The 119,026-nt window shown below is 60.4% G+C and overlaps 9 protein-coding genes and 1 non-coding gene across 18 annotated transcripts; 8 read left to right on the top strand and 2 right to left on the bottom strand.

The window, feature by feature from the left end:
* The first annotated feature begins 2,834 nt into the window (after positions 1–2,834).
* Positions 2,835–11,509, top strand: AZU1 (azurocidin 1). Its single transcript, XM_061189082.1, has 6 exons — positions 2,835–2,892; positions 3,172–3,328; positions 3,754–3,895; positions 4,430–4,666; positions 5,084–5,227; positions 11,297–11,509. Exons 1-6 carry the CDS (start codon positions 2,835–2,837, stop codon positions 11,507–11,509), a joined length of 951 nt encoding a protein of 316 aa, XP_061045065.1.
* A 785-nt stretch (positions 11,510–12,294) lies between these two features.
* PRTN3 (proteinase 3) lies at positions 12,295–15,347 on the top strand. Its single transcript, XM_061189081.1, has 5 exons — positions 12,295–12,361; positions 13,152–13,311; positions 13,700–13,841; positions 14,535–14,765; positions 15,177–15,347. The coding sequence occupies exons 1-5, from the start codon at positions 12,295–12,297 to the stop codon at positions 15,345–15,347; spliced, it is 771 nt and encodes a 256-aa protein (XP_061045064.1).
* Positions 15,348–19,047: 3,700 nt separating this feature from the next.
* Positions 19,048–21,221, top strand: ELANE (elastase, neutrophil expressed). The gene is made up of 5 exons (XM_061189080.1): positions 19,048–19,114; positions 19,458–19,614; positions 19,813–19,954; positions 20,613–20,843; positions 21,015–21,221. Exons 1-5 carry the CDS (start codon positions 19,048–19,050, stop codon positions 21,219–21,221), a joined length of 804 nt encoding a protein of 267 aa, XP_061045063.1.
* Positions 21,222–23,663: 2,442 nt separating this feature from the next.
* Positions 23,664–26,012, top strand: CFD (complement factor D). Its single transcript, XM_061188914.1, has 5 exons — positions 23,664–23,789; positions 24,446–24,602; positions 24,689–24,833; positions 24,924–25,181; positions 25,793–26,012. The coding sequence occupies exons 1-5, from the start codon at positions 23,732–23,734 to the stop codon at positions 25,952–25,954; spliced, it is 780 nt and encodes a 259-aa protein (XP_061044897.1). The 5' UTR covers positions 23,664–23,731; the 3' UTR covers positions 25,955–26,012.
* A 3,495-nt stretch (positions 26,013–29,507) lies between these two features.
* MED16 (mediator complex subunit 16) lies at positions 29,508–46,503 on the bottom strand. Of its 4 annotated transcripts, XM_061190951.1 has the most exons (17): positions 46,355–46,503; positions 45,114–45,258; positions 44,790–44,931; positions 44,146–44,253; positions 43,701–43,870; positions 40,804–41,235; positions 40,028–40,133; positions 37,890–38,045; positions 36,818–37,029; positions 35,851–36,057; positions 34,692–34,902; positions 34,147–34,280; positions 33,774–33,966; positions 33,052–33,268; positions 31,866–31,949; positions 31,214–31,356; positions 29,561–29,643 (listed from the first exon to the last, which is right to left on the bottom strand). In XM_061190951.1, the coding sequence occupies exons 3-16, from the start codon at positions 44,920–44,922 to the stop codon at positions 31,230–31,232; spliced, it is 2,490 nt and encodes an 829-aa protein (XP_061046934.1). In that variant the 5' UTR covers positions 44,923–44,931; positions 45,114–45,258; positions 46,355–46,503; the 3' UTR covers positions 29,561–29,643; positions 31,214–31,229. The 4 variants fall into 4 exon arrangements, with proteins under 4 accessions (XP_061046932.1, XP_061046934.1, XP_061046931.1 ...); XM_061190949.1 differs by lacking the exon at positions 46,355–46,503 and having other exon boundaries at positions 29,508–29,597; positions 44,790–44,967; positions 45,114–45,201; XM_061190948.1 differs by lacking the exon at positions 46,355–46,503 and having other exon boundaries at positions 44,790–44,967; positions 45,114–45,201.
* Positions 46,504–46,751: 248 nt separating this feature from the next.
* On the top strand, positions 46,752–46,858 carry LOC133091647 (U6 spliceosomal RNA). The gene has a single exon (XR_009700973.1). It is a non-coding gene; the product is annotated as a U6 spliceosomal RNA (small nuclear RNA).
* A 1,786-nt stretch (positions 46,859–48,644) lies between these two features.
* R3HDM4 (R3H domain containing 4) lies at positions 48,645–57,755 on the bottom strand. Of its 2 annotated transcripts, XM_061190947.1 has the most exons (9): positions 57,628–57,714; positions 54,304–54,462; positions 52,849–53,003; positions 52,330–52,454; positions 51,770–51,893; positions 51,490–51,575; positions 50,936–51,021; positions 50,802–50,857; positions 48,645–49,647 (listed from the first exon to the last, which is right to left on the bottom strand). In XM_061190947.1, exons 2-9 carry the CDS (start codon positions 54,315–54,317, stop codon positions 49,544–49,546), a joined length of 750 nt encoding a protein of 249 aa, XP_061046930.1. In that variant the 5' UTR covers positions 54,318–54,462; positions 57,628–57,714; the 3' UTR covers positions 48,645–49,543. The 2 variants fall into 2 exon arrangements, with proteins under 2 accessions (XP_061046930.1, XP_061046929.1); XM_061190946.1 differs by lacking the exon at positions 54,304–54,462 and having other exon boundaries at positions 57,628–57,755.
* Positions 57,756–61,151: 3,396 nt separating this feature from the next.
* Positions 61,152–64,130, top strand: KISS1R (KISS1 receptor). Its single transcript, XM_061188912.1, has 5 exons — positions 61,152–61,395; positions 62,182–62,306; positions 62,813–62,948; positions 63,259–63,491; positions 63,681–64,130. The coding sequence occupies exons 1-5, from the start codon at positions 61,152–61,154 to the stop codon at positions 64,128–64,130; spliced, it is 1,188 nt and encodes a 395-aa protein (XP_061044895.1).
* Positions 64,131–70,450: 6,320 nt separating this feature from the next.
* Positions 70,451–103,488, top strand: ARID3A (AT-rich interaction domain 3A). Of its 4 annotated transcripts, none has more exons than XM_061190943.1 (9): positions 70,451–70,571; positions 74,128–74,783; positions 75,781–76,099; positions 97,462–97,576; positions 98,355–98,538; positions 98,905–99,152; positions 101,312–101,593; positions 102,559–102,657; positions 103,135–103,488. In XM_061190943.1, the coding sequence occupies exons 2-9, from the start codon at positions 74,395–74,397 to the stop codon at positions 103,308–103,310; spliced, it is 1,812 nt and encodes a 603-aa protein (XP_061046926.1). In that variant the 5' UTR covers positions 70,451–70,571; positions 74,128–74,394; the 3' UTR covers positions 103,311–103,488. The 4 variants fall into 4 exon arrangements, with proteins under 4 accessions (XP_061046926.1, XP_061046927.1, XP_061046925.1 ...); XM_061190944.1 differs by lacking the exon at positions 70,451–70,571 and adding an exon at positions 70,702–70,735; XM_061190942.1 differs by lacking the exon at positions 70,451–70,571 and adding an exon at positions 70,785–70,897.
* A 6,611-nt stretch (positions 103,489–110,099) lies between these two features.
* WDR18 (WD repeat domain 18) lies at positions 110,100–116,233 on the top strand. 2 transcript variants are annotated; one of them, XM_061190940.1, is made up of 11 exons: positions 110,100–110,344; positions 111,546–111,656; positions 112,823–112,956; positions 113,239–113,380; positions 113,877–114,020; positions 114,109–114,173; positions 114,259–114,383; positions 114,610–114,776; positions 115,452–115,520; positions 115,755–115,882; positions 116,065–116,233. In XM_061190940.1, exons 1-11 carry the CDS (start codon positions 110,102–110,104, stop codon positions 116,135–116,137), a joined length of 1,401 nt encoding a protein of 466 aa, XP_061046923.1. In that variant the 5' UTR covers positions 110,100–110,101; the 3' UTR covers positions 116,138–116,233. The 2 variants fall into 2 exon arrangements, with proteins under 2 accessions (XP_061046923.1, XP_061046924.1); XM_061190941.1 differs by having other exon boundaries at positions 110,101–110,344; positions 115,755–116,233.
* Positions 116,234–119,026: the final 2,793 nt, after the last annotated feature.

Below are 119,026 nucleotides of genomic sequence, written 5' to 3'. Positions count from 1 at the left end.
GAAATGGGCATAACAAGGCCGCTTTGCACATGGGGCACACCGGAGCTGTCTGTCCCGCCTCCCCAGGCCTGATGCCCACTGGGCCTCGGTTTCCCTGCCAGCCAGGGGTGGAGCCTGGGCTGGGCAGCCGTTGGGAATCCTGGTGTTGAAAGGTGACCACAAACAGCCCTCAGGAGGTGGGAGGAGGGGAAAATGGGGCAATCGCTCTTGGGGGCCTCCTGGGGGGCAGGAGCAGGAAGGGGTGTCCTGGGGGACCCTCCTGACAGCTCAGGGCACCAGGAGAGGGTCTGGGGGAATATCAGGAGCAGGGGTGGGGGTCTTCTTCCTGTCGATCCCCAGTGGTGGAGGAGCCAGGCCCGGCTGTGATGGCACATGGCCCAGCAGTGGGGCCTGGACTTGCTTCTGGGGCACTAGGGAGCCATGGCAGAGTTTAGAGCAGGCAAGAGGGATTGAGCACGCCAGGTGCTGCTCAAAGACTCTTGCACATATTAACCCACTCGATGCTCACCACAGCTCTACTGGGGCGGGGGGGGAACTGTTCACGTCCTGGTACCCAGACAGGGAAACAGGGCCAGAGAGGGGCCCTTGAGGTCACCCAAGTAGGAAGGGATGGACCTGTGGGCTCTGGAGTCACCCATCTCTCCAGCTGTGCTCTGTGCAAGACAGCAGCCTGGTTCACGGGCAAGGACAGGGTGGGCGGCAAGTTGGGGCCTCAGGAGGGAGGATGCGCAGGTGGGATCCAGGGAAAGTGGAGACGGGAGGCAAACTTGGGGGGACACTGATCTGAGGCAGAGGCCATGCGGGGGACACGGCTGGGTGGTGGGACCGTGAGACTCGGCAGGGACCAGGCCTGAGCCCCAGGACCCCACCATTCGGGCTGGGTGGAGGACCGCAAGTCCACCCTGACCCCTGCTCCCGCCACCCTCCCCAGTCCTGCCCTGGAAGAGCCCCCCAAGGCCCCAGACAGGAACTGGTGTCCTAGTGTCCTGAGACGTGGGGTCCACCACCAGCCCAAACCTCTTGGTGTCATCTTGGAAATAAATCCTATTTTTTTTAAATTGAGGTGTCAAAAATAAGTAAAAATAAAAATAAAAAATTGAGGTGAAATTCACATGACGTAAGATCAGCCATCTTAAAGTATCACATCCGCTGTTTTTTGGAAGGAACATTCACAGAGTTGTGCAGCCAGCTAATTCTAGAACATTCCATCTCCCCCAAAGAAACCCCATTTCCTTCAGCTATTATTCCCCTAACCCCCTAACCCCCCAGCCCCTGACAACCAGGAACCCACTCACTGTCTCTGTGGATCTGCCTGTTCTGGACGTTTCCCATCAGTGGAATCACACACTGTGTGTCCTTCTGTGTCTGGCTTCTCTCACTGAGCATCGTGTTCTCAAGGTCCATGCACGTGGTAGCAAGTGTCAGTGCTTCACCCCTTTTCACGGCTGAGTGATGCTCCCATGTGTGGAGGGACACGTCTGTCTGTTGAAGGGCATTTGTGTTGTGTCCACCATTTGACCACTGTGAACACACGTGTGCAGGTTTCTGAGGCCCTGTCTTTGGTTCTCTTGGGCACGCACCTAGGCGTGGAACTGCTGAGTAATATGATAATTCGGTGATTAACGTTTTGAGGAGCTGCCAGACCTTCCCCAGCCGCGGCACTATTCTACATCCCTGCCAACCTGTCTGAGGTTCCAATTTCCCACCTCCTCGCCAACGCTGTATTTTTTCTGCCCTTTTCATTCCAGCCATCCTAGTGGGTGTGAAGTGGTGTCTCACTGTGGTTTTGATTTGTGCATTTCCCTGATGACTAATAATTTTGAGCATCTTTTCATGGCATGTTGGCCATTTGTGTATCTTGGGAGAAATGTCTATTCAAATCCTTTGTCCATTTTTAAGTGGATTGTTTGTCTTTTTGTTGTTGAGTTGTGAGAGTTCTTTATATATTCTGGATACTCAACCCTGTCTTTCCCTCCCCTTGGCCTCATCTCTTGCCCAGGTTCTGAGTGCCTGAAACCTCTGAAGACCCTGCTTCGAGGACAGGGAAGGGGAGACAACCTATCCAGGACCACCTGGCTCTGGGGACTCCATGGCCGCACCTGCCCACTTTAGAGATGCACAGACTGAGGGTGGGCGAGTGACCCGGCCAGGTGCCCACAGATAAAAACCCTGTAAGTGAAAAGCTGGACACAGAAGACACACAGTGTGTGATTCCATTGATGGGAAATGTCCAGAACAGGCAAATCCACAGATGGAGAGTGGGTTCATGATTGTCAGGGGCTGGGGGATGGGCGGGGGAGTGACTGCTGATGGGGACGGGGCTTCTTTTGAGGTGATGGAATGTTCTAAAATTGGGGTGATGGCTGCGTAACTCTGTGAAGATACTAAAAACAATGGAATAGCACGCTTTAAACAGATGAACTGTGTGGTACTCGAATTATATCTCAATAAAGCTGTTTAAAAAAAATAAAAAGCAGTAAAACACACACACACATGCAAAAGCCAGCAGGACTCAATCCCAGGCCAGGTGGGCAGTGGTGGAACCCCCAGCACTCAGGCTGGAAAGCCGAGTGGAGGCCCCATTGTGAGTGGCACGGCTGGGTGTCAGCCTCACCCACATCTGAGGGGTCGCCTACTGTACAGAGGGGAGGACGGGGCACAGGATGGGCAGTTGGAGGGCCCAGGCAGGCCCCAGGAGTGGTTGGCTCTGGAGGCCTTGGGCAACTTCCCCTGTTCCTGACGGGAGGGGCCGGGCCCTGGGTCGGGGATGTGCCGATGGCCAAGGCCCCAGGTATAAGGGCGCCACCATCCCAGCCACCCCCAGCGGCCCCGTCATGACGGCACTCAGACTCCTGGGCCTGCTGGCCGGCCTACTGGCGACCTCCAGGGCCGGTGAGTGCCTGCCCCAGGCCAGACGTCCCCATCTATGCAGGGGTCCAGCTGCAGGGGACAGGCCCTGGTGGGAGGGACCAGCGGGCGCCAGCCCCTGCTTCCCTGGACTCAAGGCTCAGGGAGGGAAAGCGACCTAGCCCAGGCCGCACAGCCAGGCTGGCCCTGACTAGCCCTGGGAGGGTGGGCCCCTGTCCTTTTGGGGAACAGGGGGGCGGGAGGCCGGGGTCTCCCCAGGGATGGGGCTGAAACTGGGGGAGCTGCAATGCACCCTCTCCCCAGGCTCGGCACCCCTGGCGGACATCGTGGGTGGCAGGAAGGCCCGGCTGCAGGAGTTCCCATTCCTGGCCTCCATTCAGACCCAAGGGCAGCACTTCTGCGGGGGCGCCCTGATCCATCCCAGCTTCATCCTGACAGCCGCCAGCTGCTTCCAAAGCCGGTGAGGAGGGAGCCACAGGGTGGGGAGGGGGGCTCAGAGAGGGAGAGAGCTCTGGCGATTCCTGGGGGGGCGGTGCCTGGTAGGTGAGAAGGGGAGGGGTTTGGCAAGGGGGAGGGGTCTTAGGAAGGGTTGAGGGGCTTGGAGAGGGAAATGGGGGACCCAGGATAGGAAGGGGGCCCAGGAGGGTCTCGATCTGGAAACAGAGGGGAGATACGGCTGCAGAAGGAAGGAAGGAGGCTTGACCATCACCGCTGTCCTTCCTTTGGCTCCTGGGCTGTGGTTCAGTGGGCTAGTAATTCCCTGCCTTATTTGCAAGCCTGCTCCCCATCAATGCCCGGGCCCTGGGGTGGGTGTGGAAGGTTGGGGACTTCCCCACAAGCCCCCAGGACTGCCCCAGCCTGGTGTCTGCCCCCACCTGCTCTTAGCAACACCGGGATTGCCACTGTGGTGCTGGGGGCCTACGACCTGAGGCGGCGGGAGAGGTCCCGGCAGAGGTTCTCCATCAGGAGCATCAGTGAGAATGGCTATGACCCCCAAGAGAACCTGAACGATGTGCTGCTGCTGCAGGTGGGGAGAGGGGTGGGGGGGCTGATGACGGCCTGGTGGGCTAAGGAGGGACGAGCCACGTGTACGGAGCCTGTGGTTAAATCGTACAGCCAGGTGCACAATCCATTTACCTATCCTCCGGATCCTGGACACAGGAGCTGGGCCAACTTTGCCTCCCACCAGCAGAATTTAAAACTGCCCATTTCTCTACATCATTACTGACACTGCATAACATGATTTTAAAAAATTTTCTGTCAGTTGTGATGGGGGATGGTGCCTTGTTTTATCTGCATTTCCTGGGCAAGCTCTTCACTTTCAGGGTCTCTCAACCACCTTTGCGATAAGAACGATTGATTCCTTCTCTGGAGGAACCAGAGGCCCAGAGAGGTAAAGTCACTTGGCCAGGACCCCACGGCCAGTTACTGTCTAAACTGGCCAGGACCCAAACCACTTTACAGACCAAAACTCACGTCGCTGCCGCTCTGGCTCCCAGCTGGGCCCCGTGAGGCTCTGGTCCCCAGCTCCGCCCTCTCCTGACTCAGTTTCCCTCCCCAGCTGGACCGTCAGGCCAACCTCACCAGCAGCGCTGTGGCAGTGGTACCACTGCCCCCACAGAATGCCACGGTGGAAGCTGGCACCAACTGCCAGGTCGCAGGCTGGGGCACCCGACAGCATAAAGGGCGTCTCTCCCGAGTCCCAAGGGTCGTGAACGTCACTGTGACCCCGTCGGACCAGTGTCGCCCCAACAATGTGTGCACCGGCGTCCTTACCCGCCGGGGCGGCATCTGCCAGGTACGGGCTGGGCGTGACCTGGGGTGGGCTCCAGGTGGTGGGAAAAGCAAGGACAAGTGCCAAGCTCTGGGCTGGGGGCAGGAGACACGACAGGGAACAGGACAGGGTAGGGTCTGCCCTTTTGGAGCCAGGGGCTCCCAGACCTTGTGGGTGGGGGAGTCAGGTGTCAAGACAAGGGCGTGCACGGGACAGGCCCAGCCCGGGGCAGCACGGAGTTCCTGGGGGCATCTGAGACCTGAGTTGCAGGTAGGAGTTAACCCAGCAAAGTAGAGGGAAAAGCGTGCAGGCAGGGGGACAGCACGTGCCAAGGGCCAGGGGCGGGGACAGCATTTGCGGGTGGCATGAGCAGTGGTTCTGGGTGGGAGCAGAGTAGGGGGGCTGGGCCTGGGAAGCCCTGACTCTCCTGCCGCCCTGCAGGGGGACGGGGGCACCCCCCTCATCTGCAACGGCCTGGCGCACGGCGTGGCCTCCTGGTCCCGGGGGCCCTGCGGCAGGGGCCCCGACTTCTTCGCTCGCGTGGCACTCTTCAGAGACTGGATTGACTCGGTTATAAACCAGCCAGTCGGATGTGCGCCAGCCTGACGGACCCCCAGCCCAGCCGGTGGGGGGCGTGTGAGCTGCCACGGAGCCCAGCCCCCCACGCCTCTGTTCCATCCCGCAGCCCCACCCTGGCCCGCGCGGTTGTGACTCTAATAAAAGATCTGTTCCCATTCTGTCCACGGCACCTGATTTCTGCTTTGCGGGGGCGGGAAGGGACTGGGTGCCGAGCGCAGGGACATCTTCCGGCAAGAGTGGCATCCACCCCAGGGGCCTCCACTCACGGAATCCACTCGCAGCCCTGAGGACCAGGGGCTCTTGTTATCTCCACCTGACGGAGGCGGCGCCGAGGCTCAGAGAGGTTGGGTGACTACCCTGAGGCCACACAGCCAGAGTGGGCTCTGAACCCACATCTGTGAGAGTCCAGGCCCCCTTAACCGTCTCTCATTTTGGTCGAGAATACAGTCACCCCTTAGTATCTGCAGGGGCTTGGCTCCAGGACCCCGGTGGATACCCAAATCCGCGGATGCTCAAGTCCCTTATATCAAATGCCGTAATATTTGCAAGTAACCTACGCACATCCTTCAGTGCACTTAAAATCATCTCTAGATGACTTAAAATACCTGATAAAATGTAAATGCTGTGTAAATATAGTTGCCCGCCTACAGCAAATTCAAGTTTTGCTTTTTAGAACTTTCTGGAAATTTTTTTCCCAAATATTTTTGATCTGCGGTTGGTTGAATCCGAGGTTGGTTCAGTCCGCGGGTGTGGAACCCGCGGATACGGAGGCCCAGCTGCATATTATGCAGCAAAGTCAAGAGACACACGAGAAACTGGCTTAGACTATTTGCCACTTGAATTGGTTAAAGAGCCTAATATGAAAGGAACTAAAATATAAATGTTAAATAATAAATATAATTTTATAGGGACTTCCCTGGAGGTCCAGAGGTTAAGACTCCACGCTTCCACTGCAAGGGGCACGGGTTGGATCCCTAGTGGGGGAAATAAGATCCCACATGCCCCGTGGTGCAGCCAAACTATATATATATGTATTTATATATTTATATAAATGATATATAAAACATGACAAACATAATCGTATAACATACAAAACATAATAAAAATAATTATATAAATGATATATAAAACAATACACATAATATAGTTTATTAAACTAAATAAAATTGTTTCATTAAAATAAAAATTAAACCATACATTACATTATATATTAGTATTTATTATATATTATACTTGTATTTTTAAAAATATATACTTAATAACACATAATAAAATATAATAAATCCATTGTGTAAATATTATACATTAATATTTATAGTATATATTTATCTTATATATTTATAATATAATACATATAATGTGCACCTAAAATCAGTAAGGAAAAAAATTAGAGCCCAGTAGTAAAAAAGTGGGTCAAGGATGTAAACAGTTCACAGCAAAGAAACACAGAAGGCTCTTGACGATGTGGAAACACTGCCCCTCACCCAGTGCGTGAGAAATGCCCGCTGGCCTCCTGGGAGGTGGGCTTTTCACCCAGGGGGGTGATCACAAAGCCTGCCATCTGCGGTGTCTCGTCTTGGGGGGGGTGGGGTGGCAGGGACGGGTCGGGCATCCGAACCAGGTGCCGCCCTGGGGGTTGCCCACGTGTCACCTTGCACGAGACGGGAACAGGTCCTGCCATGTGGCTCGAGAGAAAGAGGCTGCAAAGGATCCAGTGTTCCGGGCTGGCGGTGGGGAGACCACAGAAGCCCGGGGCGGGCGGGTAGCACACAGCTGTGGAAGAGGCGCAGCCCAGCCGGCGTCGGGGCCAAAATGGAGATGCCCAGCTCTGCCCTTCTCCTAGCGGCCCTGCTGACGCCCCAACACGCAGGGGAGGGGAGGGGCTCGAAGGGGCGGCGCTCTGCCCCGAGCCGGGTGGTCTTGGGGTCTGTGCGGTCCCGAGCCCCCTGCCCTGACCGCGCGCCCTCCACCCCATCACTGCCCCAGAAGCCCCCAGCGATGGCCCACACTCACCGGCCACTGAGGTTAGTTGTGTTGCCATTAAGCCATTTTACAGATGGGGAGCCCGAGGCCCAGGGAGCTCCAATCACCACTGGCGTTGCTGGCGCTTATTGGGCACCAGCTGTGTGCCAGGCCCTCACTCCATCCTACAGGCCTGGTCTGTGGGTCCCGGGTCTGTTTATTTGTTTTTCATAATTTATTGCAGTGAAATTCACATAACATAAAATCCACTCTTTTAAAGGGAACAATTCAGTGGTTTTTAGTGTATTTCACTAGGTTGTGCAACCCTCACCGCTGTCCAGTTCCAGAACATTCCATCACCCCAAAAAGAAGCTCCGTCCCCATCAGCAGTCACCTCTCCTCCCCCTCCCCCAGCCCCTGACAACCACTAACCACTAACTCTCTGTGTCTGTGGATCTGCCTGTTCTGGATGTTTCCCATCAGTGGAATGACACACCGTGTGTCCTTCTGTGTCTGGCTTCTCTCACTGAGCATCGTGTCCTCAGGGTCCATCCACGCTGTAGTGAGTGTCAGTGCTTCACCCCTTTTCACGGCTGAGTGATGTTCCCAGGTGTGGAGGGATGTATATCCATCGTCCGTCGATGGTCATCTGGGTTGGTTCCACCCTGGCTATTGTGAATCACGTCGCTGTGGACATTTGTGTACACGTTTTGTTTGAACATCGATTTTCAGTGCCATGGGTTTGTACCCAGGAGTGGAATTGGGGGTTCAGAATGGGTCCTGCTTTATAGAAGGGGAAACTGAGGCCCAGAGAGGAATGTCAGCGGCTCAGGAGCCCAGAATGGTCCCAGGGGCCCCGCCTGCTGATTGTTCAGATGGGGAAACTGAGGCCCTAGGGCGTTGGGGTCCAAGAGCATATGGTCCCAGCTTGGAGCCCCCAACACTGGCCCCCTCAAGAAAGGAGTGTTTTTCTTTTTTCAGGAGAGAAGAGGAAAAAGAGGCAGAGACACAGAGACTGAGCCTCTCCCGCCCTCCTTCCCTCGATCCTGGGTGGGTCGGCTCAGGTCCGCTTGCCCCCTCACGCCGCCCCAGCCCGTGTTCCCGGCGAGGCCGTTGCCTGTTGCACCAGCCACAGTTGGAGCGGGAAGGGGCCGAGGCCACAGCTTCCAGCCCCACTTCCCCTCCACCAGCCGGCCCAACCCCCAGAGGCCCCCGATGGTTCCCTCCCTCCCAGTTACAACCCCCAGGGCTCCCGGTGCCCCCAGCTCCCCACCCAGTCCCATGCCTTCCCAAGCCTCTGCCTTCAGGCAGCCCCCCAGCCCTGCACTCACCTGCCTGCCCCCACCCCAGGCCTGGAGCAGAGAGGAGGACCCCGGGCCATCCCCCTGTCTCGTCTGATGCTGTGACTCCCCTCCCCACCCCACCCCCACCCCGGGAGGCTCCCTGGGGGGTGAGAGCTTCCGGCCAGGACCCCGTGGGCAGTTACCTAGCAAGGTTGTGTGTGTGTGTGTTTCTTTTTCTTTTTCAGTTAAAGCTTTATCGAAATGTACTTCTCCTACCATACAAACCACCCACTTAACAATTCAGTGGCGCTTAGTATAGTCACAGGGTTGTGCAACCACCACCTCTAATTCCAGAACATTCTCACCACCCTGAAAAGAAGCCCTGTCCCCAAGAGCACTCACCCCCATGCTCTCCCCCAGCCCCTGACAACCAGGAACCCACTCTCTGTCTCTGTGGATCTGCCTGTTCTGGACGTTTCCCGTCAATGGAATCACACACTGTGTGTCCTTCTGTGTCTGGCTTCTCTCACTGAGCATCGTGCTCTCAGGGTCCGTCCACGCTGTAGCGAGTGTCAGTGTCTCTCTCCTTTTCAGGGCTGAGTGATGCTCCCCTGTGCGTACCCCCTTTCATCAGCTGATGGTTCATCAAGCTCTTATCTGTATTAGGGAAGTCAGCCCCTGAGGTGGGGTTGTTCTCATGACTCCCCATCATTAACAGATGGGGAAACCGAGGCCCAGAGAGGTGGCGTTTCCAGCCCAGAATCACAAAGCACGGCAGAATGTGAACCCAGGCGAGGGGCTCCGGACCCTGGGGTGTACCCGCCCCGCGTCTGCTCCCAGAAGAGCCTGGATCTGAGAGAGGCACATGCTGACCCGGCCCAGCCGCCGAGAGGATGGGCTGAGATGGGGAGAAGCACAGCAGAAAAAGGAAGGGAGTGGTGGGGTGGCAGCGACAGGGCTGGCACCTGTGCTCACCTCACCTCACTGTGCGCCCACACACTCCAATACTCCAACTTATCAAATCCTCCTGCTGTCGCCCCGGGGGAGGGACTATTAGTACGATCACCCCACTGTACAGGTGGGGAAACCGAGGCACCAAGCAGCCTGCCCCGCTGGACCGGACAGTGCCAGTCCGCAGAGATGTTCTTGTCAAACGAGAAAAACCAGTTCTGAAAGCAAAAGGCACAGCAGCCCCGGGTTTCTGTGGAGACATGTCAGGGCCACACCCAGGGCTGCGGCCTTTCCCGAGTGACTGGGCTGATGTGTGACTTAAAAACACGTTGGCGATACAGATGGCCAACAGGCACATGAAAAGATCACTAATGATTAGAGAAGAGGAAATCAAAAATACAATGAGGTGTGAATTCTGACCTCACACCGGTCAGAATGGCCACCATCAAAAAGTCTACAAATTACAAATGCTGGAGAGGGTGTGGAGAAAAGGGAACCCTCCTACACTGTTGGTGGGAATGTAAGTTGGTGCAGCCACTAAGGAAAACAGTATGGAGGGTCCTCAAAAAACTAAAAGTAGAGTTGCCATATGATCCAGCAATCCCACTCCTGGGCATATACCCAGACAAAAGTATAATTTGAAAAGATACACGCACCCTTATATTCATAACAGCACTGTTCACAATAGCCAAGACATGGAAACAACCTAAATGTCCATCGACAGAGGAATGGATAAATAAGATGTGGTACATTTATACAATGGAATATTACTCAGCCATAAAAAAGAATGAAATAATGCCATTTGCAGCAACATGGATGAACCTAGGTATGATCATACTAAGTGAAGTAAGTCAGAAAGAGAAAGACAAATATCATATGATATCACTTATACGTGGAATCTAAAATATGACACAGGGGCTTCCCTGGTGGCGCAGTGGTTGAGAGTCTGCCTGCCAATGCAGGGGACACGGGTTCGGGCCCTGGTCTGGGAGGATCCCGCGTGCCGCGGAGCGGCTAGGCCCGTGAGCCACAGTTGCTGAGCCTGCGCGTCTGGAGCCTGTGCTCTGCAGCGGGAGAGGCCGCGATGGTGAGAGGCCCGCGCGCCGCGATGAGGAGTGGCCCCCGCTTGCCGCAGCTGGAGAAGGCCCTCGCACAGAAACGAAGACCCAACACAGCCAAAAATAAATAAATAAATAATAAATAAAATATGACACAAATGAACTTATCTTCGAAACAGAAACAGACTCACGGACATAGAGAACAGAGTTATGGTTGCCAAGGGGGAGAGGGGTGGGGGAGGGATGGATTGGGAGTTTGCGGTTAGCAGATGCAAACTATTATATATAGGATGGATAAACAGCAAGGTCCTCCTGTATAGCACAGGGAACTATATTCACTATCCTGGGATAAACCATAACGGAAAAGAATATGGAAAATAATATAAAAAACAAATTAATTAATTAAAAAAAAGCCGGGGGGGGGGAGAATATATATATATATGTATAACTGAGTCACCTTGCTGTTCAGTAGAAATTAACACAACATTGTAAATCAACTCTACTTCAATAAAATTTAAAAGATAAAAAATAAAAACACATCGGCAGAGGGGCAGCCGCCTGCAGGAGGAGGGGCGGGAAGCAGTGAGGCACGCAGGCTGCTCCAGGAGTCCTTGGTGGGCAAAACTCAGAGCAGGTGTTTCTGCCTCAGAGACGTTCATTCATTCCAAAGGGGAAAGTGTGACTCGGCGGGAGGGACACGCAGGCACCTCAGAGATGATGCCCCACGTCCTGGGGACCGCCGCTCGGTATGCAGACCCCATCTCCGTGTGGGGACCCCGCACAAGCCCATTCGGAGGGACGTTCCCCCCAAAACCCGCCAGGTTGCCACCAAGGACACGGCACGAGGGACAGGAGAGGCTGAGGGGCTGCCCCAGAGCCCAGGAGACTCGGGGAGGCGGGGGGGTGGGTGGATCCTGGACCAGAGACTGGCTGATTGTGAAATCCAGGCGGCCTGTGAGGGGGCAAACTTTGTGCAAGACGTGGCCCCAGGGAAGCTGGGGCAGCACATCCGGGAATTCTGCGGACTGCTGTAAGCGTGAAATGATTTCAAAATGAAAAGCTTAAAAACTTTCTTTTTGGCCCCCAAATTCCGTGAGCTCCTCTATCTATGCTTCTGTAGGTTTAAATTTTTCATAATAATGAGTCAGTTATAAATAGATACATAAATAAATGTCTCCCCGGCACCAGAGTCTCCCCCTGTCCCCTCCCATGTGGGGCAGCATCCCTGGTCCCAGCCACTGCATGCCAGGAGCTCCCCAGTCGTGATGACCACAGGTGTCCCTGGGGGAGGAATCGCCCCAGGTGAGAGCTCTGCCTTAGAGGGAAGAGTGAATCCCCCAGACAAAGTGAGGGCAGAGAGATGATCCTGTGGGTGTCAGGAGGCGCAGGGCTCTGAGACCCTCACCCCCTTTTCTGTCCCGCTGAGTGGGACTCATCCCACCCCTGCACACGTCGGCCACATCTCACCTTGCTGGGGCTACAGGGACCCTCTGGGGGCAGGCAGTGCCCCCTTGGAGGTGTGGAAGCTGGGGTGCGTGTCACTGTGAGGGCTGTGGCCACAAGCCCCCTTGTCCAGAGGACCCCCAGCATTGGGTGGGTGGGAGCCAGCTTCCTACATCTCTTGGGGGTGCCGGGACCCCGAGCCTGAGTCTGAAGCCCCTGCAGGCTCCCTGGGGTGCAGCTTTGACCCCCAAGCTCCCGAGCCCTCGAGCTGGAAGGAGGAAGTGGGGACGCCCAGCCCGGATATGGGGCAACCCTAATGGCCTCCCTGAATTGGGGCTATAAGAGGGGGCGGGCAGGCAGGGGGCACGGCCCAACCATGACCCAAAGCTGCAGACCCTCCAGCCCTGCCCTCGCCCCAGTGCTGCTGGCTGTGCTGCTGGGCGGTGAGTGGGGCCCAAGTCCGTCCGTCCGTCCGTCTGCCTGTCCCACGCCCTCACGGCTCAGATGGGGAAAGTGAAGCAGGACCCGGCTCGGCTGGCTGCTTGGGATGAATGACTCAAGGGGAAGGGAGGAGGAGAGAAAGGGGGGGCCTGGGATATGCGGCTCTGTTTCCGCATCTGTAAAATGGGCAAAACCTAGTCCTTCCTGCCCAGGGATGTGTCCTTAGGGACTCAATATAACCAGAATCCCTGGACAGCACCTGGCACCCAGCAAGCACTCAGTAAGTGTGCACGCACGAACGAATGTGTCACTGGGTGAATGACGCACGTGTCAGAGGAAAAACCGGAGTGAGGGAACCCCTCCGCCCTCATCCTGATGAGGCTTTTTCATGCCTCAGTTTGTCCATCTGCAAGACGGGTCATCTTGCCAGCGTCTTCCCCCTCCTGACCTCCAGGACTGGGCGCCGCTGCTTCCTGGGAGCCTTCAGAAATAATAATGATAATGACCACCGGGCTCTCCCCAGCGCTAACTGTCCCGGGCCCAGGCCTCTTCCCTCCACATCCCCCAGCCCCCCTGTGCTGCTATGGGACCCCCAATTTGCACATGGGGAAACGGAGGCTCTGAGGGGTCCCAGGCCTGGTGGAGGCCACACAGCGGCTCTGCCCTCGTCCCCCGACCCCCGTCTGGGCTCCCTGGGCGGGGGATGGGGCGGTGGGGTGGGGTCGGTCCGCCGTCCAGGGAGCCGCGGAGGGCGTTAGGCAAGGCGACGGCCGCTGACCCCGGCGTCCCCAGGTGCAGCCCGGGCCGCGGAGATAGTGGGCGGGCGGGAAGCCCAGCCGCACTCGCGCCCCTACATGGCGTCGCTGCAGCTGTTCCCCAGCAACCACTTCTGCGGGGGGACCTTGATCCACCCGCGCTTCGTGCTGACCGCAGCCCACTGCCTGAGCAACTTGTGAGTGAGTGCGCCTGCGCGGTGCGGGCCTGCCCGGGGAGGGGGCGGTGCTCCGAGGGAGGGGGCGCGGGGCTGCCCCGGGGGTCCGAGGGGGCGAGGCGCGGCCTGCCTCCGCTTGACTGGTCTCAGCCCCTCCGTCCATCGGCCCAACCCTCTCATCCCAAACTAGGCGGGCACCTGCCCTGCTCCCCAGCCCGATGTGACCCCCTGATGCCCCAGGAGGATTAGCTCAAGCCAGGGGTTCAACCCTCGGGGGCAAGATGCAGACGGGGGGGGGTCTCCTGGGACGGTGGGCAGTCCCCGAGGGGCTGCACCCTGGGCCTCAGGACGGGGGTGGGGGGCACGTGGGGGGGGTCGGGGTCCCAGCGATGAACGCCCTGACCCTCAGGAATCCGTTGCGGGTGAGCGTGGTGCTCGGGGCCCACCGCCTGCAGACCTCCGAGCCCACCGAGCAGAGGTTCGGCATCAGCCGCCTGTTTGAGAACAACTACGACCCGCAGGAGAAGCTGAATGATGTCCTCCTCCTGCAGGTGGGTGGGCGGGGCCAGCAGGGCCAGCAGGGCCCAGGGACCCCTGTTCATTCATTTTCCAGCACCTACCGTACAGGAGCCCCGGCGGGCGTGGGACACGGCCTGGTGGGGAGAGAGCCAGTCACCACCTTCTGAGCACGCGGGATGCCCCCATGCCCCGCCCGCAGCCTTTGCCCGGCTGTGTCCCCTCCCTGCTCCCTGCGCTGTTCCCAGATACCCTCAGCCTTGGCACCAGCCTCCCCTCCTCAGGGAAGCCTCCCCTCACCCTACTTGAGTGACAGCCACCCCTCCCCCATACACTGTTCATCACTGGGCTATGTTTCCCTTGACTGTGCCACCTGCCATTCTCTTCTTGGCCCCTCCCAGCCCCAAAGATCAGCTCCCAGAAGGCAGAGGTAGGATCCCCAGGGCTTAGCCCAGGATCAAGCATACAGTTGGTGCTCAATAAGTGCTTTGTAAGTGAATGAATGCAACAGTGACCAATGCTGCAAAGGGGAGTCTCTTGGCCTCGGGGAATGTGAAACTGAGCCCTGGCAGGTTTGGAGGGGGATCAGGGCAGCCTCCCTGGAGGAGGTGACCCCTGAGGTAGAGCCAGGTGGAGGGAACAGCCTGAAGGAGGCACTTTGAGATAATCGTCCATGGGTGGCTGCGGGTCCTGGAGACTCACTGCCCACCAATCGCCCTCTGCCCCAGCTGGACCGCCCGGCCACCCTCAACGCCCAGGTTGCAGTGGCCCAGCTCCCCCAGCAGAACCAGATGCTGCCCCAAGGCACCCAGTGCCTGGCCATGGGCTGGGGCCGCCTGGGCACCTTTGAGCCGCTGTCCCAGGTCCTGCAGGAGCTCAACGTCACCGTGGTCACTTTCCTGTGCCGGCGACAGAACGTGTGCACCTTTGTGCCCCGACGCAGCGCTGGCATCTGTTTTGTATGTACTGGGGGCTGCAGCTCAGTGGCTGCAGGGACAGCCGGGAGAGGGAGGGAGGGCAGGCAGGCGGGTGCCTCTGTCACACCATCTGGAAGGTGAGCACACCCATCGTGAGGGGGTGACGGGGCCTTCATGGGTCTGGGGGCTTTTCCACCCCACAGCCCACCTTGGGTAGGTGCCCCAGCCCCACTCCGGGGGCCACACCCAGAATTCTTGGGTCCAGGTATATAGCAGGGGGCCAATAAATGCCCGCTCTCCTCCAGAGGGGCCTCCCCTCCCTGTCTCACCCACATACTTTAAAGAAAATTCTAGGCTGGAAACATCTCACCCCTACGTGGCCCCTTCCCCTGAGGTAGCCTCGTCTGGCTGCTGGCCTGGCCTGAGCGACTGACCGACCTGCCCCCTCCCCAGGGGGACTCGGGCGGCCCCTTGATCTGCAACGGTGTCATCCAGGGCGTGGACTCCTTTGTGATCCGGGGATGCGCCACCCGCCAGTACCCCGACTTCTTTGCTCGCGTCTCCCTCTACGTAGACTGGATCCGCTCGGTGCTGAGCAACGCGGGGGGCGAGGACGGCCCCTGAGCACCCCCGGGCACTGAGGCCATGCTGTGGACAGACGCGGCGGGTCTGCTTCTGCGCCCGTGCCCCCCTTCCTGCCCCCCCCGGCTCTTGGGAGCCAGGCAGACCCACGGTGCATCAATAAAAGCTGAACCGTCCCCCTGGCTCCTGTATGTCCTTCCCACGGGGAGATGTGGGGGAGAGTGGCCCAGGGTCCTCAGCGTCCAAATCCCCAAACCCCGAGCTCGGGGTGGGGGTGGGAACAGAGGCCTGGAAGTCGGAGGAGGGCGCAGGTCACAGCGGATCCCACTCCCCAGATGCCCGCAGATGTGGGTTCTAACCCAGCCCCGCCAGTGTGACCCGGGGCAAGTTGCCGCCCCTCTCTGTGCCTCAGTTTCCTCATCTGGAAAACGGAGTCACTCCAGACATTTCCCAAGTGTCCAAGGAGCCCCACCCTGGCCCTCAGGGCTAGGGGTGTCCTGTCCAGTTCTGTGTCTCCCAGCTCCGGGGCCACTTGAGGACCAAGCTCTCATAACATGGGGTGCCCAGGGCCTGTGGGGCTCCTGACCAGTCAGGGGCAGGCAGAAGGGCTATTAGGGAGGCTTCTTGAAGGAGGCAGCAATGCCTGAATACGAACAAAAGGAGAAGTGTCGCCAGGCAAGGCACAGACAGTGTAAGGGCCCTGCATCAGGACACGCTTGGGGGTGTGAGGAACAGCAAGGCATGACGTGTGGGGGAAGGAGAGCAGGTCAGGGAGGGGGCAGGGCTGGAGCATGCAGGGCCACAGAATGAACTGGGGTCTAGAGGAGAGGCCTGAGGCCAGGCAGAGGTAGGGGTCTTTGGCCAGCCGTGGAGAGGGCACGTGGCCATGGCAATGAGGCAGTGGAGGCTCAGAGAGAGGGGCCAACCAGCTCACCGGACACACCAGAGTTGGAAGGCAGCTCCTTTGTTATTGATTTACTCTGCCGCCATCTGGTGGCAGCATGCGAATTCAAGCTGGAGCCAGAACCCCCAGGGCTGCCCCCTTTTTAACTGTTTCACACCTCAGCCGACCACCCCAGGGGAGGAGATGAGACTGGTTTTCCGCTTCAGCAGGAGCAAGGGTGTGCTGAGACCTGGGGCAAAGCCGAAATCCTGGGAAACGCACGCTGATAAGTGTTGTGGGAACGCAGGGAATTTTCCGCATTTCCCACGGGCCAGCGGCAGGGAAGTGGTTTCTATAAAAAGCCCAGAGGGATTTTGGTGCCCAGCACTGGGGGTAAATGAGGTTTGCTGGAGGGAATGTTGGATTGAGCCCATTGATGGGAACAGAAAGACCCAGAAAAAACAGCCCCGGGTGGTTTCTATTTTCTTTTTTTTTTTTTTAAGCTTTTTTTTTTTTTGGCTGCGTTGGGTCTTTGTTGCTGCGCAAGGGCTTTCTCTAGTTGCGCGAGCGGGGGCTACTCTTCGTTGGGGTGCGCGGGCTTTTCACTGTGGTGGCTTCTCTTGTGGAGCACAGGCTCTAGGCGCACGGGCTCAGTAGTTGCGGCTCACGGGCTTCAGTAGTTGTGGCTCGCGGGCTCTAGAGCGCAGGCTCAGTAGTTGTGGCGCACGGGCTTAGTTGTTCCGCGGCATGTGGGATCTTCGCAGACCGGGGCTCGAACCCGTGTCCCCTGCACTGGCAGGCGGATTCTTAACCATTGCACCACCAGGGAAGCCCGTTTTCTATTTTCTATGAGCTCGTGTACGTGTGTGTGTGACAGAGGAAAGTTCTGCACAGCAAAGATCAGATCCAAGAAGGGGAGGTGAGGCTGGGGGATATAGGGGCCTGGGTTGATTTGCTGGAGGTTGGCCGGGGTTGTTGAGATTCAGGGGACAGACCCACAGGAATCATAAACAGGATGTTGGGCAGATGCAACCTGGGGGACCTCGGGGAGAGCAGGGCGGCTCCCAACGGCGCAGGGGTCCCCCAGCCTCCAGCCGTGGGAAGGACACGCAAAGCATCATTTTCCTGTTGCGGTGTGACAGGGATCAAGCGAGAGACTCCCCGTGGCATCACGGCTCTGATTGTGAATCAGAATTCCCCCAGATGCCCAGCCCTGCTCCCCAAGCCAATCACCACCGTGCCCTTTGGGAGCCGGTTAATGGTTAACAAGCCCTCAAGGACGGCACTTTCTCATCTGAGAACTTTACAAAAGTTCATTCATTTAATCCTCGGGACAATCCTGTGAGATGGGAGCCTATAACTTCCATTTTACAGACGAGGAAACTGAGGCATGGAGGGGTTACATCCATAGCCTGAAGTCATAGTGGGCAAGTGGCCACTCCAGGATCTGAACCCAGAGTCCACAAGCTTAGCCACCATGACCTGTGAGGAAACAGCATACAGGTGGTGCTCAATATAGATGCAGCTTTTGTTTAAATCCGGTCTCCCTGCCTGAGGCATGGTCTCCTCCATTCTTCCCACCCCCACTGGAAACAGGGTTGTGGATACAGCAGGTGCTTACCAAGTGCTCTATGGTAACTTTAACTCAACAGGGTGGGGACCCCACCGAGAGGGGAGAGATGGGGGTTTGCTTGCCTGTGGCCACACACCAAGGAGGAGCCCGGGGACAAACTGGACTCCAGCCCCAGCCCGCCTCTGGGTGTCCCTGAGGGCCCCCGCCTGCCTGTTCCTGCAGATGGATCCGTTGGTTCCCTCCCCTGAACCCTGCTCCGAGCCAGGAGAACGTTGCTTCTTGCGACAGCCTTGGCTACGGCCGTTGCAGCTGGAGCAGCCTGGGACGGGGGTGGGGGGTGGGGGGTGGGAAGGTGAACGGGGGCCACGGGGCTGGGAACTGGCCCTGGTGGACCCCATCTCCATTGTTCGGCTTGAGTTCTTCCAAGGTCCAGGCTGAAGTTCTCAAACTTGGTTGGAGATCCATGGTCCAGCCTCCAGGCCTGGGCGGGAATTTTTTCCTCTGCCTCAGGCTGGAAGGGGGTTCAGAGAAGCTCAGAGGGGTGCGGGTGGGGTGGGGGGGGGAGGGATTCCTTCCCAGAACCTCTGAGGGCCCCCAGAGACTGACCAGGTCCCAGGTGGGAGTGAGTTCCCTGTTAGGAGCAACAACCAAAGAGAGGTTGGAAGTCCGGGCTCCAAGAGGGAGATCCAAGGCTGAGGAATAGGCAGCAAGTCTCCCTCCAGCTGTGCATTGTGGGAACCTGGGTTCAAAGCCCAGTTCCCCCACCATGTCACTGGGTAGGCAGCTCATGGGGGGGCCCCTGCCACGCCTCCCAAATGTCAGGACAGGGCTGCGTGCACGTGGTTGCCGTTGCCCTGGGTAAACTGAGGCACGTGGGCGTCCCAGCCAACTCCTCTGGGCCGGGTTGGCCAGATTTAGCAAAAATACAGTACGCCCAGCTAACTTTGAATGTCGGATAAACAAAGACTAACTTTGTACGTAAGTACATCCTGTGCTTATATTTGGGATACACTTATGCTTAAAAAAAAAGGTTTATCTGACGTTCCAATTTAACTGTGCATCCTGAGTTTGATCTGGGGACCCTCCTGGAGCCAGCCCCGCCCCTTGCACACATCCTCTCCCCGCTGTTCTTCCCATCACCCCTTCGTCCCCCACGTCCCAGGATGCGGAGAGGAAGCGGGGGCACCAGGCTCCCCCACGGGCAACTGCAACGGCCTCCGGCCATGGGGGCTATAAGAGGGGCAGGTGGGCACAAAGGGCAGAGACGCCAGAGCTCCCGCCCAACCATGATCCAAAGCTGCAGACCCTCCAGCCCTGCCCTGGCCGCTGTCCTGTTGGCCGTGCTGCTGGGCGGTGAGCGGGGCCCGGGTCTGTCCCTGGGGTCCATTCCTGCCTCTCCACCTGCTGGGGACCCTCCCGGCCCCCTCATCCTCATGGGGAGTGACAGCTGGGATAAGGAGGAGGCTGAGGTCCTGAGTGGTGAGGTCTGAACAGCGGGGTCTCTGGGGACTCCCAGCGGGTGAAGTCCAGATCTAGCTGCGCCCTGGCAGGGGGACCGTGCAGGCCCCCTCCCCTCTCTGGGCAACAAGCACGCCAAGAACCCGACCCGGTGGGGTCCTGGGAGGGGGGGGGTGGTTCCCGGGCGGGGGCGGGGCTCCTCCGGGCCGCTCACCGCCGCCACCGCCCTTGCCCCCAGGCCCCGCGCTGGCCTCGGAGATCGTGGGGGGCCGGCCGGCCAGGCCGCACGCGTGGCCCTTCATGGCGTCCCTGCAGAGGCGCGGACGCCACTTCTGCGGCGCCGCCCTGATCGCGCGGAACTTCGTGCTGTCGGCCGCGCACTGTCTGAGCGACCTGTGAGTGTCCCCGCGCGTCCCCATCTCGGGTTCCAGTCCGCCCGCCGCGCGAGGGTCGCGCGGGCCGTGCTGCGGGCCCGGGGTGGGGCCTTCCGGCGAAGGCGCGAGGGTCTGCAGGGCCTCCTGCGCTCGGGCGGGGTCTCTCCGCCGCTCCCGACCCCGGGGGCGCCCCAATCACCTCCTGTCCCCCCGCCCCAGGAACTCCCGGTCGGTGCGCGTGGTGCTGGGGGCACATAACCTGCGGCGGCGAGAGCGGACCCGGCAGACGTTCAGGGTCCAGCGGGTCTTTGAAAACGGCTTCAACCCCTTGAGCCTGAAGAACGACATCGTGGTTCTCCAGGTGCGCGGCCGGCGACGAGGCAGGAAGGGCCCGCGGGAGGCTTGGGGAGGGCGGGGGAGGGGCAGGAGGCTGGGGGACAAGGCTGGCGGGCGCAGACCTGGTGTTGCCCCCATCTCTGTGTGCCTCAGTCTCCCCCTCTGTAAAACAGAGAAATACTCCCCCCCCCTCACCCCCGCCGTGCAGGGCTGTCAGAGATTAGATGAGGTGACAGAAAGGTATTTTTGTGCCCGCTGGCGGAGGGCAGGGACAGTCTCCCTCTTTGCCAAATGGGGCAAAATTCCCCACATTCGGGCCAGTGGGAGACTGGAGGGAGAAACCTGCCTTTCCCCTCTGTTTGCCCAGCTATGATTATTCTCAGGGAATGTTCTAGAAGAAGGGTTTTATGGTCGTTGCTGTGGCCCATAGTTTGCTTTATTACCTACTGTTTATTGCACTCAAGACAGATCCAGGGATGCCCTGAGCCACGGTGACTGCTCCCACTTTACAGATGGGGAAACTGAGGCTTGAAGTGGGAGGCACCCTGCAGGGCAGGTGTCCTGCTCTGAAACATCCCAGGACCATGGTGGAGCCTCGGTTGGGGAAACCAGGGCCCAGAGAGGCGAGGGTCGTCACTCCCCACCCTCTGTGACATGCCACTGCTCCGTCCCACCTGCTGCAGCTCAGTGGGATGGCCACCATCAACACCAACGTGCAGGTGGCCCGGCTGCCCGCCCAGGACCAAGGCGTGGGCGAAGGGGTTCAGTGTGTGGCCATGGGCTGGGGCCAGCTGGGCACGAACCGGCCACCGTCCCGAGTCCTGCAGCAGCTCAACACGACCGTGGTGACAGCCCTCTGCCGCCCCTCCAACGTGTGCACCCTGGTGCCAGGCCATCATGCTGGCATCTGCTTTGTACGTACCCCATGTCCCCCCGAGCCACCACCCCGCTCCCATCCAGGCTGCAGCAACCAGGACTACAGCCAGACCCGTGGAAGGAATCCCCGACCCTGAAGGAGGTGGATGGGGGTGTGAGGGTGGGGACTGGAAGCCCAGCCTGCCTCCCGAACTTGTCTGGCTCCACAGGGGGACTCCGGCGGGCCCCTGGTCTGCAACGGGCTGGTCCATGGGATCGATTCCTTCATCCGAGGGGGCTGCGGCTCTGGGATCTTCCCAGACACCTTTGTCTCCGTTGCCAAGTTTGCAGACTGGATCAACTCCATCATCCACCTCTACGGAGACGATAACGGCCCCTCTCTCCACCCTAGGGATGCTGCAGGCAGGACCTGCTAGAAGGGGCTTCTCCTGTCACCCCACCTCACCTGCCCCTGGCTGGGCCCTTCCCATGCAGCATCATGCGGCACCTGGCACAATAAAAACATTCTGTTTTGTAGAATGTGTCTGGGTGTTTTGTTGGTTGTGCAACCGAGTGTCGAAAGTCCTCAGGAGAATGTCTTGGGCATGTCATGAGTACGCTGCCACCAGGTGGCAGCTAATTCAGGGCATTGGGGTAAGAAGTCCCTTCCCCATCCTCTACAAAAGGATACTGATTGCCGTTTCTGGTTTTTCCTCCTATAAAGCATAATTAAACTAATGTTGCAGGTTGCGATAATGAAAAGCACTGTAGCAAGTGTTCATGAGTGCTTACAAGGCATAGAAATCATTCTGAGTCTTTGCAAGTATTCACTCAACTGGTCCTCTCCACCCTCGAGGCAGGTCCTATGAGTTGCCCCACTTTACAGATGAGGAAGTGGAGGTGCAGAGAGCTGTGAAGCCATGCTCAGGAGCCTGGGTTTGAGTCCTACCTCTGTGACTTTGGGCAACTTGCTTGCTGTCTCTGAGCCTGTTTCCCTGTGGGGAAGAGTGAGGCACTATCTGGGAAGGACCCAGCCAGGGGTTGGGGTCCCAGGCCAGCCTTGGCCTCACTGGGTGGGGAGACAATCCCTCCCCCACTTCCCCAGCCTTCTGCCTTGGCAGGGGTCGGGGGGCAAAGCCGATCAGATGTTTCACAAGGAAACACCCAGCCCCGAAGGAGTCACAGCCCTGGGGGAGACGACCAGCCTGTACCCCTCTTCTGCCTCTGAGCCTGAGAAGGAACCTCCTGGGGCCACAGGTGGGGACCACGACACATGTGGCCTCTGCCATCACTCGGCTCACAGTCTGATGGTGGGGGAAACAATCACCCAAGCGAGCAAATGAGAGACGTAACATCAGGTAACACCCCTTATCCCACCCCGGACCCCACACCAGGGGGCCAGGATAAATCTCTCCCTCTCTGTCCCCTCGTGCCAAATCCTCAAATACCCCATCCCTGCAGCACCCCCCCCCCGGGGGTCCCACCTCAAGGTCGTTACGTTTGCTGTTCCCTCTGCCTGCCAGCTCTTCCGGCAGGTTGTCACCGGGGCACACCTCCCCCCAAGTGCCAGCGGCTCAGAAAGGTGACCCACTGCCCTGCAATCACTTTTTCCACTTACTACTACACCCTGGCGGTCTTTCCATGTCAACGAAGCATCCGGGGACATGCAGGGTTATTTATTGAACCATCTTGTCTTGTTGGGTCATTTCCAAATTTTGTTGCAATTTCCAACACTCTTACTTACATAATCTGGACTCCACATGCGAATGGGCTTTCGTTTCAGAGTTTCTGATTTGAGTAAGAAAACATGTTGGGATCTAACAAATCGCATTTGCTATGTTGTTTTCTATTTTTCTTTTCACCATGAAAAGAAGTAGAGGGGAAAAGATTGTGCACTGTTCCCACTGGGAACAGCTTGAGGTCCTCCCCACCCTTCTGGTCACACGCAGCATCTCCCCCTAGTAGGTTCATGAGATGTTGACCCACCATCCCCAACTTATAGAGGGTCACGTGACCCAGGTTCTGCTCCTCAGAACCTGCCATTCCCTGCCCACAGTGACGGTGTAGGGGCATGAGATCCAAGCTCGGCCAGTCAGAGGCAGGCTTGAGATTCTGGCTAGAGTGATGGGGAATTTGCAGAGGGGCTGACTGAGCTCCTGGGCTGAGTCTGGGGCCCCTGGGGTCACAACAGGGGAGCCTGGTGAGGAGAAAAGCTATCAAGGAGGAAAGGAGGAACCAAAGGCAGAAACCTGACCTTGTTCAGGTAACTGGATCAAGCTACACCTGAAGGTAGACCCATGAACTTTCCACGTAGTAATTTCCTTGTAGAAGGCTCCACCCAGTTTGCCTCGGTTTTTCTGTGACTTGTATCCAACAGTCTTTCCAGCTGCCCCATACACACCACCTTTCCAATATTCTACATGTTGGGGTATCAAGCTCCAGAGCCACAGCAACAGGGACAAGGGTGTTGGATGACCTCTCCCCCACCCCCACCCGACCTTCTCTCCACGTTGCAGGAGGAAGAGAAAGAAGAGAGAAGCAGAAAATGAGGAAGTGGGTTGTTTACAAACTGTGGTTTCCAGCTGCTGTTGTGAAACTTTGGGGCTGCAAAGGCACTCTGGGGAGACGGGGCCATGGGGTTGGGTGTAGGTCCATCCCTCTGCTCTGCCTGCTGCCAATCCTGAGGGACTGCTCCCCACACCGGGGCCAGCCGTGGGCCAGGCTCACAGAGGCGGGACGCACGCCAAGCAGCCTGTCTATACTCTTGGTACAAAGTCTGTGGAAGACAACCACACCCCTGGGGAGGCTGGACAGGCAGCTTCCCCTTGCCCAACTGGGCTGCTGCTCTCCCGGCCGATAGGACCTGTGGGAGCCCCCGCCCCCTTCCACCCTCATAAAAGCACCCCCAGGGCCTGGCCTGGGTCAGTGTCAAGGCCACGGCAGCATCATGGCAGACCGCTCCCTGCACCTGGCAGCTCTGATCCTCCTCGGGGCGGCCGTGTGTGGTGAGTGGACCTGGGCCTGCGGTGACCGCTGGGGGCCACCAGCCTGCAGGGCGGTCAGCCAGGGGGCCTGCTCCGTCAGACAGGACTGTCCTCCAGCCCCCTAAGTGGGCAGGGAGGGGGCAGGTTTCACGTGAACAGAAGGCTCTGAAAACCAAGGAATTCTTACAATTTTGGTGGGGGTTTTTTTTGGGGGGGAGGGGGCCGGGCTGCGCAGCTTGTGGGATCTTAGTTCACCCACCAGGGATTGAACCCGTGCACTCGGCAGTGAAAGCAACGAGTCCTAACCACTGGACCACCAGGGGGAATTCTCAAAACTTTGAACCTAGCTTTCCACACACTGGAAAACTGGCAGCTTGAGGGGCAAATGGCTGGCAGGGGTGCTGGGTTTGGACAGTCCGGCTTTCCTTATGTTTAAATTGAAGCCTCAGGCCCAATGTGTAGGTATGGAGTTTGCCCCAGACTCGGTCACTCCCTATCGTCTGTCTTCTCGGGCATTCCTCCCTGGGCCCCCCGGAGTTTGCAACTCTGTGGGGGAGGATTGTAAGGATGGAATTCCAGGTCTGAGGGGTGCTGGAGCCGCCTCGGGATAGAGAGGGAATCCTAGCGGGGGGCTGCAGTCACCCCCGAAGTCCTCACGCTGACCTGACTACCTCCAGCGGCTCAGCCCCGCGGCAGGATCCTGGGCGGCCGAGAGGCCATGTCCCACTCGCGGCCCTACATGGCATCCGTGCAGGTGAAGGGCAAGCACGTGTGCGGAGGCTTCCTGGTGGCCGAGCAGTGGGTGATGAGCGCAGCGCACTGCCTGGAGGATGTGTGAGAGGCCTGGGGCAAAGAGCGGGACGGGGTGGGGTGAAGTGGGGCGGGAACGTGGCTCTGATGTGGGTCCACCCCACTCCCAGGGCCGACGGGAAGGTGCAGGTGCTCCTAGGCGCGCACTCCCTGTCACAGCCGGAGCCCTCCAAGCGCCTGTACGACGTGCTACGCGCAGTGCCCCACCCGGACAGCCGGCCGGACACCATCGACCAAGACCTCCTCCTGCTGCAGGTCTGCTGAGTCTAGCCCCAGTCCCCCGTGCTGCCCCGGGGCCCCCGCCCCCGCCCCGACGCTAACATCCCCTTCCGCCCCAACCCCTAGCTCTCTGAGAAGGCCGTGCTGGGCCCCGCCGTGCAGCCCCTGCCCTGGCAGCGCGAGGACCGCGAAGTGGCGGCCGGCACGCTCTGCGACGTGGCCGGCTGGGGCGTGGTCAGCCACACTGGCCGGCGGCCCGACCGCCTGCAGCACCTACTCCTGCCGGTGCTCGACCGTGCCACCTGCAACCTGCGCAAGTACCATGACGGCACCATCACCAAGAGCATGATGTGCGCGGAGAGCAGCCGCCGGGACAGCTGCAAGGTGCAAGGGCGGGGCTGGGCCAGTAGAGGGGTGGGAGCCGCGGCCTCGGGAGGGCGGGGCGGGGGGGGGGGGCCGGCCTGCTGGGGGCGGAGCCAACAGAATGGGCGGGGCGCGCGGGAATACGGGAGGCGAGGCTGATGGAAAGGGCGGGTCGTGCGGGGGAGCTCGCAGAGTGCCCCCCCCAGGAGAGTGGGCGTGGCCTGAGGCAGGTGTGGGGGCTGAGATGGGAGGGTCAATGACACAGACTGGGTGGGCGTGGCTGGCCTGAGATCTAGGCAGGGTTGGGAGGAGAGGTGGGATTTGGAAGAGGGTGCGGACGAGTTGGGGCCCGAGCTTGGAGAGGACCAGGAGTGGGGCAGGGTCGGAGGAGGGGGCTGCTCCACTTCCGTGGGACGGAGTGCGGACTGGAGCCCGGAGAGGGGCAGAACCGAAAGCCGGCGGAGGTGGGGCCTTGGTGGGCGGGGCCTGAGATTGACGAGCGAGGGAACTGTTGGGACCGGCGGGCTGAGGGGGATTGCAGCAGGCGCCGGTGGAGCAGGACCGGACGCCGAAGGGCAGGCCGGACGCCTGCGGCGGCCCTGCACCGGACCTCATGACATCGTTCCCTGCAGGGTGACTCTGGAGGCCCGCTGGTGTGCGGCGGCGTGGCCGAGGGCGTGGTCACCTCGGGCTCACGTGTTTGTGGCAACCGCAAGAAGCCCGGCATCTACACGCGCTTGGCGAGCTACGTGGCCTGGATAGACGGAGTGATGGCTGAGGGCTCAGCTGCCTGAGGAGGACCTGAGGGGCGGCGGTCACGGGGGCCCGAGCAATAAAGTCATCCACTCCTGCACCCGGTCCGCCTTTACAGATTGCACGCTGCGTGAGGGAGCGGATCTCGGAGGCGAGCCAGACTGAGGGGGGCGGCAGCGTCCTGGTAATGCGGTGCCAGGAGGTGACCCAAAGGCTGAGGCGGCGTGCCTGGCGGAGGGATCTTCGGGGACAAAAGTCCGGAGACCCCACGCCCTTCAAGCCGGGCTGGAGCTGCCAGGAGTCGCTTCACGTCTCGGCCACGCGGTGGCGCCCTTACTCTCCCCTGGAAATTGGAGAGACGCCCGGAGACCCAGGGAGGGGCACGAGTGGGGGTGGGTGTCCCCTTGGTCCTTGCTTCCCGAGCAGAAAGTGAGGGCCTGCTGTGTGCAAGACCCTGCTCTGGGCTGAGATCTAGGTACACAGAGAAGTTGTGTTCTTAGGACCCGTGTCCCAAATGGGAAAACAGGCTGAGAGAGGCCGTGCGACTCTCCTGACATCACACAGAAGTTCCTGAGGTCACACACAAGCTCCTGAGCAAAGCCTGGAAATGAGCCCAGAGCCACAGGGGCTGCGTTCATAGGCCATCCCCAGGTGCTGCGCGGTTCACTGAGCAAAGCTGACTGGTGTCCCAGAGCAGCTCCACTGATTGGAGGCCCAGGGGACTCACTGTCCTCCTGGGTCTGTTTACCCTTTTGGGAGGTGACAGGGCAGAACCCAGGTCCTGAGGCCCTGTGCCCTCTCTCCCACTTGGACGAGGGGCCACTGAAGCCCAGCACCTACTAGGCCCCAGGTGTTAAGCCTGGTCCACAAAGGGGGTCTCTGACCTCTCTTTGGTCGAGGAGACTGAGGGTCTGAGAGGTGGTCGTGTGCCCCACCAGGGATTGGAATTGGAACCTATGGCCAGTTTTTGTTTTTCTGCTATGGAGCGTTCATTCATATGGAAGCACTAGTTGAGTGCTTACTGTGTAGACACAGTTGAGACCCAGCCCTGCTCACAGGAACTGGGTCAAATATTCCATTGCACAGGATGGAACTCATGAGTCATCCTGAAGACGGGCCTGGGGTTCTCCTCAGCGTACTCAGGAATTTCGTGTGGAATTTAAGAAGCTGTTCACATTTAAATGAGTGGGGAAAGGGAAACATAACTGCTGGTCATTCAGCCATCACAGACTCATTCATCCCATAGGTATTTTCTGAATGAAGCGATGACGCAAGGAAGTGGCCTTGAAATGATCCACTTTGGAGGTGGCAGGAGGTGGCATGGTAAGATTACCTACCAGATTTAGCAAATAAAAATACAGCATGTCCAGGTACATGGGAATTTCAGGAAAACAACAAATACTTTTTATATCTCATGTAATATTTAGGACAGATTTAGACTAAAAAAGTATTCACTGTTCATCTGAAATTCAGATTTAACTGTCATCCTGCATTTTACCTGGCACCACTAGTGGGGGCTACAGACCAGACTAGGCTGTCCATGTTGGTGAGCCGGGGGCCCTGAGGTCAGCAGGACCAGATGGAGTGGGTGGGGCGGGCAGAGGGGGAGGGGTCTGTGGGTCCCCAGGCAGGAGGCATAGGCTCCATGCTTTCTACCCCATGGGGGGTTTCTGCAGTCACATGAAAACTCAGAAGTCCCTGTGACACAGCCGTCTGAGAGCCCTGTGACCCTGCAGGGCCTCTTCTAGCAATTTCCCCACAGATGCTGGTGGGAGGGGGAGGGGACAACCCTGAGCCACAGGGGAGGAGGAGCGTGCAGGGAGGGTGGCCCATGTGGCCGTGCTCCCCCACTGCAGATGGGAGCCCACTTTCCATGGGGAGTCAAGGGCAGCTTCCCGCTTCTATTTCCGGAGGATGGTGGCCTCGGCCTCCTCACCTGCAGCTGGGACCCGTGGACCTGGCTCTGAGGAGGCTGAGGGCACAGTGGACACGCAGCCCGACGGACTGACCTGCCTCTTCCTGTCACAGTAACACCTGCCCTTGTTGACCCCCAGAGGGGGGGACCCGTGTGGACACATGGTGGGGGCAGGACGGGGGGCAAGGGAACATCCCCACCCACAAATCCCCTCCCAACCTGGAGGAACATTCCAGCAGGGCCCTCAGCAGGTGGCCCCCCCATGGCCCCCAGATGAGCCCGACGCTTCTGGACAGCCGGGCCCGCTTATGCCCACTGGGCTTGTCACAGCAGCTCACGGAGCGTTCCGGTTATCTGCTGCTGCGTAACAAACTGCCCCAAACCCGGCGACGCAGAGCCATCCCCGTTCGCCATTCACTGCGCTCAGCTTGTGCGGGTCCGGGTCACAAGGATGTGGGGGGGAGGGGCGCGTGCCCCTGTCCCACCACCTAGATGACCAGAGGCCTGGAGGCTCCAGGATGAGGGCCCAGGAGCCAGGCCGGTTCCCACCAGCCTCAGGGTCACCCGGGGCCACTTCCCCTGCATAGGACAGATGGGAACAGGTGCGAGCCCCAGACCCCAGGGGAGGAGATGCGGACCCGCCTTCCAGGGAGCGTGCGAAGATGGTGGCCAGGGTGTAAATGCCCACAATTTAACCTTAACCAATGAAACATGAGTGCAAGAAACAGGCTCATTTTCCTAAGACAAATAACTGGTTTAAAGACTTCAAATGACTTGAGAAACACAAGTTGCTTAAAAAAACATGGTCAAATGGGGTAGAAGGCTGAGAAAAAATATGTAGGAACGTGGACCACATGCCCCTCGACCAGGGAGGCAGCCCTGGGTCCCCTTTCCCCAAGGGGACAGAAGGCGGTGGCAGCAGCACGGGAGGTGAGTCCAAGGCAGGGTGTCTCCACCCCTCCCGGCACGGCCAGCAGCTCCGGGTCCCCACAGGTCCCCGCAGAAGCACCTCTCGGACGGCAGGACCTAGACGCCAAGTGCTGCTGCCGCAGGTGGGCGGGCCGGCGGGGAAGCGGCCCCTGGCCCAGGTAATGGGGCCCCTGGAGCGCTGCCAGCCCCTGAAAGCCCGACAGACACCGCTGCCGCATGTTGACCTCCGCGGGGCGCCCGGCCGGCCTGCCCTCCCTTGCGCCTCCAGAAGGAAAACAAGAGAAGCAATCACCACTTAACAGGCAGGCGCTGTGCCCGGGGCCTGCGGGGAGCCAGGCATAATGGGTGGAAGCGGCTGCTGGCGAAGCAGGACCCCTGGGGGCCGCGGAGCTCAGGAAACCCAGGGGAGAGGGGAGGGGGAGGGATGCAGAGGGAAAGCAGAGACAGAGACACTCATGTGCGCAGGAACCCAGGCGGCGGGGAGCAGCCCCCACCCACGTCCAGCCCACTGCTTCCCCCGTGCAGGGACCCCTGTGCCTGGCAGACACTAGGTGCTCAATAAATGCTGACAGAGCAGGAGAGCAGCACACACGGGGGCAGAACCACGTGCCTGTGGAGAGGGACGGAGGCTCCGGGGACGAGGGGGCTGCCGGGCGGCACCCAGGACACCGACAAGACACCGGCCACCCAGTGGGGACATCTACTGGTCTGCCCAGGTCAGAGACGGCGGTCGCGAAGGCTCAGCAGTGACAGGTACAGGTGAGGAACCCGAAGCAGACACCCGGGCTGGTGTCACTGACAATGGCCACTGGACACCCGGCAGGTTCATGTGGGATGTTCTGAAGGACAGAGGCCTGAGCTGTCCTGGACCCTCTGAGCTGGGACCTGGGAAATCCAGGGCGGTCACTGCGCTCTGGGGTCCCAGGGGTCGGGACACAGCCGTGGCTCTACCCGGGGCAGTGAGATCCTCAGGGCAGGCCCAGGCCTGTCTCAGTCACCACCTGTTATGGTGGCCATGCGGCCAGGCCCTCCACCTGGATCCGCCAGTAGGCTCTGAGGAAGAAAGAGCAGGGCCCGCTGGGCCAAGGGTGCCAACTTGAGGCTTCAGGCCGTGTCCTCACCTGCCCTGCCGGTTACAGAGGTGCTGGCGCAGCTGATAAGGGCCCAAAAGCATAGTTCAAGGGTGGCATTGTCTCACGCACCCAATGAAGGTCTGGAGTGCGTGGCTGCTCTGTGACCAGCAAGGGGATAGCATGCCTTTCCTTTAAACCCATCGGGAATCCACTGACATTTTGCACAGCAAAGGAAACCATAAACAAAACGAAAACAACCTACGGAATAGCAGAAAATATTTGCAAACGATGCGACCAACATAGGGCTTAATTTCCAAAATACACAGCTCATACAACTCAATATTACAAAAACAAACAACCCAATCAAAAAAATGGGCAGAAGATCTAAATAGACATTTTTCCAGAGAAGACATACAGATGACCAACAGGCACATGAAAAGACGCACAACATCGCTAATTATTAGAGAAGAACAAATCGAAACTACAACAAGGTATCACCTTACACCAGTCAGAATGGCCATCATTTAAAAGTCTACAAATGACAAATGCTGGAGGGTGTGGAGAAAAGGGAACCCTCCTGCACTGTTGGTGGGAATGTAAATTGGTGCAGCCACTGTGGAAAACAGTATGGAAGTTCCTCAAAAAACTAAAAATAGAACTACCATATGATCCATTCCTGGGCAAATGTCCAGACAAAACTATAATTCAAAAAGACACATGCACCCCAATGTTCACAGCAGCACTATTCACAATAGCCAAGACATGGAAACAACCTAAATGTCCATCAACAGATGAATGAATAAAGAACATGTGGCATATATATATACACACACACACACACAAGAATATTACTCAGCCATAAAAAGAATGAAATAATGCCATTTGCAGCAACATGGATGGATCCAGAGATTATCATACTAAGTGAAGTAAGTCAGAAAGAGAAAAACAAATATCATACGATATCATTTACATGTGAAATCTAAAATATGACACAAATGAACTTATTTACCAAACAGAAACAGACTCAGACATAGAATACAAACTCATGGGTACCAAAGGAGAGAGGGATAAATTAGGAGTGTGGGATTAGAAGATACACACTGCTACATATAAAATAGATAAATGACAAGGTCCTATGGTATAACACAGAGAACTATATTCAATATCCTGTCATAAACCATAATGGAAAAAAGTAGGAAAAAAAACGTGTGTGTGTACATATATGTATATATATAAATTTATATACTGTGTTATATACCAGAAACTAACAACCTTGTAAATCAACTTCAATGAAATTTTTAGAAAAGTTATCCAACTAATAATTAAAGACCATATTCACCAAACAAAAAAAAAAAGAAAGAAAAGAAAAAGAATCCACTTACAGGGGCCTGGGCGCAGTCAGGGGTAGCTGAGGGGCATCCGCCACCAGAGCCCCCCACACAGGCAGTTCTTGATCCAGCGCTGCTCCCACTGTTTGACAGCCGTGGTCTTGTTGGGTGACTTGAGCATGGTGACACAGCCGCACCTGCGGGCGGAGTCGGGAGGGTGGGGCACTAGGCAGGGTTGGGTGGTGGCCACAGGGCCTTTGCACATGCTGTTCCACCCCAGGAATGCTGTTCCCTGCAGCCCCCACTCCCCACCACACTGATCTAATTCCTCCACATCCTTCCATCCCAGTTCAGATACCACCCCCTCACCTCCCTCAGTGGACAGAGGAGGGGTTGTGGGTCCGAGTCCTGGCTCAGCCCGTCCCTAGTGGTGTGACCCTGGGGTCGTCTGGCAGCACTCGGGGCCACGTTTGCAAAGCACAGCACTGCTGCAATCACTCCTTCATGTCTGCACTTGTCAGGTCACTGGGAGCCCCTCAAGGGCAGGCTCGGGTCAGCTGCTCACCGCTGGGCCACCCTGGCCCTTTATGAAGACCGCCTGGGGCACCCGCTCAGCAGCCCCACAAGGGAGGCACTCCAGGACCCCCGTTCCCAGGCGGGAAACCGCCGGTGGCAGAGCGGGCCCGGCGTCTGCTGCAGCGCTCACCTGGTGCAGGCCTTGCAGGCCTCCGTGGGGTAGGCGCCCAGGTGCAGCCTCCGCAGGTGGTCCATCTTGGGCTGGCCCGGCGCCCTGACGGAGAGGGGCATGGGAGTGGCTCGGGGGCGTACACGCACGCACGCACGCGCACACGCACGCACACGCCAGCACAGGTCCCTCTCCTAAAGGCAAAGCGTGCGTGACGCACGCTCGCCGGGGAACAGGGAGAGTCCACAGGCGGGGCTTCTATACGCCCTCCGCCCACAGACCCCCGGCCGGGGTCGGGGTGGCGGCCCAGAACCGCCGCGACGTCTGAGAGCCTGGCACCCAGAGCCCGTCAGAGGGGACCTGGGGCTGGGGCGGGGCGGCCTGTTATGCTCGTATCACACGTTTGAAAACTTCTGAGAGTGTGAAACCCCTTGTGTGACCAGCCACCTCTCCTTGTAAAGTTTTTTCTGAAACCCAAGCACAAACCACAGCGTGTGATTCATCAGGCTGTTCCTCCCACAGCGAGACATGCAAGAAAATGCGGAAGGTGGAGCAGCAAGGCCCAGAGCGCTTCCCGGGGAGGCGGGGACGCGAACCTCCACTTGGGGATTCATCGCTCGAGCACCATTTCAGGCAGGCGGCCTGTGGGGTGCTGGGTTTGGGTCCTGGCCGGCTGCCTCCTGACTGCATCTCTGAGGTTCAGTTTCCTCGTCTGTTAAATGGGGACAAACCCCCACCCCAAGGCACTGCTGGGCAGTCGTGAGCTCACTCAGCAGGGGTGAGCTGTCCAGACCCCACATATTCCAAAGAATGGCTCCTGAGGTCACCTCTAAGCCCTGGGAGGTCTGCCTGAGAGGGTTCTGATTCCCTGGGGCCTTGGGCCCCACCAGGCAGTCCAGGCTGCAGTGCGATTTATGGTGGGGGACCGGGGCGTCAGCTTGAGCTCTGAAAGGGCTGGAGCCCAAGTAACCAAGGTCAGCCACGTGGGCCCTCCAGGCAGGCGATGACAGACCAGAGGGAGGATGATGTCACCCAAACAAGCGAGGGCACAGATCAGCGCAGGCCGAGGCGACTGGATGGAGGGAAGTGACCAGGAGGGGAGAGAGGGTGGAGGTGGGGGAGTCTCGGGAGCAGCACTGAGGTCAGGCTGGAAGGAAGCAGCGGGCACAGCATGTGCCAAGGCCCCGAGGCAGAGATGGGCACGCACCTGATGAGGCCGTCCAGCTGCAAGCTGGTGGCACTGCCGGGCAGAGCGGGAGGCTTGCCGAAGTGCAGACGCAGGGGCTGCTTGGGCTGCAGGCGGCTGACGAGGCCGTCGCTGACGGGCAGCCAGTCCAGGCTGGGGATGAGCAGCTGGCTGGGCAGCAGGCAGCACTCGTCAACGAGCGCCTCATCCGGCTCGCTCGTGGGGCCCTCATCGCGGCCTGCGGGGAGGGGACCACGGTGACATCTTGCTCAGCAGCCCTGCCCAGAGCGCTGCCCACCCAGGAGGCATCATGGCCTCCTCAGAGCTCACAGAGCACCAGGCGCAGGCCCCAGCCCTGCCCCGACTCCCTGAGTGGCCCTGGGAAGCTCCTTCCCCTTCTCGGGCCTCAGTCCTCTCCTCTGTAAAATGGGGACCCACTTATTCATTTAAAAAATATGCAGCGAACACTGGGTGCCCTTCCTGGCATCACGGATGAGACAACGATAGAGCCTGGCCACAGAAACACATGACCTGGTGACACAAGACAAACAGGTGCCTAAGAGTGGCTGATGTTAACGAGCACACACACTGTGTCTGGACCTGGACCTGTGTTGGGTGCTGGGGGAACAGTGGGGGCCACGACAGAGCCAGTTTGGCCTGTGGGAGCTTATATTCTGCTGGGGGGACTCAGCCGGGGCTTGTATTTTGGTGGCGGAACGACAGTAGAGAGCTGGGCGTCTTACAGCAGATCCAGAGCTTGGTGAGCAGGCGGAAGAGCAGGGACATGCTGTCCTGGGTGTCAGAGGTGGCCGTGTACACAGGCAGGCAGCTGGGCTTCAGCAGGCCCCAAATGCGGATGACGACCATCAGCTCCCGCAGCATGCCCAGCGACGTGCCATCCCGCAGGAAGCTGTGGCCGGGCCGCAGCGGGGAGCCCTATGGGGAGAAGGGCTCAGGTTGCTTACTTCAGCGTGTGCAGCATCCTAGGACCTCAGCAGGTCCTGGGGGGAGGGGTCTTCTGGGAGGGGCAGGATCAGGGAGGTGGGGCTTCAGGGGACAAGGCCAGGGGTGGGGCTCCTGGGTGGGTGGGGCTTCCAAGCAGGAGTGCAGGCGCACCTGGTTGGGCAGACTAGCCAGCAGGTAGAGCACGAAGTCGCCCACCCACTGCAGGAGCTGCTGCAGCGCCTGGAGCGTGTTCATGTCCAGGACGAACTCCTCGGTCTTGAGGTTGATCATGACCTTGTCAATGTCTGGGAGGGGACAGGCAGTCAGGGGTAATCAGAACCGCACGTGTGCCCATCAGCACGCACGGTGAGCTGGGCCCGCCCCCACAGGCCGTGACGTCGTGAACAAGCAAATGAGGGATGGGCCTGGCGGAGCCTAGGACCCTGGAGGGCGGGGTTGGAGGGAGGGGCTCTGGGTGTCCACCGCTGGCCTTCAGAACACTCTGCCCGCCCCTCGGACCCCCTGTGCCGGGCACCCTGCAGCTCCCGCCGGCCTCCAGGCCTCCACACAGGCGGTGCCCCTGGGGATGCCATCCCCAGGCTGGGTCATCTTTGTTCCCGTTAACGCCCACCGTGTGTCCCCAACACCCCACACATGCGCGACAGCCGAGGGGTCCTCTGCAGCCAGGGCAGCCTGCAGGACAGGGCAGGACCCACCGACGTCCGTGATCTTGGCGCAGATCTCCGTCAGCCGGTCGCCGGGGCTTTTGTCGGGCGTGTTGAGCACGTGCGGGCGCAGCAGCGACTTGAGCGTGGAGCTGGCGGCGATGAGGAAGAGCTTGGCGTGGTACTCGCACACACGGGTCACTGCGCAGGGCGACAGCTTGCAGAGCGAGGCCTTCATGGCCAGGATCCGGGTAGAGAGGACCTGGGGGGTGGAGGATGTGAGTGGGCGGGGCATGCGCCTGAGGGGCCGTGGAGAGCGAGGCCGCTGGGCCAGCCGGGCAAGCCGCAAACCCTCTCTGGGCCTCGCCCTCCTCATGGCGGAACCAGGTAGGAGGACCTTCCTCACAGGATGGCAGGGTCTCAACCTGCGGGCGCGTGTGCCCCAGGGGCCCGAGGGCCACGCCTGGGACACCTCACAACTGGGGGCGCTCCTGGCATGAAGTGGGTGGGGCCACAGATGCAGCTCCACCCCCCACAGTTCCTGAAACCTGTTGTCTCCCAGGATGACTGGAGAACTTAAAGCATAAAGATGCTCGCATACAGGGAATCCCCTGGTGGTCCGGTGGTTAGGACTCTGCGCTCTCACTGCAGAGGGCCCAGGTTCAATCCCTGGCATGAGGGGTGCGGCCAAAAAAAAAAAAAAACAAAAATGCTTGCACACAGCTCTGCCCGATAACAAGAGATCTGATCACTCCTGGCGTCCCTGGCTCTGAACCCAGCTCCGTCCTGCGCTGTTCCCCGGGTCATGCTCCCGGGTCAGGCCCAGCACTCTCACATCTCAGCAAGCTGCTAATGGGAATGGGAGCTCTCCTTCCTGTTTGCTCCTCGACGGCTGGCCCAGAGGACAACTTCAGATTCTTAGCAGCGCTGACCTCTACAGCTGCCCCACTGAACTTGGAGGGGAGCTCTGGGTTTTACAGGCGCACCACCATGGCGTCTGAATGATCACTTCTCCCTGGCTCGCCCGTCTGTAAACCTCCCGTTTACTGCTCTTATCGCAGAAGCAAAGGCCTCCAAAGCCACCCAGAGGCAGGTGGCGTCAGGCCCACAGCCACGCACTCCTGGGCTGAGGCAGCAGCGAGAGGTGGGCCGTCTGGCCTGCGGGTCACCCTGACGGAGGGACCAGGCAGCAGCCAGGGGGGGCGGGCACCTGCTGCAGCTCGGCCTTCTGGCGCGTGTACTCCTCATGCAGCTTCTCCACCAGGCTCTGCACCATGCTGGGCTGCACGTGCAGCAGGATGTCCCACCAGTCGTAGCCGGTCACCATGCAGTACTCCAGCAGGAAGAGCAGGTGCCGCAGGGCCAGCCCCGCGTCCAGCGAGTGGCCCATGGAGGGCGAGATGCGCAACATGCTCAGCTGTGGAGGAGAGGGCGGGGCGTGAGGGGGCGGGGCCCGAGGGGCAGCTGGGGGCAGGGAGGGCAAGGCCGGCGCGGGGCTCAGGCCTGCCCGCTGTCCTGTCACACGGGAGGGCTGCAGAGCCACAGCCCAGCCACGTGGCGTGAATGGGGGCCACAAGCCCCAGGTTTCCATAGCTGTGGCAATTCCCACGTAGGGACTGAAAGGCCTCCTAGCCGGCAGGGCACCTGTCGGGTGACGGGGCCTGCAGGTCCACTTGGGGAACCCTGGGAACACAGACCTCGTGCTCCCGAGAAGCCCAACCCACCACCCGGAGACACCGAGGATGGGGCCGGAACAGAAATCACAGGGTGCCCGACAGCAACTCACAGGAGCCCACTGCGGGGGGCGGGGGGGCACGCGCACGTGGGTGTGAGTGGGCAAACGTATGCACGTGTGCGAACGTGCCAGTCGGACAAATGTGAGGTGTGAGCGTACAAGGGTGTGAGTGAGCGTGCAAACACATGGGCAGGTGTAAGCGAAAGCGTGAGTGTGTGAGAGTGGCTGTGAGGCTGCCCGCCCTCCAGCCAGGCCACGGACAGATTCCCCTGGGAACCAGGAGGCCAACTCGCAGACCACCTGCTGCGCACTGGGGGCCTAGGACTCCTTGACGTCAGAGTAGCACCCTAAGGGCCCCCACTTCCTGAGCGCGGCCCCACCCCCCACAGACAGCAGCACGGGGACCCCGCCTCACCCTCGGTCCCCCCGGGACAGCACTGACCCTGCCGTGGTTGTCGATGCCCACGAGGGCCAGGGAAGTCCAGGAGAGCTGCATGGCCTTGAAGTGGACGGCGGGGCCGGTGGTCCGAGGGCGCTTGATAGCCGGCTCGTCCACGGAGCGCGGGGCTGCGGAGCTATAGAAGATGGCCATGGTCTGCAGCGAGAGCCGGTGCACGATGTGGACGCTGCCGTCATGGAAGGCCAGGGCCAGCCCTGGGGGCACGTGTAGGGTCAGGCGGCCGAACCCAGCTCTGGACAATGGGAAGAGGCTGCCACCACGCCCAGCAGAGGCTGTGCTAAGGAGCGGCGTGAGCCCTGAGCCACCGGGGTGCACCACCCCCCAGTGGGGTCCAGTCCTGGCTAACCGGCCCCCGAATCGGTGGAGCAGACCGCACCCTGTCTGGGCACCTCTGCCCCGCTCCCCTGAGGCCAGCACTGTTTGGCCAACGTGAGGCAACAGGTGACTTCCAGGAGGACAAGTGGGAGGGGCAGGCGGAGAGGACAGCAGATGGAAAGGGCCTGGGCCTGATGTACACAAAGGGCCTCGGGGCGGAACGGAGGCCAGTGAGCTCAGGGGCTCCTAGAACCCAAAGCCCGTAATCCACAGCAGGGGGCTGGGGGGCTGCCCTGGGCCGGCACCAACACGGCCAGCCTGACTCACCCAGGGTCACAGACACCAGGGCCCAAACCCAGAATCTCCACATGAGGTACTACAATGGGGGTGGGGGTGGGGGTGGGCATGGGAGGGAAGCTTATCTGGAAAGTTTTCCCCAAGTTCCCAGCCTCTCCCTTGTGGACTTCGAACAGCCCTCTACATAGTAAAGAGCACAGTTTGATGGTGACCTCACAGCCCTTTGAGCCCATCAGATCCTGAAAGCAGCACCCTCGGCCCCACTGGGACTGAAATGAGGCCGGAGGCCCTCACAGCCCTTTGAGCCCATCAGATCCTGAAAGCAGCACCCTCAGCCCCACTGGGACTGACGTGAGGCCGGGGGCCAGGCTCCCAGGACCCTGTGACGGAAGCCCAAGCTCAGGGCCCACCCCCTTCTCCCGGGGGCTCTGAGACACCGTACCGAGGCCGGGGTAGAACTGGGTGTCGCTGGCCACCTTCAGGTCAGTGTTGGTGAGTGAGATGGGGAGCTTGGGCAGCGCCACGGCGGACACGCGGTCCAGGTCATTGGTGGCTGACAGGATCCGCCATTTGAGAATCGTGGGCTGTTTGTCACCAACTAAAAGGGGGTGGGGGGTACAGAGAGCAACAAAATGAAGACAAGACGGGGGTGGTGGTGGGGTGAACTGGGAGATTGAGATTGACATATATACACTTATATTAAATAGATAATGAGAACCTGCTGTATAAAAAAATAAATACAGAAAATATTAAAAAAAAAGAACACAAGACAAACACAAGGGTGGACCTGACCCAGCACCCTGCCCCTCCTGGAGGCCCAGCGAGCTCACGTGACTCGGGGGGGAAGGGCGGGGCACCCCAAAGGATCCGGTCCTGGGCCTTCAGGGAACAGGAGGCACCCGCCTGGGCCACGAGGCTGTCAGCTGGCGGGGGCGGCTCCACCTTGTCCCCTTGAAGGAGCCAACATGCTGAGAAGGGGAACCCACCCCCGACCCTGCCACCACACAAACCCCAAAATTCCCCAGTGACTCGGCCGGCTTACGCGGGGTTCTGTCTCTGTGGTCTGAGAGGTCCTGGGTGGAACCCCAGCTCTCCCCGTGAGCTGGACCGACAGGTGGCCAAGACGGGCCCCTCCCTGCGCCCACACCCTCGGTGTGATCATGAAGCCCCCCAGCAAGGGGTGGGGTGGTTCCCGTCAATCTGGGCTTGGCCCCCGGCGCTGCGGGCGTGATGTGAGCAGAGGCTCAACAGCGCCCGTGCACCTGGACTCCAAGGTGACACTGAGGTGAGCCCGGGCGCCCAGCCAGCGGCCAGCACCCCAGCTGCCCTGGGGCAACAGCAGACACAGGGAACCAGGACGGAGCAGCAGAGGCGGCCTGGCCCAGCACCCTCCGGGCTGTGGTTCTGAGCCAGAGTTTGGGGCTGGTGTGTGACGCGGCAAAGCTGGCTGTGACAGCACGCCTCTACCCATCTGCCCTGAGAGCTCTTCCCTGGACGGCCCAGCACAAAGGGGCTCTTGGCAAATGTCATCCCACAGGGAGACCGAGGCCCAGAGAGGGACGACGCTGAGCACAGCTGTAACGGTGACAGCTACGGCGATGCCCAGGGAGGGAGGGCGAGCGGGCCAGGCACCCACACGCAGCCTGGCGGCCCCGGCCATTCCTAGCTTAGAGGGGAGCGGCCGCTGTCAGAGGCTGAGCTGCTTGCCCGAGTCCACCTGGACCCACGCGTCCACCCAAGTCAGGCCAACCCCTGGAGCACGGGCTGGACGATGGCTGGCAGAGCGGGGGCCTGAGGGGGAGGATGGGCTGGCGGGGGGCGCTTAGGGCAAAGGCAGGGAGGTAGGACAAGAAGAGGCAGATCCAAGAGCCCGCAGGCCGTGCGAAGCTAGGACGAGAGGCGGGGCGGGGGGAGGAGGTGTGGGTGCGCTCAGCACAGACCCCGCCGGCACTCGGACACCCGCATCAGAACAAGGCTCTACCAGCTGACAGGGGTGACGGCCCTTTCGCAGGAGATGTGGTCCCGCTTGTGACAAGGTCCCAGGGTGTGCGTGGGGGCCATGACCCGCCTGACGGCCGCGCCCACGGCTACTAGGACAGAGGAAGGACGAGGGAAGGGCTGGGACCCCTTGTGGCCCTGCCACCCCGCGGGGTCGCTCAGGAAAGGCAGCATGACTTTCTTCACATTTAGTTCCTCTGAGGCCACATCGAGCAGCTTAGGCAACCACCTGCGGGCACACGGAGCCTCAAGGGGCCTCTTGACACGGCCCCTCGGCCACTCCAGGGCCAAAAGTGCTGTCATCAGCGGGAACACGCCCCGTGTGGCTGCAGGTTCACCCCCGGCTTCCAGGGAAGTAGCTTTTCCGGCTTCCCAGCCACACAGGTGTCAGGAGGGGGGCCAGTCCCGGCGGGGGACTCGGGGCTCCGCGTGGGTGTGGGGACAGAGAGGGAGGGAAGGGAGTGGCGGGCACGTTATTGGCAAACTCAGGTCACCCCCGCGCCTCGCTCTACCCGAGGGCTCCCAGAGGATCCCAGGTTCTCGGGAGGCTGCGTGTCCCTGGCCGGCCGGAGCAGGACTCACCGGCGGGCGAGAGCTGCTGGAAGATGTTGTTCACAGGGAGCCCCTCCTTGCGCAGAGACCAGCACTCCACCACGCTGCTGGTCTGGCTGGACGCACACAGCAGCACCTGGCGGGGCGAGCGGCTCGGTGAGGGGCCTGGACCAGCCCCTCGGCCTCTCCGGCCTCTGGCTGCTCCACGGGGCTCACATCGGCACCCGCCTCACAGCCGCTGTGGATTCCGACCCAGGTACACCCAGCCGGTGCCGCACCTGCCTCCCACGACCCCGCCTCCCCTGGGGAAGGCAGTCACTCAAGGCACCCCCGGCGGGAAGCAAGGGGGCCGCGGAAACGTACTGGGACTTCGTGAAGCTGGGGGCTGATCAGTGCAAGGTTATGAGGGGACCCCGGTGCAGCTGGCTGAACCTCGCCCCCAGAAATGTCCCCGTCCTGGTCCCAGGACCTGTGGATGTGTCACCTCACGGGGCAGAGGGGACTTCGCAGGTGGGATTAAGTTAAGGCCCCTGAGATGGGGATGACCCTGGATTCACGGGGGGCCCAGCATCATCCCAGGGTCCTTATAAGTGGGAGGCGGAAGGGTCAGAGGCAGAGAGAGACGGGAGATGCTGCACTGCTGGCTGTGAGGATGCAGGAGGGGCCGCAAGCCAGGGATGCGGTGCCTCCAGAAGCTGGAAAAGGCGGGAACCGATGCTCCCCTGAAGCCTCCGGAAGGACCAGCCCTGCCCACGCGTGGGTTTAGCCCCGAGCGATCCTGCCACGGGGTGGCCGGGCGGGCACACCTGCTCTGACATGTCTCGGGCCAGAAACTTGAGGTGGGTGATGGCGGGGAGCCGGTCCCGGCGGTTGAGGTCGGTGGTGCAGCGCATGAAGAGCGAGGGCAGGATCTCGGTGTCGATGCGGCACTTCTCATTGACGACACTCACGCACACCTTGTAGAACTGCACTGGGGATGCGCTGCTGCCGTCTGCCGTGGCCACCACGATGTTGCCGCCGCCCGTGAAGGCGATGTCGGCCAGGGCCACGCGGCCACGCAGCCGGCACAGGCTCTCCGTCGAGGTCAGCACTTGCCCGCTGGGCTTGAGCAGGGACACGGTGACCAGGCCGCTGACCGTCACTGCAATCCAGCCCTCCATGGGCTTGCCCCCAAACAGCGTGAGCGATGGTGAGAACTTGACTCGGGAGAACTTCTCGCCAAAGCTGGAGGCACCCGACTGTGGGGGAGGGGGAGGGGTCAGCTCGGGGCAGCCCCGGCCCCGGGCACATGCTTGGCCTTCAGGGGTCTGCCTTTGTGACCCCAGGACGCCCTTCTGGGAGTCGCACCCTTGGGAACGTGGAGGAACCACGTGGCAGAAGCCACGAGAACATGAACTTGAGTTCAGATCCTGCCTCAGCCACTCAAGCACTGTGTGACATAGGCCTCTCTGACCCTCAGTATCCTCATCTGTACATCCGAGGACTGTGGTGAGGATGACACGGCTAAACACGCGCAGGACAGGACCCACCATGTTTTCCTCACAGGGTCAGACACTCAGCATTTTTGGTTTTGTGAGCCAAGTGGTCTGCTGCAACCACTCAGCTCTTTCCCTGCGTCTGCAGCAAAGAGAAGCAGCTGGCAGTGAGACTGTTTACAAAGTGGGCGAGCGAGCAGGCTGCAGTTCACAGACCCCGGAGGTAAAGCATTCGGCTGTGCTGCAAAGTACAGCTGCCACTGCTATTTTACCTTTCCAAACCAGGTTTAAGTTACAATTAACGTACAGCAAAATCTACCTCTTCTCGGCTTTCGGTTCAAGGAGTTGACAACCACCCCATTGTGGAAACCGCTCAGGAACGTTTCCACTCCCCTCGGAGGGGCCCTCGGGCCCCCAGCCAACCCCCACCCCGGCCCTGGTTTCTGTCCCCGGCTGTGCCTTTCCCAGCGTTCCACCCGGGTGGACCCGGGGGCAGCCTGCGCGCCGGGTTCCTTTCAATCCGTGCAACACGTCTGTCACTGAACCAGCACGAGCTGGAGACTAAGCAGGGCTCTCCGGGCAGTGGGAGAGTATGTGCCCTCTCTGTCTGGGGAGCAGACCCACAGGGCCAGGCGCCCAGGGAGGGCAGGGCTGACCACGGCCCCAACAGAGTCTTCCGGACGTGGAGGTGCTGGCAGTGTTGGAAAGAAAGAAGCAAAAGCCCCCAGATGACCCCCGAGGAGAAACGCTGGCAGTTTGAAAAAGAAACGTCCCACAGAGAGAAAGGTCCAGAAGGTTAGGCAGCAAGCTCTGCAGTTAGAATCCCTACCAAGGGGAGAGGGGATAGACGCCTGACCTCAACATCATGGGCTTCGAGAGCCGTGTGCATGCCCGAGCGTTTTAAATGAGCACATACGTCTTTTACAATTTAGAGACAAAGGTATCTGGTAAGAAGAACAGTAGCCCTGATGCTCGCAACAGTGTAGACAGACCTTGAGAACACGACGCTAATGAGAGAAGCCAGACACAGAAGGACACATGGTGTGTGATTCCATTGATGGGAAACATCCAGAACAGGCAAGTCCACAGGGACAGACAGTGGGTTCATGGTTGCCAGGGGCTGGGGTGGGGAAGGGGAGCGAGGCTAATGGGGACAGACTTCCTTTGAGTTGAAAAGAATGGTCTGGGGCTTCCCTGGTGGCGCAGTGGTTAAGAATCCGCCTGCCAATGCAGGGGACACGGGTTTGAGTCCTGGTCCGGGAAGATCCCACAGTCCTCGGAGCAACTAAGCCCGTGTGCCACAACTACTGAAGCCTGCGCGCCTAGAGCCCGTGCTCCGCAACAAGAGAAGCCACCGCAATGAGAAGCCTGCACACCGCAACGAAGAGTAGCCCCCGCTCGCCACAACTAGAGAAAAGCCCACGCGCAGCAATGAAGACCCAACGCAGCCATAAATAAAGGAAATAAAGAAAGAAGATACTAAAAAAAAAAAAAAAAAAAAAAAAAAGAATGGTCTGAAATTGACTGTAGTGATGGTTGTACTAGCCTGTGAAGATACTAAGTAAATCACCAATCTGTATACTTCAGGTGAGTGAACCATACTAAGCGACTTGTATCTCAATAGAGCTGTTACGTGAAAAAAGAGAACAGACAGAGGGAAGGCAGCACGCACCCCCCGCCCCCGCCCCCGCCCCCGCCCCCGCCCCTGGCGGCCTGGAGCCAGCGCGCATGCACTGCTGCCAGATGCGGACAGTTAACTGTCCCCAGGCCCTGCACCGGGCACAGGGAGCAGGCACGGGGAAGGGATGGGAGAAAAGCCACTTCCCACAGCACCAACCCAGGATGGGCTCCTGGCTCTGCGGAGCAGCCGGCAGAGCAAGCCACGTGCGCCCCCGCGGCCCCACCGAGCCCTCTCAAGCCTTCTCGCGCTGAACCCTCACCACGGCCAGCGGCGGCCCCACTTGATGGTGAGGAGAGCGACGGGTGAGGCGTGGCATCGCGATCTGAGTTCAGCACCCTGCACCCAGGCGGCTCCCCTCTCGAGGGGACGCTGGGCTGAACTGTGGGGTACAGGCAGGAATTCTGGGATCTCACGTCAGTCACACGGGGGCTGCTGGCCACACGGGTGCTGACCCTGCACGGCAGGTGTGAGCCGGGCCCAGGCGAGGCAGACCAAAGGGTGCTGGTGACACAAGAGGAGGAGCCGCGCCCCCAGGTGGGACACCCACCTTTTCCACGTGCAAGGCCAGCTTCACACCGTTGTGCAGCCACGACAAGGCCACGATGGGGTCCCCCTCCACCAGGCTGCCCACGGGGCTCTCCCAGCTGTTGGCCAGGTGGTCGGCCATGCTCCAGCACTTGATTTGCCCATCGGCATCAGCCGACAGCAGCCTCGAGCCTGTGCGGGGTAGGGCGGGGGGCAAACCCGCGTCACAAGGCCCCCCCCCCCACTGTCCATCAGGGGCCGGGGTGGGAGAGGCCGGCCTGGGGGCAGTAGAGCAGGGAGGGGCACAGGCGAGTCCGGAAAGGACTCTGGACAGCAGGAGTGGGCAGAGCAGGGCCCGCAAAGCCACAGGTCAAGGGTTAGAGCCCCAGCTCTGGACATGGGGCCAGGACCAGGAAAAGAGCAAGCAGGCGGCCCTGGGATTCAGGGTCAAGGGGAGCTGCCCTCACCTGACTGGTCCCACTCGAGGCAGGTGATGGCTTCGCTGTGTTCCGAGCGGATGGAGTGCACGTCCCAGGGGTGCTCGGTGTCCAGGATGTGGATCATGCGGGTCAGGTCTGTGAGGGACGGTGCAGTCAACACGGCAACAACAGCCGGGTGCCCAACGACCCCAGGGGCATCGGGGACTCAGGAGCCGCTGCTGACACGCCGGCGGCCCGAGTAGAGATGGAGCGGCCCATGACCCTGCCTCCAGTGGGGCAAAGGAGACGTAGAAAACGGCACCAGAAGAAAACGAACCCCAAATGCTAACACTGGGCGTCTCTCCGTGGAAACTAACAGCTGGTTCTTTCCCTCACCCTAAGTTTCTGTGTTTTTCTAATTCCCTCTCCTGAGTGCACGTCACTCAGTGGCAGAGACAACACAAGCCTGGCTGCCAGAGTGCACCTCAAAGCTAGGTGGTGACACATTTGGTCTGGAAAACTCAGGCAGGAGCCTCAGCAAGCTGCACAGGGCCACCCACCCCTGGCCCCGGCCATCCCACGGGGTGCTCCCAGCGCCCCCAGCCCCAGGCCCTCTGAGCCCCTCACCACCCCTCATCTTGGAGGAGGAGACCCTGTGGGAGCCGGGGGGGGGGGGGGGGCGGCTGGCGCACCCTGGTCATCACTCCGCAGGTCTGTGGTGAAGGCGATGAGGTTACGGCAGGACCAGGTGCAGGCCAGGGGCACCGACGGGCAGTGGGTGCTCTTGGGCCATTTCTCCCACTCGCAGATGTAAGCCAGGTCCATTGTGCCCACCTGCCAAGGTCACACACGGAGGACAGTCACCAGCTCCTGCAGCAGGGAGGACTGGCTTGTCATCGATATTCACGCAGCACCTGCAGGACCCCAAGGGCAGTGCTGGACACTGGGTTAGCGCGGGGGACAAAGTGGACTCAACCCCTGCCCCGCATGTGGCGGGGGAGCTGCGTTTTACTCACGCGTGGCCAGGGAGGCCTCCCTGGTGGAGGTGTGAGAGATCGAGGCAAGCAGCCTAAGGGAAGAGCATTCCAGGTGGACGGAAAAGCCAGTGCAAAGGACCAGAGGCTGGACTGAGCCTGGGCACTCAAGGAGTGACACGGGACCCTGCGGGGCAGGAAAAGGGTGAGTGAGGGGGCGAGGCAAAGTAAGGGTGGGGAGGGGACACGACAGGTCGTGCAGGGCCTGGGGGGTTTCACCCTGAGGGAGGTGGCAGCCCCAGGAGGGCTGAGGCCTGTTTATGTTTCACAGGCCACTCCGGGTGTCTGGAGGGCGAGGCTGGGGGACAGGGTTGGAGTGACTGCACTGGTCCAGGTGAACAAAGCTGGGGACAGTGCAAGCTGTGAGGAGCGACAGGGTAGGACCCGGGTCTATCCTTAAGGAGGAGTCCACGGACACCCAAGAGCACCGGTGGGGCTGCCTTTGACAGAGGCTGGGAGGGGGCCGGGCAGCAGCTTGGTGCCGGGCTTCCACAGGTAACTGTAACAACGGGAACGGTGAACGTTTCCTCAGCGCGCTCCATACGCCGGGCATCGATTAAGGTTATTTCTTTTCACCTTTACCAAAGCGCAGTGAGACTGGGAGTACGATCGGCCCAGTCTTCCTCAATCACGACCCCCAGGCCCCAGGCTTCTTCAAGCCCTGCCCGGGAACACCGAGGCCCCGCCCACAAGCCCCTTCAACAGTCTTTAAGCTCTGCCCCCAAAGCCCTCCGGCCCCGCCCCTTACAGTATTTGCTTTCCACACCCCACTCCCAATTTGCTCCTTGGGTCCCCAGGCCCGGCCCAAACTCTGTTTTCATCCCAGGGTCTCCCAAACAACCCCAAGGCCCCGCCTCCATACACCTGGCCCTCCAGGTCGCGCCCCCAAGCCCGCCCACAACGCACCTCAGGCCCTCCCCGGGGAGGTATAACCTTAGGCCCCGCCCCCGATCGTTCCAGGCCCCGCCCCGATTTCCCCCTGCTCCGGATGCCCCGACCCCCGGGCCGCCTCAGTTCCCCCTAAGTTTCCGCCACGACCCCCAGACCCCGCCCAGCACACTCAGGCCGCGTACCCAGCACCCTTTGCTCTCCAGGCCCGCCCTCTGACCCCACAGGCCCCGCCCCGGGCCCGCTAGTTACCGCCTTCCCCGGCCGGCGCTCCCCGCTGCCGCGGCGCCGTCCGGAGGCCGGCCGACCGCCCGAGCTCCCAGCCCCGCACTCACCGGGCCGGCCTGTGCGCCCAGCCGAGCGGGTGACCGCAGCCTGCACTCGCCCTAATGCCCCGGTTCCGCCGCCGCCATCTTCCCAGGAGCAAAGATTCGCCCGCGCAGCACAACCGCTTCCCGGAGACTTCTGGGACGGCAGCGGCTCCGGCTCCGCCCCTCTTCCGGTGTAATTTGCATGCGACCATGGATTCCCAGCAGCCACCTGAGTCATATTTGGTGGAACAAAAAACACTTTCTCAATTTCAGTGAATGACCCCATTTGTTTAAGGTATTGTTGCACTAATATCGTAAAAGAAGAGACGAATTGCTGAACCGGTTTTTAATGGAGTTCGCCCTTAGTGTAAAAGAGTATACCCTGTGCCCTCTAAATAGCTCTGGAATCAAGTATTACACTGTGCTCGCTTCGGCAGCACATATACTAAAATTGGAACGATACAGAGAAGATTAGCATGGCCCCTGCGCAAGGATGACACGCAAATTCGTGAAGCGTTCCATATTTTGCCCTTTTACTTCTGGTATGCGTGGTGTTGTAACTGGGCTCTATAAGCGAGGTGACAACGCATCGAGGGTCTCTCCGGATTCAACCCCCCCATCCGCAATTCCTCCTCCAAAAGTTGGCTCTATTGGTGTCGGACTCTCCCCAGTTTGAAAAGTCTTTTCCAGAAAGATCTCCTAGGATTGCAGGGAAGAGTGCACCGGGGGACAGGCACCGCCTGGGCAAAGGTCAGGGGGGCGGGCTCTCTGGGGGCCCGGCTGCAGTAGCGGGGTGGGGGAAAAAACCCACGCACCAGCCAGGGGCCAGGACAGGACGGAACTCGCCTGAACGGTTCTGGAGACAGGCTCTGGACTCCCCCAGAGACCCGACACCCGCACCCGGAGCCCCAGCGCGTCCTGTGGGCGCCGGAAATTCGGTCCCCTTCACAGGTGGGAGCCTCCAAGCGGGTTACTGAAGTATCTCCTTGTGTCCTCCGTACGAGCCCTTGGGATTTCCGTTATTTAACATCTATGTGTAGAACTTTTAAAATGCCTGTTAAAACGGAAGACAGCACACCTAGCACCCAGATCTTGGTTTCTAAAACGGTGCCCCAGAGAAAGGAACCAGGCTCCTTGGCGAAACGGCTGGTTCTAGGACGAAGAAGGAATATGCAGAGGAGCCCTGTGCACCGTGTAGCGGCAGAAAGTAAGGAGGGTGCTGGAGGGTGCTCGAATAAATAAAACCCCGCAACTATGGGAGTGCCTCAGTGACACACAGGAGCCACTGCAAGGGCTCCCAGCAGCCGAATCTGGAACAACCTGAGGAATAAAATTAAGGAATATTGGATTATAACCCAAACTAGAAAGTAAATGCCCAGGCGTCCGTACTGATATAAATGGTTAAATAAACAAATACACAGGGGAATAGAGACAAATCTCCCCTGTAGAATTTCCAGTAATCAACATAGATACTCCGCCTTCAGAGAGGTGGAGGAGATCAGGGGTGAGGTCAGTAGAGAGGAGCCCTGTGGGCAGCAGGGACCCCTGATGTGGCCGGGTGAGAAGGGAACTTCCCTCAGCGCGATCACAAGAGAACAGCAGATACTCCAGGCTGGGGGATCCTGCAGGATGCACAGCCGTTCCCAGACACACACAGAAGGAAAACACGGGAAGGAGGCCACATGAAGATGGAGACAGAGGCTGGAGGGATGCAGCCACATGCCAGGGGAGGCCGGAGCCCCTAGAAGCTGGAAGAGGCAAGGAGGACACTCCCCTGGAGCCTCTAGAGGGAGTATGGCCCTGCCACACCTTGATCTTGCATTTCTGGCCTCCAGAACCAGGCGACAATAAACTCCTGTGGTTTTAAGCTGCAGTGTGGTGTATTTTGTTCAGCCACCCAGGAAGCTCACACAAGTGACTTTTTTTTTTTGGCCATGCCACGGAGCACGTGGGATCTTATTTCCCCAACCAGGGATCGAACCCGCAGCCCTGCAGTGGAAGTGCAGCGTCTTAACCACTGGACCACCTCCAGGGAAGTCCCACAAGTGACCTTTTTGGAGGCCACACAGCTGGGAGGTGGCAGAGCTGGGGTTTGAGCCTGGGCACCTGGGAGGGGACCAGCCAGGGCAGCAGAGCCAAGGGCCGGGCCACTCCTAGCAGAGTCTCCCCACACACCTGCCTCCACGGGGGGTGTCACTCAGAACCAAGCTTCATCCCCTGAGGCCTGCAACCCTCAATGACCAGGACACAAGGGCATCGTGAGTGCCCATTGTGCCCCCAGCCCTGCCCCAAAGGAAAACCCCACAGCAGCAGACCAGAGCACCAGAAATTTATTGAACGCTCCACTTTTCCCAAAGCACAACTAGCCACACACACGGGGGTGCAGGGCAGGGGTGCAGTCTCCAGCCCTGCTTCCTGTGCCAGGCCGGGGTGACCAGCACGAGGACACCCCAGAGCCAGGCTGGGGGCAGGGGCAAGGGGACATGGAGAGAGGAACAGGACAGTCTGAGGGTGGAGGCTTCTGGCTGGAAGTCCCAGATCCTCAGTATGAAGGGAGGGGGGTGTGTAGAGCAGACGGGGCCCTAACAGCCACCAAAGGGGAGCGGGGAGGGCAACACACATTCCAAAAAGAAGGTGACACCAGCCTTTAAGACGCAGCTTCCATCCTGGCTTGCGGGGCACACACATGCACACGCGCGCGCACACACACACAAAACGTAATGCTCCCAGGGCAAGGGGACCCTCCACCGAAGCCAAAACTGGGAGAGGGTCAAGCAGGGACTGGAATGAAGCCCCCCAATTTATCACTTAGGGCGAGTTTTTGGTTTTTCTTCTCAAAAGGGAAATTTAAAAATCTACAACAAATCACGCCAAATTCATTAAAAATGATAAAAACCCAGCCTCTCCCTCCTCGCTTAAGCTTCACACGGGGCCAAAAACGCTGACCCAGGAAGGGACAGGGAAGTGACCAGGCCGGGTGTCTCCTCCCGAGTCTAAGCCCCGGGGCGGGAGTAGGGTGGATTGTGCTCGTGAGGGGCAGCCCAGCCGCCAGCTTTAACCCGGAAAGCTGGGCGGGGAAGGGGTGGGGTGCGGGAGCCACCCCAAGGGGGAGAGCACGTTTCCAAGGGAAAATTCTAAAAATAATAAAGATATTTTAGCGATGGTACGGGAGGTCTTGGCACTGGGGAGGCGGGGCCGGGGGCAGGGCCGCCATCAGCTGCGCTGCTCCAGGTACGCGGACAGGAGCAGCCCCGGCGGCAGGAAGTCCAGGTGCCGATTGCTGACCTTCATCTGCCGCTTGCCCTCCAGGTCACCACCTGCCGGGGGACAGGCAAGACACGGAGGAAGGAGAGGGTCGTGGCACACAGGAGCCCAGCCCTCGGCCTGTCCTGCCCCAGGTCCCCACGAGCTGGGCTACCCCGACCCCCCAGGTCCCAGGCCAGGCGCTGAGAGCAGCTCAAGCTGTTCCTTCCTCTCCCATTACTTATCCCGTGTCCTACGGGCACAGAGACGCACGCACCACCGAGACACACTGGCCCGAGGCCAGGGGGACTGAACGAGGGTCCCGCCCCGACCCTTGGTCTCCCACCTCCATCCCTGCCCTCAGAGGGAATCACCTAGGCCCCCGGTGGCCCAGGCCCCACCAACCTCCCTTCACCCACCTCCTGTCACCCCAAAACCTGAACCATAGCCATACACAACTCAAGCTGGGCCCACCTCCCAGCCTCTGGCCCAGCGGCTCCCTCTCCCCTGCTCCCCATCTTGCCAGGCCCCGCCTCCTATGTTCAGGCCACGGCTCCACACCCGCAGAGAGGCACCCCCAGCCCAGCCCCTCCATCCCGAGTCAGTGGGAACAAAAGCAAGTGTGGGGGCTGCATCTCCCTCCCAGGCAGCCTGAGAGGAACCATCCTGGGGTTGCCATGGAAACTGTCTCCTCAGCAACTCCAGGCAGGAGGCAGAGAGACGGGCGTGGAGAGAGAGGACCCGATGGGACGCCGAGGGCCAGCAAGGGTCTGCGAGGACCCTCCATGGGGGGCGCTGTGTCCCAAGATCACTTCCATCGTAAAAGGGGCACACAGGCCCCTGGAGGAGGGACTTGCCAGAAGTCACATGTGTGGCACAGTGGAGGGGGGCTATAGCTAAATGCGAACTCTGCAGACATCGGGGTCCCCTCATCTCATCTCGGGGTCCCTGGAGGCCCAGCTTCATCAGCCCCACACAGGCCCCTCTCTCCCCAGCCCTGAAGATGCAGATGGAGGGGTGTCTGTGTGCACAGCGTTATCCATTGTGGGGCCAGAGGTACAGGTGCTTCTGATGAATTAAGGCAGCATCACACTGCCGCCTCTGTGTTCACGCTGTCCCTCCTCTTCCAAAGCCTGCCACCGGGTAAGCAGACCCCGGGGAAGCCCAGCCTTGGTTTCCCCCAGACTGAATCAGCTAACTGGGGTCCCAGGGGCCGCCAGGCACTTACTGGCTGAGATGAGGTCCATGTACTGGCAGATGGCGTGAAGCAGGAGCCTCTCAAAGCTGCAGGGAATGGATGCTGAGTGGCCAGAGCCAGACACCGGGGGAGCTCACCGCGCCCACCCCCACCCACCCAGTCACCTGTTGTCCAGCATGGCCGTGTACACGGCCTGGGGGGACACAGAGAAGAACCTCAGCAGCCGCTCCTCCCAGGTCTCCAGCGTTTCCTGCAGGAGAGACAGGCCCAGGGGTCAGGCCGACTGTGGCACCCTAGCTAAGATGTCCAGGCCCCCCACATCCATGACAGCCTCTGGAGCCCAAAGCCCTGGGTCCAAATGTGGCCTCTGATTCACTACATGAGGCTACTTAACTGTTTCCAAGGATACCAGGCACTCAGACACATCCACACCTTTGAATCTCTGAGTCTTTGGCCTGGTGAACTCCTACACATCCTTCAATACCCACCTTCATTGCCCCTGTCCCTCCCACCCTCAAGGAGAACCCTTGCCCAGCCCTGGGTCCTGCACTCGGATCTCACTAGTCTGTATCCTGCCCTGTCTGCTCCATCACACCACGTTCACTGGGTTACTGGTCTCCCCTCACTCCGCCCCTGATTGAGAAGCTGAGAAAAAGGGCCTTCAAAAAAGACCAGGCAAGTGGAAAGAGACAAGGCCAAGGCTGGGCCTGGTACTCACCATGGGAATACGGCTCCGCTTGAGAACGGCTCGTAGACGCCGGCTGATACGCTGGAAGCACTCGCGGGGCGTGTAGGCCGGGTCCTCTGCAAGAGTCCATGCAGTGGGGCAGAGGTGGGAGTGAGCCGCAGGCCCCGCCCACACACCAGGCTCCTCCCACCTGCCCTGCCCCACCCACACACCGGGCTCCTCCCCACCTGCCCCAGCCCCACCCTCCCACACCAGGCTGGGCCCCCCATCATACCTCTGCCCCACACCCCCACCCCGGACCCAGGCCCACCTCTCCGCCGGTCTTCCCCGCGGGCAGGCCCCCTCCTGCGCGCCTTGCTCTTGCCCTCATTCTCCAGGTAGCGGAGAACCCGCTCCTGCTCCTCCCCAGAGCGGTTCATGAAGTCGTTCCAGACCTGGAAGAGAGGCAGGCAGGCCCTAATGACTGCAAGCCCCCGAGCCTCAGTTTCCCCATTTGGCTAATGCACATTGTGGGGGCCACAAGTGCACAGAAATACTCCTTGTGCACACATGTGACCACTGGGCCGGCCAGGAGTTCGTGGGGCGCTTGTGGACCCACCTGTATGGGGCACTTGCAGACCCACCTGTGTGGGGCGGGGAACCGAAATGAACCAAACACACCCCCAATCACATCAGTAATTCCAAGTGTGATAAGCAGATGAACCATGGGTGCTGGAAGGTTCTGGGGTGGGTGGGTTTCAGGCCTCTGGAGGGAGACCCGGGGCATTCATCAAGGAACCAGGGAGGGGATGGGTGCTCCTGGCACAGGGTCCAGCATAGGCAGTGCCTGGTGGTGGGCGGGGGAACCCAGGGCAGGATACGGGGCCCCACCTCGACATAGGTCTCGTTGCTGCAGGCCTCTGCAAAGATGCTGGGTGCTGCAGGGGGCGCCAGGTCCCCATCCTCCAGGCCAGGTGTGCCTCCGTCTGTCTCCAGCAAGGTCAGGAGGTACTGGGCTAGATGGAAACAGACGGTCTCTGGGCTGGGGGTTGCATTCGGGGCCCCCCCCCTCAGGCCCCCCCCCCCCCGCCAGGCTCCATGGGGTCCAGAGTACCATGTTTCCTCCCCCACACCTCTATATTTAGGGCCTTTACTCTCACCAGCCTCCCCTCCTCCACGCTCCAGCTGTCTTTCCCAGAAGGCACAGGAACCGTCCAGCCTCCAGAACTCCTCCTACCTCTCCCAGGCTTGGCTTGTTGAACTCCTACCCCTCCTTTAAAGCCCCAGCTCCAATGCCCAGAGCTCCCTCTCGTTGTCCAGCTCAGGGCCAGGCTCAGATAACAGAACATGCACACCATTGCTGTCGGAGGCCTAGGAGCCCCCAGGAGGTGCCCCTCAACCCCTGCTCACTGTTCTCCAGGCGCTGGAGGCTCTTCCGCCCCTTGGCCTTGGGCACGAGGTCTGAGTTCCGCACAGCCTGGTTGATGAAGTGTTGCTTCCGCTTGGAGGCCGAAAGCCTCTTCACCTGGGAGCCAGCTAGAGCGGGCAGGCAGCCCGGAAGGGGCCTGTGGGCCGGGTGTTGGGGGCAGTCCTCAGGGCCAAGGCAGACCAGGACGCCCAGGCACAACCCTACCATCGCCGCTCTCTCACAGCCATCCCCTGCTTGGTTTCCCTCCACAATGGGAAGCTCACTCCCTATCACATGTGCAGCCGTTAAAATGTCATTGTGTCTCATCGTCACATCACCTGGGAAGCAGGTACCGTTGAGGACAGGTTAGTAAACCAAGGCTCAGAGAAGGAGAGCCACACATTGGGTGGGAGGCCAAGAAAGCTGCTGCCCACTCCCCCAGGCTTCCAGGTTTGAGCTGCAAGCTGGTGAGGCCCAGAGTCTCCCTCCTCTGGGAGTTTCTCGAGACTTCATTTGATGGAGCATCCCCTCACCCCCAACCCCATGCCTCCAACAGAAGATAACCCAGAAAACAGCCCCCAGGAGCTAAGGTGATGCCCTGGCCCACCTGACTCATGCCCCAGGGGCCCTCTTGCTGGATGGGGGAGGCGGACAGAGTGGCTCCCCACCCCCACCCCGAGGACCAGGCACTAATCCTGGAGACGGATTAGCGGCCCAGGCAGGCCTCTCGCTGGGGACCCGAGGGCCAGGCAGCAGGTGGCCACGCGGGAGGGAGAGGGGGGATATTGAATGGAAACTTCCGGGCAAGAAGCTGCAGGGCCTCCTCCCCAGTCAGCCCCTGACCATAGGCTGAGAGGAGGGTCCCACCTGGCTCAAAACCCTCATGCTGGGGAGCCAGTGGTGGACTCTGAGCCTAAGAGGGTCTAGGGTGCCAGGATTCCCCCTCCGCACCCTGCACCTCCGCTCCAACCCGCCAGGCAGCCCGGCCTCTGGGCCTCTGCACCAGCTGTGCCCCCGCCTGGTGCCCACACCCCAGGCTCCGAATGGCTCACTCCCATCTCCTTTTGGCCTCTGCTCAAACCTCCTCAGGGGGACCCCGGCCCCTCACTGCTCTGTTCTCCTGATGGCCACACGTTCTACCACCCTGCCCACCACCCACCGTGATCTCCATGCGGGCAGGGTTTGGTGTCCACTGTAGCCCTGCCTGGCATACAGTAGGTGCTCAAAAAAATAACTGCCCAATCAGGTCTCCAGCAAAATCTCACGATTCCAAGACTGAGTAGAACCCAGAGTCCAGAATTCCACCCAAACTTTCCTAGTGTTCAAAGTTCCCAAGACACAAATTAAACAGAAAAGCATGACCCCTGCCCCACAAACAGGCACTAGAAAATGCCATGAAGCCCTAGGACAGTGGGACAAGGTACCTCAAAGAGGTTAGGATTGAAGCCCACACTCACCAAAGTCTATACATATGTAAAGAGTCCCCAGCCTTAAGTTTTTTGCCCCGGCCAGAAAGGCTGTTACATCTTGATCACGAAGCAAATAGGCTGATGAGCCTCAGCCCTGTCTGAGGTCGGAGTGGGGCAGGCTCCATGGATGACACTTCAGGCAAAAATCTATGAAAAATTATCTGATGGGTAAACTCATGCAGGCACAAGTACCCATCAATAGGAGACACACAACCAGTGGTTAGAATTCGGCGTTTTCACTGCCGGGGCCAGGGTTCAATCCCTGGTCGGGGAAAGAAGATCCCACAAGCTGCGTAGTGCAGCCAAAAAAAAAAAAAAATAGGAGACTAGGAGACACGCAGGCAGGGGTAGAGCCTGGAAGCTCAGCCCTGAGTTTGAATCCCAGCTACGACGGACACTTCACTGTGTGACCTGGAGCCTCAGCTCTTTCTCTGCAAAGTGGGGATAACAATGGCCCCTGCTGGTCTGGGAGGGGGCACTCAGAGCCAAGAGGAACCAGGACACATACCTTTCCCAAGCTGCCACCTGTTTGGTTTCCTCCTGTGATTGGGAGCTCACCCCCTGGACCACACCATTGATCATAGCCTGGTTAAGCGATCGCCTTCACCATCACCCCAGGAGGCAAGTACTATTGTTCTGATGCCCGTTATACAGATTTGCAAACCGAGGAGCAAAGTCATTATCCCGAGACCCCACAGCTGCAAAGAGGGGAGCTGGGACAGGGCAGGGCAACTCAAGTCAGCACAGAGCCCACAACTCTGAGGCTGGATGCAACCTTCCTGAGGCCCAGGCACCCCCACCCCAAGCTCCAGATTCAGCCGTGGCCTCGCTGTGGCTCCAGGGCCTGTGTCTCCACCCCGCAGCTGGACGGAGGCCAGGACAGTGGCCTGGCAGGGCAGATAACAGGACCACATCCGGGGGGAGCTGTCGGGGAACCTCAGAGCAGGGTGGGACTCAGTGAGAGAGTTCGGGCCCTCAGGACGTGGGGCTCCAAGAAATGGGGCTCCCTGTCACCTCGGGACCCGGGGTGGAACCAGGATTCGAACCTGGTCTGAACAGGACCACTCCCCTGAACCATCCAGCCTCCCGCTTCCCTCTGGGGCCACAGTGGTCAAAGGGGCTCAAACTCAGGTCTCGCTGGACCCCTCAGACCACAGCCCGCTGGACTAAGATCCAGCTGCCCCCAGACCTGCTCCACCATCACCTGTGGCTCCCCAGCACCCTCAGGACAAGGCCCAGCCTCTCCCTGGCCTAGCACTGCAGGTCTGGTGCCTGGTCCCACAGGCCTCCTGGGGCCTCACTACCCTCTCGGATTCCAGCAGATTCCAGGAGGAGCCTGGGGCAGACTGCAGAGCCTGGAGCCACAGAGAGGGCAGGCGGAGGGGGCAGCAGATTTGTAATGAACGCTGGGGAGGAGGGGTGGAGGACAGCATAAACTTTATATAAAATACATCCACATCAGAACATCAACACCCATCTCTCTCTGCCTCATTGCCCCTGCTCCAGGCACAGGGCCCTTTTACTGCATCGCAAGCTGATCTGGAACAGCCCGCCTCAGGGCCTTTGCATGTGCTCAGCCTCCTGCCTGAAGAACCCTTTCTCTGGCTCCTTCTGGTCCCAGCTCAAAAGTTACTTCCTGGGAGAAACTGCCCCACCCCGCAACTAGCCCAATCAGCCCCGTTTCCGGCTTCACCGGTTGGCATCAGAAACAAGCTGGTCCTCATACTTGTTTACTCCTGATTCTCACCTCCTTCACTAACCCGCACGATAAGGACAGGGTCCCTCTCGGCCGCTCCTGTGTCCCCAGCACCTGGCCCACGGCAGGTGCTCAATAGCTGTTTGTTGAATGAATACCCGAACTTCTGTTTACACACTCACCCAAGGGCCAGTTCATCTGCTTCCCCAGCCACCCAGAGACCACTTTACAGATGGGGAAACTGACCGCCCAGACGGGGCACCTGAGGCTTCCTGGACCCAGCAGGCCTTGGGAAATGTCTGCCCCATGGCAGGGGCCAGCGTCCAACAGAGGTGGACAGGCCCGACAGTGGAAACAGCTGCTAAGTCAGCTTGAGTTTGGGGAGGACAGGTTCCTTTGCCTCCCCCAATTCTCCCTGCAGGTTTTGAGATGGGGCCTTTGACACCCACTCCCCTAGACAAACACACCCCCTCTCTGGCACCTGCCCCTCCCCCAGGAACAGGCCAAAGAGGAACCTACTTTCTCTAGCAGGAAACCAAGGAGGGCTCAGAGCGGAGGTGACTCAGGCTGGGGTGGGCAGACAGGAGGAGCAGCAGCCCCCCTCCCCCCACCCAGGGCATGGAGGTGAGGGGGGATGGGGGCAGGTTGGAGGGACCCACCTGGCAGGTAAATACCACTTTAACCTAAGGGTTAAGGCCCCTTAAAAGAGGGTAGATAACCACATCTGTAGAAACCAGTACAGCTTCTGGGTAATAATAACAATAAAGTAATAACAAATATAACAATGATAAAGCAATCACAAAATACCAAAATGAGAAAATTATTTTAAAATAATAAAACACCTACAATAGTAAACTATTTAAGATAATTATTAAAGAATGGACACTCCACTTTGCTGGGCACCTCCAAGTGCAGGGTCACTGACCCCAGCCCCTCAAAGAGAAGGCTGCTGTTATTTCATTTTACAGATGGGGAAACCGAGGCACCGAAGGGGTAACAGCCTGCCCGGGGCCACTCGGACGGGCACACGAAGGAGCAGAAATGAAACCCCAGCAGCCAGGGTGGACCACCTGGGTTTCTGCATCAACACTCGGGTTAGAAAGAGATCTGCGAACCTGGGGGAGAGGGGCATACCCATATGGGGCCGGAGAAAAACAAAGAGCGCGTCCACCGGGAGGTGGGGGGCTCACAACCCCGCCGGGTACACAGGACTGGCTGGGGGGTAAACCCCCGGCTGGGGGACAGGAACAGCCGCAAGTGGGTAACTACCCAGAACACCACCAGCGCGGATTCCGGGTACACCGCGCGCAGCGGCACCGCCTCACCCGACGCGGCGCCCGGGACCCCCGAAGCTCGGGGACTTCAGCGCCGGGGGTCCGCACACGCGGACACGGGGGTGCCCCCTGCGCCCCGGCAAAGACCCGGGAGTACGGGGATGGGGTTTCCCCGGGAAACACCCACTGACAACAAAGCCCACCACCACGCCGCTCCACCAGAGTTGGGTATCCCCCAGGAAAGGGGGCGGGGCGGGCCGGGGGCTGCAGCCCGGGAGGGGGTAAGAGGAGGGGGCCCCGGAGCCCGGAAGCGCGCCCCGCCCGCCCGCCGGCCGCGCTCACAGCGTCCGCCGCCCTCCCGGGGCGACCCCCGCCGCCGCCGCCGCCTCCTCCGGGCCGCCCTCCGAGTTCTCCAGCGCGACCATAGCTTGCACGCCGCCGCCGCTGTCGCCGCCGCCCGGCAAGGCCTTCTCGGGGCCGGGCAGGAAGTGACGGGCGCCCGGAGGCGGGGCGGGGCGGAGCCTGGAGGCTGGACGCGCCGGGTGGGGGTCGCGGCCACGTCCCGGTTGGGCCCGAGCTGCGGGCCGGGGGCACCCAGCCCCGGGGCAAGGACGGGGACATTGAGGCGGGGGCACCCAGCCCCGGGGAAACCGGGGCAGAAGGCCGCGCCTGTCCTGCGCCCAGGCGGGGCTGTGGGCACGGCACCCAGCCCTAGGGGGACAGATGGCGAAATTGAGGCCTGGGGAGGGAGGAAGGAAGCGGACGTCCTTTTCAGAGGCTTGGACAGATGAAATGACCCATGCTACCCCCACCCAGCACCAACAGGGCTTTCCTTCCACCAGACCCCTCCCTGTCCTCCGTAAAGTGCAGCCTCCGGAGTCCTGGCTGGGTGCCTCAGTCTACTCTTCTCTAAAAATAGAACAAAGCTAACCCCACCTCCTTCTGCCTTTTAGAGTTTATTCATTTAGCAAATGCCCACTCTCCTTGGGATGGGGGCTGTGCTCTCCGGACCCAGCAGTGATCAAACAGGACCTCCCCGCCATGGGCTAGGGAAGAGGAGACCTTTGGAAAGGGGACTGGCAGCCTGCAAAAGTGGGAGGGGTGTGCCAGGCAGAGGGAACAGTCAGTGCAAAGGCCCTGGGGCATCCAGAATGGCCAGAGCAGGGTACTGGGTGAAGGGGGGAGGAGCAGAATAGAAGTGGAGGAGAAGGGACAGACCGATGAGACCGGAGTGGGGGGGGGGAACGTTTGATGACAGACCTGTTTTTTTGTTTTTTTGTTTTTTTAAAATTAATTAATTAATTAATTAATTTATTATTTATTTACGGCTGTGTTGGGTCTTCGTTTCTGTGCAAGGGCTTTCTCCAGTTGTGGCAGGCGGGGGCCACTCTTCATCATGGTGCGCGGGCCTCTCACTATCGCGGCCTCTCTTGTTGCGGAGCACAGGCTCCAGACGTGCAGGCTCAGTAATTGTGGCTCACGGGCCCAGTTGCTCCGCGGCATGTGGGATCTTCCCAGACCAGGGCTCGAACCCATGTCCCCTGCATTGGCAGGCAGATTCTCAACCACTGCGCCACCAGGGAAGCCCCCAGACCTGGTTTTTGACCCGAGGGTTAAGAACAGAGAATTAAACCTGCTCTAGAATCTAGAATCCACCCTTCATTCTACAAGAAAAGTGGGGAACTAGGAGCACGATAAGAGTCCAGCCTGGGGGCTTCCCTGGTGGCGCAGTGGTTGAGAATCTGCCTGCCAGTGCAGGGGACACGGGTTCGAGTCCTGGTCTGGGAAGATCCCACATGCCGCGGAGCAACTACGCCCAGTGAGCCACAATTACTGAGCCTGCACGTCTGGAGCCTGTGCTCCGCAACAAGAAAGGCCGCGATAGTGAGAGGCCCGCGCACCATGATGAAGAGTGGCCCCCGCTTGCCACCACTGGAGAAAGCCCTTGCACAGAAACGAAGACTCAACACAGCCATGAATAAATGGATAAATAAATAAATAAATAAAAATTAAAAAAAAAAAAGAGTCCAGCCTGGTGGAAATTGTACAGGACAAACAACCCGATTGCTTTAACATATAAAGAGCAAGAGGGGGAAAAAAGAAAAAAAGAAAGAAAAAGGAGGAGGAACTATTACAAGACCCAAGAAAGCACACAGTGTGTGGCCTCATGTAGATAAATATGAAAGAATCAAGGTGATACAACTTGGGTGATGGTACCTCCGGGGAGAGTGCTTGGGGGGGGGGGGCTCTGGGGGCCGGGATGTTTGGTCTGCGGCTCTGGCCCATGATGACCAGCTGCTCAATAGATGTGCTAACTCTACAGGATGCAGCCTGGGCCTTGCCCTGATTCTTGGGCCTCACTCATTCCTGTCCTCACCTTCTTTTTTTTTTTTTGGCCTCGCAGCCCGGCATGTGGGATCCCCGACCCAGGATTGGACCTGTGTCCCCTGCAGTGGAAGCGGGAAGTCTTAACCACTGGACCGCCAAGTCCCTGTCCTCACCTTCCTAACACCCTCCCAGACCCTGGGCCAGTCCATGAGCCGTTGCTGCCAACCACCACCCCCCACCCCACCCCACCCCCCGCCAAGCCCCCCTCCAAGGTCCAGCCCCCTGCTGAGTTCTCTCCCAGGCCCACTCTACTCAGCAGCCTCCCCAGGACAGTTCCTCCATGCCCACCGAGTATCCCTGGGTCTCCTCATCCTAACCTGGCCCTCATTACCACCCCAAAGGGATTTTTTTTTTCCTTTTCTGAATTTTTAGGCCTTTGTCAAGAATGATGTTGAAGCCTGTCTCCCCCCGCAGGCTCCTTGTGCTTCCTTCTGGAGATATTTGATGCACTTTGATGCCCATGCATATTTATTCATTTCTTTTCCCCCTTTTAGTCTTTTTTACACAGACGGCATCATCTTTTCTTCTGCTACTTAGAACATCCCAGTGCCCTGTTTCATGCCTCACAGGCTAGTATCTGGGGTACATTTCTGGTTGTGGGTTTGGGGATCAACATTATCCTTTATAAACTGCCCTCCACCTGGTTCCCACTACTAGCAGCACAGGTGTCTGTGTCCCAGTGCTGGTATCTGCCAATCAGTGCCCGTTAGGTGGGAGGTGGACACTCTCAAGGGGTCTGAGTCGCAGCAAAGTCCTGAGGAGGTTGAGTTTTGGTTGCGTTTTTGTTTTTCTTTTGTTTTGTTTGAGGTTAAGAACAGGCATCTTCTAACCACAAGATCCCGGGCATCCCTCCCTTGCCCTGAACCTTCCATGGCTCGCCAGTGTCCTGGGGCAAACCCTGGCAGCAGATACTGAGGACCTCTGAGGGCTGACCTCACCGCCAGCCGGGGCCCACCCACCTGGAGCCCCAGCCCCATGGAAGGTCAAAGTCATGGCCTCTGCCTCATTCCCTAGACTCTGTGGCTTTGTCCCCCTGCTTTTCCTGATGGTGGGTCTCTACCCTTCCCTCCCCTGGGGTAGGATCGGTCCTTCCCGGGTCCACAGCAGCTTCTGGGAAGCCTACCCGACCCCTGCTCCGCCCCAACCCCCTCCTCCAGCCTCCCTCCTCCTGTGCTCTTATCCTGACCCCAAAGGTGGGAGGAGGAGGGAATGGGAGAGAAGGGTGCTGCGCTGGTGAACCGCAGGGGCGCAGGCAGGGGAGGGAGTGGCCAGCGGCTGCAGGAGAGGCGGGAAGGCGGGGACACGGTGGGATGCGGGTTATAAACGCGCGGCGGCTGAGCGCCAGCGGAGGATCCACGGAGCCCAGCGAAGCCGCGCTCCAGACCTTGTGGCGCATCCCAGGAGGGCAGCCGGGAGGAGGGTCACTGCCCCATCCCCGGGCGCAATCCCGGAGGGCGGCTGGGAGGAAGAGGGCGGCAATGCGCGCCTTGGCCACGTCCGGGCCCAATGCGTCCTGGTGGGCGCTGGCCAACGCTTCCGGCTGTCCCGGCTGTGGCGCCAACGACTCGGACGGCCCGGCCCCGGCGCCGTGGCCCGTGGACGCCTGGCTAGTGCCGCTCTTCTTTGGCGCGCTGATGCTGCTGGGCCTGGCAGGGAACTCGCTTGTCATCTTCGTCATCTGCCGCCAGAAGCAGATGCGGACGGTGACCAACTTCTACATCGGTGAGCGCCCAGGCGCTGCGCGGTGCCTGCGGGCCATTCCGGGGGTCGCCACGAGGGCGGAGTGGCCAGGGGCGCCCCTAGCGGTGCGTCAGAGTCCTCTCAGATAGGGATCTCTCCCCTGCAGGGCTCCCTGTCCTTTCCCTATTGTCCCTGTACCTTAGGCTGGAGGTCGCAAACTCTGGCGTTGGAGGGTTCCACGGTGGCCGGAGTAGTTAAAAGGGAGGTTGGAGAGTGTGGCCCATGGAGCGCTGGCCATGACACTCAAGGCAGATGTCCGATTGAAATGTGGTTCTTATAACATGGTGTCCGATGAATAAAAGGAGTGGGGGAAAGACTGCGTGGCCCGCGGGCCCCCAGTTTGCGCCCTCTGCCCCAGAGGCTCAGTTTACACATTTGTGTGATGGGGGTGCCCTACCCGGCTGAGTACTCGGTCAGTGTTCTCCATTCTATGTTGGCTGTTGGGCAACACCACTCTACCCAATTTTCAGGTAAGAAAACTGAGGCTCAGAGGGGCGGGGGCCTACTCGCAACCCCCACAGGGGTGAGCAGGGTCCATTGCTGCTTGAACAGCTATGAAGCCCGTGCTGGGGGGTGTTTGAAATATAAAAGGGTGAGCGGAGGGTGCCCCAACTTCTCTGCCCACGGATGCCGGGACCTCTCTGGGGGCCTCCCGAGCCACCCTGCTGGTCACTGGGACAAAGGCGAGGCCCAGGGGGCTGGGCCAGGGCGCTGGGCGGCTAGGCAGATGCACCCCACATCTAGCACCCGCACGTCCCCCGCCTGCAGCCAACCTGGCGGTCACAGACTTGACGTTCCTGCTGTGCTGCGTGCCCTTCACCGCTCTGCTCTACCCGCTGCCCGCTTGGGTGCTGGGCGACTTCATGTGCAAGTTCCTCAACTACATCCAGCAGGTGCGTGGGCTGGGGGAAGGGGTTCGCGAGCCAGGGGAGGAGTCGGTGTGGGCGGGGCTGGACCTCCTGCTGGGCGTGGAGGTGGGCGGGGCAGGGACAGAGTCTGGGTGGGTGGGTGGGGCTGGGGCAGGTGGAGCCTGGACTGGGTGGGAGGGAGGAAGACGGGAGCAATGGGGGTTGGGCGGGGAGTGGGGTGGCGGGTGCTCGGAGCCCTGCTACTTCTTGCCCCACCCGTCTCGGGATCCTAGGATGCATCTGCCTCTCCTGGTCTCAGTCTTGGGGGCCTCAGCCTACCCCTAATGACTCCACCCTCCCCCACCACCCTGGGCTCCTCTCTGACATCCCCCTCTCTCCTCCCCTTCAACTTGTGGGCCCTGGAGACCCTCCCGGGACAGGTCCTGCCTGTATTCGAGTGGCTGGACAGTGGGGGACCCGCAAGGAGGGCGCAGACAGGGAAAGGTCCAGACCAGGCAGGGGGGCACACGCTGGGCTCCCGGCCCTCCCAGGTCTCGGTGCAGGCCACGTGCGCCACCCTGACCTCCATGAGCGTGGACCGCTGGTACGTGACTGTGTTCCCGCTGCGCGCCTTGCACCGCCGCACGCCCCGCCTGGCGCTGGCTGTCAGCCTCAGCATCTGGGCGGGTGAGTGCAGCGCGGAGGCCACACTGGGTAGGGGGGACAAGTTTTCGTGCCCTGGGCTCACACCCCACACACACACTCACTGCTGCTCCCCCGGGCCTCGCTCCTGCATCTGGGAAATGGACGCAATGGCGTTCCCTGCGAGGGCTACTGAGGGCGCGGACACGGGCATACGCGCGCCTAGGAGGCGCTCAATGTCCGCTGCCCTAACCCTAACCCTAACCGGGGTTAGAGGCACCGGGGAGACCAGGGCCCGGGCCCCCTCGCGCCCCTCGTCCCCCGGGCCAGGTCTTCAGCCGGGCCTGTGATGCAGGCTCCGCGGCCGTGTCCGCGCCGGTTCTCGCCCTACATCGCCTCTCGCCCGGACCGCGCACCTACTGCAGCGAGGCCTTCCCCAGCCGCTCCTTCGAGCGCGCCTTCGCGCTCTACAACCTGCTGGCGCTCTACCTGCTGCCGCTGGTCGCCACCTGCGCCTGCTACGGGGCCATGCTGCGCCACCTGGGCCGGTCCGCCGTGCGCCCCGCGCCCGGCGACAGCGCCCTGCAGGTGCGCGGCTGGGTGGATGGGGGCGCGGCAGGGCAGGGGATGGGGGGATGGCACAGTGCGGGGGAGTGAGGTGCATCTGAGGGGGGTGGCGCGGGGGAGGGAATTTAAGAGGGTCAAGGAGCGGAGAGCCCTGGGTGTCGCCCCCGCCGGTCCTCCGCCTTCCCTCCTACCACCTCCCCCCCTCCCCAGGGGCAGCTGCTGGCGGAGCGAGCGGGCGCTGTGCGGGCCAAGGTCTCGCGTCTGGTGGCGGCCGTGGTCTTGCTCTTCGCCGCCTGCTGGGGCCCCATCCAGCTGTTCCTGGTGCTGCAGGCGCTGGGCCCGGCGGGCGCCTGGCATCCGCGCAGCTACGCAGCTTACGCGCTCAAGATCTGGGCGCACTGCATGTCCTACAGCAACTCGGCGCTGAACCCCCTGCTCTACGCCTTCCTGGGCTCCCACTTCCGTCAGGCCTTCCGCCGCGTCTGCTCCTGCGCTCCACGGCGGCCCCGCCGGTCGGGACCCTCGGACCCGGCCGCCCCCCAAACGGAGCTGCACCGCCTGACCGCCCACCAGGCCCCCGCCAGGACCCCGAAGCCAGGCAGCGGTGGGCTGGGGCCGCGCAGGCTTTGTGTCCTGAGGGAGCACGCTGCCCCTCTCTGAGCCCTCTCTGGGGGAATCAAGATGAGCCCCTCTGGAACAGGAGCTGCTTAAACAGCAGCTGCTGTAATTCTGCTATTAATGTCTTTATTTTTGTCCATGTTCATCATAGTGAAAATGTTTTGCGCTCTTGTACAACTTTGCCGCTATTGATATTGTAATTATTATTTCTGTGTTTCCTGAAGTTGAAGATGCTTTGCTGATGGCACTTCCTGGAACTTTCAAGGAAGCATCAGTAGACGTTTTCACACACTGCCTTGCAGTTGACTGTAAAATTGTAAGATTCATGCCATTTTCAGAGATGTTAAAAAGTGAACACGATGTGCATCTTACAATTGATAAAAAGGTGTTCTTCTTGCTACCAGGTGAGCGTCCAGAATCCTGGCTGGAAAATAATGGGTGTCATTGAATAAATAAGGCCTCCCTGGAGCACAGTGCACAGAGCTGTCTCTGGGAGACGCAGGATTAGCACTACGTAACAAACCACCCCAAAACAGAGAGGCGTAGAACAGCATCAGTGTATTACCACTCACGATTCGGTGGGTGAGTGGGCTCAGCTGGCCGGTTCTTGTGACCCATGTGGCGTTGAGTGAGTAGCCGACCTAGCAGCTGGACCAGGAAGGCCGGAGAAGGCTTTGGTCTCACTCTGGCAGCCAAGCACTCCTCCACAGGCTGCCTGGGCTTCCTCCCAACATGGCAGTCTGGGGAAAGTCAGGCTTATGCCTTGACGTAAACTTCCAAGGAGAGGTGGGAGCCGCAGAGCCTCACTCCTTCCACGTTGAATTGTTGGGTGCTGTCAGAGTCACACCCAGATTCAAGGTGGGGGGAACAGACCCACCTCTTGGTGGGTTGAGCTGCGTGTGCCTGCTGGGCAGGGGGAGGGTTAGGGTGAGGCCCTGCAGGCCTCAGGCTTAGTCACCCTGAAGGACAACCGCCCATCTCTTGGAGGGCCCCCATCCTCCCAAATTATTTGGGGACATCCTAGGTCTCCAAAGAGCCCAAATTTGCAAAGATGTTATGTGAGACGGGGAGGCCATTCCATTCTGACATAGACATTGGCCTGAAGCTCGCTTGTTCTGGTCTTCAAGTCCTGGTCTCTGGACCAGGCCGGGCATGAGGGTGAAATCTCCCCTTTGCCCACAGGCCCTGCCCACCTCCCTCCCTCTCCTTGCCCCATCCCCCAAAACTCAACTCAGGGAATGAGTGGCAGGATTTCCTGTGAAAAAGGAATTTGAAACAAACAAACAAACAAAACCAGGGAATTCCCTGGCGGTCCAGTGGTTAGGACTCCATGATTTCACTGCTGAGGGCCCATGTTTGATCCCTGGTTGGGGAACTAAGATCCCACAAGCCGTGCGGCCAAAAAAACAAAACAAAAACAACGAAACACAGTTCCAGAGGGACTCTTGGGCACCTATCTCAGAGAAATGAAAACTTCTGTTCACACAAAAACGTGTACTCATGTGATCATAGCAGCTTTATTTGTGATAGCCCCAAACTGGAAGTGACCCAGACATCCTTCGACAGGTGCACCCATGGTCCGTCCACACCCACTCAGCAGGTCTGAGTTGTGAACACATTGTCGATACACGCACACCCGGGGTGGATCTCTGGGAATGACGCTGAGTGTAGGAAGGAAGTCCCCGAAGGTTACATGATGTACCATTCCATCTATGTAATGTCCTTGAGGTGACAAAAATATGGGAACAGAGAGCAGATGAGTGGTGGCTGGGGTAGGAGATGACAGGAAAGGGGCAACATGAGGGACCCTTATGACAGAGCCACTCTGCCCCTGGACTGTGGTGGAGACACAAACCTACGCAGCTGATAGAATTTCAGCGAAAACTCACACACGAGTACAAGTAAAATGGGAAATACGAATCCATGGGTGGGATGTACCAATTCCAATATCCTGATCTCCATGTGGTACTACAGTTTTATAAAATGTCACTGTTGGGAGAAGCTTGGTGAATGGTATGAGGGAGATATCTCTGCATTAGAATCTACAATGATCTTGGGACTTCCCTGGTGGTCCAGTGGCTAACACTCCGCGTTCCCAATGCAGGGGGTCTGGGTTCCATCCCTGGCCGGGGAACTAGATCCCACATGCATGCTGTAACTCAGAGTTTGCATGCCGCAACTAAAGATCCTGCGTGCCGCAACTAAGACCCGGTGCAGCCAAATAAATAAAGAAATATTTTTTTTTTAAATGTACAATGATCTTGAAAAAGTTTTTAAAAAATGAAGTTAAAGGGTTTAAAGGGACATCCAGGAAGAGGCATCGTTCCAAAACTGCAGATCCTTGGTTTATCCTCAAGTCTGTTCAGCTGGGCAGTTTTCAGAGCCCCTTCTGGGTGCCAGGCTCTGTGTACGAGGTACCCTCTGACCCCTGCCCACACAGAGCCCCTGTCTAGCTGGCAAAGGGGCCAGAGAGTGGCGAACTACCTAGAGAGATGCAAATAACAGCAGTGAAAAAGGTTACAAAGGAGATATGTGTGCCCTTTGTGAGTAACTGTGAGCCTGACCTTGGTGGCAGTGATTCCAGCAAGTCTTCCTGGAGGAGGTGCGACCAGGAAGTGTGACCTGAGCTCAGAGGTGAGGGAAGAGCATACCAGATAGAAGGCCCAGCCGGTGCAGCTGAACTGGGAGGGGGTGAGGTGAGGGGTGGGACCCGAAGCCACAGCATGGGGATAAGCCCCGGGGGTCCGGGCGGGTCGGGAGAGGTGTTAATTCCAATTTCAGATAAATTGAAAAAAATTTTAGTATCATTATGTCCTGTGCAATATTTATTTGGGATACATTTAAAGTTATTCGTTGTTTATTGGAAATCCAAATGTAACTGCAAGTCCTGTATTTTGTCAGGCAACTCTACCCCGGAGCATTTCTAAGGAGCCACAGGAAGGGCTCGGCAGGCCTCAGTTTCCCCGTCCGACCCGGGAAGCTCGTTTACAGGTGAGACGGCGCCCCCTGGCGGCCTCCGGCGGAAGCCCCGCCCCCGGCTGCAGTCCACAGGTGCCCGGCAGGGGGCGCGCGCACCCCGCGGATGGTCCTGGCTTCCCTGGGTCCACCCCACAAAGGGACCCCAGGGCCTAGGGGTAGTCGCTCACGCGTATCGCAACCTGGACCCGCGGTTCAAAGTGTCCCTGCTGCAAAATGGGTCAAGCAGAGCCGCACTATGAAAGTTCTGGGGCTTCTGGGCCCCTTCTATGAAAAAATATTAAAAATTCTATTTTGCAGCTGCGTTGGTATAATGACGAATTACTTTAGGCTGGATTCATGACTATCTATTCCTTATAATTATACTCGCTTTTTTCTTCCTACTCTAAAAGAAGTTATAATTACATTTTCATAGACCCTGGTTCACAGGGACAAGGCAACCTGGAGGCCAGTCGGGGTTCTGGGATTTGGGGCTGGGCCCAGCATCCCCTCCAGGTCTTTCTTTTTCTTTCATTTTTTTTTGAGATTGAGATGGTGAATAGTTAACTTGCCCTCCACCTCTGTGTAGACAGACTCCAAAAATACCATGGGATGAGGGAGGACAGAAGGGAACCCATGAATTCATTCATTCAACCAACATTTATGTGTCAGGCCCAACCTCAGGACTGGAGATGCAACCAGCCGTGATCAAGGCTAAGGAGGTTAAACAACTGCAGCTGTTTTGAACAGAAGAGCCCGGATGAAGATAAAACAGGGTGATGTGAGGTTCCAGTTTGAATGAAAAGGCACAGCTGGGGAAGGGTGGTCCAGGCAGGGAATGGCCAGGGCAAAGGCCCTGAGGCAGAAATATGTTTCAGGGGGAATATATGTGGGAAGGAGGGCAGTTTGGGATCTGGGCGAATTTTTATTTTATTTTATTTTATTTTTTAATTTATTTTTGGCTGCATTGGGTCTTCGTTGCTGCCCGCAGGCTTTTTTTCTCTAGTTGCAGCGGGCGGGGGCGAGTGGGGTCTACTCTTCGTTGCGGTGCGCAGGTTTCTTATTGCAGTAGCTTCTCTTGTTGTGGAGCGCACGGGCTCTAGGTGTGGGGGCTTCAGTAGCTGTGGCTCACAGGCTCAGTAGTTGTGGCTCACGGGCTCTAGAGCGCAGGCTCAGTAGTTGTGGTGCATGGGCTTAGTTGCTCCGCGGCATGTGGGATCTTCCCGGACCAGAGATCGAACCCCTGTCCTCTACATTGGCAGTCGGATTCTTAACCATCGCGCCACCAGGGAAGTCCCAGAACTTTAAAAAGATGCCGCACCCCCCAGCCTGAATGGAGGACAGGAGGAGTGACTGTCTGAGGGGCTAAGTGAGAATCAGGCTGGTTTTTACAGGACCCCCACAAGCTGGTCTGGCCAGGAAACCTTAGAGGGCTGGGGGTCGCTGTACCCATTTCCCAGCTTGAGAAACAGAGACCAGAGCAGGGTCTGTACTAACGTAAAATCACACAGCCAGGACCCAGGTGCAACCCAGGCCTTCTGCCCGTCCCTGGTAGAGCCAGCAAATCTGGTATCAATTCCCAGCTCCCTGCTGGGCTAAAAATAGGACCCCCTTTACTAGAGGCAGCTGGGAATCCTGCAGCTCCTCACCCTTCCGGGCCAGGCACCTCTGGGAAGTTGCACCCAGCTACTTAGAGACAACCACTTCCCTCTGGGAAATGGGGGACAGAGTGGCACACTTCCTGCCCTTCGGGAGACCCCTCCCTGCCCCCTTCCCTTTGACCAGAGGGGAATGTCATCCTCAAAACCACTGTAGGAGGAATAAATTTAAATTGGCCCATTTTAGAGAGGAGGAAACTGAGACACAGGGAGGCCCATGCACCTGCCCGGGGTGGGGGAGGGGTTGCATTCTGAGATTTGGCTCTTTGGTGGAGAGGGGGCTCTCCTGCACATTGGAACTGATCTGGGGCCTGGGCCTTAAAGGGTGGCTTCCCTCTTCCAGCTCACCTGGGTCTCCAAACTCTCCCCCCTCCTCGGGCAGGGCAGTTGTTGCCCCTCTGGTGGCAGGGGCGGGGCAGGCAGCTGGGGTTGGCGGTTTAATAGCCTCAAGGTGGAGGCCTCCTTGCCACCTGCTGTCATTAGGCTACAGGCAGCCCAGGGGCTGGAAGGCTGGGTTAGCGAAAGGGGCAGGCAGACTCTGGCCCTGAGCTGGGGGTGGCTCCCTTGCACCATCCCATGGGCTTGGGAATTCCCCAGAGAGCGGATGGGGGCGGGTGATGTCCAGAGGGGGACTACCCACAGAAGATGGCAATGCTGTGCGTTGTGTGTGTGTGTGTGTTGGGGGGGGGGGCTGCCCACAACCCCCCCACCAAAGATCAGGGACTCTGGCCCCTCCCTGTGAGGGCCCTCTGGGTGGCCCCCGCCGGCCCTCCAATGCTCCCACTTGGCTCTTATCTGAGCTGGAGCCTGGGCCCCTGCGATTAGCTCGCAGGCGCGGCCTCAGGGGCTCACACCTCCCACCTGAGTCCACAACCCCAAGCCCACCTCCCCCAACCGACTCTGGGCCTCAGTTTCCCGCTCTCTGAAATGGGGACATTAAGAGTCTCTGCTACACAAAAATGTGAACCTCATCCCTTGGGCACATGGCCGCACAACCGAGCGCTCAAAACGTGGAAATTGTTGTTGAACTATTATTACCAAGAAGATAATCTTGTCTCTCCTTCTAGGTGTGGGTAGTCACGTTCCCAAGAGGTGATGGGAACCTCAGGTGGGGGTGGGAGGGTAGGGGTCAACAGGATTTCGCGAGGAGCCCTCCTAGGTATCTTGGACGCCCTTCCCCACCCCCACGCCTTTGCCAGTGCGGTGCCCCCGCGCCTGGCAGCCCCGCCCTCTCCCAGACCCCTCCCCACCGTGTAGCGCCCCCATCGCAGGGCCCTGGCTCCCTCCCTCCGACCCCGCCCCGCTCTCTTTTTCCGTCGCCGCAGCTCCTTCCTTTATCAAGTCTCTAATCCCCATTTTACAGACTTGGAAACCGAGGCACCACTCTTGGGGGGTGAAGTCTCGAGTTGCTTAGTCTAAGGGGCGGGGGTGAAACTCTGAGCCCGGTAGGTCTATCCTAGGCGCTCGGTAAGATGGGGAGGCGGGTCCCAGACCAGGCTAGCGTCCCCAAATCCCATCCAGACAGAGCCCCAACCTCCTCCCCTCCCTCTCCCCCTGGGGCGCTCCCAGCCCCGCCTGCGCCCTCGGCATCATGTACGCTCGGGCCCGCGGCGCGCACTTTGCCCACTGTCCCTAGATAGGGGGCGGGGTATACCGCGTCCCTGTTCCCCTTCCCTTTTATTATTTATTATCATTTAAAGGGGCCGCGACCTGAAAATTTCCGTCCACTCTCTCCCCTTCCCCAGCACCCCTGTGCTTGTCGAGCGTCGTCGGACGAAGCGCGGGGGGCGAGGGGGCGTCCGGGAAGGCGGAGGGGGCCTCACGAGACCCCTCCCCGCGTCCCGAGCCGCGGCGCTGAATCACCGGCGAGGTATTTGCATCTGAGAGCGATTTGTCACCCGGTGATTTGTCTGCGGGGCGGTGAGCGCGCCGGTGGTGGGGGGGGGAGGGAAGGGGCGGGGGAGGCCGCGCGCGGGGAGACTTTTACCAATCGGGTCGGTGGGGGGTGTAGACGCGGACTCGGCTGGAGACTCGGTGAGTCGGCGCGCGGCACAAACCCGGCGGTGGCCGGGAGCCAGCAGCGCGCAGCTCGCGGCCCGGGCCGGAGGCCAGGCGCGGCCGGGGCAGGGCCAGACGCCAGGCGTGGGGCATGCGCCCCCCGAGTGGGCCCTGCGCCCCCCGAGCGGGCCCCGCGCGGTGAGGCTGGGGCAGGGGTGGGCCGGACTTTTAAATCGCGCGTTCGGTCCCGGGTGGGCGCCGCGCGCCCTGGAAGCCAATGAGGGGGGTCCCCAAAGTTGGTCAGGGACGTGGGTGGGGGTCCAGGGCCGGACAGGCGATCCCAGCGGGTCGGAGTTGGTGTGGTTTTCTCTGCGACTCCCTTGGAGATCTCACCCCCTGCCATATTGTACGGGGGCGAGCGCGGGGGTGACCGGGGGTCGCGAGCGTGTGTGCCCCCTCCCAGCGGAAGGAAGTGGTCTCTATGCGCGCGCGGGGGGCTGTGGTCGGGGTTGTTTCATCTACTCCCGCTGGAATCGGTGTTTTATTCGGTAGCCCCGAGGGGAGTGGGAGCGCCGGGTGGGGAGGGCAGTTCCCTGGCGACCCTCCCCAGCCTGGATGGTTTATTTATAAAGTGTCGGCTCTGGGGCAGAAAGGGGCCCCTGGAGGGGACACCACGGGGCCCGCGGCCGGGGTGGGCTCGGCCCGGGCCCTGACTCTCTGGCGGGGATCCCCGGGAAAAGCGCCCCCTGCCCCGTTCAGTGCCCCCCCCAGACACAAAAGCGGGCGCAGGAAGCTCAGGGAGCGCGCGTTGGTCAATTCCAACGTTCCGCGGACCCCGGGCGGCCGGTTTGTCAATAATCTTCCGTTTTCAGTCGCCCGGCCCGGAGGGGTTGCCCCCCCCCATGCAAATCGGCCGCTTTCCAAGAAGCCTTTGAAATCGGACTGGGGTTTCTGTCGTATTATTTCTTCTCCTTCTTCAGTGTTTCTTTTCTCACTTCCTCCGGGCCGCCCCCTCCGGACTCTCCTAGCCCCCTCCCCAGCTTTCTGCCCCGCCCTCCCCCTCCTCTTCCCTTCGTGAAGTGAGGGCCCCCTTTCGCCACCCGTGGGCCCCAGCCTTGCACAACTCTTTAAATAACCGTGTTTTGCAAGCCCTGGGCCGAGCGGGTGACCTCTCTCTCCGGGAGGCATGGGGGGGGGAGGGTGTGGCCCCAGATCCCTCCCTGCCCCCCCCATCCAGGTCCCAAGGGCCACCCAGCACCCCCCCCATCCCCGCCCGGTCCCTGCCAGGGAATGCCTCTCCCCTAGGGTTGTCATAAAGTGGGGGTAGGGCCTGAGGACAAAGGGCTCTTGGGGGGGAGGGGTCTGGAGGGGGTGGGCGTCACCAGCTTAGGGTTAATGGCGGCCATGGGGGGGGGCCCAGGCTAGAGCCCAGGGGGGCTCCGGGGTTCCCACCTGCCCCCTCCACCAGCCCCAACGTGGAGGCCTGCCCTGCTCCCCTCCCCCACCCGTGGACCCGGAAGGGTCATTAAACCCAGCAGGCCTGTGTGTGTGTGTGTGTGTGGGGGGGGGGGGGGGTGGCTTGAGGGGGCGTGGCTTCCTCTGGCCTCTTCCTTCTGCCCCCCAAAGAGGGGGGGCGTTGCCCAGAGCGTTTCCGTGGGGAGGGGGGGCTTGTCTTGAAGTTGTCAAAGGTGGGGGAGGGGCAGCAGACCAGACTAGACACTGGGTGAGAAGTGTCCCCTCAGCACTTCTTGGGGCTGGTGGGGGGGGTGACCGCCTGTCCCCCGGGGGTGGGGGCTGGGTGCTATCCTGCTGCCTCTAAGGACAGGCTGTGCTGGTCATTCTTCAGCACTATGGCCTCTGAGAGGGTCTTTGTGCCCTGGGACCCCTGCCCCTGCTAGATACTGAGGCCCTTCGAGGACGGGTCCCTCCCTACTTTCCCACAGGGACCCCCCCCACCTGCCCCCCCCCCCCACTGCCCTTCCACCTATCCTGCTGGAAGACCCAGGCACTGGGGAAAGGGCCCCTCCCATGACTGGGGAGGCTGGGAGGGTCTACACTGCAAGACTCCCCTGGGGGGGGGGGTCAGGCTTCTCTTACCAGGTCACAGGAGGGGCCGGGAGGGCGGCCAGCCTGGTGACCCAGTGTCCGCCCGCTACCAGGAGCCTCTGGCCGCTGGACCCTCCTGTGTGTGGGACCCCTTTGCCCCAGGAGCTGCTCAGGAGCCTTTGGGGATTCATTTGTTGGTTGGAGTGGCTCCTGGACCCTCCTGTGTTCCCGTGATGTACCATCTGGGGTGTCACTGCCGGGCCTGTTGGGTTCTGCCTAGTCTGTTTTATTGGCGGCCTGGGCGGGTGGGGGTGTGGCCTGGGCTTGGGTGAGTGGGGCTGGGGTGGGACCTGCATCCTCCTGTCCTTGGTGGTGCCCAGCTGTGCCGGGCTCTGGGACATCTGCACCCAGAGCCCGCCTGAGGCCCTGGCAAGGTGGGTTGGCGGTGGTCCAAAGGGACCCCGGGCTGGGGGCAGAGCGCATTGCTTTCTGGGACCTTGGCCCCACTTGGGGTCCCAAAGGGCAGGGGAACTCCCTGAAGAAGGCACATGGGGGCCGTGTGGGAGGCTCTGACGTCACCCAGACCTGGGTTCAACGCCCAGCCTTGCCTGGAACCTGCTGTGTGTCCTCCAGCAGGGCAGCTCCGAGCCTCAGTTTTCCCCATCCGTAAAATGGGGACCATTCCAGCCTCCTTCCCTAAGTCCAGCGAGTGCCTGCTGTGCTCCCGCCTTTACCATCACACACTCGCTTCATCCCTGCTTGGGCGCAGCGAGGTGGGTGCCATTCGGGCACCATTTTGCAGATGGGGAAACTGAGGCCTAGAGAGACTGAGGTTTAGAGATGGGGTGAGAGCATGAGTGGGGGAGCTTTAGTCTGTATACAGGAGGTGCTCAATCTGGGTCGGCCGTCATGCCTGTGAGATGCCCGGAGCCCCCTGGCCGAGGCTGCACCAGCACGGCCGTGAGCAGCACCTAGAACTCAGAACCGGAACCCAGAACCCCAGGACTCTGGTGCCCGGTAGCTGGCTGTAGCCAATCAGAAGCCAGAAACGCCCTGTCCCCCTGTTTCCGTGTATGAAGCCATAATCCGAGGTCTTTCCCCTGGGTGCTGTCGTCCACTAAGTGTTTCTCTGTGGCCCAGACGGGTGGGGGCCGACTCAAGGCCCTCGGGAGTTCAGTGCGGGGTGACCCTGCTTCCAGCCCTCTGGAGGGTGGACAGAGTGGGGGCAGATGGGACGAACGTGCTCCTCCACCTCCAAGGAGGCCCCCAGGTTTGCACACTGATGGACATGGATGGAAAGGATTTTCCCAGAGGCCTCTGAGGTCCGACCTCAGTGGGAAGGAGCCCAGGCGTGGTCTGACAGTCTCTCCTGTCACCCCCAGGTTTCTGCAGACACGTGAATGAGCCACCCGCCAGCCGCCACCCCCCAGTGCCCGCTGTGAGAAGGAGGCGTCGCCTGCCTGCCGCTGGCATGCCCCGCCAGCCCTGAGCCTGAGCCCGGCGGCCCCCGCCCCTGCCCCCCCGCCACCCTGCACTGCCCCGGCTCCCCCGCGGCCCCCACACTGCAGTGCGGCCGGGCCCCCTCCCCCCAGGGGCCGCCCCCGCCGCCGCCCCGCCCTGGTGCCCGGGGCGGCCCGGCCCGCAGGGCCATGAAGCTGCAGGCCGTGATGGAGACGCTCCTGCAGCGGCAGCAGCGGGCACGCCAGGAGCTGGAGGCCCGGCAGCCACCGCCGCCACCCCCCGAGCCCTCGGCTGGCCCCGCGGCCCGTGCCAGGGCCGCCCCGGACGAGGACAGGGAGCCTGAGAGCGCCCGGATGCAGCGGGCGCAGATGGCCGCGCTGGCCGCCATGCGAGCCGCCGCCGCCGGCCTCGGCCACGCGCCCAGCCCTGGCAGCTCCGAGGATGGGCCCCCCGGCTCGGAGGACGAGGACGTGGCTGCAGAGGGGGCACCAGGGTCTCCCCCCGCACCCGGCCGAGGCAGGGAGGCGACTGGCCTCCCCGAAGGTGACGGCCACTTCGAGGGCTCCGACGATGACCTGTGAGTTGGGGTGTGTGGGCGCCCCATGCTGAGCACTTGCCATGTGCCGGTGGCTCTCAGCCCTGGGGACACAGCCCTAGAGGAAGGACAAAACCCCTGTCCTGTTGACCACCCAGGATGTACCATCCTTTAGAACTTCCTGGGGGACGGTGGACATTTCTCCACCTGCACCACCCAGGATCGGGGCCACCCGTCTCAAAAGGCTGACAAATACTTGAAGTGTGGCCAGTGCGGCCGGGATCTGTTTGTGTAGCTTTATTTCATCTTAATTTAAATGGAGCTACTCACACGTGGCCAATGGCCCCCATTGCCTGGCGAGGCTATAGTAGATTTAGTGGCGGGGACAGGTAGAGTCCGTAGCCCGGGTCACCTGCTCGGAGTGAGCATCCATGGCCCCCGGATGCGTCTCCCCGGGGTCTGATGCAGGCCCTGAGCTGGGCGCTGGCAAAACTCTGGTGGGATCCTTCTGGGAAGACGTTTAACGAGCAAAGCAGCAGGGCGATTGCAGGCTGTGATCGGAGTTGCCAAGAAAATAAAGCAGGAGTCTTGGGGAGGGGGGTGGCTGGGGCCGGGATCAACTTCGGGCAGTGGTGGGTGAAGGTCTCCCTGCGGAGGTGACAGCCTCTAGGAAGGGGAATGGGGAGTGGGGAACAGCATGCCTGGCAGAGGGAACAGCCTTAGCAAAGGCCCCGAGGCCGGAACTGGGTTGGCATTTTCAAGACCCGGCAAGGAAGCCTGTGTGATGGAGGGGACGGGAGGGGAGACGGGGTTAGCAGGCGGGCAGGGGCTGGGGTTTCTGCCAAAGGGGCACCTCTAGTTGCTCTGGGCTAATTGGGAACGAGGGGAGTAAGGCCCACGACCTAAGCTGGTCTCCCCACGGGCGTTCTCGGCAGCCAGAGCACGTGGGGCTGCTCACCCGCGTCCAGACAGGGAAAGTGAGGCAGAGGAGGCGCGGGCCTTGCTTTCTCCCCTGACCCACGCCCTGTGTCTGCCCCAGGAAGCCGAAATGGGAGGAGGAGGAGGAGGAGGAGCTGGAGGACGACCTGGGGGACGAGGAGGACGACGAGGAGGACGAGGACTACGAGGACGAGGAGGGGCTCGGGCCCCCGGGCTCCACCGGCCTGGGCCCCGCAGCCCTGTTCCCGCGCAAGGCCCAGCCGCTCCAGGCCTTCCGCGGCGACGGCGGGCCCCGGGCTCTGGGCGGCCAGGAGCGCCCGGGGGCTGGCCCGGCCCTCCCCGGAGGGGCTGCCCCCGCGGTGCCCCAGCTGCAGCCGCCAGACCACGGGGAGTGGACGTATGAGGAGCAGTTCAAGCAGGTGGGCCTCGCGTCCTCACCGGGGCTGTGGGCAGTCGCTGCTGGGGTCCTTCCGACCCGCCCCCCCGATGGTCAGGCATTCGCTTGCCGGGTGTTGGGCATCTCGTGGAAGCCACAGTGTGGGATTGTGTCCTGTGGGTGGGACGGGCTGGCCGGTAAATGCATGGATGTGGGGACACGAGGGGCAAGTTCAGGGGGCTTCATCTGCACCAGAGGACAAGCAGAGAGAGAGAGCAAGGAGGGGGTTCTGGGCAGAGGGACCGGCCCTGGGCAAGGCCGCGCGCCTGGACGAGGCTCCACGGGGCTCATGGGTGTGGCCGGCAGGCGGGCAGGGGCGGGGGCTCGGGGACACAGGGCCAGAGGCCTTGTCCGTGGCGTCGAGTCTGGTCTGTTGAGCCTGTGGCTGTGGAGAAGGGGTTGAGCAGCGGGTGGCCACGTTGGTGTGGACGGCCAAGCAGCTCCTGGGGGCTCCGGAGGGGTGGGGAGGAAGCGGGCCGTCCTGGTGCCTTCCCTGCGGGCGGCCAGGGCAGAGGAAGTGGCCGGGCGGGGGATCCTTTGAAGTTGGGCCTCGCTGGGCTGGGCAGATGGAAACCAGATGGCGGCCGGGGCGGCCGGCTTGGCTTGCATTCCAGCCTGAGGCCAGCTGGGCCCTGCCCCGACCTCCGAGAGTGGACGGTGGGGACCTAGCCTCCCAGGCCCAGCGCCCAAGCCTCATCTGAGGCTGCGGACGCACCAGGCGCATGGGAGCCGGGAGGTGGCCGTGTATGGCCTTGGGGCACCCTCCCCCCATGCTGGCTTCCAGAATGGGCAGTGGGACCCTCCTGGAAGGAGCATGAGGCCCAGCCGCCATGTGGGAAAAGGGCGCTGGGACCCTGGCAACCTTCAGAAAGCTCAGATAAAGTACAGAACTGGAAACTGGACACACAGTGTGAGAGGAACAAGCCAGGGGCTGTGATGGGAGTGACGGGGCAGGTATAAAGGCAGAAGAGGACAGTGCCCGCGGGGTGGGCACGGCCAGGGCAGCGGCCCCGAGGCAGGAGGCCAGCCTGAGGAATGGGCAGGAAGGTTAATCCCCTGCCCAGGCATCTCGGGCTGGGTGGGGCCGCCTGGCTTCCGGCTGGGTCCTGGCACGCGGGTGGCAGTGCCAAGGGGTGGGATGACAGCCAGCAGACGTCATCTCCTTAGGGCGTGGCTGGCCGCTCCCCACGCGTGGCCCCGGCTGCCCCCTCCCGCCTGAAGGCTTTTCCTCTGCGTGTGGACCCCAGCCTGAGCCAGTGCCTGGGATCAGGGGCCCCCCCCGCCTCAGTTTCCCTCCTCTTCTTGAGGAGCCGCTTGTGGCTGGGTTGCTGTCTGTCTAGTTCTGCAGATAAGAAAACAGGGGCGAGGCACTGGGGGTGGGGGACGGGTTTCCCAGAACCGAACTCTTGACGTCCGCTGGGGTCAAAATAACACAAACGGGAACCTCGTGGGCGAGTTATATTTATGGACTCACCGAATATTTGCCATCTGCGCTGAGTCCAACCCTCAGGAAGCCCCAGGCTGGGGGCCAGAGCCAGACACCTCCCACCCCCCGCCTCACAGGGTCACGGCCAGGCCAGAGGAAGGGACAGGGCCGCAGCCCCTGTGGGGTTGGGGGTCGACAGGTAGCCCTGGCCCCGCCCAGCAGCTTCTGCGTGGCCCAACACTGGCGGGAGACGGGGCTTGGGTGGCCAGGCCAGGCGGAGTCCAGGGATCAGGTGTCCTGGCCGCAAAGCCCCCTCGGCCCATCAGGAACAAAGGGCCTCCAGGGGCCATTGTCCCGCTGGTCTTTGGACACAATGATGATGTCTCAAGGACTCCCAGGGTCAGGGCACGGGTGGGGAAACTGAGGCCCAAGGGGCCCAGGGAACCCGGCTCACACAGTCAGTCTCACGCTTATGGAGCACCTGCTGGATACGCAGCTCCTTTGCTGGGCACAGATAAGGTCCGTAAACAAATGGGTAGGAAGGGGTGAGGAAACGTGACCTGGCATCCAACTGGGGATGTGGGGAGGCCTCTCGGGATGTGGCACTTGCTCCAAGCCTGGTCGGAGAAGGAGCTGGGCCCTCACACTGAGGGGTGGTGGTGTGGCAGGCAGAGGAAACAGCCCGTGCAAAGGCCCCGGGGTAGGATGCAGCTTGGCTTGTGTGTGGAGGCTAGACGCCGCCGCCCGGCTGGGCCCCGCGGAGGATGGAATTGGATTCCAAGACGGTGGGGGCTAAGGGAAGTTGTGGGCAGGCGGGGGGCTGCCCTGCAGTGCCAGGATCCTGTGCCTGCCTGTTTGTGGCAGGTCCAGCTGCCAGCACTGCCCTCCCGCCCAGCTGGCCAGGCATCTGTGCGGCCAGTGTCAACAGTGGCCCGGGCCCAGCCAGCCCAGCAGATGTCGGGGGCTGTGTTGACTCTGGCGCCTGCCCCACCCCCTTCCTGGCACGTGGCAGCCGGGCCGGCCGGCCGCCTGCTTGGCACCATCACTGCCTCTTCCTCCCCGGTCTTGGCAGGGCCTGGGCCTGACTTCCGCCCGAAAACCCTCGACAGCCGTGAAATTCTGCCGCCGGCTACAGGGTCTGGGGGGCAGCCAGGCTGGGGAGGGGCCGGGAGCAGCGGGCTCAGGGCCACGGAATCTTTCCTTGAAAGCCTGGAACCTCGCTGCCATGGGGCCCCAGGGACTCATGCTGATGGAGGCCAGCACTGGCTGGGATCGTAGTGTGTCACGGGGAGCGAATAGGATCTCAGCCTGCTGCCATCAGGTATGGCATCCTGGTGAAATCCTGGTGGTTTCCTGTTACCAGCAGGGCTGTGCCATCGTGGGATTTTAAGCAAGCAGAGTCTTAATTGCAGATCTTCAGCCACTTAAGGATTTGAATCTTTAGTCTCAATGACTCAAACGCTGGGGTTTTTATTAACAGCTTTATTGACTTGAGATTCACCTAGCACGTAATTCACCTATTGAAAGCGCGATTTGGTCGTTTTTTGTACATTCACGGGGTTGTGCAGTCAATTTTAGAACGTTTTTATCACCTCAAAAGTAAACCTTTTAAAATGTACTCTTTAGCTCTTACCCCCACCCCCTCTTCTAGCCCCTGACAGCTAGGAATCCACTCTCTGACTCTGTGGATCTGCCTGTTCTGGACGTTTCCCATCCGTGGAATCACACCCTGTGTGTCCTTCCGTGTCTGGCTTCTCTCCCTGAGCATCGTGTTCTCGGGGTCCGTCCACATGGTAGCGAGTGTCAGTGCTTCTCTCCTTTTTGTGGCTGAGTGATATTCCATTATACGCATGTACGTCCTGCCCTTTATTTACCCATTCGTCCACCGATGGACAATGGGTCGTTTCTCCCTTTGGCTGCTATGAACGTGCATGTACAAGTCGGTGCGTGAACGCGTGCTTTCAGTTCTCACGGGCACGTACCTAGGAGTGGAGGTGCTGCGTCATGTGGTAACCCTGTGTTTAACCTTCTGAGGAGCTGCTGTTCACGGTGGCTGCTCCATTTTGCATCCCCGCCAGCCACACGAAGGTTCCAGTTTCTCCACGTCCTCGCCGACGCTTGTGGTTATGACTTTGATTCCAGCCGTCCTGGTGGGGTGGCGTGCAATCTCACTGTGGTTCTGATTTGCATTAAAGGTCGGGATCTTTATTCTCCCTCCTCTCCAAGGTCGTGTCTGCTCCCCACAACTTGTAAATGAGCTCAGAGATGACAGTTCTAGCTGGTATTTGTCGCCCAACTATGTAGAGACAGCATATGGAGCGTCTCACGTGTGTCTCGTGTACCTTCATTTCGTGGTGGGGCGGGGGGCACTGCGTTTGCCCCGTCGTGCGGTTGTGGAAGCTGAGGCACAGAGCCGTCGAGCAGCTTTGCCCACGGTCACACGGGGGAGGTGTCAGAGCTGGGATTTGGCCCCAGGGTGTACTGGAGGAGTGGACAGATGGTGAGGCGCAGGGGGCAAGCCCCCCTGGCTGCAGGTTTCGGGGGAGCCCGGGTGGCCCTCTGAGCCTGGGTCTCCTCGTCTGAAATGGAGGAGGTTGGTCCAGGGCCCAACAGCAGGGTGTCAGGAGCCGGTGCCTGGACACACAGGCCCCCAGGCAGGAAAGGCCTCTCGGGGCTGCTGAGGCCTTGCTGTGGACCCCGCCCGTCCCCTCTCCCCTCCCTGGGCCTCCTGGGGCCTGTTGAATTCCCGTGGGTGTCCTCCTCCACCCCAGCGTGTGTGGCCCCGGAAATGGGTTCAAGCAACTTGGGGTGAAGCCCTGGGCCTCAGATGCATCCTCAGCAAGAGGCCGGGGTCACATTTTGGTTTTTCTTTTCTGCTCCTTTCACCTCACTTCGATTTTTTAAATTATGGAAGGTACACGTATATACATTTTTAAAGTCCTTTTTTGATGCCAGAAGTGACACTTGACACCATTCCGGTGGGGGATAAAAAGGGAAGGATTCCAGTGAGGCCTGAGACCTGCCAGCCCCCGTGTGACCTAGCTGGCAGCAGCTACGGTTTTCCCAGGCCTTTCTCTGTCCATTTACACAGAAATGTGACGCGTAAGGTATCGAAGTGTGGTCTCTCGGGGGGCTGCCAGGATCTGCCAAACGCTGAGCTGGATGCACTGCTTTTCTCATTTTTTCTCATCATTTTCACTCTGCATCTGTCTGTTTTATCAGAATGTTTCAAGTAGCCGAGTTCTTTTCAGCTGTTGCGGGTTCCCTTGTGGAGCCGACACCAACACGCTGGTCTGTTTTCCTGTTTCCCTGTTGTAAACAACACTGCAGTGAACATGTCTGGGCTCATGAGAGTTGCTTGGAGCTGAATGGGGTGGGATTAGGGAGCAGGAATTGCCGGGACTCCGGGAAGAGGTGGCAGATGGTTTCTTCATCCTACCTGGGAGCCCCCAGAGACTGGGGGCCCAGAGAGGGACACACGCACTTCAGCCCTGAAGAGTCAAGGCTGGGCTAGAGGGAAGGCTGCCCAGAGGAATGGGCTTTGGAGCTGGGGCTTTGCAGGACGTGTAAGAGTTGGCCAGATAGAGAGAGAAGGGTTAGGGCCTGCATCTTGGAACGGCGTGGCTGGAACATAAAGTGGGAGGGGTAGGGGTGGGCAGACATTAGGGCAAAGCAAAGGTGGGCTCAGAGGGGGGCCTTAGCATGGTTTAGTGCTGGGGGAGGGAGAGGGATTCTGGGAGAACCCTCTGGGCTGTACAGTCCAGGCAGGAGTGGAAGAGGCCAGAGCTACAGCCAGTCCTGCGGGACCAGGGAGGAGGAGGAGGAGAATTTTTTGGTGGAGTGTGTTCTGGGCACAGGCTGGAGGTCAGGCACTGGCTTCTGAGCCCAATGACGTTGAGCCAGTTTGCTTGGGGCAGCGTGGGCTGGGCCCAGGCCCGTGGGTCCTGCAGGCCAGCTCTGGCGCCGGGCGTCTTCCTGGGGCGCCGGGGTCCCTGGGCCCCGTGCTGGGGGCGGGACCGGTGCCAAGAAGCCCCCCGGGAGCCCAGCCCTGCCCGCCCGGGACAGCGCCCACCTCATCAAAGCCACTGCGGCTGCTGGCGTGGAGCCAGATGGGCCGTGGCGGGCACAGGGAGGATGCCGCCTGCAGCCCTGGCACCATGCCCCCGCCCGTGCCAGCCCTGGGAACCACACTGACTCAGCCGGAAGAGTCTTATCTGGCTCCGGCGCCGCCGCCCGGCTGCCCGGTCACCGCCGAGGGGTCACTGCCGCTGTGGCCTGGCCCCCCACGCCCACCGCCGCTCCCCACGCCGGTGGTCACTGCCAAGCACCCAGCCCCTCCCCACGCTTTCTAATGACACGCATGGTGCCGGAGGGCGTGGTGCCTGGCGGGCGTGGGGCGCACGTGGGGTCCAGCCCACTGACGTGGGCGAGCGCGTGTACGTCGGGACGTGGTGGCTACGTGGGGTCCCTGTGGGCTGGGGGTTCCCGTCTCGAGGGATCCTGTGTGTGTCGGGGTCTGTGTTTGCAGAGTTGGGTCTCTGGGGGCATCTTGAGACCCCCCTGTGGTGTCCGTGACCATGCGTTTGCTGGCGTGGCTCTCCCGTGTGTCTGTGTGCATGGTCTGGGGCCATGTGGACCCATCTGCGGTGTCTTGTGTGTGTATCTGTCACCTCAGGCGCCTGCTTGTGTGTCCCCGTGTCTGGAGTGTTTGTGTACGTCTGCGTGCACCCCCATGCGACGTGGCCCTGGCATGTGTGGACGTGTTGTGAGTGTGTCCTGGGGTCTGGGTGGCTGAGCTTGTGTATCCGTGTGTGTCCATCCCAGCGCTGTGCCTGTTCCACACGTCTGTACAGTGGATGACAGGTGACCCTTTCCCGTGGCTGTTTTGTGTGCACGTGGCTGTATGCTTGTGGGTCTGCAAGCACACACGTGTGTGCGTGCACATGTGCCCGTGTGTGTGAGCCTTGCGTGCCCCCCGCTGGCCCCGCTGGCCCCGTGTCTCGGGAATCTTGAGCGTGCGGTGGGGCCCATTAACCGTTAGAAAGTCACGTTGCCCCAGTCAGTGGCTTGAATCGGCGGCCCGGGCACAGGTCAGCTGCCCGCGCCCGTCCGCGTGGCTTCCCGAGCCACCTTGCTGACGCAGCCCCAGGGAGCCGCGAGGTGTGACCAGGGCCTCAGGGGCTGCAGGGGGTCCCACCGCCAGGTTCCATCCCTTCCTCCCCTCACGTGCTGTGTGATCTTGGACAGGGGTGCACCCTCTCTGATCCAGAGGTGCAGTCGGGGGATGCTGGGCAGGGCTCACCTGCTCTGTGCCTCAGTTTCCCCACCTGACACAAAGACCCTTCAACCCGCCGAGCCTTCTGATCTCGAGCCAGCACCCCCTGCGGTGACTTGGAGGGGCATCCCAGGCCCTCTGGAAGGCCCAGCGACCCCGTTTGCAGACGCCATCCACTGCTCCGGGCGGGGCCGGGGGCAGCTGGGGTTGTGGGCTGTGGGTGGGCACACGTGGGGGCGGGGCCGGACCGCCCTCCTCTGCTCGCCCAGTTGCGCTTGGCCAGAGGACAATTGGGGGTCACGGGGTTAAACGGTAACCAATCTGCCTATTGAAGGCCCCAGCTCGGGACGCAGCCTTGCCCCTCGTCAGGGCCGGCGGGGGTCTCGTGGGGCCGAGGGGTGTGGCGGGCACAAAGTCAGCTCCGCCTGCCGCCACCCCCGCCTTCCAGACAATGAGCAAGGAACAGATGAAACCCTAATTCCAGGAAGAAACCTATCGGGGGGCATGAATGGGCACGTCTGCCCAAAATCTCGGAACAGGGACCTTGTTTGGAAATAGGGTCTTTGCAGGTGTGATGCAGTTAAGATGAGGCCATAGTGGAGGAGGGTGACCAGTGCCCTTAGAAAAAGAGGAGGGACACACAGAGACAGAAAATGGCCGTGTGACGTTGGAGGCAGAGACTGGGGTGATGCAGCCACAAGCCCAGAGGCCCCCAGAAGCTGGATGAGGAAGGGAGGACCCTCCCCCGAGCCTCTGGAGGGAGCGCAGCCCTGCCTCACCTGGATTCTGGACGTCTGGGCTCCAGAGCCGTGGAAGAACAAATCCTGTGCCGAGCCCCCCGGCCTGTTGCCGCCCCAGGAAATGAATACAAAATCCAGTGAGGGCTTTGGGTCCCTGATCCTTGGGGCTCAGCAATGCCGGGCAGATTCTCATGGAGCCTCCTTAGGGGACCCCGACCGTGTGGTCCACGGGGTCATGGGACTGCTTTACGGCGCAAAGGCCAGGCTGGGCACCCGTGTGCGTGTGTGTCTGAGTCTGGGCCTTCCACAGGCACGTATGGAGCTCCTGCTGTGTACCAGCCCCATTCTGGGCACCAGGTATGCACCTGTGAACAAAGCAGACAGAAGTGGCCGCCCTTGTGGCCACGTGGCAGTGGGGGCCGGGTGGGTACAGCGGCCGAGGGCGGGCCGTCTGGGGCCATTATCTGAGAGCCAGCCAGCGGACGAGGGTGTGTCTGTGTTTGTGTGTCTGGGTCTGGCTGGACGGGCGTGTCCACGTGCGCCTGGAGACCACTCCGGGTGGTGGGACCTGCTGCGTCTGGGCAGGGCTGAGGGTCCACGTGTCGGGGTGGGAGCATGCGTCCAGATAGGGCTGGGAGGGCCCGTGTGCAGCCATGGGGCAGACCCGGGTCCATGCCACGTAGAGGTCCAGGTGGGGGGCCATGTGGTCTGTCTGGGCGGGGCCAGGGGTTCTCTCAAGGCGGTGGTGTGACTCCTAGTGTCCCTGGGGGTAGGTGTGGCATCTCTGTCCAGGCTGGAGTGGCCGTGGGTCCTGGGGCTGTGTCACATTCTCTTTCTGCCCCGTGAGGGGTCTCTGAGGGTCCCCGTGGCCACCCCAGCCTCTGCCTTGTTAGGTTATGTCCCCCAGCCCACCCCATGGCTTCCAATGTGTATCTTCCGGGCTTGTGAGGCCCCTACCCAGGGGGGCGCCCCCAGCCCCAGGGGCTGCCAACTCTGGGCGGGGTGGCACGCCCACTCCTTCTGTTCTGTATCCCCCTTTTTAGGACGAGCCCCGTTACGTTCTTCCCCGGGGCTCTGGCTGGGCCTGGGGCCTTGCTGGAGGCTGGAACCGGTGTGACTCGCCCAGGCCACCCTGCCTGGCATGGGGGAGCCGGGCCTGGAACCTGGCCGGGTCCGTCTGTCCCCAGGTCTCCGGTTTCTCTCTCTCCCTCACATCTCTCTCTGTCTCTCCCTCTGTCCTTTTCCTTTCTTCTTTCTGATCTCCACCCTCATCTACCCACCTGCCCCCATCACCCTGTAATTACTCCCATCTGCCCTTTTCCCGTGAGTGCCCGGTGGACGGCGTGCATGGGCCTGGCTGCCACCCTCTCCCGGCCTGGCGGCCCCTGTCTCAGCTGGCACCCTGCCCGGCCGACGGCCCGCCCGGCCCCTCCCTGTGTCCTCCAGCTGGTCCATGCATCCACCAACAGGGTGCCCAGTTCTTGGATGAGAAGTGGGGCCTGAGGGCACCTCTGGGGCGCGGCTTGCGGGATCTTAGTTCCCTGACCAGGTATTAGACCCGCACCCTTTGCAGTGAAAGTGCAGGTTCCTAACCACTGGACCACCAGGGAATTCCCGAGCGTTATTCTTTTCTTCGATGCCATTGCCATCTGGGGGGAGCCCAGCCAAGCTGGGGTGCAGGTGGCAGCTGCTCTTGACACCCTCCTTCTGGGCACCATTTCCCCGTCTAGAAAGCAGGGGCAGTGTCTGAGCTGGTGTTCTGTTGTCATCATGGTTGGTTACCGGTCACCGAGGGTCCTGGTGGAGGAGAGCGGGCGTGGTGGGCACCAGCTCGGCCCCCGGGCGCCCAGCGTGGGTCTCATCTCTCCTCATTCACTGCAGGAGCTGCTCCCTGGGAGGTGGGATGTTCCAGGAGCAGGGTCCCCCTCTTGCAGTCGGCGGGTAGGTTTGTTGGCACCCTGAGCCCGCTGGCCACCACGGGCAGGTTCTGTTTTGCCGTCGGCCTGGAGTCTGGCAGAGGCTCCTGCAGGTGTGCCGGGCGGGAACCCCCAGCCCTGAACCGTCCGGGGCCCCTTCCTCTTGACTCCTGGGCAGGAGGCGGGAAGCACCCCCCTTCCTTCCTGCGCTGTCTGGGGGAGGCCCGGGGACAGTGCGGACCCGGTCAGCACAGCCAGGGAGGGGCAGCGATCTCTCTTACGCTGCTGCACTTCCGTTCAGCGAACCTGGGCTGGGAGTGACGGGGACCTCGCTCCCTGGGCAGGTGGATCTTTATGAACAGCCGGACCGCTAGGAGAGTCCCTTCTGGTGCTTTCCCGGCTGCCGGCGGCTCTTCTGCAGGGAAACAGGGCTGCTTCCTTTCAGAAGAAACCCCATGGTGGGAGTTTTAGTCCCCGGGCGCCAGGCCCTGGGTGCAGGGCTCAGAATCCTGAGCCAGCGGCTAAGTGGTAGCTAGATGATGGTCCTTGGGTTTTGGGGGCCTGGGACCCCCAAACGAAATGCCCTGAGAGCAGCATGGAACGTCGGGTTCATAGTTGCTGGCGGAAGGGAGGGAGGGAGTGAAGAGGGAGAAGATTCTGGATTTTTGGCTGTCTGACTCCAAAGCATTTGCCCGGTGCCCCCTGAGTGCCAGGCGGTCTCGGGCAGGGTCCCACCCCCAACCCCACAAGGCTCTGAGGTGGTCCAGAGGGGCTCAGTACTGGGTTCAAGTCCGGCTCTGCGGCCTTCTCTCAGCACCTCGGTTTCCCTGTCTGTGAAATGGGCTCCCATGCAGATAGCAGTCTGCTCAGAGCCAGGCCTGTGGGTGGGGGCTCCCAGGTGGATGGGAGGCTGCCCGCCCGGATTTGCATGTCGTTTGCATGCCGCGGGGCAGCTGCCTTCCTAGAAGTTTCTCCTCATTGTTCCCCATCCTGAGTGCATCCTCAATGCCAGGCCTGCTGGCATCCCCAGCTGTGACATGGAGCTGGCGGGTGACTAACCTTGTCCTGCCACCAAGGTGGCTCCTCCTCCCTGCCCCCCAACCCCCCGCCCATTTTCCTGGAGCCAGACTCTTCTCTCTGCACAAACTGCTCCCATGGTTCCCTCGTCCCCCACCTGGATGACCCAGGTGCACCCTGCCCACTTCACAGGTGGGAAGACTGAGGCTCCAGGAGACCCCAATTACATGAAAGGTTGACCCAGACACAAGGGCACTTCCCCGGAACCTCACCATCTGGAAATCCAGAAAGAAGCGCCTTTAATCGTCAGCTTCGTGGTCAGGCTCTATGACTTGTTTCTGGAACTTTTATTAATATCTGTTTCGTGGGTGGGTGTGCCGTGTCTTTTCGGAGAGGGGGCACATGCTGGTTGTTGGGGGGGCGGGGGTGGCCAAGCTGGCAGATGTTTCTGCCTGGCCCAGAATCACTTCCCCAATTTCCTGCAGGCCCAGTGGGGGCCCCTGCAGCCCTGGAGCGCTGACGGGAAATGAAAGGGCCATGTGGCCCTGCGCCTGGCTGGGGTGGGTGGCCCCAGGGGTCAGGTGCGCCAGGAGGGCAACTTGTGGGAAGAGCCTGAGGTCGCCCCGTGAACACTGATTAAGCCCCTACTGTGTGCAGTAGCAAGCAAGCCTGCCCTTCCCCCATCCTGCTGCAGGGATGGCTGGCTTCAAAGGCGCCCCCACTCCCTCACCACCTCCCCCTGCCTGTGTGTGACTCCTGCTGTGCCCCTCGCAGGCCTGGGGCTCCCAAGGGTTGTCTGGGTCTCTCTTGGGCACATTGCATCCCCAGCATCCAGCACAGGCCTTAACATACAGAAGGATGGGAATTCCCTGGAGGTCCAGTGGTTAGGACTCAGTGCTTTCACTGCTGTGGGCCTGGGTTCAACCCCTGAACTAAGATCCTGCAAGCCGTGCACTGCAAACGGTGTAGTGCAGCCCAGGGGAAAAAAAAAAAAGCATACAGAAGGTGCTCAGTCATGGATGCAAAATGGATTGACCTGGCCACAGCCCCGAGGGCTGACAAGGAGGGTTCCAGACTCTGGGTGCTTCCGCCCCACCCGGCCTCCTCCCGCCAGACTTCATCCATCCATCCATTCATCCATCCATCCATCCATCCACCCGATTGTCTGTCCCTGCCCCGGGGTCTCTGGGGAGGGGGCGAGAAGGGGCAGGAGCGCACCCTCTGGGCCGGGCTGCGGAAGAGGATGGTTAAGCGGGGCTACAGCGGGGCGGCACCAGTGCCGGACTGAGACCCGGTCACCAGGTGTGCACGGAAGCCCCTGCCCGCCTCAGTGGGCACGAGGGGAGGGGCCGTGGGGGGTGTGGGTGCCGCCCCTGCCCCGCCCCCCAGCCCTGCACGTGGGCGTTTCTGTGAATGGGGGAGGCTGGTTGGCCCCCAGGGACCCGGCCCCTGCCCACCTGGGCAACGGCTGCCAGCGCTGAGTCATCGGGGCGCAGGGCCTCCCAGGGCCCGATAATGTGAGGAGGGGCTTTATCAGCTGGGGTGGGGCCGCCAGGAGGGGGACACCAGGGCTGAGCTGGGATGGAGCATGAACCAGGGGCCAGAGCCCGGTGTGCCTTCTCCTCCCTTCCTTCTTTAGCTCCAGCTGTATACTGTGCCTACCCACTGTTACCTATTCTGCCCTGGGGGCTCTCATCTGGGTGGGAAGAAAGAAGGGAAGGAAACCATCCCCAAAATAAGTACAGAACCACGTGACCCGTGACAGATGCTGGGGGAGGGGCAGGGAATGTCACTGGGGGCACTGCCTTGGCTTGGGGGTCAGCAGGAGCCAAAGAGGGCAAGGGTGGAGGAGGGGGACCCAGGTGGGGGGACCAGCAATGCAGAGGCCCCAGGCAGGACCAGGTTGGGAGCAGCGAGGGGCCAGCGCCGGGGAGAGACCAGGTGCAGGCATTTGCGGGGCCAGGACCACACCCCAGCCTGGCAGGCGGGAGGTCTGGCTTCTTCTGACAGCAACAGGGAGCCAAGGGCCTCTTCCAAGCAGGGGAGACACAGCCTGATCTCGATGTAAAGATTAAAAGCTCCCCGGACTCTCCACCCTGGGGGGCTGCAAGGAGGAAGTGTCATCCTATTGCTTTTGGGCGTTCTATGGGGGGACGTTGAGGGATAAAAACCAGCTGTGCGGGCTTCTCTGCTCTTTCAGTGCAGTTTCACTTTGCTTACAGGAGTTACAATGAATCAGTTCTTGTCCAAAGCCCAAAGAATATAGAAATAGTGAGATTCGTAATAATAGCCAAAAAATGGAAATAACCCAAATGCCCATCAGTGGTGAATGGATAAACAAATGTGGTCCATCCACACACGGGAACATCACTCAGCTATGAAAAGGGGTGAAGCCCTGACACTCCTACAACGTGGATGGACCCTGAGAACACGATGTTCAGTGAGAGAAGCCAGACACAGAAGGACACACAGTGTGTGATTCCACTGATGGGAAACGTCCAGAACAGGCAGATCCACAGAGACAGAGAGTGGATTCGTGGTTGTCAGGGGCTGGGGAGGGGGAGGGGGGTGACTGCTGATGGGGACGGGGCTTCCTTTGGGGTGATGGAATGTTCTGGAACTAGATAGGGGTTGTGGTTGCAGAACAATGTTCAATGCACCAAAGGCCACTGAATTGTTCACCTTAAAACGGTGAATTCTGTGTTACGTGACTTTCACCTCCATAAATATTTTTTTTAACGATCCAGGACCAGGTAGGTGAGATTAAGGCCCTGAGGCTCCCGGGCGGCGCCAGCCCTGCCTGACGCCTCACTCCACCGTTCATCCTTGTCCGTTCCCAGACCCCCTCCAAGGGCCAGGGTTTCAGCGGGGTCCCCATGGTCCCCACACATGGACGGTGTCTGTTCCCGCCGTTCTGGCCGTGGGGGAAGCCATCCTTCTCTGGTTGCCCGTGAGCCGTATTGGACACAAGTGCAAAAACGGGCCTTTTTCGGGACTTCCCTGGCAGTCTAGTGGTTAGGATTTGGGACTTCCACTGCAGGGGCCCCAGGTTCAATCCCTGGTCGGGGGACTAGGATCCCACAGGCCACACAGTGGGGCCAAAAAAAAGAAAAAAACCACGAGGGGGCCTTTTCCACCTGTTCCCAGATGTGGGCCTCTCCCTGCCACATTGGTGGCTGCCAGGGACAAGGTTGTTCTTCTCTGGCGCTGGGGGTTGCCATTCCCCCGAACGCTCCCGGTTTCTCCTGATTTTGTCCCTGTATCTGCCGTCCAAGGACACGGCCTCACTCCTGGAGTCCCCCTGCCGCCCAGTGGCCTCGTGCATCCGAGGTAGGGCCCCGCGGACTTTGGAGCCGCCTGGGTGTCGGGAGGGGGGCTGAGCAGACACCGTTAAGGGGGCAAAGTTCCTCCTGGGGGCCCTGGAGCGGGTGCTTTCTTTACAGCTGGGGCCCCTCGGCCTTGGGCTGGTCGCCGCCCTGGGCCCCGTGCAGGCTGGAGCTGGGGACACGGTGCCGGGGAGGGGTCTCCCGCGTGTGGGCGGCCCTGGGGGCGCCCCCTCCCCCCTGCACCAGGTCCCCCCTTGTGGTTTGATGGAGGCCACGGGCCTGTCCTCCTCTTTCAGGCTGGCAGGTGGGCCCAGGGCATGCGTGGTGCCCTGGCTCCCGAGGGGTCTGCTGTCCCCGCAGGGCGGCTTCGGGGGAGGGGGCCCCACCCTGGGGGTCATCGAGGCCTGGTCAGCAGCACAACCCACTGACCTGGCTGGGAGCTCCTCGAAGCTGGTGGTAGTGAAAATGCTCACCTTTCGCCACAAACAAGAATTTCCTGTTTGCCCCTTGCGCACTTGGGGGAGGGGAGGTTATCTCACTTTTTCCTCCCTGGCCCCTCCCCCGCCCACTACCTGACCCCGAGCCTGCCCGGCTTTATCTGCTTCCTCCTTGCAGACCGGCCCCTCCACCCTCTGCGGAAGGGTGGGTGGCGGGGTCCCTCCGCGGGACCCCCTCCTTTCCCCTCCAGCCTCCCCCTCCCACCTGGGCTGGACCCAGAGCGAGGCAGGTGGCCTTTCGTGCTCATCACCTTCCCAACGTGGTCGAGTGTCCACTGAGAAATCCATGTGTGGCATGAGGCTGGGTTGCGCCTTTGCTGCAAAGGAAACTGAGGCAGAGGCCGGGGTCAGAGGGTGAGGAGGGGCTGGGAGGGGAAGGAGGGAGCCTTGCGGAGATCCGGGAAACTGCATTCCAGAGGAGGGAGCAGCAGGTGCAAAGGCCCTGAGGTGAGGGCCTGTGCCTCTTGCTCAGAAAGCATGACAAGGCCCAAGGGGGCCGAGCAGAGGCAGGGGAGGGCAAGGAGGTGACAGGCCAGCAGTGACCGCAGGGGAAGTGAGGTCCTTGATGGGGGCAATGGGAAGCCATGGGAGACTGTAAGGCAGGGGAGAGTCTCGCCCAGGCTGCCCGGGGAAGACCCCTCTGGCTGCTCAGCAGGGGTGGGGGCTTGGCTCTGCTTGGTCTGTGCCTCAGTTTCCCGTCTGTGAAGTGGGTGGTGCTGGGGAGGGGAAGATGGACACGCGGGCAGTCCAGCCTTGGTAACTAGCGGATGCACGCCCTCCGTCGCTGGGTAGGGGCCCAGCCACAGCAGAGACCGGCGGAGGGGCGCGGGGCCTGTCCCGGTGACCCCGCCCGGCAGGTGGAAGACGGGAAGGGAGGTGTGTGCGTGGGAGCCCCCAGCCCAGGCCCGCATGTCCACACCCACATCCTCGGGGTTCTGTACCGCCTTCACAGATGCGGCTTGGGGAGGACAGGATGTGAACCCAGCAGGGCAGACTCCAAGCGCCCCCAAGACCCTTGTCTGCCCGATGCCAGGACGCAGGTGGCCTGAAGTGTGGGTTGTGCACGGACACATCTCGGGCTTGGGAAAGGATAGGGGGTCCCACCCCCATGCTGCACTGAGAAATCAAGGTCCACTTAACGAGCATTTATGAAGCAGCTGCTGGGTGCCCAATTCTAGATACTGGGAACCAAGCAGACAAAATCCCGAACACCCTACCAGGGCATGTAGAGAGGAGACCAGACCAGTGTGTAAACCCATGCGGCTTGGTGGTGCGGGGGAGTGGGGTACACAGGAGAGTCGCCCGTGATCGGTGCATGTGCTCCAAGTGAGAGCACAGGCACGCGGGGCTTCTCTCCAGGGCGATGTGGGAACAGAGACCTGGGCGACAACGGGGAAGCCCGCGGGGACAGAGCTAGGGCACAGCCAGGGCGGCATTCCGAGAGAGGAGCTGCCAGGTCAAAGGCCCGGAGCGGGGACCGCGGCCCCTGGCGGGTTTGAGAAGCAGCGGGAAGGCTGGTGAGAGGTCAGCTGGGAGCGGCCCTGGCAGGTCTTCTGGGACGTGTGGCCGCAGAGAGGCGGGGTGTCCTCAGAACTGGCGGGAGGTGGAGGTGGCCCCGTGATCAGAGCGTGCAGTGGCCCCGGGGAAATCAGGCTCTGGGGAGGGGAGAGTGGGGCAGTTTATCTGGGGCCTCAGCCCAAGGCGGGGGTGTTTCCTGAGGTTTTGCCCAACCTCCAGCCTGGGTTTGCAGCTCGGGGTATGACAGTGCCTCCTGGTCCGTCCAGAAAGGGACAGGGTTTCAGCCAGAGGGCCCAGGTGGGCCCGAGGCCTGGGCGTGGCTCAGGATGTGTTGTGGCCCAGCTGTGTGGCTTGAGAGCCTTGTGAGGACAGGCAGCCGGGCCCAGGGGCTCACGAGGGGGGCCTGGACACCACCACAGGGGGCCTGGACACCGCCCGCAGCTCCCCCATCCCTGAGGCCTGGTGGGCAGCCCTAGCCGGCTGGCCAGGGCAGGACACACCCTGCAAGGGTGCGGAACTTGGGCCCAGAGCCCCATAAAGCTGGGGCGGCCTTTACTGCCCGTCTTTGTTGTCGGCTGCCCACAGCCACAGCCATTAAAGCTTCCTTCTCTGTCGGCAGCCTGCCCACCCCCTTTATGGCCTCGCACAATGCCCTGGCCTCTCGGGGGTCTGGCCGTGCCATGGCAGCCCGCCCACCGTTTGGCCTGGGAGTTAACGGGCCCCCTACCAAGCCGGCCCGCCTCTGCCCGACAGCTGTTCGCTGCCCTGAGCCTCAGTTTCCCCACCTGGAATATGGAGGTCCTGATGGTTCCAGGAGCTCCGGGTGAAGCTATTGTGTTTATCACCCACTGTCTCTGAAAGATGGGGAAACTGAGGCAGGAGGAGCACTGGGCTCTCTTGTGGGAGCTGGGCCCAGGAAGGGGTTCATGCCGGGTGGAACCCCCTCCACCAGGGTCGGGATCTCAAGGGAGGAGATGTCGCCCCCTCGTCAGGAAGGGCTTGAGGTTCGGTGGTCCCCTGTGAGCTTCCTGGAGCGGCCATAACAAATGACCACAAACTGGGCAGCTTAGAACAACAGGGATTTACTCTCAGTTCTGGAGGACTGACGTCTGGGGTCAGGGGATGGCTGGGCCTTGCTCAGGCTCCAGGGGACGGTCCTTCTTGCCTCTTCCAGCTTCTGGGGGCTCCAGGCGTCACCCCAGTCTCTGCCTCAATCTCCCCGTGTGTATCTGTGTCTCTCCTCCTCTCATAAGGACACCAGTCACCCTACTCTGGGACCTCATCGTAACTAATGTCATCTGCAGAGACCCTATTTCCAGATCAGGTCCCATCCTGAGGTTCCGGCTGGATGGGAATTTGAGGGCAATTCCCCACAAGTCTCTCTGATCTTCTCTGCCCAGCCTGGCCCACGTTGCGGCCGAGAAAATCAGGGTTCACTTAACGAGCATTTAAGACACTCAGCCCCATTTTAGACACTGAAAACAGAACAGACAAAATCCCCGACGTTCCAGCCAGGCAGACAGATAGGAGACTGGACCAGGTTGTCAATCATGGGGATCTGATGAAGGGGCTGAGGGGAGAGGGGGGCGAGGGGCGCACACAGTGCTGGGGGCCCTGCGGGCAGGGGGAATGGGGATGGGGCAGGGGCGGTGGAGGCGGCCCAGGCGGGTGCATGCCCATGGGAAGGTCCACCTGCAGGCCCCACACCCCTCAGGCAGGGGGAAAAATGGGGCCTCCCTGGCCACCATAAATCAGTGCAGGAATGCAGCTGGCCAGCCTGGCTCTGGCAGGGTGGAGACAAAGACCCGGCCTCGACCACCCAGGTCTGGGCTCCTGGCCCCCCCGGCCTGTACCCTGTGGGCCCCACTTTCTCTCCATTACACAGATGAGGAAACTGAGGCCCAGAGAGGGGCGAGGTGGCTGAGGGGTAGCCAACCCGAGGACCCTGCCTCCCCAGGCCCGGGGATGTCCCATACCGCAGGAGCTGGGCATCAGTGTGTTCTTGGGCCCTGATGACGGATTATCCCAGCCGGGGCTAATTGGTGGTTTCAAGGCCCCACACAGTCCCACTTGCTCTGTGTCCAGGTGGCCATGGGGACTGCATTCCCCAAAGCTTAATTTGAAGCCTACTATCTGCACTGCCCCCCTCGGCAAATTCCCCTCCCAACTTTGCTCTCTAATTATCTCTGCTGGCTTCCCCTGCCTGCCAGCACCTGGGAGCTGAGGGTTGAGTCTGGGGACCCCCTGCCCCGCTGATAGCCCAGACCGAGGCCCTCTCCCCGCCCCGGTGACTGGTGAACCCAGGCAGCAGGTGCGCAGGAGAGAGCCTGTGCTGAGTCCCCAAGAGTCCTGACTCCCCGAGAGTCCTGACTCCAGGCTCAGGCCTGCCTCTGTGCCTCAGCTACACAATGGGCCGCCTCTCAGGAGCACATGTGTGTGACTTGGTGGACCGTGCTGGACGTCCACCATCCTCATGGTGGCGATGGTCTAGGTGGGATAAATTGTGCCCCCAAAAATTACACATTCAAGTCTGAGCTCCAGGTACCTGTGAACGGGACATGATTTGGGAATCAGGTCTTTGCATATGTGATTAGTTACGGGTGGAGATGAGGTAGCCCTAAAGCCAGTGAGTGATGCCCCATAAGAAAAGGGGGATTTGGACACAGAGACACAGGGAGAAGCCACGTGAAGACAAAGGCAGAGGCCGGGGTGATGCAGCCACAGGCCCAGGACACCTGGAGCCCCAGGAGCTGGAAGAGGCGGGAAGGATCCCCCCAAGCCGCCCCCCGCCCCAGCCTCTGGAGGGAGCACAGCCCTGCCACACCTTGATCTCAGACAGCTGGCCTCCAGAGCCGGGAGAGGATAAATCTGTGTGGTTTAAGCCAAGTGTGCGGTCAGCTGTTACGGCCGCCCCAGGACAGGTATCTCAGGGTCCTTGTCTGACAGTGGCGGGGGCAGGCCTCAGGAGATGTTTGGACTGTGGGGGCCGGGGGTCTGGGGCCGGGACCCCTCGGTTGGCCCTCCGTGCCATGTGGACGTGGCACCCGCACCCAAGCTCTGGCACCAACTAATCCATCCCCTCCCTGCCGTCGCAGCTCTACGAACTGGACGGGGACCCCAAGAGGAAGGAGTTCCTGGATGACTTGTTCAGCTTCATGCAGAAGCGAGGTGAGGCCTGCCCGCCGGGAAGTCCCGGATATGAGCACGCAGGACGGGGGGCCCTGCTGGCCACTGCCCGGGGCAGGTGTGTCAGCGAGGCTGTGAGTGAGTTCTCTGTGGCCGGAGGCATCCAAGAGATGCCTGAGGGGGGAGACACAGCCCTGCCATGGTGGTGGGGGAGGTCTGAGAGAAGTGGCACCATCCTGCCATGGGTATCTGACAGTAGACACAGCCCAGCCCTGAGAGTCTGATGGGGGAGACACAGCTGTGAGAGTCTGAGGGGTAAGTCCTTGGGTGGGGGGGGGGTCTCAGGGCCCCAACCCAGAACTGACAGTCCAGGCTTTCTCCCTTGCTGCTGAGACCCGGGCGCAATGGGGTCCTGGCTCCCCAGATCCCCCGCAGCGGGGCTGCCCTCTGTTTGGGGAGCAGGGTTGGATTCCCAGTCAGGCAGGCGGGCGGGCACTGGGTGGCAGGACAGAAGCTCCCCACAGGCTAGAGCCTGGCCTTCCTGCCGCCACTGGTGGGAGGTTTGGGTCCAGGCCCCTCCCTGCTCCGAACTGGGGCCTCAGTTCCCCCATCTGTAAGGTGGGCCACCAACATTCCCCCCCATGTGGCAGTGCCCCAGATGTGCTGAGTGCCAGGTCCACAGTTATTATGCACCAACAGTGTACCAGGCCCAAGCCACCTGTATTCCCCTACGCCCTGGGGTCTGGGGTGAGGCGGATGCCAGACGCGGCCTTGAGAACAGCGAGGCGACCAGGGACGGAGGCCAGGCCTGGGGAGCAGGGACTGGTCTGGGTGGGTGTCCAGGTGGGGAAACAGACGGCCCAGACGCTGGGGGACGTCGGGGGCATTCAGGGTGAGCCAGGCCCAGGGAGGATGGGGGAGGAGGGCACCCAGAGGGTCCCCAGGGCCCTCCCTCAGCTCAGAGCTGCCAGCCAGCCAGGGGTCCCAGGAGCACCCACTGCGGGTGGGGCTCATTTCCTTGATACCTCCTCCCCACACACCCCCCCAGCAGGGTTATCACGACCCCCACTGTTCAGGGAAGGAAACTGAGGCCTGGAGAGGGGAGAGGGCCTCTGAGCCACAGAGGCAGGAAGGGGCGGGGCTGGGGCGGGGCTGGCGGGGGTGGGTGGGGCGGGCAGGGGAGCTGCATGGGCTATGACTGTTGCAGGGGCCAGCCAGGCGGCTTCTTTGTCCAGGGCCCCTGCCTGCGCCTCCCTGCCAGCAGCTTCTGTAAACACAGACCCAACCAGGCCCAGGCCGGAAGGGAAGGAGATGAAAGGGGAGGGGGCTGCGGCCTCCACGTTAACCCCTCCTGTGCCAGGGGTGGAGGAATCCAGACCCAGCCAGGCCTGCTGCCCCCCCCCGCCCCCCCCCACCCCCCCATGTGGTCAGAGAGATCGACCCACCCTTTATCATCCTGTCCACACCTACCTGAGCCCCCCACTACCCCTCCCCCCACCATGGGGCTCCAAGCTCCCAGGCCCGGAGCCCACCCATTTTGCCCCAGACTGGGCTCCCGGTGTCCTGGAGGCACAGAGGAAGTATGGTGAGCTGCCCCAGAGTGGTGAGGCTGGGGTCCTCTGGGGGCCCCAGCTCCTGGCCACACAGGGCTTCAAGGGTCTGTGTCCAGCCCTGTCTCCCTCACCAAGCCAGGTGCTCCTGGAGGACAGGAAGCAACAAACTCCTATGCAACCCTCAAAACCCAACTCCAAGGCCCTCTCTTCCCTACCTTCCTCTTGAACCCTCCCCTCTATAATTGGAGTCGGGGGCTTTGGGGCTGAGAATCTGGATACCATGTCCTGCATCCCATAATAAAGTAGTCTTTCCCCCACATCACAAAGTAAAAACCTCCAACTGGATATCTCCCAGAATTCTCTGGGGGCTGGACATGGAGGAGGGGTCCTGCCTGCACCCCACCCTCCTGCAGTTTCCTTGATGACCTCTCCGCCCTTCCTTATCGCCCCCCCCACCCCCGCCTGCCTCCATCAATGCCTCTCTGTGCTCTCCCAGCCCCGCTCCTTCTATAAACATCCGCCGCCTGGCTGCCGAGCCAGGGCGCAGGGTCCCAGGAGGAGCTTTGATGTGATTCCTTCTTTTTCCCAATGCAGAGCCTAAACCAGCGTCCTGGGTGGGCCGGGTGGGTGCTGTGGGCGCATCTCTGGGGCTGGGTGTGCTGCTGACACCTGGCGTTGCTTTTCTCTCTCCTTCCTGGGCTGGAAAATGAAGTGGGTAGCGTGGGGGTCTGAGGCCCATCTTCCTCCACCCACTCCAGGAGGTCTTCATTCGTTGGGGATTTTGCAACCCGGGAAGGGCCCAGCAGTGGCCAAGGTTGGCAGGAGGTGGTTCCGGGATGTCCAGCTTGTAGAGGGGGGACCAGGAAGCAGGGTCCTGGGTACAGGGCATTGTCCACGGTGGGGGCAGGGAGCAGGAGCCCATCCTGGAGCTTCCCTTTGCCATCTCTGCAGGGGCGGCAAGCATGCCCCCAGGGCTGGGATGGGGGCCATCAACCTTCACTGTTTATTGAGCACCTGCTGTATGCCAGGCTGGGCGCCGGGGGACCCCATGTGAGCAGGACAGCAGGTGGGGGCCACAGACAGTAAACCCGCACTTTCACTGCCAGGGAGAGAGGTTTAAGTGGGGGCTTCTCCACCCTCAGCCAGGATGGTGCCAGGCAGGCTGAACTGAGACCTAAGGGCTCCCACGGCTGGGGCTTCTGGGTGACAGGGAGATGGCGTGTGCAGGGGCTTGGAGCATCAGGGTGGGTGTAAGATGGGAGCAGGGCTGTCTTTAGGGAGGAGCCCCCTCCTGAGGCTGGGCCACCCCCAGCCTCCCTCCCTCCCTCCCTCCCAGGTCTGGCCCACCTTCCCACTGTCTAAGCTGCAAAGTGGATTAATCAAGCCCTCCCTCCCCCACTGCAAAGCCCCCAACACAGCAGAGTTGTTTTGGAAGCTGTCCTGTCTGTAGGAGGAATAACAACGGCTGTGTTTCTCATGCTGGGCCCCCAGGTTGGCCCTGCAGCTCCCCCCTCACCCACCCAGGTGAGAGCAGCATGAGCCCAGATCACTGATGGAGAGACTGAGGCAGAGCTGCCTCCTCAGGGCTCTCGCAAGCAGGGGTCTCACCCGGGCGACCCTGCCCCCAGGGGACACTGGGTGACGCCTGGGACAGCTGTGGTTGTCACACTGGGGGCTTCTCTCCTGGCATCCAGTGGGTGGGGCAGGGAGGCTGCTCCACCCCTCACAGCGTCCGGGACGGCCCGCAAGAGAGTGAGCCGCCCCAGGTCAGCTATGCCAAGGGGACCCGCTCTCACCGACGCGTCGGGCACCACCCCAGGTGACAGCACCCCCCCTCCCTGCAGGGACGCCCGTGAACCGCATCCCCATCATGGCCAAGCAGGTGCTCGACCTGTTCATGCTGTACGTGCTGGTAACGGAGAAGGGCGGCCTGGTGGAGGTCATCAACAAGAAGCTGTGGCGGGAGATCACCAAGGGCCTCAACCTGCCCACGTCCATCACCAGTGCCGCCTTCACACTGCGCACCCAGTGAGTGCCCGCCCGCGGCGTCTGGGCAGGAAGGACCCAAGGCAGGGAGGAGTGGGGGGGGGGGTGGGCGGCCAGAGCACAGGGTGGAGGGTGGAATGTCCTGGCTCTGAGGCTATGCAAATTGAGTGTTGAAGGAATAGCAGGTAGTCGATGTGGGGACGGGGATGGGGACATGTCACAGGACAGGCATTGAGACAGAGGGAACAGCACAGGCAAGGACCACGGCTTGGAGGGCTGCCGGGTGCTTCCGGGCAGAGCTGCGGGATGGGGATGGGGAGGGGGAGCTGGTGCTGCAGCAGGGCTTGGCTTTATGCAGACCCCAGAGACATCCCAGGTGCCATCCTGTCCCCTTGCCCCTGCCCGCAGGTACATGAAGTACCTGTACCCCTACGAGTGTGAGAAGCGTGGCCTCAGCAACCCCAATGAGCTCCAGGCGGCCATCGACAGCAACCGGAGGGAGGGCCGGCGCCAGAGCTTTGGGGGCTCCCTCTTCGCCTACTCACCGGGCGGGGCCCACAGCATGCTCTCCTCGCCCAAGCTCCCTGTGTCCTCCCTGGGCCTGGCCGCCAGCACCAACGGCAGCTCCATCACCCCAGCCCCCAAGATCAAGAAAGGTGAGGGCTGCATGGGGCCTGGGGCCTGATCTTGACTCAGCTTCAGCCTGGCAGTGTGTCCCAGGGAGGGGGCCGCCTTTTCCCCTCCCTGGGTAACCGGGATGATAGACCCCAAAGTTGGTGTGTAAGAGGGCGGCCAACCTGCTCGTGCTGTGCCTGTGGCAGACATTACTAATCAATTGCCATTTTTCCAGCCCCAGGTCCGTAGCAGGCAGACATCACTAATTAATTCATTTCCCCTGAACCTGTGCCCTCGGCAGACATCACGAATCAATAATTTTTTCCTCCAGTTCTATGCCAAGGCAGACATGGCAAATCAAGCCCAATTTTCCCATCCTATACCCGTGGCAGACATTACTAATTAATCACTGTTTTACTGTAGCATTGGCCCAGTCCACTTGCCTGTGGCTGGTGTTTTTATTTAATTAATTAATTTATTTATTTGTTTGTTTATTTTTGATTTTTTTATTTTTTATTTATTTTTTGGCCACACAGCATGTGGGATTTTAGTTCGCTGACCAGGGATCAAACCTGGGCCCCCTGCATTGGCAGGCAGATTCTTAACCACTGCGCCACCAGGGAAGTCCAAGGCTGATGCTTTTCATCGCTGTCGTTCTCTCTAGTCCCTTGCACGTGGCGGACATTACTAGCTGATCACTGTGTTCTTTTCCCTTTGAGCTTTAGAATCCTCCTAAACACACTGACCCACCAGACACCAAGGGTGTCGTGTGGGTCATCAAATGGACTCTTTAACCACCCCTGAAGCTATTGCTAGGTGCCCCTGGGCAGCTCACTGCCCCTTTCTGAGCCCAGCTTTCCTTACACGTAAAGTGGGGGAAATTATGCCTTCTCTGTGGGGGTGTTGGGGAGCCTTCAGTGTGTAAAATGCCCAGCGTGCAACAGGCCTGGGGTTGCAGGTAGCTGGCAGCCCCCCACCCCTAGTCCCCATCCATGGCAGACATCACCAGCCGATCACAGTCCCCTCTTCCAGCAAGTCTCTGAATCCTCGCTAACACAGAAGCACCAACAGCACATGTGGTGGCCCAGCCTCAAGCAGGTCGGTGCACCTGTCCGAGGTTCCGTTTCTCATTTGCCACATGAGCTGTGACTCCCTACTTCCCAAGCTTGGCCCGGGGATCCAAGGTGATCCTCACAGCGCCATGAAAATTTGGGGCTGGTCAGATCTTAAGGTGAATGGGGTCTCACCAGTGTCAGCTCCCTCCGGCCTCTGTGAGCCTCAGTTTACCCCCCAGCCTTGGGGAGTTGCAGCGATACCCGTGAATGTCATTAGGCAGCTGCTGCATGCGAGGTCCTGTGCTGGAGCTAGGGAGGACGGGGGCGGATAAGAGAGAGGTTCGGACCTAATGGAGCTACTGAGGGGGCCAGGAAAAGCTGGTTCTGATGGGTCCCAGGGGCTCTTTTCAGCTGAGAGGGAGGCAAGCAGAAAGGGCTGCAGAGACTCCAGGGCAGAGGGCCTGGCAACTGCAAAGTTTGGAGTGGGGACCCTCCTGGAGAGGCAGCCCCAGGCCACCAGGGATAGCCACGGGAGGGAGAGTCAGAAGAGGAGACAGTGGGACCAGTGGGTGGGAACCACGGGGACGCTTGTTTCAACCACAGGGCAGGGGAATGGTTAGGAGCTGGTTCTGGAGTTGGGCTGCATGGATTTCATTTCAGCTCAACCTCTCTCCAGGTCTGTGGCCTCAGGAAAATTATCCATCCTCTCTGAGCCTTGGTTTCCTCAGTGGTAAAGTGGAGAAAAGGGTGACTAGGTGGTTATGGGATTGTTGAGACGGTTCACGTTAAGTGCTTTAGACAAGACATGTGGTGAGCTCTTGTCGTAACTAGTGTTATATGTAATATGTGCTACTGTGGTCTCTTTATAACACTAATGCTAAATACTACTATGATACTGTCACTGTAACTAGTATTGTCACCATGACCTATATTACCATTATGCTGGTATCTGATGTCAGCCTGATACTAGAAAGGATCTTATAGCACTTGTGTCTTTTCAAAAACCTGTCCACTTCCCTGGAAAGGAAGTGAGCACCCCATCGGTGGAGGTATTCAAGGGGGCACATTCCTACCTTGGGTGGGAGGTGGGGAGTGGGCCACCTCTGTTCCATTCTGGCCACCAACCCCTCTTCTCTCCTGTCCAGAGGAGGACTCGGCCATCCCCATCACGGTCCCCGGCCGCCTGCCAGTCTCCCTGGCGGGTCACCCTGTGGTGGCAGCCCAGGCAGTAGCGGCCCAGGCGGCCGTGGCGGCACAGGCAGCCGCCCTGGAGCAGCTCCGGGAGAAGCTGGAGTCTGGGGAGCCTCCTGAGAAGAAGATGGCCCTGGTGGCAGAGGAACAGCAGAGGCTCATGCAGCGAGCGCTACAGCAGAACTTTCTGGCCATGACGGCCCAGCTGCCTATGAGCATCCGGATCAACAGCCAAGGTACCACCCTGGCGCTCAGACCCTCTGTGCTTCCTGCATGCACACAAGGGCCTCGTAGCCACCATGTGTAAAGAGTGCTTACAGATCAATAAGATAGAAAGGCAAACAAACCAGTAGAAGAAATGGGCAGCTGTGACTCATAAACTCATAGGAAAAACTGTTCAACGCCATCTAGTTGGGGATCTGCAAGTTAACGAGGAGATACCATTTTTCACCCGTCAGAGTTTGATAATATCAAACGTTGGTCAGGATGTGCGGAAATGGGCCCCATCGGTCCTGCTGGTGGGAACGTAAATAGGTGACAACTTGGCAATCTCTTTTAAAAATAGAAAATGTGCTTGCCCCATGACTGGGTGATTCTGCTTGGTATCTAGAGCAGAACTAATGTAGGGAAACAAGGAAACACAGGTTTTCAAGGATGTTCACTGCAGTTATTTGCATGAGGTCACTAGTGTGTCCATCAGTAGGGGAATTCATGAATCAAGTCTGGAATACTTTGTGGTCATTAAAAAGAATGACATGGGGAATTCCCTGGCGGTCCAGTGGTTAGGACTCTGCGCTCTCACTGCCGAGGGCCTGGGTCCAATCCCTGGTCGGGGAACTAAGATCCCACAAGCCACGTGGCACAGCCAAAAAAAAAAGAATGACATGATTTGGGTGTGGGGACACCGCTTAAGACTTGTAATCATGCTGTACACCTGAAACTAACACACTGTAAATCAACTATAGTCCAGTAAAAATTATAAAAAAGAAAAAGAAAAAATACTTGTAATCAAGAAAAAAGCAAACTTGAGACAAATTCATTCTTATTCAATAAGTATTTATTGAGTACCTACTGTGTGCGCTGCTGAGAGATCCTGTCCAGCGCTTCGTGAAGCTTCACGTCTGGTGGGTGACCCACGTGACCCAGATCATTGCATAGGTGGGTTTATGATTACAAAGGGTGGTTTTTCTTCTTCCCGCAGGCTCCGAGAGCCGCCAGGACTCGGCTGCGAACCTGACCAACACCAATGGCAGCAACAGTATTAGCATGTCAGTAGAGATTAATGGAATCATGTACACAGGTAGGACCACCCAGCCCCCATGCCCACCTTGACCACATCTCTCCCTCCCGAGTCCTGGTTGCCGCCCCCCCGGGGGGTGTGGCTTCTTGAGCCCAGACCTCTTCCCTCATGAGACTCAAGCGAGATAGTCTGTGTCCTATACTTAGCACGGAGCTCAGCACAGAGTAAGTGCTCAGAAATACATATCCTGTGTTATATATCTTATAGCAAACGATGTTTCCAGGTTCCTTCTAAAAAAAATGTGATCAGACCCATGGCTCCTATAGACCACCAGGTGGCGATGTTGACACAGAACAGCTCGGTTGCTGTAAAGACCCCCCCCCCCAATGGGGGGAGGCTGAGGAGATGGTGGTGTCCTGGAAGCCGGGGGTAGGGGGGCGGGCACGCTCTTTACAGGGGGTCAGCGCTCAGGAATCCCTCGCACCTGTCACATGATCTTTTAAATTCTCCACGACTTGTCTCCTGTCCTTGCACCAGGAGTGCTGTTCGCCCAGCCGCCGGCCCCCACGCCACCCTTGGCTCCCAGCAAAGGCGGAGGTGGCAGCAGCCGGGGAGCAAACAGCGGGACCAGCAGCAGCGCGGGCAGCCAGGCGGGGCCAGCAGGGTTGTCTGCACCCCCCGCATCTTCTACCTCAAATAACTCATTGCCTTAACCGCTACACTCCTCACCCTGGGAGCCCACCGGACGGGGCAGGGGGTCCAGGTGGGCCAAGCAGGGGCCGGGATGGCGGGAGATACGGGTGGGGAGGGGAGGTATCCACAAAGGAGCGACAGCTAACGCCAAAAAGAAAAGAAAATATATATATACATATATATATATATATATATATATAAAGAAAATTTAATAAAACAGGGGAAAACCAAGGAACACTTGAATTACTCAGGTTTCGGACATTCAGAGAGATGAATTGTGAGAGCAGCAAAGGAAATGAGAAACAAGAGAGGCAAATGTCTCCTAGGGCTTTCCTGCAGCCCTGGTGGACCCACGTGGACTGGTGTCTAGTTTGGACAGGCCAATCCTGTTTACCTCATACATCCCTGCACTGTGTTTTTTCATTTTTATCTGTTTTTTTTTCCCTTTTTTTTTTTTTTTCCCCCTCTTCATCACACACTCACCACACCCAGCTCCTTGAGTTGAATGAAACCCCTGAGCCAAGATCAGTTGAATTTCTTTTCTTGTTGCTTACGGGAACTTTTTTTTTTTTTTTTAAAGAAATAGTGAACTTCAAAGTCTGTAGGGTTTTTAAGAGGTTTCGGGGGTTTTGTTTTGTAAATATTCTATTTTATTCTTGGGGGAGGAATCAAACCTAGGAAAAGGATATATATATCTATATATTTGTGTTCATTCAGGGAAACTGGACTTGAAAAAGCAAAAAAAAAAAAAAAAAAGAAAAAAGAAAAAAGTAATACCCTTTTTATTTTTCCCATGACTGATTTGGGTTCGGTTGTGCATTTCCTGTGGCGCAGTGGGCAGCTGGCGGGCCTAGGACACTGGATCCCTGGGCTAGAGTCAGCAGAGCCGATCAACTCAGGTGCTGTGGGCCGGGCTGGGGTAGGGGCTGCGTGCCAGGGGTCCGCGGGGAAGGGGAGCAGGAATGTTGAATGGTAGACATCACCGTACTTGTTCTTACTTCATGCGGGGCTCCTCAGTCAGGAACCCCAAAGTCTTAACTCGAAAGGAGAAAGTGCTGGGAGGGGGTTCACCTGTCAGCCCCAGGCTCCTGTCTCAGGGATGAATACGGCCTGGGGACTCCCTTGCCTGAAAGGGCTGCTTTTGGAGACTTGTCCATGCCGGGGGACAGGGGTGAGCCGGCCTTAGCTCAGGGCAGGGTTTCTGTGGGGCCACGGCACTCTGAACACCACCCCTCCCCCCAGCATTTTCATCTCCTCCACTTTGTCCCTTCTTACTTCCTGGGGGCCCTGCAGTAACTAAAGGAACTAAATAGAAGCCGAGAAGGGGCCGCGCCCCTCCCTCTGTGACCCCGTCCCCCGGGTCAGAAGGTGGGCATCGGGTGGGGCACAGCTGGGGGGGCATTAGTTCAGGGCTGGTGAAGGTCTCCACCAGGCGAGCTGCACATCCGTCCTAAACCCAGGCGCGGTTTGGGGTCCCGGGGGACCAGGTGGTGTTGGGTGGGGCCGTAGCTCCCACAAGGTAGCGCTCTTTCACGTTCCTCGGGGTGGGGTGGGAGGAACTCAGCTGTTCCCAGGGTGAGCCTGGAACCTCTAATTGGGCCCAGGGAGCCCGGCCTAACGAGCCCGGAGCGGGAGGGCACCGCAGGCCGCCTCCCGCCTCCAGACCCAGGCGTCATCTTGTTGCCTTGCAGACCGTGAGGGTGGTCCTGAGCTCACCCCCACCCCAGTCTTTGGGAGGGAGCCCGTTTCCTTGGTATATCTCAGGGTCGCTGACGCTCCCCACCCTTCCAGGAGGGGGTAGCGCTGGGCGCGGGGCTTTCTTCCTGCTTTTCCTTCTGGAAGGTTCTCCCCTCCCGTCTCTCACTGCAGCGGCACAATCATTGTGGGAGGGAGATCCTTTTGTCCCCAGACACAATCTGCTCCCCTCTCGCCATCACCCCCCCTTCTCCCTCTCCTCTCCCCCCACCTGACCGCAGGAGCGTGGGAGGCTGCCCTCTGCCCCCCCCTCCGCCCCCCATTCTGCCGGCCGCGTGGGGGGGGGTCTCTGCTGCGAGTTTCTTTCTACCTCAGGTCTGACTTTTGATGCCAAAACCCCCGCCCGGCCGCCCACCCCCACCAGCCCCCAGCTCAGGGTCCCACCCCCGTGCGTCCTGTTGAGCATCCACGTGTGTCTGGGGGAGCGGGTGTCCTGCAGGAGAGGCGCCTTCCCCCGGGTCTAACTCAGGGTGTGCCTGCGGTGCTGGGCGACGCTGATGATTGTAGGGGACAGGGTGGGGGGGTGTGGGCCCAGGATGGGGGGAGTCTACCGGCCGTGGAAACGCGAGGGGGGCCCGGGGCCAGCGGGCGCTCAGCCCCCAGGGGGCCCTGCCTTTGCCTGGGGTGCCCCCATCAGCCCCCCACACTCCCAACCCCGCCTGTCAGTGGGGGTTTCTGGGGTGCCGCTCAGTACCCCTTATGCAAACCGGGACGGGGATGGGGGCTGAGTGCTGTTCATTCCAGAACAGGTGGGGCTTAGCAGCATGCTGAGGGTGGGGACCCCCAAACTCAGGGTGGAGAGGAGCTCCAGGGGCTCCCCTGCTCTGGAGATGCTTGTGGATGGGCTGCTTCTAGAACCTTCCTTGTGACCTCCAAACCGGCCGCAGGGCTGTAGCTGTCCGGCTGGGGGGCGGGCGGGGGGCGGGACGGGGCATGGGGTGGCGGGTTGGTTTGTAATAGTTGTGTGTTTGTACAGTCACTTTTCTCACTGTTAGCATTTTTGCCCACTACCATCCTTTTTTTTTTTTTTCCCCCTTAATTTTGCTTCTGCATTTTTTCTTGGCAAACATGACTTCAGCCTTTCATTCCTGACATGTGAAATTTCAGTTTCTCTGGGGTTTGTCAGAGGGCGTGGGGACCGCGCCTGAACTCAGGTTAAAGGGAAAAAAAAAACTTCTAATAAAAAGATGTAAAACTACTCTCTACCTCTGGCCGGGCCCAGCCTGTCGCGCCCTGGCCGCGGCGGGGCAGCCTGTGACGATTTATTTCAGTTTTTGCAGGACATTCAGGTATTAAAAGGGAGGGGGAAAAAAAAAAAAGACCAAAAAAAGAAAAAAAGAAAAAAAAGGTGTGATTTTGAAATTTAAAAGAACACTGAAAGTTTACATTTTATAACATTATTATGCAGATTGTATTTAAACTTCAGAAATATTTAAGACAATTGTAACCCTGTAAAGCTGATGAAATATTAAAACAAGACAAAACACTTCTGACTTTTAACAGAGAACGGCTCCTGTGGTGGTTTTTTGGGCGTCGCCCCACCCCCACCCTGGGTCCTGGCAGCAGAAGGCACAGGGCCTGACCCAGACGGCGTCCAGCAGGGACTGTGCCCCCCAGGGGACACTGGGCCACGTCCAGGGATGTGTGCGCTCCTGTCATGGAGTGGGGGGGGCGGGGGGCCCACAGAGGACGACCCTCCCCCATGTCAGCAGTGCTGGGTGGTGTCACCCTGACCTTCTGTGGGTGAGATGCACGAGCTGCCCCACGCCCACTGGGAGCAGCCCAAGCAGTCTTGGCCGTGACAGGGGTCCACTCTGCCCCCCCAACCCCCAGCCTTCCTGCTGTGGTTCAGTCCACATTTCTACACTTGACTTGTGGCCCCAAGGAAAGCAGACCAAGGAGCGGGCTCAGCCCTGGGGGCAGTTTGCAACCCCTGGGCTCAGGGCACGTGGAAGGGAAACCCCACACAGGCAAACCAGCACAGCAGGATTTTCTGGGCATCCATTCCTCAGCCACCTCTCGCCCCCACCCCCTGCCCAGAGGACGTGACGGGCTCAAGGTCAGCGTGGCCGGATGGTGGGCAGGGCGGGCCTCCTGCCACCTGGCTCCCCTGCCACCTGCTCCAGCCACGGCTGGCCTGGGCCGGTCCCTCCCGCCGGGGTCAGCCCCCAGGTCTGCTTTGAGTGAGGAAAAACAACTCACTCCTCCTGTTGCAGATGCCTCCCTGTGGCCCATCCACGTGGTTCCAGCCTCTGCGGGCCTGGGGGACCAGGAGAGGTCAGAGGACAGGGGTCAACCCACCTGCCCCTCAGAGCCCCCTGCCCCCCCAGGGAGGTAAAGGAAAAGTGTTTTTTTGTTTTGTTTGTTTTTTTGTTTTAAAAAGGCCCATTCAGCAAACTGGATCGGCCTGTCCAACATCTTCATTTCTCCTCTGAAGAGGCCCAGAGATGGGGCAAGAGGCCCTGAGGTCACACAGCCCTGGGGCAGGGGGGAAGCAGGGAGTAGGTCGGGCCCCGCCACCTCCTCCCCAGCCTCCCAGATCCCTGAGGAGCCTCCCGTCTGCTGGGCCTCCTGCTCTGTGCTTGTGAGGAGGCCCAGGGAGCCTCCCAGGTGAAACTCAAAACCATGTCTGATCAGCGGAGCTGCGGGAGCCCACCAGAAGCCAAAGGAAGGTTTGGATGAAAGGACGCCGGAAAAAGAAGAGGGTTTTCGCTTGAGTCATCCGCCTTCCCCTCCACCATTAGTGCACTTAACGGGGCGGCCCCACAAAGGCCAGGGCTGCTGGGTTTGTTCTGGGTCCCCGCCGCCCCAGGTGGGCAGGGGGTGAGATGGGGCAGTGTGTACCCTGGGCCTGCAAACAGGAGGCGCTCAGTACATGTGTAGGGAATGAAGAATGCGGGGCTTAGACCCGGAGGGGTTGTGCAGACCTCTGTGCCTCAGTTTCCCCGTCCTGCTCCCGCCGCCAGCCTCATGCCCTCCAGGCCTAGGATTTAGTGGATCTAGGACCAGGAGCCAGGCTGGCACCAAGGAGGTCTGGTGGCTGGGTGGTCCGAGAGGCCCCCAAAGTGTGGCTTTTGTCCTGCCCTTCTGACACAACTGGTCTGTCCTCATTCCGGAACCAGGCTGGGGGTGGGGTGACCTCTGACCTCACACAGCAGCCTGGCCGAGCTGGGTCCCCCCGGGAGGGGTGGAGGGGAAACAGGAGGAGTGGAGAGAGAGGCCTGGGAGGGGGCCGGGCCAGCACTCCAGCTGCCCTGCCCTCCAGCAAAGCCCGGACTGCCCCTGCCTGAGTGTCCACAACAGCGACTTCTGTTTGCACAACTGGTCCCCCTGCAACCGGAACCTGCAGGGCCCATCCTGCGTCCTGGAACCTGGGTGCTTGGCAACTTCCAGGCCAGACCTCCGCAGATGAGGACACACACCCAGGGCTCGAATCAGCATCCCTGATTTGCACATGGGGAAACTGAGGCCCAGAGCTGTGCAGTGACCTGCTCCGCTGCTCAGAAGGACCAGCTTCAAGCCCTGAGTTGGTGGTTAGAAGAAGGCTACCTTGGTCCACCCCCGGGGGTCGCAGAATGTGCCCATTCTCAAATGGAGCTCCACAGAATGCCCAGGATTCAGGATTCAAAGAAAGATGTGGTTTTGGGAAAACAGTATCTGAAAAATGTAAACTAGCATTCAAAGTGTTTCATTTTTCTTATTCACAGTAAGAAAAAAAGTTTGAGGAACCAGGGAGGGAGCATCAGCCGGTTCTGGGGGTGGAAATCAGGAACAGTTGGTTCTAGCTCCAATCTGTCTTTGGACTAGATGGTCCTTGCCTCAGTGTCCCCTTTTGGCAGCTTCTGGAGGTTTGGACACCCAGCTCTCCTCAATTTACAAAAGTTCTTCAGTTTCACATGACCTCCCCCCACCCTCCGCCGGGGATAAAATAAAATCCAGGTCCCCATATCCAGCTTCCCCCTCCATGATCTGCCTCAGAGCCTTTGCACGCACCTCTGCCCCTCTTTCTCTTCAGGTTGTTAGTTCCCGCTCTAAGGACACCTGCTCTGGGAAGCCCCTCCTCCAATTCAGGCAGGTCCCCCCTGACGCCCCTCCTCCCGGTTGCTGCTTCTTGCGGTGGCCCCTGGGCTGGGAGCAACTCCGACCGGCATCCCGGTCGGTGGCTCGAGCCTGCCACCTGGCGGCCGGGCCTAGGGCTGCGGAGCCCCAGGCTCCGGGCGCCGTTCCTCCTCCAGGAAGGCCCCTCCTCCGCTCTCCTCTCCACCATCCCCTCTCGGATGGCAGAGCGGGTTGGGGGACGCACCCCGCACCCAGTCTCCCCAACGTTGCTTGTGGGTACGCCGCCCAGGACAGCCATGAGACCGTGACTCCTGAGCGAAATTCCCCCTTTTCAAAGGTTAACAACTAATACCACATTTTAAAATGCACTGTTTGTAGACGTGGCCTGCGGCCGGCAGCGGTGACGCGAGATTGTTGGGTGCTCCCCAGACAGAGCTCGCGACTTGTTCGACCCGCACCAAGTTGCCGAAATAAAGATGTGGATTTTGTGGCCCCCGAAGAAGAGAGGTCCAGGGGGAGGCGAACGATGGATCCGTGAATATGCGTCTAACTACGTTTTGAACACCAGCTACCTGTTATGTTAGGTGCGTAGTCTGTTTTACGTGCAATGTCTCATTCGGGCCTGTGAGGTCGGTATTCAATATCTGCACGTTAAAAATCATCATCATCATCATCCGAGAGGTTGAGTGCTTGACCAAAAGCGCCCACTGGAAATGGCCAAGCCAGACCTCCAGGCTCTGAAGCTACTAACTGCTCTCAGGAGACTCTCGGCCTTGGTTTCTCCATCTATTTTTGGAAGAAATCTCCTTCCAAGATCTCTAACCAGGCGGTGCGCCCCTTGATTCTCCGCGGAGCGGGAAAGAAGAGCCCACCTGATTCACAGGGCGGCCCCCTCCCCGAGTCCTGTGCGCACGCTCAGGTCGGCCAGCCGCCGGGAGCCGGGCAACGTGGGCACCGCTCTAGCCGGCACGGCGCAGTCGCCCGCGTCTCGCTGGTGATGACACATGTCCGGGGCGGTGGAGAAGGAAAGATGGCGGCGCCCATGGAGGTGGCCGTGTGTACCGACTCAGCGGCCCAGCTGTGGAGTTGCGTCGTGTGGGAGCTGCACTCGGGCGCCAATCTGCTCACATACCGCGGCGGCCAGGCCGGGCCTCGCGGCCTGGCGCTGCTCAATGGCGAGTACTTGCTGGCGGCGCAGCTGGGCAAGAACTACATCAGCGCCTGGGAGCTACAGAGGAAGGTTCGGCGGCGCGCGCCCGGGCGCCGTTGGCGGGATGCGCGGGGCGCACGGGCCTGGGGTCGGAAGAGGGGGGCGGTGGGGGCCGCACGGGCCCTGAACCCCGGTGGGAAGTGGGGAATCCTGTTAGGATGCTCTGCGCACGCGCGGGTCTGGGGGCTTTTTGGGGGGGGAGGGAGCCGCGCGCCCGGCGTCGGTAGGAGCGGTTAGGGCGCTGCGCGCACGCGCCGAGCTGAGGGTGGGCTGCGGCTTGGAGGTGTGGCGGGCGGGCCTCTGGGCAGCCAGCGGTGCGCACGCGCACAAGGAGAGCTGGGTGTGGGTCCCTTGGGGGCCCCGCGCTGGAGCCGGCGTGGGGCGGGAAGTGTAATTGAAAGGAGTTTGCCTTAGGGGTTCCGTGGGTATCGTGGGCTTGGAGGGTGAAGGTCCAAGGCCTGGGGGAGCCCGCTGAGGGGGAGCCCGGAGATTCGTGTATTTATCACCTCTAAAAAGACGCTTATTTTTTGCCATTAGGGCCCACGGTTTCTTCTACAGAAACTTCAAAATGCAGCCCCTGAAGCTGCTCGCCACCTGTTTTTGCCAGCTGACATCTCTTTCGGCAAGCTCTGTGTTCTGGCTCTGCCTGGTGTGGTCCACACACAAACTCGAGAAGTTGTTCCATTTTAGACATTTAGAAACTGACGCTCAAGGTCCCAGGCAAGACTTCAGGGGATGCAGGACTGGGACGAAAGCCTAGTGGCCAGACGGTTCCTCTGACCCCCAGTCCAGAGACGCACTGTCTTGCCTTTTTTTTTTTTTTTAATATTTATTTATTCGTTTATATGGCTGCGCCAGGTCTTAGTTGTGGCAGACGGGATCTTCGTTGCCGCGTGCGGGATCTTTAGTTGGGGCACGCGAGATCTAGTTCCCTGGGGACCAAACCTGGCCCCTCCCCCCCTCCCCCGGCACTGGGAGCACGGGAAGTCGCAGTGCTGTCTTGCTTTTCAGGAGAATCCACAGGCCTCCACCTCCACCCCCGCCCTGCAAAGCCTCAGCTGGAGCAAATACCCCCGTTCCTGAACCATGGATTTGGTCAAACCACCTCTGTCCCCAACTCCTCTTTCTAGTACTCCTGGACTTACCAGCTGTCTGGGTGCCCCTCCCACTGGCCTCACTTCCCCCTGCTCCCCCATCAGGCATGAAACTCAGAAGCTTCTTCTTTGTCTAGGACCAGCTTCAGCAGAAGATCATGTGCCCCGGACCGGTCACCTGTCTCACCACGTCGCCCAACGGCCTCTACGTTCTGGCAGGGATCGCAGAGAGCATATACCTGTGGGAGGTGAGCATAGGAGCACAGAACCGGGGTGGCGGTCTCAGCCCGCGGGCTGCCAGCTGAGATCACTGACCCAGTTGTCACCGACAATCTGTTACTTTGGGGGGGAAGCTCACCTGACTTCCTGCGTAGACAGTGCAGGATCTGAGGCAACAAGATAAGGCCTTTCGTGACCTCGGCACCGGCAAAACGACCTTCCTGGCTGCCCCAGAGATCAGCAAAGAGAACCGACTGTTCTCTGTGGACTGTCCGAGGCCCGAAGAGATGAGAGGGAGCTGGTAATCTCACCCCGGGGCTCTTAAACCTCAGTATGTGATTCTGAAACTAAGAGGCCTTGCTCAGGCGCAGGGAGAGAAACGGAGGCAGGTCGCCCTGTGGTAGAAATCCTCCCTCTGCTCGCTGCCAAGCTGGTGCAGGGGGTGTGGGCAGACGTCAGCGGCCCGTCCACCGTCAGCAGACGTCTCAGGTGGTTGGCCTCCTTGATGGGGGACACTGTGTGGTCCTGGCTCCCCACCCTCTTGGAGAATTCCTGGCCAGCGTGAGCTGTGGCCACGAGGGGGCGCCCCACGGGGCCGACCGAAGGCTGGCGTGCAGGCTGGGGGCTTTCTGACGCCTGTATCCTCCTCTGTGTGTAGGCTCTGTCCTTCCTTTTGCGGGGCGTGAGCGGCTGTGTCTGTGTCCAGGTGTTCCTCTTACAGAGACAGTGGCCACTTCACTCCCACGTCACCTCATCTGAATTGATTACGTCTCCAGAGATTATGTCCTGTTCAAGGGAGGTCACAGGTTCCGGAGGTTGGGCGTGGACACGTGTGTCTGGGGGACACAGTTCAACCCACGGCAGCATCTGTGCCCCCCGCCAGCCAGCTCGGAAGATGGTGACTTGCAGCTGTGGCTGCAAGGATCAGCCCTGGGTCCAGCCGATCCTGGAGAGACCCTCCCTCACCAGCCCCCCTCGGCCTTGTCCCCTCGCTCACACCTTCCCTGGGGCTGTGTTATCTCACTGGGGACAGGGTGGGAACAGGTGCTGGCAGGACCCAAGGGGACACGACCCCCCAGCCTCCCTGTTCACTTCAGAGCCGCAGGCCAAGCCCTGGTGCAGGGGGCCTGGGGTGGGCCCTCCGTGGGCCCTCCGTCAGGGCTCCCCGTGACCCGGTGCCCTTCCGCCTCCCCAGGTTTCCACGGGGAACCTTCTGGTCATCCTGAGCCGCCACTACCAGGACGTGTCGTGCCTACAGTTCACGGGGGACAGCAGCCACTTCGTCTCGGGGGGCAAGGACTGCCTGGTGCTGGCTTGGAGCCTCTGCAGGTAGAGCCCTGGCCCTGGTGGCTCCCCATCCGGCTGTAGTCTCTGGCCGGGCAAGGCCTTAACCATGAGGGCGGGGAACCTGCTGTGCAGAGAGGCCAGGCCCCGGGGTGGGAAGGGGCTCCGGGTCAGGTAGGCTGGTGCCAGGAGGATGGGGCCCTGGGCAGCTACCCAGGACTTTTATTCGGGTGAGGGAGCCTGGTTACTGCCCGGAGACAGGGTATAAAGGCGTCGAGATGTGGGCCGCCCTCCCTGCTGAGATCCGGCTCCACCCCCACCCCCAAGCGTGCTGCAGGCAGACCCCTCCCGGACCCCCGGACCCCGGCACGTGTGGTCTCGCCACACCCTCCCCATCACAGACCTGCACTGCGGCTTTGGTGGGCCCCTGGCCCGGGTGGCCACCGCCTCGCTGGACCAGACAGTGAAGGTAGGGCCCTGCCCTGACCCCTGCAGTGGATCTGTGAGCTGAGCCCGGCGGCTGGCGGGTTCCTGGCCCATGGGAGCCAGAGCATCATCTTCTCCCGCTGGCTGGTGGGTCCAGACAGCTCTTAATCCCCCGCTGCCTTCGGCCTCAAGGACGTCCGGGGGTGGGGGGGGCAGTCCAGGCCTGTGTCGGCTTGGAAATTCCCACTTGACCACTGCACTTGGCAGCTCCTGGCCAAGCCTCAGGGGATTTGAGGGAGTCCTCAAGTCTTCGTCCCTGGTTGGGGCAGTCCAGGGCTGACCTGGTGGTGGCCTGGAGGCTGCAGTAACTGAAGCCGGTGGTGGCGAGGGGTCCCAGCGTGAGAACCAGGTCCCTGAATCCCCAAGACCCCCGTGGTGACAGCTGTTGTCTGAGGTTCCTGTGGCGTCCAGAGTCTCCCGGCCAGGCGCAGCCGCTCTCAGACCCATGCCCCCGCCCCCGCCCCCGCCCCCGCCCCCAGCTGTGGGAGATCTCCTCCGGCGAGCTGCTGCTGTCTGTGCTCTTCGACGTGAGCATCATGGCCGTGACCATGGACCTGGCTGAGCATCACATGTTCTGCGGTGGCAGTGACGGCTCCATCTTCCAGGTCGACCTCTGCACCTGGGTGAGTGGGCGTGGGGGGCTGGGGGGTGCATGGCTTGGGGCTGAGACGCAGCCGTGCCCTGTGCTCACCGGCCCTCCCACTTCCACAGCCTGGGCAGAGAGAGAAGAGCTTCCAGCCGGAGCAGGACCACGGGAAGGTGTTCAGAGGGCACAGGTACGGGGATGGGGTCGACCAGGAGGTGGGGGGGGGGTCATTGCGCCACCCTCCCCCGGGTGCCAGGTGATCTGTCTGTCCCCAGGAACCAGGTGACCTGCCTGTCAGTGTCCACGGATGGCAGCGTGCTACTCTCGGGCTCCCACGACGAGACGGTGCGCCTCTGGGATGTGCAGAGCCAGCAGTGCCTCAGGACGGTGGCTCTCAAAGGTGGGCGCGCGCGCAGCCCTCCTGGAGGCCCTGGGCCCGGGGGGCTTTGCCCTTTCATCCACACCGCGGGCAGCCCAGGGCTGGAGCAAGGACCCAGGGTTTGCCTCGTGGAGGGTGCGGACGGGAATGCACGGGAGTGTCAGGGCCAGGTGGGTGGCTGGAGGAGCGGAGGGTGGGAGCCCGGACCCATTGAGGGTGGGTCCCGATCGCCGTTTGCCCGCCCCAGGCCCCGTGACCAACGCCTGCATCATGCTGGCGCCCATCAGCATGCTGAGCTCTGACTTCAGGCCCGGCCTGCCCTTGCCCCACTTCAACAAGCACCTGCTGGGCACGGAGCATGGGGATGAGCCGCGCCACGGGGGCCTCACGCTGCGCCTGGGCCTCCACCAGCAGGTATGTCTCACCCTCAGCTGGGACCCCCACCCTTGGGCCTCAGCCTCTGCGGTGTGGCTCTGGGTGCCCTCAGGTCGGGTCCTGGTGGGGACCTTCCACGTTCTCCTCTGCTGAAGAGGCTTCTTTGCCCTTGTCGTTGAGGCCAGCCTGATGGCTGGTCCCTGACCTCAGGAAGCCCTGGAACCTTCCAGAGAGGGAGCGGGCCACGCACAGGGTGTTGTTCCAGGGGCCGATCAGGACCCAGAGGTTGTGCACGTGCAGCCACCTTCTCCAGCTGGGTGGCGGGAGAGCTCACAGCCCCAGTGCCCATGGGACCCCCTTCCATGACGGCCTGCCTGCCCCTCCAGGCCCCCGGGGCCCCTCCCTGCCTGTCCTCAGCGTGGCTAGCCTTGCACACTGAGGCCGGGCTCTGTCTGCTGTCTCTGCGCCTCGGAGTCACACGAGCCTTCGGGGCTGTCCACGCTCCTCTCGGCGGCCTGATGGATGGCTGTGCCAGGCTCCGGGCTGCTGGCCCAGGGCAGCGTGCCCAGACGGGGTCCAGCGGGAGACAGATGGCCTCTGGGCAGCAGCAGGGTGCATCATCTCACTGGGCTGGAGGCTCTAGCCGACTGTTGGGCTGCTCGTCCCTCGAGGCCTGATGGGAGTGGCTGGCTAACGCGACCCTGTCTGTTCCAGGGGTCAGAGCCCAGCTACCTGGAGCGGGTGGAACAGCTGCACGGGGTGATGTGCAGCACGTTGGAGAAGGTGGGCGGGGAGAGGCCCCAAGATGGGGGAGGGGCGGGGCCCAAGATGGGGGCTTGTCCGGAGGGAAGGGCGGCAGGGGGCCTGGGCTGTGGGTTGGAAGGGATGTGCCCCCGCCCCACCCTCCGTCATGGACGGTGGGGACAGTGGCCGTCAGTGCCAGCCCCGCCCCGCTGCCTGCCGGTGGGATGTCTGAGGCCCCCTCCCGCTCTGAGCACTCTGCCGCCCCTCCCCCAGAACGTGCTGGGTGGCCAGGACCAGCTGCGGATCCGCGTGGCAGAGCTGGAGGACGAGGTGCGGAACCTGCGCAAGATCAACCGCGACCTATTCGACTTCTCCACGCGCATCATCACTCGGCCGGCCAAGTGAGCGCGTGTGCCCGACCCCGGCCAAGTGAGGCCCAGTGAGCGCGCGCGTAGCCCGGACCCACACCCGGACCTGCCCCCTGGGCTCCCCCCAGGACCCTCCCGACTGGCTGGCAGACCCCGAGGCCCAAGGCCCGAGCCCATCCTCTGCCGGCGTCCTATCATTTGGATTTGCCCACCAGGGGCCGTGGTCCAGTGTTGACCCGCTGTCCTCCCGTGATCTGCCATGTCGTGTTGGTGCTGTGCCGTGTCTAACAAAAGACCTGAAATCCTGCCTCTCGGCCTCCTTGTGCCCACGCTGGGCTCAGGACCCCGGTGGCGGGACCTGCTTCAGGGACCTCACCGTAGTCATCACAGGGTCCGAGTTTCAGATCTAGCGTCGAGAAGCCTGGTTTCTCACCTCTTCACTCACCTGCCGCCCCAGTGCCTTTCCATGACCCAGAGGCCATGCCACCCGTGGGACGGGACAGGGACATTCTGGGAGCTGCAGGACGAGGTCCCCAGGGGCAGGAGTGACTCAGGGACAGAAGTGCAGTCACACTGGTCCCGTCCCCCCAACCTGGGTCAGGGCAGCTGGCTCTGGGGTGGCAGCCAATTCTGGGCCAGGGTCATCTTGACCAGAACCTTCTTGGTGTCAGGGGCCGGAGGGAGGCCAGGCCCCACCCCCACCCCCACTGCCAAGGGGAGACAGGGACACCACCAGCTGGGACCTGGAGCCCAGCCGAGAGGTGGGCCCTCAGGCTGCCCATGGAACCTTCCAGAAAGCTGCCCCCAAATGACAGTCTGCTTAATGGTCCAGGAAATCCACATGACTTAGCAGGTGCTGTAATGACCTCGGCTGGGGGCTAGCTCCTGGTTCATGTCTTTAGCTAGTGGGCATCCCCGCTGGGGCTCTGCACCCACCCTCATGGCCCACCTTGCCCAGGAAGCTGCCAGGTGAAGAGTCCTGCTGGCTGATAGGGTCCACATTGTAGGTGCAGCCCCTGGGCCCCTGGTGGATCCCAAGAAGTGAGGCGGGGTGGGGGAGTGGGTCGCGAGGCAGCTCATCAGAGCAGAGGTGGGGGTCGGAGCTGCGCCCTCCTCCCCAGAGCACCCAGTGCTGTTTTCCTGTCTGCAGTCTGCGCCCAGTCCGTTCTCACCCCCTTGGTTTCCAGAGGGTCCAGAAGATTAGGAGAGGGCCTCAGAATTTGGCTGAGATTCCCCTGGGGCCAAGGGCCACCTCACCTGCCCGGGCCCTGCGTCCCCGGGCCCTGCGTCCCCGGGCCCTGCGTCCCCAGGCCCTGGCCCTGGTGAGGGTCCCTGGCAGCCCTGGTGCTGAGCCTGAGGCCTGCTGCCCTCTGCCTGGGACGCTGCCCCACGCCCCCAGCTGTCTGCAGTTGCCCCGTGATTCAGTGGCTTGGAAGGAGAAGCCAGTTTTTGAGGCCCCAGTGTTGCTCTTTGTCTTGTGGAGTCCCAGGCAGGAGCTGGCAGGTGGCCAGGAGACAGGCTGGGGATCGGCCAATGTCTGGCAGCCACCTCCCGGGCTCTGGGTTTTTCCTTGGGGAGCAGGGGTATTGTTCTCATTGCCCTGGACCCTCAGCTGCCGCCTTGGGTCCTGGGGTTCCTCCTGGCTCATCTGCCAGACCCATGGCTGGGGTGAGGGTAGGCACCCCTGGGTGGGGTCCCCACCCCTGGGGCTGTCACTTTGATGACTCGGCCCTGAAGGGGGGTGCCTGGTTGGGCCTGGGAAGATCCTCCAGTTGACACGCAACCGTCTTTGCCCGCGCTGTCCCTGCCACCTGTCCTTGCGGGCCTGCAAGGTCTCCTGTCCCCCTTCCGCGGGCCATGCCGAGAGAGTTCACAGGAGGTCAGTTGGCGGGAGCTGGTTGCAGAGAAGGTCGCTGGTGGGCCGTGAAGGCTGGAGCCCGTTTACCTCTTTCCCTGAAATCCCCACATGGCCCTGGGCAAGCCACACCTGGCCCCGAGGCTCGGTGTCATCTGTAAAAGGGAACACACACCTCGGCCTGCGAGGAGCCTTCAGGAGCTGGTGTGCAGCTGAGCAGGTGTGTGACAGGCTCCAGGCACACGGCCAGCAATGCTGCTGTTATTGTCCTGTCTGTAAGAATCTGTAGAAGCACAATTTGACCCTGAATCCTGGGCCATCACTGCCAGAGGGGCAGGTGCAGGCGGCACCCAGCATTCACAGATGACTCCAGCATGTGTGCTGAGTTTATGTGAGCTGCAGTGACATACCGCCTCTCACACACCAGGACAGCTGTTATTTAAGAAACAAAACGTGTCAGGAGGCGATGGCGAAATCTGAGCCCTTCTGCACTGCTGGTGGGAAGGTGAAATGGTACAGCCGCTGTGGCCAATAGCCTGGAGGGTCATCAAAAAATTACATGTGGAATCACCATATGCTCCAGCAATCCCCCTCCTGAGTGCATCCTCCAAAGAAATTAAAGCAAGAGACTCCAGATGTTTGCACGGTCGTGTTCATAGCAGTGTGATTCACAACAGCCAAAAGGTGGAGACAACCCAAGTGGCCATTGACAGGTGATAAACAGAGTGTGGTCCAACCACACAAGGGAATATTATTCAGCCTTAAAAAGGAAGGAGATTCTGACACCTGCTACCACAGGGATGAACCTTGAGGGCATGATGCTCAGTGAGAGAAGACAGATACTGTCTGATTCCACTCACGGGGGTCCCTGGGGGAGTCACATCCACAGAGACAGGAAGTAGATGGTGGGGGCCAGGAGCTGGGGGAGGGGGTGGGGAGTCGGTTTCATGGGGACAGAGCTTCAGTTTGGGGAGATGAGGAAGTTCTGGAGGTGATGGCGGGAAGGCTGTGCAACGTGAGTGTGCTTAATGCCACTGAGCTGTGCGCTTAAAAATGATTAAAATGGTGAACTTTACATTATGTATATTTTACCACAATTAAGGAAAAACCTTGCCTGTGTCCACTTGTTTGATGTGCACGGTAGCTGGGAGGTCAGAACTACTACCATTGAGCTTGTAAAGATGGGAGCTGAGGGACTTCCCTGGTGGTCCAGTGGTTGAGACTCCGCCTTCCAATGCAGGGGCTGCCGGTTTGATCCCTGGTCGGGGAGCTAAGGTCCCACGTGCCTTGGGGCCAAAAAACCAAAACATAAAATAGAAGCA

The sequence above is a fragment of the Eubalaena glacialis genome, chromosome 4 (assembly GCF_028564815.1).
Source record: "Eubalaena glacialis isolate mEubGla1 chromosome 4, mEubGla1.1.hap2.+ XY, whole genome shotgun sequence".
NCBI lineage: Eukaryota > Metazoa > Chordata > Mammalia > Artiodactyla > Balaenidae > Eubalaena > Eubalaena glacialis.
The sequence above is the reverse complement of the archived record's forward strand: the minus strand, read 5'-3'. Positions and strand labels throughout refer to the sequence as shown.

Coding starts and splice junctions, on each gene's coding strand:
- WDR18 (XM_061190940.1), top strand. CDS start 110,102: ATGACACATGTCCGGGGCGGTGGAGAAGGAAAGATGGCGGCGCCCATG. Junction 113,381..113,876: donor CGCTGGACCAGACAGTGAAG/GTAGGGCCCTGC, acceptor CCCCGCCCCCAG/CTGTGGGAGATCTCCTCCGG. Junction 114,174..114,258: donor AAGGTGTTCAGAGGGCACAG/GTACGGGGATGG, acceptor GTCTGTCCCCAG/GAACCAGGTGACCTGCCTGT.
- KISS1R (XM_061188912.1), top strand. CDS start 61,152: ATGCGCGCCTTGGCCACGTCCGGGCCCAATGCGTCCTGGTGGGCGCTG. Junction 62,307..62,812: donor TCCTCAACTACATCCAGCAG/GTGCGTGGGCTG, acceptor CGGCCCTCCCAG/GTCTCGGTGCAGGCCACGTG. Junction 62,949..63,258: donor CAGCCTCAGCATCTGGGCGG/GTGAGTGCAGCG, acceptor CCTGTGATGCAG/GCTCCGCGGCCGTGTCCGCG.
- PRTN3 (XM_061189081.1), top strand. CDS start 12,295: ATGACCCAAAGCTGCAGACCCTCCAGCCCTGCCCTCGCCCCAGTGCTG. Junction 13,312..13,699: donor GCCCACTGCCTGAGCAACTT/GTGAGTGAGTGC, acceptor CCTGACCCTCAG/GAATCCGTTGCGGGTGAGCG. Junction 13,842..14,534: donor ATGATGTCCTCCTCCTGCAG/GTGGGTGGGCGG, acceptor CCTCTGCCCCAG/CTGGACCGCCCGGCCACCCT.
- ARID3A (XM_061190943.1), top strand. CDS start 74,395: ATGAAGCTGCAGGCCGTGATGGAGACGCTCCTGCAGCGGCAGCAGCGG. Junction 97,577..98,354: donor CCATGTGAGCAGGACAGCAG/GTGGGGGCCACA, acceptor CCCTCCCTGCAG/GGACGCCCGTGAACCGCATC. Junction 98,539..98,904: donor GCCTTCACACTGCGCACCCA/GTGAGTGCCCGC, acceptor CCCTGCCCGCAG/GTACATGAAGTACCTGTACC.
- CFD (XM_061188914.1), top strand. CDS start 23,732: ATGGCAGACCGCTCCCTGCACCTGGCAGCTCTGATCCTCCTCGGGGCG. Junction 23,790..24,445: donor CCTCGGGGCGGCCGTGTGTG/GTGAGTGGACCT, acceptor GACTACCTCCAG/CGGCTCAGCCCCGCGGCAGG. Junction 24,834..24,923: donor AAGACCTCCTCCTGCTGCAG/GTCTGCTGAGTC, acceptor CCCAACCCCTAG/CTCTCTGAGAAGGCCGTGCT.
- ELANE (XM_061189080.1), top strand. CDS start 19,048: ATGATCCAAAGCTGCAGACCCTCCAGCCCTGCCCTGGCCGCTGTCCTG. Junction 19,615..19,812: donor GCGCACTGTCTGAGCGACCT/GTGAGTGTCCCC, acceptor CCCCCGCCCCAG/GAACTCCCGGTCGGTGCGCG. Junction 19,955..20,612: donor ACGACATCGTGGTTCTCCAG/GTGCGCGGCCGG, acceptor CACCTGCTGCAG/CTCAGTGGGATGGCCACCAT.
- R3HDM4 (XM_061190946.1), bottom strand. CDS start 57,710: ATGGTCGCGCTGGAGAACTCGGAGGGCGGCCCGGAGGAGGCGGCGGCG. Junction 52,455..52,848: donor CCTCCAGCGCCTGGAGAACA/GTGAGCAGGGGT, acceptor GTTTCCATCTAG/CCCAGTACCTCCTGACCTTG. Junction 51,022..51,489: donor AGCGGAGCCGTATTCCCATG/GTGAGTACCAGG, acceptor TCTCTCCTGCAG/GAAACGCTGGAGACCTGGGA.
- AZU1 (XM_061189082.1), top strand. CDS start 2,835: ATGACGGCACTCAGACTCCTGGGCCTGCTGGCCGGCCTACTGGCGACC. Junction 3,896..4,429: donor ACGATGTGCTGCTGCTGCAG/GTGGGGAGAGGG, acceptor TTCCCTCCCCAG/CTGGACCGTCAGGCCAACCT. Junction 5,228..11,296: donor ACTCGGTTATAAACCAGCCA/GTCGGATGTGCG, acceptor AAAACCCGCCAG/GTTGCCACCAAGGACACGGC.
- MED16 (XM_061190951.1), bottom strand. CDS start 44,922: ATGGACCTGGCTTACATCTGCGAGTGGGAGAAATGGCCCAAGAGCACC. Junction 40,134..40,803: donor CCCGAGACATGTCAGAGCAG/GTGTGCCCGCCC, acceptor TCGCCCCGCCAG/GTGCTGCTGTGTGCGTCCAG. Junction 34,281..34,691: donor CGCCAAGATCACGGACGTCG/GTGGGTCCTGCC, acceptor GTCCCCTCCCAG/ACATTGACAAGGTCATGATC.